Source organism: Tamandua tetradactyla, chromosome 16 (assembly GCF_023851605.1).
Source record: "Tamandua tetradactyla isolate mTamTet1 chromosome 16, mTamTet1.pri, whole genome shotgun sequence".
Lineage (NCBI taxonomy): Eukaryota > Metazoa > Chordata > Mammalia > Pilosa > Myrmecophagidae > Tamandua > Tamandua tetradactyla.
The window spans coordinates 66552186-66696364 of NC_135342.1; the positions used below are offsets into that span (position 1 = coordinate 66552186).

The 144179-nt window shown below is 41.8% G+C and overlaps 4 protein-coding genes, 1 long non-coding RNA gene and 1 pseudogene across 19 annotated transcripts in view; 2 read left to right on the top strand and 4 right to left on the bottom strand.

The window, feature by feature from the left end:
* The first annotated feature begins 43487 nt into the window (after positions 1-43487).
* Positions 43488-94419, top strand: PMFBP1 (polyamine modulated factor 1 binding protein 1). Of its 8 annotated transcripts, none has more exons than XR_013163653.1 (20): positions 43488-43598; positions 49319-49477; positions 57629-57871; positions 61941-62162; positions 68107-68277; positions 69880-69990; positions 71129-71255; positions 71356-71513; positions 72970-73210; positions 75283-75472; positions 75621-75774; positions 76381-76548; positions 76812-76949; positions 87729-87893; positions 88493-88660; positions 88967-89134; positions 89399-89459; positions 90031-90158; positions 90667-90741; positions 93159-93213. XR_013163653.1 is itself a non-coding variant. In XM_077132895.1 (20 exons), the coding sequence occupies exons 2-20, from the start codon at positions 49319-49321 to the stop codon at positions 93348-93350; spliced, it is 2874 nt and encodes a 957-aa protein (XP_076989010.1). In that variant the 5' UTR covers positions 43488-43598; the 3' UTR covers positions 93351-94418. The 8 variants fall into 8 exon arrangements, 5 of the variants coding, with proteins under 5 accessions (XP_076989010.1, XP_076989009.1, XP_076989008.1 ...); XR_013163651.1 differs by lacking the exon at positions 93159-93213 and adding an exon at positions 92421-92534; XR_013163652.1 differs by lacking the exon at positions 93159-93213 and adding an exon at positions 92358-92450.
* On the bottom strand, positions 63835-64556 carry LOC143660362 (proteasome subunit alpha type-2 pseudogene; annotated as a pseudogene).
* A 2440-nt stretch (positions 94420-96859) lies between the features above and the next one.
* On the bottom strand, positions 96860-115167 carry DHX38 (DEAH-box helicase 38). Of its 2 annotated transcripts, XM_077132898.1 has the most exons (28): positions 114853-115167; positions 112522-112863; positions 111971-112158; positions 111517-111531; positions 111216-111320; positions 110528-110675; positions 110252-110370; positions 110013-110089; positions 109369-109524; positions 108709-108870; positions 108405-108512; positions 107948-108060; positions 106620-106757; positions 106045-106231; positions 105703-105888; positions 105220-105360; positions 104721-104831; positions 104511-104627; positions 104170-104277; positions 103636-103748; positions 102684-102892; positions 102429-102583; positions 100795-100950; positions 100565-100699; positions 100239-100364; positions 99617-99712; positions 98025-98146; positions 96860-97384 (listed from the first exon to the last, which is right to left on the bottom strand). In XM_077132898.1, the coding sequence occupies exons 2-28, from the start codon at positions 112842-112844 to the stop codon at positions 97300-97302; spliced, it is 3699 nt and encodes a 1232-aa protein (XP_076989013.1). In that variant the 5' UTR covers positions 112845-112863; positions 114853-115167; the 3' UTR covers positions 96860-97299. The 2 variants fall into 2 exon arrangements, with proteins under 2 accessions (XP_076989013.1, XP_076989014.1); XM_077132899.1 differs by lacking the exon at positions 111517-111531 and having other exon boundaries at positions 114853-115166.
* On the top strand, positions 115021-124341 carry TXNL4B (thioredoxin like 4B). 7 transcript variants are annotated; one of them, XM_077132902.1, is made up of 5 exons: positions 115021-115546; positions 115678-115749; positions 118077-118245; positions 119625-119776; positions 122908-124341. In XM_077132902.1, exons 3-5 carry the CDS (start codon positions 118114-118116, stop codon positions 123071-123073), a joined length of 450 nt encoding a protein of 149 aa, XP_076989017.1. In that variant the 5' UTR covers positions 115021-115546; positions 115678-115749; positions 118077-118113; the 3' UTR covers positions 123074-124341. The 7 variants fall into 7 exon arrangements, with proteins under 7 accessions (XP_076989017.1, XP_076989016.1, XP_076989020.1 ...); XM_077132901.1 differs by having other exon boundaries at positions 115021-115542; XM_077132905.1 differs by having other exon boundaries at positions 115021-115336.
* Positions 124342-127479: 3138 nt separating this feature from the next.
* LOC143659689 (haptoglobin) lies at positions 127480-132551 on the bottom strand. Its single transcript, XM_077132907.1, has 5 exons — positions 132391-132551; positions 130957-131039; positions 130542-130643; positions 129784-129858; positions 127480-128432 (listed from the first exon to the last, which is right to left on the bottom strand). Exons 1-5 carry the CDS (start codon positions 132534-132536, stop codon positions 127654-127656), a joined length of 1185 nt encoding a protein of 394 aa, XP_076989022.1. The 5' UTR covers positions 132537-132551; the 3' UTR covers positions 127480-127653.
* A 7253-nt stretch (positions 132552-139804) lies between these two features.
* Positions 139805-144179, bottom strand: part of LOC143660363 (uncharacterized) — an 8723-nt gene continuing 4348 nt past the window's right edge. Inside the window, exon 3 of the long non-coding RNA XR_013163982.1 lies at positions 139805-141407. This is a non-coding gene — a long non-coding RNA (uncharacterized LOC143660363). The remainder of the gene's footprint in view (positions 141408-144179) is intronic.

The following is a 144179-nucleotide window of genomic DNA, read 5'->3' on the forward strand; positions in this document are numbered from 1 at the left end:
CATGCTCTCGGCCTCAACCCTAGACAGGCCCTCATCTCCGTGTGCAGCACCCTTCTAACTGGTGTCCCTGCCTTCCATTTGTTTCTTTCCCTTCATTCTGCACACAACTGCCAGGTTGCTTGTAGCAGGGCATTATTTAGTCTCATTAGTTCCCTTCTCATAAACCCCTAATGACTGCACAGCAAAGCTCAAACTTCTTAGCTGGGTCTCTAAGGCCCTCCAACATCTAACCTGCCACTCCAGGCTGGCTGTCAGGACAAAGTGGAGCTCTGGCTAATTGGAGCTGTGTTGCACACAACTGTCTTCCTAACAGAACTTGTATTCCTTCCAACACTAAAAGAATATCAAAATGTAAAGAACTTATATTTTCCAAATCAAAATCCCCTTTCTACTGCATTTTTAAATATTGAAATCACCTATATTATTGTTGAAAATATGATTCACGTGGTCAATATTTTACCATTCTTGTTTCATGCATCCCCATCGAATTTATTGCTGCAGTTGTTTAAAAAGCAAATCCAAGTCGTCACATCATTTCTCCTGTATATCCTTCAGTAGCCATCCCCTAACAAATAAGAACTTGAAAAATATTGTCACGCCAAACAAAATTAGCAAAAATTCCTTAAGAACTATCATCACCATTTAAATAGTGGATCCATCATTTTGTGTGTGAGTAAAAATTGGTATCTGCCACCTTTTTGGAGGGCAATGAGGCAGTAGATATCAAGATTTAAAACGCACATACCCTCTGACTTTACATTCCATATGTAGACATTTATCTTAGAATACACTATATCCACGAAACTATGTAAAGATAGCATTGTGTACGATGGGATTTAGGGCAAGGAGGGAAAAAGAGTGCTAGGAGAAAGGAGAGGGGGGAGGAGGGGAAGGAGAGTGATTGCTGCTGGTCCTTCCTTTGGCTCCATTACCCTCCAGGTAAACCACTTGTTTTGGGCGTGGGATTATACCTGGGTTTGTGAGACTGAACACAGTGAAGGAAGGTGCATTGTAGGGGTAAGGAGAGAGGGGCAGGCATAGACAGAGAGAAGGGGAAAGGTAAGGTCTTCAATTGAGTACGAAGCTGCTCCCTTGGTGAAGCTGTTTAGCGTAACAGGGAAGTACTTGACTTTATGTCTAGAAAACCAGGTTCAAACCTCTACCCAGGCCAAGCAGGTATGCTCTCTTTCCAGCAGGCCACCCAAAATTGTTTGGTGATCAACCAGGATCCAGCCATATTCGTTTGTTTCCCCTTGTGCTGTTAAATTCTAGATTTACAAGTTGTGGCACGGACGTATTATTTGTGTCTGTATGTAAATTGATGTGCCCATCAGAAGAAAAAATTATCGCATATATGCAAGAATGCAGAAAGAGAAAACCCTATTTTGTAGGTCAGAATGTGGGTGCTTCGTACAATGAACCAAGATGATTGGTGATTATATCTTCCTCTGGCAAGTTCATTGAAGTGACTAAATTCAAGGACCATTCTCTCTTAGGATCTGAAACGCTGATCTCTTAAGAATTCTATGCAAGAGCTCACTATCAAGAAAAGGACTCAGCACATCACTCTCAGAACTGAATGAAAGGAAGTCACTCTGCAGCCAGGTGATGGCGTATGGTACAGGGTGTGTGTACCGTGCTCTGTGTTTGCATCATTGATCCCAGTTCTGTCCTTGCCTCAGACCTTGTTTTCCTTGTAGAGAAAGTAGGAACAGTGGCCAGAACTAAGACGCATCAATGTCAGCCTGCCCGTTGCAATCCAGGACGCCCATCGTGGTTTCTTTGTATCCTTGACATCCAGCTGCAATTAAATTCACACACTTGTGGTTGCTGTAGGAAATAGCAGAGGGAAAAAAATATCTTGATGAGAAACTGATTATCCTTTCCAAAGAGAGTCATCCATTCCCTGCTGATCCATGACAAGAAGTACATGCACCACGTGGCCAACAATCCTTCTGCCAACATTCTGTCTCTGTGCCCCCCCATAGTCCCTGCACCTGCACTTTTGCCCTTCGATGGTGCAAGAAGCATGAAATGCTATTCCTTTCCGGAGATCAGATCACTTTTAAAAATTAGAAGAAGAGTATTTGAAAGCTAGCACCCTATTGTTAAGTCTCCCCCATGAAACCTCTACTTTTCTGCCTTTCTCCTGAGTTGTGAGGCCCTGCTCCTAGCCCCAGAAAGGTAAACTCCCAGCTCAGAAGCACCTACAGTGACACCTGGAGTGGCCCTGACATGTCTCCTCTGGCTCAGAACTTCAGAATGAATGGTTAATTTGGAGGGCCTGGTGATGATGGCGACAATGACATGCCACTGGTGCTGCCACCATACTCTCCGCTGCAGTAGCCACTGGCCACATGTGGCTACTTAAAATTTTTTAATTCAACATAAATTTTTAAAAATTTAAATTAAACATGTACTTTAAAGTATTTTAATGAAAATTAAACCAAATTTAAAATTCTGTCCCACAGTCACAGCTAGCCACATTTCAAGTGCTCCATAGTCATGTGTGGCTTGGGGCTACCACACTGGACAGTGCAGATATAGATCTTTTCCATCATCACAGAAAGTTCTTTGAGACAATCCCATTGTTCTGATGCCATCATTTAAACTGGCATGACGTCTTTGAAAGACCCCAAAATCCGTGCACGGGCAAATGATTAAAATGGTAGCACCATCCTAGCCAGTGATCATAGCTTACATGTATTTTTTTCCTCTGTTCATTTGTTCATGTCACGAATGCTATCATGTGCCTATACATGCAAGGCCCTCTCAGGTGCTGAGACCCTCAGGAGGTGCCAAAACACTTCAGACTCTCCTCCTAGTCTTAAAGGAGTTTGCAATTTAGTTCAGGAGGTAAGAAATGTACATAAATCACAATAATAGAGTAAAAAAATGATCATTTAATAAGAGAAGTGTGCTGAGTGCTCATGGAGTTCAAAGAAGGAAAAACTGCTTCCAGCTCAGGAAATAAGTTGCTGCCAAAGGAGGAATGGGGCATGGGTGGGGAGCATGGAAATAGAAGGAAAGACAACTCCAAGCAGAGGGAACAGCATGAGCAAAGGCACAGAGGCAGGCACTTTCTTCCTTGATGGAATATCAGTCCTCCTTTCTCAGAACATGCAGCCTGAAGCTCTGCATGGGACCCCTGCTAGATGACTGATTACCTCAGTTCCCCCTGCTAAACAAGGAGGATGGGGGTTAATGTCTAAGCCCAGTTACCCTCTGTTTTGATTAAGGTCCCATCGTGGGAAGAGAATTCACTCAAGCAAGTTAAAGCAGGGTATTAAAGGGTTTACAAAATTGTTCAGGGAAGCTAAAAAAAAAGCAGACTCTATATCAAGCTTTCAGGAATGACTCTGAGAACCACGCCACCAAGAGAACTGCTGCTTCTTTTGTGATCAAGAAGTTGCCAAGATCAGTGAGGGGTCACCATCAATATTGCCACAGAAAATCCAGGCGCAACCATGATGGTGCTGCCAGAAGAAAAAAAAAGCAGTGCTCCCAGAAAACATATGCTCTGCCTCATGTTTTATCTTCTTTTCACACTGGTATATCTAACTGACAGACCTTAAATCACATCTAGAACCCTAAGTGCAAAAGCATCTGGGAAATAATGGTTGTTAGCTTTCCAGGCTCCACGGGACAGAAAGGAACATTGGAAGAAGTGGGAATCCACTCCACTTTCAACCTACCACACCTTTGTATCCCCTAATAATGAGATTAGATGGCCCATGCTGAGAACTTTGGGAAGTTCTGCTTAAAGCAGAAGGCAGGAGACAACATTCATCATTAATAAGAAAGAAAAGTCTGGAAAAGTGTTTGATACCGGTATCCTTTATGAATCAAGGGTACCAAAACTATGCATCCTCTTTTTGATGTAGCCACTTATGATTCCTAGGTTTTGGCAAAGAACGCAAGAACTGGTGGGACTGTAAGGCATGTCACAAAGCCACACACCAACGAAGACTAAGGGAGGTTCCTAGCATGAATTTCCAAGTCTGAAAAATGCTAAGGGGAAGTTGGCCCTCAACTCCTGGTTTTGTTTGTCATGTCAGTCCCTGCTGAGGAAGGCAAACAGCAGGCAACTGTAGAACACACCTGTCTATAGCACCTGTTTGATGTTAGCAGGCTTTGATTGTCAACTGAACAATTTGCTTAGGATTTGGAAACAAAGGAAGGAGATTGTCAAGAGCCAGATGAGCAAGTGACATGCAGCACGCCTGTGTGCTCCCAGCAGCGAGGAGGAGAATGCGTGAGCGAGAGATTGACACCAGAGGTGGTGCACTTTGGGGAAGTGACAGCCTCCTATGGGGAAGTAATGGGATCTCTGCAACAAAGTGCCAGCTCCCTACCCAACAAAGCCTTGAGGAAGCTAAAGACCACATTACTAGTAAACAATGTAAACGGGTGTCAGGGTGAAACTGAGGGGAGGAAAAATGCTCGGTTCTTAACATGGTTAGAGAAGAGCAATAGTAAGAAGACCGTAAAGGGGTCCAACCAGAATAATTAATAGTTTATAGTAATGGATTTATTATCAAGGATTGTCTGAACCTACCTGTCTTTGACGATCCAGCTCAAGTCTCATATCAACTCATTCATTCATTCATTCATTATTCATTCATTCAAGGGTTATCTGCCCAGTACCTTCTGTGTACAAAGTGCCATGCTTGTCATGGTGTCCAATAAGAAAACGAAAATGAAAGAAAGAGACAATCTTCCTCAACTTCTCTCTGATAGAGAATTAGGGCATAAATCGATGATTCTGGAACAAAGCAGCAAGTGAAATAAAGTGATATGAAAATTCCAGGATGAGAAAGTTACTTTAATTTGATGGAGTAAAATGAAAACCAAGAAAGACTTTGGCGCTGCCCTGCCACATGCCTCCCAAGAAAAACTGATCAAATTACCTGATTGTAGGAAGAGAAGGAAAAGTAGAAAACAGAAGGAGAAAACATATTGGGATAGCCAAATAGCATCTGGCCACGTTCAACTTGACTTTGCAGTAGACATTCAATACAAAAATCCCTAGAAACTTAGAACAGCAGAGATTGTTTTTCGATCAGCCGGTCATCAAAGCTGGATCTTTTCATGGGGCAATTTCCATACGGCCTTTTAAACCTCATCCCAAATGCCAGTGTTAAAACTGTTTTTTTTTTATTACCAGGTAATGCGTCTAGCAGACATCCCTGACTCTCAACCCATCTCTGACGCCATCCCTGTACCCTCAAGGTAGCAGTAGAGGAGGGAGTCTGGAATGGAAAGAGGCCCAGGAAGGGGTATGGGGGTCTATTTCTTCCATTACTTGGTAGCTGAAAATGCAGTGATCTGCATTTTGGCAGAGTCAAAGTGACTACATAAAAAACTCAAAAGCCGCGTTCACTCTGAGTCCCACTGCTTTTGAGACAATTCTGTACAGCAGGCTTCTTGTAAAGAGAACCAGACTGCGCCTCAGATGACCTGCCTTCTCATGTTCCGCTAGGATTCCCACTTCCCAAAGAGAAGATTAACTTGGGTTGGTCTTCCTCTGTTGAGTCTGGAGAATTCTACTTCACAGAACCCACTTCAGGTCAGTTCAGAGGTCATTGGCCCCCTCGTGCTCAACCCACAGATGGTTGCCCTCTGCTCAGATTCTAACCTCCATCCATTCATCCGTAGGCCAGCTGTTTCCAAATGAAGGACCATAGCACAGTGTTCAGAAAGGGCTTCTTTGGGCCGTTTTCCTTGGAAGGGGCCATGTAAGTGGCAGGCCTTCTAGCCCTCGCCCTGTTCAGTACACCCTGAAGGCAGAAAGAGCACTGGGCCAGGAGTCCTGAGATTTAGATCCTGTCTTTACTTTGTGTCATTTTGTTCTAATCCCAACTTTCCTAGATCTTAATTTTCTCATCCATAAAATGCACCCTGCCTACATCCCGGGGTTGTGGTGCAGTTCAAATAAGGTAGTGATCATGAAAGTACTTTGAAGATCTAAAAGTTCTGTGTGATTATAAGGAATTGCAATAATGTTATTCCTTGACAGTAGATGAACAAACATCATAAAATTGCCATTGCAGGTTTTAGCATACTAGCATAGTTAGTCCTTCCCTTAAATGAGATTCATCAGGGATAAAATGCTTGGGCTTTTCCTAATATTCTCTCACCATCTTTCTTTCAGCATTAGGTCATGAGGCTCAGGGGGTCCCCCAGGCATATTCCTTTGTATGGGTAAGTTTCCAGAAGGCTATTCTAAGGGAACATTGCTTAGGTATGGATTAGCCATCCCCCTGGAACGTCCAAAGCACTAGCTGCCTGACCATCTCTACAACTGCATCCGCAATAGTTAAGTGTGGAAATGGTACTCCAGTAGAAATCAAGCAATTTCATTTAGTAAACATAGTCTGCTTTCTGGATAGCTGGATAACTTTCCAGTGACAGGACAATCCTTCCCCATCCTCGTCAGAGGGAGATTGCTCTGGTTTAAAGTACATCTAAAAGGGGCTGTACAGCTTAACTGTGAGCGAAGGCAGTCTGCTACCTTGCTCTGCGGAAGGACAGATATGAGACAGGACAGTTGGCCAGGTCACAGTAGGGTAGGCATAGAGCCTTTACATGCTACCAACAGTGTGGCATGGGCTTCTCTCCTTTCAGACTCAAATGTCACTCTGCTTATATAAAAGTCATTGCAACACTTCTCTTCATTTCCTCTCTGGCTCCTTCGCTCTCACAGGCTCCGTGAAGATTTCCATAGTTACCAACCTCTCTGTGTAGAGTCAGCTCTGAGCACCAGTGGCCTTGTCTCACTCCACTCTGCCACCCCCCTCTCTTCTTGACTTCTCCCAGACATTGCTTATTCCAGCAGAGTGTTAGAACAAGGGCTTGGTACTAGCTGAGTAAGTGATTTGCAACTACATTTTTCCCCTTATTAGAGGAACCTACTCACTGAAAGCAGCCACAGCAGAAACTGCCCTCCCCTCCCCCACCTCAAAAGACCTCACCAACCATTTCGCTATGTTTTTAAGATTCCTTTTGCTTGATCTCCAACTTGGACTTTGTGAGGGCTGGACTCTGCCTTGTCTCCATTTAGCTATTATAGCAGGTTTCACCTCTTTTTAAAAGTGACATTCATAAAGGGAAGAGGTCATCGGAAGCTAGATCCACGCAGACTGTCAGCCGGGGAGGTCTCTGCCTCCTGCCTCGGGAACACAGGCAGACTGCTGACAACACCTGAGCCAAAGGGGAGAGGTGACCTTGGGTTGGAGACAAAGGGCCGGGCTCCAGACCATGCTTCCTAATTCCCTGCAACAACACAGCAGCTCACCCTAGGAAGAGCAGTGAGCAGAAAACAAAGGCTCATTTGGCATCTCTGATATCATCTTTGGAAGTGAATAAGACAAATAACTTAAAAGGGGCAAAGGGAATCGATGAAGCTGCTAACCTGAGACTGTCCATATGAGAGACTCTGATTTATCAGCCTTCATAAGAGCTGATAAGTCTCGAAACAATTGTGCTGTGATCGGCGCCTTTACCTCCTGGTAGGCTGGGTGGCTCACCTAGTGTGTGTGTGTGTGTGTGTGTGTGTGTGTGTGTGTGTGTACGTACGTGCATACACACGCGTGCAGACAGGGAGAAGTGATTGTGACAGGGACTGAAAATAAACACTTTGATTCCATTATTCACTGATCCGTGGGGTTGCCGTATTATGATGGGCCCATTAATTGTGGCATTCCAAGGTACAACCCAAAGCTGATGGGAATTATATTTCAGAATAGGTTGGGGGAGTGGGAAACTATTGCTGAAGGTGGAGCCCCGTCATTTTTTACTGGCATCATTCTGAAAGCTGTGTTCCTTGTATTAGCAGAACAGAGTCAGAGAAACCATGCAGCCATTCTGAAAGGGGGAGGGCAGCTCTCCCAAGGGCAGAGGACGTGCAGGATCCAGAAGGGGGAGAGAAGCTATTATTGAGAATAAGAATAAGGAAATAGAGCTGTAAAGTGGGCGAGCAGCCGGGCTGAATATTCGTGCTGAACCATGTCTGGGCACTAGCTGGACTGCCTGAGTAAGATTAAAATCTGCAGGGAAATTTTGTTCCTTAGCACTGGCAGAAATTAGGAATAAATTCAATTGCATTCTGCACAATAGCTGGAAGCGATTGAGGTTAAGTGGCCTCGCTCTCTGATGTGTTAGTATTACTGAGCACTCTCTGCTCATGTGACTTGGTGCAATCTGCTCTTGGAACATGTCGCCATGGCAACTGATGATTTCTATTACAGTACATTCAAGTTCACATTCTAGGCCTGTCATACGCTTGGAAATTTCCAGTTAAAATATTTACTTATGAAAAAGGCATAAAAAAAAAAAAAGAAAGGAAAAGCCATCCTCAGACTCTTTCAGGGATAGAGAACAAAAAGATGCCTCTAATGCAGTACAATTTATCTGCAGACAAGAAGAAAATGTTGCATTTTCGCTCAGCTGTTGCCACCAAACAAAAATTTCCCATGGGGTAGCCAGCTGTGTTGGGGCGGGGGTAGAAATGTGGAATATTACCTGTTGTAGTTTGGTGTGCGGGGATGATGTGGTCTGAGTATGGAGACACAGTGATCCAAACAATCTGCAGGCCAGTTTCCATTCGACTCTTTGAGGGGCATGGTTCCAATTTCAGTTTTCCACCAAAGATCTGCACAGGTTTGTCTTAGTCAAGCCCGAGCTGGGGGAAAGTCTCACCTACCCCTTCAGCTCTTGGGTCCCCAGGGATTGCGAAGACCTACCTGCCCCTTTAGAGGAGCAGGGCACTTGGGACAGGACAGGGCAGGCTGCTCTCTCGTGGAAGCTGAAACTGTGTCGTATGAGAGTCACGGCCCGGGGACCCCTGGGACCCCTTCCAAGCCCTTTCAGGAAGGCTACTTTTTAGTCTTGTATTAACTCACTAGCTTCTCCCTGGAAAAGAGAGAGCCAGGGGTTAAACGGAACCTTTCCTGAGAAAGAAAGCACTATTTCTTTGCCAGGCACTACACAGGGAGGGGTTGCTAAGGAGGCCTCCGGCTTCATATATTTTTCCCCTTAGTCAAGCACATTAAGCATGTTAATAAAAGGTTCCCCACTGCTTTCTGTGCCAGAAGCTTTGAGGTGGCTCCAATGACCTTAGCTGCCCAAATTACCTGGTGAAGGCAACCCAGAATTCACAGATAGTTCTCTCTCTAGCTATTAAAATCTCTATGATCTTTTTTTTTTTTTTTTTTTTTTGCATTGTGGCTTCAGCTGGTCTAATTATAATCATTTTTCAGTTTGTAGCTAGAACCCACTTTGTCTAGTGGGGCAGTGTTTCCTGAGCTTGCCTGAGCAGAGAATTACTGGGCTACAAGCCGAACATACCTACTTCCAAGCCCACCCCAGACTTACTGAATCAGAATCTCCAGAACCTGGGAAAGTATACTTTTATAATCATGAAAATCTACGAAGCACTGCACTTAGATTGTGAAGCCTATCAACAATAGCAGGGCTGCCTGCTTCTTCAGAAATTATCCCACCAACACACTCCTAATGTCACTAGATGAGGCACTGCAAGATTCCTAACCATTATTGGCACAGAACAGGAAAAAAATATCAGGCAACATTAAAGAAATGTAAAGGGTAGATTTATGGTTGTAGGCTAGAGATCCCCCATGGAGACATAAATGAATTCAGCCCCATTAATATGAATATATTTTCTATGCAGCCAAATAGTCATCCCACAGGTAAGAAAATAATTTTTTCTTAAAACTCAGATCAACCCATGTGTCAACTACAAAAAAAAAGGAGTACTGTACCCATAGAACTATCAGACACGACTGATTGGAGGCGGGGGAGAATTGCCGGGTTAAATTTTAGTCTCACTCAGCAGCTTTGTCTATGAGGATTTACAAGACAGGTGTTATGTTTACAGATTGCTGACTATGCGGGTACAAAGGTAGGAGAGGCAGCATAAAAACCGGCTGCACTAAAGCCAGGAACCTGACCAGGGAGGTACCTGTTCCATATTGAGCAGAGAAGACACCAAGCTTAGAAGAAACCTTGCACCCTGTGCTCGGATCTCCCGTACCGAAAACAAGCGATTGTCGCTCGGATGTACGACTGTGTCAGAATACTCTAAATAAAAGACGTTGGTGTCAATACCACTCAAATTGACCTTTCTCCCATATCTGGGGGGAAGGAAATGGGAATAGGTGAGCTTTCTGTCATTCTGTTGATCCAAAAGGGCAATTGGTCATACAGGGTGTCTGGTGGGCACTTAGAGAAATTAGAGCAGGAACAGTTAGTTCCAGAATCAATTCAAGAGTTCCCAAGAACACCTCTAATCTCTTGGAGAGAGAAAGAGGAAGTGATGAAGGAAAATTGATTTTCCCTGCTCTTCTAGAGCCAGAAATCAGGGATCCAGAAATCACTGTTTCTGATTGTGGAGAGCCTTACAAGCCTGTGGACACTATCCAGCCAAGGAAACAGGAGACTCCAGAAACTGGGATGGTTCTGGCCAAGCCCAGCCCAGGCTGCTGCCTTTGTGTGGGGCAGCAGTGTCACCTAGTGATGCTATGGTTTAAGTACAAGCTGTTTTCCTGGGAACCATCCAATTTGATCAAACTGTAATAAGATCAATAAATCAAATAATCTTATAAATGAAAGCAGTATATAAAATCCCAAACTGGGGATAATTCCCAAATCCATTTTTATTTAGCCTGGAAAGCATTCTGTGACTGTGTAGCATTTGGGTTTTTCATAAAGTAACATAAAAGAGTACATCCCTGAGCTCATGCCAGGCAGGATGGAAAGAAGAGTCAGGAGGGTAAGCAAGGTTAAAAAGGCAAAGGGTCCTTGTGTCAATCCAGGTTCTCCAAGAAGCAGATGCTGAGATGAAGGCAGAAGTGCAAGACACTTATTAGGGTTAACAGCTGTGAAAGATAAAGGAGCAGGAGGAGACAAGGAAGAGCTTCAGACCACCATGCAGGATGGATACTTGTGAAAAGGACAGGGGAAAAGAAGGAAGACAGGGTAAGAAGAGTTTTGGACTGGGGCACAGCTCTGAGAATGGTTTGGCCAGTCCAGCGGGGCAATCTGGTACAAAGATCATCCATCCCTAGAGGAATCCTACACTGGCCAGAAAAAGTAGCCCTTGCACCACCACTGTGCTCAGTCATTGGCTGGGAGCCACCCAGGGCTTACCCGCAGCTGGAGGCCATCAGCCAACTGCACTCCTTGCAGCAGGTTCTCTCTGGAAGGGAGATCTCCAGAGCACAACTCCCCACCTGCCACCACCTAGAGAGAAAGCTATCCCGAGATCACTTCTTTACCTGCAGATCCCCATGTCCACCCACAGAAACCATAAAAAATAGAAAATGAAGGAAAATGATTGCTGCATCTAAACTGATGAGTCTACAACCTAGCACTTGTCTCATTCCGCTAAGTGATGTAAACTAGAAGGAACAACTCTTGTGCAGCATTTATTAATCCCACCTTTCTGAACAGCTAGCTGCCTGCCATCGCTGGTGCAGTCTCTGCTCAGGAAATCAAAGTTCAATGTCAAAATCCTGGAGTACCAACAGCACTTAGGTTCTTTGTCAAGAATGGATAGGGGGGTTGAAGATGTCTCTATCCTGCCAAGGCATGAACAAATGACCCCACAAATGTGCCTGATTCTCTCCACCCAGTAACGGCCTTCGATGCTGTTGACAATGAGATGCCGCTGCTGCCCTGGGGATAGAACCTGACCTCTGTATTTAAAAACATTCAGGAACTTGCTCAGAGCACAGACAAGATCAAGGAATTTCAAAAATCCAATTTGGGTGCATGAAGAAACCCAGATAGTATTGCAGACAAGGGCACAAAATTTTCAAATCACAGGTAAACCACAAAGGCACAGGATGCCTTGAATAAGAAATGCAAGGAGCCAGTTGACAAAGGGCATTGACAAGATCTAAGAGTAGAAGAAAACCCACTGTGGAAATAGAGAAAGGGTGAGGGAGAACCTAAGGAAAAAACAAATGAATACACAAACTCTTTCCAAAGCTTGTCAAGGAAAGACAAGAGCAGCAGAGAAGGCAGAATGAGTGAAAAGCAGCAAAGAGGTGAGAGACGAGAAGAACATTCTGGGGAGGAAGAGGCCTTGGCAATAAGGTGGCTGGCTAACAAATGAGAAGGGGAGTGAAATTAATGATGACTCTGAGTGGCAGAGATACTGAGCTGCTCTTTTAAATTGGTCTTTAACAAGAAAAGTAAAGAAAGGGGGCATAGATAATTAGCAAGTAATGAAGACCTTTAAATATAGATGTTGAAATAAACCAGTTAAGGGAATACTTGAAAACACGGCATAATATGTAAATCAGCAAGTCCAGATAATATGCACTCCACAACCTTAAGGGAATTAGTTAATGAACTTGCTGAACTACTGGCCATTATTTTCAAAGCCTCCAAGAGACCAGGGATTATAAAATGAAAATATTTGACCAGTCTTTTACCAAATAAAAAAAAAAGTGGACTTGATAATTGCTCTACCTGCCTCTATATACTCTCCCCATCTCATAGGGATGTTGTAGTGACAAATGAAGTTGGAGATGTTAAACCACCCGGGGGAAAGCATGGGGAACCGCATGCTGGTCAGGGCATGTACGAGCCATGCTAATCGACCAGAGCTGGGGCATATAGAATCCAAAACCAGGGAAAATACAGATGTTTGGCTTTTTTTACACTGCAATGAGTTTGGGGGTTGTAAAATTGTACTTCTGGTTTTTAGGCTGATATAATCAGTTCACATCGTCAAAGAATACAGCAAGGAAGAGAGAATCTTCATAGTAGATGCCAATCCATGATGCTAAATTTTCCAAGGATAATCCACAGATGGGTAATCAAGTATAAACACTGTCAAAAATCCCCAAACCTTCTCTTTAATAGAGTGCAACAGGTTATTCTTTATTTTAATCAAAACAAGTAGTACATTATTCTTGCAGAAAAACAGAAAATACAGATAGGTAAAAGTAATAAGAAGAAACACCTGAAATCCTGCCCCTGCTCATAAAATTTGGTGTATTTGCATCCATGAAAATAAATACATAGAATTTATTTTTATTAAAAATTGATGGTCCGATACATAGGACAGTCCCTATATATGTATATTTTGTAACCAATTTTTTCCCACTCACAAGCACTTCTTCCCATCATTTTAAGTTGCTACAGAATCATTTAACCAATAACTTTCAACACTTAGATTATTCTGCTTTTTAAAATTATTATTATCAGTAACTCTGCAGTTAGCAGCCTTTAAACAAGCATCATTGTATATCATTCTATTCTCTCCTTAGAATAAAATCCTATAAGGGAAATTGCCAAGTCAATTGTACTTTTTTTAGGACTTTTGTTGCCTATTTCTAAATTACTTTCAAGAAAGAAGGCAATTAACACTCCACAAACAATAAATGAAACTGCCAGTTTCCTCATATCCACACCAACTAATCTTTCAGTTCAATAACATTTTCCACATCCTATAACAGCTAAATTTGGATTATTATATAGAATAAGACAGCTGAGGAAATTTATGTACTTTCTACTCACCTTAACTATTCAGCCAACCCTCCTCTCCCTCTCTCCCTTCCTTTTTTTTAATGTTTTTTTTATTGTGAAGTATGACATATATAGAAAAAAGCAATAAATTTCCAAACACATTTTAAAGGGTAGTTATAGAACAGATTTTAAAGTTCGGTATGGGTTACAGTTCCACAACTTTTTGTTTTTTCTTAGCTGCTCCAAGACACTGGAGCCCAAAAGAAATATCAATATAATGATTCAGCAGTCATACTCATTTGTTAAATCCTATCTTCTCTGTTATACTCCTTCTCTTTAAATAACGTATATACATAAAAACAATAAACTTCAAAGTACAGCACAACAATTAGTTGTAGAACAGATCTCAGAGTTTGGTATGGGTTACAATGCCACAATTTTAGGTTTTTATTTCTAGCTGCTCTAAGGTACTAGAGGTTAAAAGAAATATCAGTATAATGATCCAGCACTCATACTCATTTGTTAAACCCGCCCTTCTCTGTATAACTCCACCATCACCTTTGATATTTTTCCCAGTCTCTAGGGGTATTTGGGCTATGCCCATTCTAACTTTTTCATGTTGGAAGGGGCTGTCGATAATATGGGATGGGGGATGGAACTAGTTGATGTCCTGGAAGGGCTGGCCCCTCTGCATTTCAGCGTCCATTCCTTTTTGAAATGTACCTTCATTGACATATTTTCCTTAAAGTTGGGTAACAAATTCAAACAGCGCTAATGACAAGGAAATCATTTGGAAAACAGTCAGGCACTATCTTATAAATGTAAATGTTCACAAGCCTACAGAAGAGGCATCCACGTTGGAGAAACACTTGCACATCAGACTCACGAGAATGCTCAAGAATGCATTTGACAGTCCTATACATCACAGCTAAGGGACTGCCAACAACCCAACTATACATCTGCAGGAAAATGGATACACTGTGCCATATTCCACAAGCAACGAAATGAATGAGCCACAGCTAAATGCAACCACATCAATGAAACTTAGAAACAACATTGAATGGAAGTAGCCAGTTGCATAAGATTGCATACAGTATATCACAATTTTTATGAATTTCAAAAGCGAGCGAACTTAAATAACATATTGCCTAGGGAAACATACATATGTCATAAAAGTAATTTTTAATCTGATGAATAATAAACGCAAAATTCAGGATGGTTATTACCTGGGGCGGGGGGGGGGGGGAAACAAGGGACAAAAGAGTGGAACAGGGAGGCGCCCTTAGATGCCACAGTATCGCTCATGTTTCAGCTCTGGTGGAGGGATTTACCCCCGAATTCATTTCACTCTTGTGCTTTATAGCTAACATATATGTGAGAAGCACTTGTTATGTATCAACTGCTACTTGTTATGTATCAACAGTTTAAAACAACTGTTTTAAACAACATGTTTAAAAATATAAAAGTCAGGATTGGTCAGAACCTATCAGAGAGGAGATTATATATTGCACGCTGGTATTTAGCAAATTTCACAACACATCAAATAGTGTTCTGATGTACCCAAAGAGCAGGAGCCATTTTTCACTGCTAAAACCAGGCCCGCTATCTTACTGGCAGGGTGCCCACCACTGAGAATGCAGTACAAAGCCTCTCTTGAGGATTCCACAGTTCCCCAGAGAAGTGGCTGTGCCCTCATCTCTCAAGTGGGGACTCCCACCCCCCTCCTGAGAATCAGGAGGGGAGAACAAATGAACTAGAAACTTACAACTGACACAACTTCTGGAAGAATTCCCTAAAGATTCTGGGCTATGGCCTTATCTGTTCTCATATACTTTTCTAAAAATAGATCCCCAATTCTGGTAAACTATTAGAGGAAAAAATAGCCTATTTTTAAAGGAGCAGTCCTAAATAGCTAAATCATTTTGCTTAAAGCAATGAGCCAAGTCACTTCTAATGAGGTTGTAGCATTACTGGAAATAAGAGATATATTTAAATAAATAGCCCATACATTACCCCCGATAAATCATTTGAAAAATATTCTCAAATGTCCTAAGCGTATTTGTAGTGGCAGGTGCCTGCCCTTTCTGGAAGAAGAGAGAGAATGCTGAACGTTCTGAGAATATACCTTCATCCAAATTAGTAGCCGGGACACTAGTAAAACTGTTTCACATTCTCCTAACACCTTTAGCTATACCCTATACTTCAGGGTTTAGCTTCCTACCTTTACTAAATATAGGCTCTGTCCATTAGGTAGCAGGGGCATGGGAGCGAAAACGTTTTGATGATCCCATGAGAAATCCTGTAACAGTCCTATTACCTCAGGGCCTCACACAGGATGGATACATGTAATTGCAGTATTTCAAAAAATGACTTGCAGTCCATAGAAATTGTAGATTTTCACGACTGTGTTTCCAAGTGTTTTAAAATCGGCACTACACTCTCTTTTATACTATCCACAATAACAGTGTAAATGAGACCCATTTATTCATTCAACAAACACATACTGGGAAGCTGCTCTGTGCCTAGAACCTTGAGATCTGACCCTCAAAGCACTCATAGTCCCAAATGTCTTATAAAATCACCTGAATTAAATCTGCATCTAAACTTTCCTACAATATGCACCTCTGCCTGAGGAAAATAATGATGATAATGTCCCCCAGAGAGTTTGAGGTTCAGGGTGCTGAAGGAAGAAGTTCTGACCTCGGCTGTACTCAGCTCCTCTGCCTCTCACCCCTGCCTCTCTCTCACTCTCTGGTTCTCTGCTTTTCCACTTGCGTCAGAGCCTTAGCTAGGCTCCCTATCTTTCCTTCCCTCCCTTACCTTTCCTTTCAGTCCTCTCCTCCACCACCACCCTTGCCTTTACTGTAAAACTCCTTAGAAAACACTCACCACACTCTCTCCTCCCAGAAACTCCTCAAACAGCTGCAGTGTAGCTTCAGCCCTCTGTTCCACCCTCCCTGTGTGCCAAGGTCAGCAGTGATCTCCTAAGTTCCAAAATAACAGCCTGGGCTTCCTCATTTTACTTGAATTTCTGATGCATTTCACACTGTGGATCCTACCACCATTTCTCAACCTTCTCCCCTTTGGAGAGACCCCTCTGCTGGTTTTCTTTATGTGGGCTCCCTCTCAGCCTCCTTTGCCAGCTCCCCTTTCTCTGCCCATCCCCCGGGCAGATATGAACTCATATCCTGAACCACACCCCCTTCTGATCCTGCTGCCCCAACACTGGGGTTTCCTCATGTTCCACGTGTAGGCACCACCATTGCCCTCAGGCAGACTTGTTCCTTCTGCCCAGAAAGCCCTCCTTAACCTCCCCTTCCTACCCATTCTCCTTTTCTCCCAAAGTTAAACTCCCACTCAACTTCCTGGGAGTGACTTAAAGGGAAGGCAGTATGTAGTGGCTGAGGGTGTGGACTCTGGATCCAGATGTCCTGGGTTCAAATCCTGGCTCAGCATTGATGAGCTGTGTGACCTTGGGCAGACTACTTAACCTCTCTGTATAGTTTCTTCCAACTATGGAATGAAGATAATAATAGTATCTACCTCCTAGCATTGTTGGGGTAATTAAGTCAATATCTGTAAAGTTTTTAGGGTGGCACTCAGCACATTGAAAGGACCATGTATGTTTAAGAAGGAAAACAAAGTCCCTTCTAAGAGTACTTTCCAAAACCTCAAGCTTTTAATCACCTCTTATAGCCCAATTATTACTATGTGTTATATATATTTTACATAGCTGTCCTCCCCCAACATACTCTGGGTTCCTCAGGTCTGGGATTGTGTCCCAGATACCTGTGTGCTCACTAAGGTCAGCAATGATCTCCTAATTTCCAAAATAACAGCCTGGGTTTCCTCATTTTACTTACATTTCTGTTGCATTTCTGGATCTCAGTTTGGCACAAGGCAGCTCTCAGTAAATGTCTGTTGAATAAGTGGAAGATTGTAAGGACTGAGCTATGGTCACCCAATCTTCCTGGCGAATTAGGGAATACGGGCCTAGAATTTCCTTGGAGGTTTCTGGCAGGAGGTGAGGTAGGGGTATGGTTAAGCTCCAGCACTTCCCATTTCCACAGTTTCTTCAGCCCAGCAAGCTGATCAGTGAACGGAGCCATAATAGTGCCAAACCCAATTAATCCAACCCAGAATGGCGCCCACTGTACCTTCCTGGGTCACATCAGTTGAGCTTTATTTTCCATCCTTCATCCTATTTCCTTTTCTGTGTATAGTTAATAAGCTTTACATTTAAAAAATGAAAAGCCAATAAAACATGAACATCACAAATCAACAGGGCTTTTGTTCAAGAATATCCTATTTAATCAAAAAAACATTCCCAACTAATGCACTCAATACACCCACCAGGTGCCAGGTAGCAATAGGTGCTCTACAGGAAGCGCTAGAAAAACATAAGAGAGAAAAGTTCTGCTCCTCTTCCTTTGGGGGACACTCAAGGACACACATGATTGGAAAACACTATTCTCCTCCTAAGCAAGTATCTTTAGAAATCAAAAATGTTCCCATAACCCACTAATGCATCTGTACCTTGAATTAGCCCAATCAAGCATCTAACTCCGTAAAATCTCTCACCTTCTTTGCTCCTTTCAACTAATTTCTGAACATTTCATTTCCTAGTAAGCTTTCACTGCATAATAAGTGGTAGTGAAATGGCCGATATTAACCCATTGTTAGATTAAACAAAGTACATTATTGGCTGATAGCATTCTGTATTATTGGGATTTGAAATGGGCCCTATCCTATGATAATATTTGCCTAATGAGACCATTATTGTACCTATAAATGGAAAAAAGACCTTGTGTTAAAACATTTCATGTTAACAATGGACGTGTTCAGCACTTTCGGCTCACTTCCACATCTCCAGGGTGAGGCAGGTTTCTCGACATCAACTGCTACCGTTGGGCCCATATTCCTAAAGAGGTGTCTGATTGGCTACCCCCAAAATATAACTTCAATTGGCTTAAAATAGAACAATCACATGTTAGCCCAGTAGCATTAGCAACTCTATTAGCAGCCAATTTCACATCTGCACCAGAGGGAGTAAAAGGTAATTTGCTCATTATCTACACCCTCCGGCAGCGGAAGGGAATGACTTCATCAGAAAGTGTTTTCCAGCATAACAATAGCAGCACCCATATGTAACCACCTCACCCTCCCTTCAACTTCCACAACTTGATCACTGAAGAACAGCTATGGAGAAAGACTTTGAACTATAAATGGGTTTGATGTAAGTGGTCAGCCACCCCAACCCCCAAAACACACACCAAAGTCAGCCCTACCTTGAGCTCACTTCCACTCTTTAGAGTTACAAAGATGGTATTTGGCAAGTAATCCTGCAGGGCACAGGTTCAATCTCACCACAACTGAGACTATTTAGACCAAACAGGTTTCCAGGTTCTGACTGCCCTCTTTGCTCGGACTACCCCAACACAACCAGTTGTACCTGGACAGTTCTCAGAGCCCAAACCTAATCTGTAGGCTGACTCATCTAGTGATTGAAGAAAATGAACCTTTCAAGTACATGGTATTTCCCAATGGGGTAGTTTTAAATCTCACTAACTAGCCATCTTCATTTAGTAAATATTTCTTTAGGAAGGAAGTTCTTTTGCTTGCTTGCTTTTAATCAACACCCAGTTAGCTTCTGTTTGAAGTGTTTGTGTATCGGGATACAATATTTTACTACTATAGGGACAAATTAAAGAGAGATTCATTATCTACTGCTCTGCTCAACCTGTTACTTGAAAATAGTCACCTCTTGTCTCCTGTCTAGGCTTATGGACCTTCCCCTTTTCTTCCTATTTCAGTCCCACAGTCTCCGACACACAGAAGCCAGGCTAATCTGCCCAACAAACTCTTGATGGTCACGCCCTAACCTTCCCAGTCCCTGTTACCTTTCTGTAAATGATAGATTCTGCATTCTAGTGTTTGAGCTCTGTGTAAGCCTGTCTCTTACATTTCACCTCTAACTGGAAACTCTCATTTCTCCCCGGCCTCCTAGAATGCAGCCTATCTTGACCTATCAGAATCAAAGGCCAGATCAAATGCACCCATCTCCATAAAATTTTACTCGATTTTTCCAATCAAAAATGACCTACTATAACTCTGAAGTACTGGAGTCCTTTGGGATATTCTGCCACTTTACAGGTGGATCACGGGAGGCCTCCCCAGACTTGGAAATGAGAGAAAGGTTGTTCTGGAAGAGTGCAGCCATCCCCAGAGTAAACTTAGAGAGACAGAACAGCTCTTAGGTCTGCAAAAGCTGTCTGGACTAGAGTAGCCCATGTAAGGGAAAAGTTATCGATTTGAGGGATGACTGCTTTGCTGGTGATACAGAGAGGGGGAAGCAGGTAGTCACAGAGGGACATAATGTCTCAACCCCTCCAAGCAGCAAGAGGGAGCCTCAGCCAATAGACTGTCAGCCCCATTGGTAAGACCTTTACTATTTGACATAGTTACATGATGCTGTCCCAGCCAGTTGCCATTAAACATTGAATTATTTAGGGGTCCCTTAGTTTTGATTCTCTGTGCCCCAAAATATCCTAGTTTCCCATTGGGTTTACTTATTTAGAGAGAATATGTTGGTCTTACGGAATCATAGTATTCCAATTCCTGGGACAGTGCTTTCTTACGGTAAATTAGTTCATTAGCACTTCATTCTTTCAATAAATCACGTTAAGTATCTACTATGTGTCAGGTACTTGGCTACTCACTTCGGATAAGACGATGATCAAGAAAACACAGTCCCTTGATCCATGGAGTTTAGAGTCTGGAGGGGAATACAGACAAGACCACAATCTTAATATAGAGTGATGACTGCCCTGGCAGGAGAGCAGGATGGGAACTCCTGCTCAGAGGAGGAACACAAGCTTGGGAAGCCAGAGAAGACCTTGTGCAAGAAGTGGTATTTGTGCTGAGTCCTGAGAGACCAACTGGAGTTAGTCAAGAGATGATGGGAGAAGGGAAATGGAATGATTTCATGTGGCCCTAGGAGCATGGGCAAAAGTCTAGGGACATTTCTGAGAAACTGAACGTAGCTCAGTATAGCTGTGGTGGGGAGCGTGAGGAAGGGCAGGGGTAGGGTCAGGAAAGCAGGACACAGATCGCACAGGGTGCCGTAAACCATTTTATCATGAGAGCACTGGAGAATTGCTAAAAGGCATAAAGTCAGAAAATAACGTGTTATTTCTGACTGTTGGGTGAAAGAGCAGTGGCAATGGGGCTGAAAAGAAGAGGGCCAGTGAGAGATTTATTGCACAATAGGCAGGACTTAGTGAGTGATGGAATGAAGGGACTACAGGTTCAAGTGAGCAAGAAATAGAAAGAAAGAGGAAAGTATCAAGATGATACTCAGATTTCTGATGTTGAACAAATCAAGCAGGTGGTGGTGCCAGTCACTGAACAGCATGCAATAGTGGTTAAAAGCACCAATTCTAGCACCGGGCTGCCTGGGTTTGAATTCCTGCCTTACCACTTACCACTATAGTGTTGGGGAAGTTACTTAACCTCTCTGTGCCTCAGATTCCTCATTTATAAAGAAGAGACTCAGAGTACCTACAGTATAGAGTTGTTATATATATTAAATGAGTTCAAAATGAAGTGCTTGGCATAGTGTCTGGCTTGTAATAAATGCCATGTGTGTGCATTTGATAAATAAATTAGATAACAGAAGACACAGATTTGGAGTAGAGGATTATGAGTGGAGTTTTGGAGTTTGGAGTGCAGAGATCTGTAGGGCAATCAAGCAAAGTTGCTTAGAAGGCAGTTGCGGGACTAAGTCTGGAGCTCCAGGTGGAAATTCGTGCTGGAGGTTTTGATGTGGGAGCAATCCTCATATGAATGGTCACTGAAACCAGGACAATGGGTTGAATTGGCCAGAGAGGATATAGAAAGGGAAAGAGCAGGACCAGACAATCGAGAACCTTGGGGACCAGTACAAGAATGGGCACATGCCTAGGAAACTGAGGAGCAGTTGGAAAAGCAGGAGGAAAATCTAGGGCCGAAGACAGAGGATTGTAGGAAGGCAACATAATAGGAAGCTCCAGGAATCAGTCCCTCCACCAAAACAACTAATGAGCTGGTAGTAACAGTGTCTGAGTCAACAAATGAAACACTGTGCAAGCTCCAGGGAGGAGTGGGAAGAAGAGACTAGTAAATTGTGATAAGGACCAGTGAGTTTCACTTTCCCTGAAGCTGCCACATCCCCCCTTCCCCTAGCCTTGTGGCAGGTAGCCATGTGGAGTGGAGCTCCGGCTCTTGGCTCAGCTTGCTGGTGCCAGAATGGGACAAAAAGAACTAGTCTCTAAACTCCAAAGGTGTGGGGTTTGATCTCAGATCTCTTCCTTTGGTCAGCTACTTCAGATCATTGGGGGCCAGCTCCAAGGGCAGCCATTGTTCCAACTCCACTCAAGCAAAATTGGCAGAAGAATCTTAAAGATAGCAATGTTCCTCCGAAGTACAGAAACCATGCTTTAACCTCCAGCTCTCCTTTTGGTGACATGCATGACTCTAAACATCCCCTTTCCACCATTCGCATGGTAATGTATAACACAGTGGACCTTGTGGTGGGCAACATCTATGGTTAACTGTAGAAACATTAAAAGGTTCTTTCATGAACTAGAGCAAATGCATGACACTACCACAAGGAGTTAATAATAGAGGAGTAAATGGAGGTACCTCTTGCAAACTATGGACCTTCGTTAACAATAATATTTTCATACTCTTTCATCAACAGTAACAAATGTATCACACCAATACTATGGGTCAATAATGGAAGGTGCGGTAAGAAGAATGGGAGGACTAAGGTTTTCTTTTTTATTTTTATTTCTTTTCTGGAGTAATGAAAAATTTCTTAATTTGATCATGGGGATGTACGCACGACTATGTGATGACACTGTGAGCCAGTGATTGTATAGCTCAGACGGTTTCTATGGTGTGTGAAATATCTCAATAAAATTTCATTTAAAAGAACACAGAAAACAGTTAAATGGCTTCATTAGCTAAGCAAGCACTGAATCAAGAAAATATAGCTTCTAGAAGTTCCTAGCACCCTTGCTGGTCCCTCTCCCATCCCATCTACAGCACAGGTTGCAGCCAGCTTATGTTCCCATTGTAGATGCCTGGCCCTGTTCCAGAGGAAGAAAAGTAGCCCCTGTGTGCATGTTGTGTGCAGGTAGGTAAGTGCCAGTGGAGGTCTGAAAGACTGAGCCCAGAACTTGTCTCTCAGACTCACCCTCCTAGTTTGTCCTGAAGGCAGAGAAGTGTGTCAGACAGCCAGGACAGTGTGACAAACAAGTGGAAGTGACCTGGAGCAAAGGACTACCTGTGTTCAATCACTCAAGAGAACATCCAAGATGGGGAGGAGGCATATTTAAAAGGAAGAGTAGAGGGAGGACATTCACTCATACTCCTGTAAACTGCAAATAGGGAATTCCTAAGCCTCTAGCAAACACAATCCCAGGAAAAGAAGCAGGCTCCAGAGCTCTGGCTCCACACATGCTCAGATAAGACAGAGAGTACCCTGCACTTCCTTTTTGCCTCAGGCTGATCTGCTTGATAGGAGGGATAAGCTCTGAAAGATACCACCAGCCAAAGCAGAGCCAGTTAGAAAAGACAGCGAAAGGGGCTTTTTTAACTTGGTTTGTTTGCTTTCATTAGCTCCTGGGATTCAAAAGCAAATCCCTGTCATTTGATACAAACTTAAGGAGCAGACAGCTCAGGGTCTAAATCCCAGAGATAACACTTTAAAATATTAAAAAGTACAGTATGCAACAAAAGATTAAAAGACAAACAAAGAAACAATAAAAATGGCCCATCCAAAAGGACAAGTAAAAATCCAGAAACCATCAATGAAGAAGACTAGAATTTGGACTTACCAGACAAATACTTTAAAATATGATCCTCACTATACTCAAAGAGATAAAGGAAAACACAGAGAAAGAACTAAAAGATATAAGCAAAACACTGAATGAACAATATGGGACTCTCTCCAGAGAAATACTGGACTTGAAAACCACAATAACTGAAACGAAAAATCCCCTAGATGATTTCAATAGCAGATTGGAAGTGGCACAAAAAAGAATCAGTGATTTCAAAGACAAGACAACTGAAATTATTCGTGCTGAGGACCAGACAGAAAAAAGAATGTAATAGAATGAACAGAGCCTAAGAGACCCAGGGAACAGCATCCAGAGTATCAGTACACACATTATGGGACCCCCAGAAGAAGAAAAAGAGAAAGGTGCAGAAGGGGTATTCCAAGAAGTCATGAGAATATGCTTTCAAAATTTAATGAAAGAAGCCAAAAACTAAAAGACAAATACTGTATAGTCCCAATGATGTGAATCGACACTCGAGAATAAACTTGGAATATGTCATTGGTAACAGAGTTCAGCAGGAGTTAGAAACAGGGTAAGATAATGGGTAATCGGAGCTGATGGAATACAGACTGTGCAATAGGACTAGATACAAAAACTCAAAAATGGACAGCACAATAATACCTAATTGTAAAGTAATCATGTTAAAATACTGAACGAAGCTGCATCCGAGCGATAGGTTCTTGTTTTGTTTTGTTTTGTTTGTTTTGTTCTTATTATTATTACTTTTATTTTTTTCTCTATATTAACATTCTATATTTTTTTCTGTTATACTGCTAGTTCTTCTAAACCGATGCAAATGTACTAAGAAACGATGATCATGCATCTATGTGATGATGTTAAGAATTACTGATTGCATATGTAGAATGGTATGATGTCTAAAAAAAAAAAAAAAAAAAAATGGTCAGCACAATACTGCCTAACTGTAATGTAATTATGTCGGAACGCTGAATGAAGCTGCATCTGATCTATAGTTTTTTTTTGTTTCTTCTTCTTTCTCTTATATATTTTTGTACTTTTTATTTTTATTTGTGTTTTCTCTGTGTTATCACTTTATTTCTTTTTCTGTTGTCGTGCTATTTCTTTCTCTAAATCAATGCATATGTACTGAGAAATGATGACCATACACCTATGTGATGATATTAAGAATTACTGATTGCATATGTAGAATGGATTGATTTCTAATGTTGTGTTAGTTAATTTTTTTTAATTAATAAAAAAAAAAATTTAATGAAAGACATGAATATGCACATTCAAGAATCCTGGTGATCCCAAAACACATAGTAATCAAACTGCCAAATGTCACAGACAAGGAGAGAGTTTTGAAAGCTGAAAGAGTAAAGCAATGCCTTGTATAGGGGTATCTCAATAAGTTTAAGTGCCAATTTCTCATTAGAAACTGTGAAGGAGGGCGGGCCACAGTGGCTCAGTGCCAGAGTTCTTGCCTACCATGCTGGAGACCCAGGTTCAATTTCCAGTGCCTGCCCATGCAAAAAAAACAAAACAAAACAAAAACAAAAAAAACCATGAAGGCAAAAAGTCAGTGGTATAAAATATTTAAAGTGTTAAAGAAAGCAACTGCCAATCAAGAATTGTACATCCACCAAGATTTTCTTTTTAAAGTGAGGGAGAAATTAAGACATGATGAGATAAACAAAAGCTGAGGGAGGTCATCACCACTAGATCTGCCCTACAAGCAATGCTATAAGGTGTTCTTCACACTGAAAGGAAGGATACTAGACAGTGGGTCAAAACAGCTTAAAAAAATAAAGGCCTCTGGTAAAGATAAATACATAGGCAAAGGCCAGTAATATTGTGATGTATTTTTTTTATACGTAACTCCACTTCTTATTCTTACATTGGCCAGAAAGCAAATGCATAAAATATAATGTTAAATTTATGGTTTTGGACATACAATGTACAAATATGAAATTTGTAACAAGTACAGAAAAAAGAATTGTGGAACAGAAGAGTATAGGAACAGTATGCTATTGAAAATAAGCTGGTATCAAATAAAATATGATTATTATAAATTTAGGTGTTCAATTTTACTCCAAGGTAACCAATAATAAAATATATGAAAAATATATTCAGAAAGATATGAGAAGGGACTCAAAATGGTACAATGTAAAAATAAATAAATATTTATGTGGGCATTAACAGAAGAAATAAGGGTCAAAATGATATAAGATTTACAAAGACAAAACAACAAAATGGCAGAAGAAAGTACTCCATTCTCAGTAATTGCTTTAAATGTAAAATTGATTAAGCACTCCACTAAAGAGGCAGAGATTGGCAGAATGGATTTTTTTTTTAAGTATGATACAGCTATCTGTTGTTTACAAAAGACTCCTCTTAAATTAAAAAACATAAGTACCTTGAAAGTGAAATAATGAGAAAAATACATACCATGAATTAGCAACCAAAAGAAAGCTGGTATCAATACTAATATCAGATAAAATAGACTTTAAGTCAAAAACTGTTATGAGACAAATAGAGGGTTATTGTATACTGATAAAGCAGCCAATTGAACAAGAATAGATAACAATTTTAAATATATATGCACCTAATAGCAGAGCTCCAAAATATATGAAGAAAATATTGACAGATATGATAGGAGAAATAGATAGTTCTACATTAATAGTAGGATATTTCAATATACCACTTTCAGTAATAGAAAATCTAGACAGAAGGTCAATAAGGAAATAGAAGACATGAATGATACTCTGAACCAATTAGATGTAACAGACTTATAGAACACTTCATCCAACAGCAGCAAAGTACACATTCTCCTCTAGTGCACATGTGTTGTTCTCCAGGATAGACCACATGTTAAGTCATAAAACAAGTCTCAGTAAATTCAAAAATATTGAAAGCCCATGCCATAGACCCAGGTTCGATTCCTGGTGCCTGCCCATGCAAAAACATATATATATATATATTGAAAGCATACAGCGCATCTTCTCTGACCACAATAAAATGACGCTAGAAACCAATAACAGAGGGAGAAACTGAAAATCTACAAAGACATGGCAATTAAATAATGTACTCTTAAACACCTAATGGGCTATTTGAATGAAAATGTAAACTCAACGTACAAAACTTATGGGATCCCACAAAGACAGTGCTGAGAGGGAAATTTATACTCTATATTTAAAGAAGAAGAAAGATCTCATATCAGAGACCTAACCTCAAATCTGGAGGATCAAGAAAAAAAACGACAAACTATACCCAAAGTGAGCAGAAGGAAGGAAATAACAATGATTAAACTGAGATAAATGAAATAGAGAATGAAGAAAACAATAGAGAATATTAACAAAACCAAAAGTTGGTTGTTTGAAAAGATCAATAAAATTGACAAACCTTTAGGTAGACTGATAAAGAAAAAATGAAAGAGGACACAAATAACTAAAATCAGAAATGAAAAGGGAGACATTAATACCAACCCCATAGAAATAAAAGATTATAAGAGGATACTATGAACAACTGTATGCTAACAAATTCAATAACCTAGATGAAATAGAAAAGTTCATAGAAACATACAAACTACCTACATTGACTCAAGAAGAAATAGATCTCAACAAATCAATGACTGTTAAAGAGATTGGATCAGTAATCAAAAACCTCCCAACAAAGAAAAGACCAGCATTAATGAGTTCACAGTGAAATTTTACCAAACATCTCAAGAAGAAATAACACCAACCCTGTACAATCTCTTCCAAAAAATTGAAGAGCAGGGAACACTCACTAACTCATTCTGGGTCCAACATCACCCACATACCAAGCCACATAAAGATATTACAAGAAAAGAAAATTAAAGACCAATATACCTAGTGAATTTAGATGCAAAATTCTTCAACAAATGCTAACAAACCAAATCCAATAGCACACCACCATCAAGTAGGATTTATCCCAGGTCTGCAAGGGTGGTTCAACATAAGAAAAATCAATACCCATAATACACCCCATTAACAAAACAAAGAGGAAAAAACACATGATAATCTCAACTAATGCAGAAAAGGCACTTGACAAAATCCAGTACCCCTTCTTGATAAAAACACTTAGAAAACTAAGAATAGAAGAAAACTTCCTCAACATGATAAAAAGCATATAGGAAAAACCCACAGTTAACATCATACTCAGTGGTGAAAGACTGAAAACTTTCAATCTAAGATCAAGAAGATGACAAGGATGTCCATTATCACTACTGTAATTCAACATTGTACTGGAAGTTCTAGCTATAGACAATTAGGCAAGAAAAACAAAGAAACAGCATCTAAATTAAATAGGAAGAAGTTTGCAGGTGACATGACCCTCTATGGAAAATCCTGAAAAATCTACAACAAAGCTACTAAAACTAATAAATGAATTCAGCAAAGTGGCAGGGTAGGTATAAGATCAAAATGCAAAAATCAATAGTGTTTCTATACATTATTAATGAACGAACTGAAGAAATCAAGAAAAAATCCGTTTACAAAAGCAACTAAAAGAATCAAGTATCTAGTGATAAATCTATCAAAGGATGTAAAGGAACTGGACACAGAAAACTGCAAAACATTGCTAAAAGAAATCAAAGAACTAAATAAATGGAAGGGCATTCTGTGTTCATTGATTGGAAGACTGAGTACGGTTAAGATGTCATTTCTACCCAAAGCATTTTGCAGATTCAATGCAATTCCAGTCAAGATTCCAACAGCCTTCTTTACAGAGATGGAAAAGCCAATCATCAAATTTATATGGAAGAGTCTGACCTGCCATGCGGGAGAACCAGGTTCGATTTCACCAGGTTCGTTCCATGAACTTCTCAAGAAACAAACAAAACAAGCAATCAAGCAACAAGTGAAAAAAAAATTCAACAAATAGTGCTACAGTAATGGGATTTTTCACATGGAAAAATAATGAAATGTGACCCTGCCATACAGCATACAAAAAAAAAGAAAGAAATTTATACAGAAGGGTAAGGGACCCTGCAAAGCCAAAGCCATCTCGGAAAAGAACAAAATTGAAGAACTTACATTTCCTAATCTTAAAATTTACTACAAAACCACAGTAATCAAAGCAGTGTGATGCTAGCACAAGGACAGACATATAGACCAATGAAATAGAAGTGAGACTTCAGAAATCAACCCTCACAGTTCTGGCCAGCTGATTTTTTTTAATATTATTATTTGACAAATCTTTACACACATACAGTTAATACACAGTGTACAATCAATGGCTCACAATATATGAACATATATGAACACACAGTTGGGTGTTCATTATCATGATCATTTTTAGAACATTTGCATCACTCCAGAAAAAGAAATAAAAAGACAAAAGGAAAAAAACATACATCCCATATACCTTACCCCTCCCTCTCCTTGACCACTATTATTTCTGTTACCCAATTTATTTTACCCCTTATCCCCCCTATTATTTATATATTTTATCCTTATTTTTTTACTTATCTCCCCATAACTCTGGTTAAAAGAAGCATCAGACACAAGGTCTTCACCATCACATAGTCACATTGTAAAAGCTATATTGTTGTACAATCATCTTCAAGAATCAAGGCAACTGGAACACAGCTCAACGGTTTCAGATACTTCCCTCCAACCAATATAATACACCATAAACTAAAAAGGGATATCTGTATAATGCATAAGACTAACCCTCAGGATAAACTCTCGACTCCATTTGAAATCTCTCAGTCACCAAAACTTTTTTTTATATCATTTCTCTCTTTTAATCAGGGAGGTTTTCTCCATCCCATGACGCCAGGTCCTGGCTCATTCCAAGAGTTCTGCCCCATGTTGCCAAGGAGATTTATACCTCTGGGAGTCATGTCCCATGTGGGGGGAAGGCAGTGAGTTCACCTGCCGAGTTGGCTTAGTGAGAGAAATGGCCAATTGATTTTTGACAAGGGTGCCTAGTCCATTCAATGGGGCAAGAATAGTCTCTTCAACAAATGACGCAGGGGAAACTGGATGTATACATGCAAAAGAATGAAGGTGGACCCCTACTTCATATGCAAAAATCAACTCAAAGGGATCAAATCCTAAATGTAAGAACCAGAACTATAAAACCCCTAGAAGAAAACATAGTGAAGCATATTGAGGACCTTGTATTAGGCGATGGCAATAGCTCATTACTCTTAATACCCAAAGCACAAGCAACAAAAGAAAAATGGATAGATGAGACTTCATCAAAATTAAAACTTTTGTGCATCAAAGGACTTCATTATGAAAATGAAAAGACAACCTGCTCAATAGGATAAAATAATTGGAAACAACATATCCAATAACAGTTTAATATCCAGAATACATAAAGAAATGCTACATTTCAGCAATAAAAAGACAAACTACCTAATTTTTTTAATTGGCAAAAGACTTGAATAGACATTTCTCCAAAGAAGATACACAAATGGCCTAAAAGCACAAGAAAAGATGCTCAAAACCATTAGCTATTAGGGTAATGCAAATCAAAAACACGAGATACTATTTCGCCTCCACTAGAATGGCTATTATTTAAAAAAGCAGAAACTGAAAAGTGTTGGAGAGGATGTAAAGAAATGGGAACACTCATTCATTATTGTTGGTAATGTAAATGGTGCCGCCACTATGGAAGACACTTTGTTCCTCAGAAAGTTAAGTACAGAGTTAACATATGACCCCACAATCTCACTTCTAGGTACATACCCAAAAGAATTGAAAGCAGGAAATTGAACAGATATTTGCACACTGATGTTCATAGTAGTATTATTCACAATTGCCAAAAAAAAAAAAATCCAAGCAATCAAGTGTCTATCAACTGATGAATGGATAAATAAAAGTGGTGTATACAGTCAATGGAATATTACTCAGCCATAAAACTGAATGAAGTTCTGATATCTGCAAAAACATGGTTGAACCTTGTTTGAATGAGATAAGCCAGACACAAAATGACAAATACTGTATGGTTTCACTGACACGAAAAAATCAGAATAAGCAAATTCATAGAGTTGGGTGGTGGCAGGGAATGGGAAGTTAATACTTAAATTATACAGAATTTCATTTGAGTTGATAAAAAAGTTTTGGCAATGGATGGTGGTAATAGTAGCACAGCATAGTGAATGTAATTGACAGCACAGAATTATATATTTGAATTCTGTTAAAAGGGGAAATTTTAGGTTGCATATATGCTACTAGAATATAAATTTTAAATGAATAAATATATATATATAGGACTGTACAACACAGTGAACCCTATTATAATTGATGAACTATGTAGTTAAGAATATAATTATAAAAATGTTCCTTCATGAATTGTAACAAGTGTACCACACAAGTGCAAGGTATTTATAATAGAGTGGTATATTGGGACTCTGTATTTTATGCATGATTTTTCTGTAAACCTATAACTTTTCTAATAAAAAAAATAGGGCCAAGAGTTTCTCAAGGAGGAGGTAGCCAATGCTGCCACTCTATCAACTACAATAAGGACCAAAAAGAGCCCACTGGATCAGACAATCAACAAAAGTTTGGCCTTGACCAACCAGAGTTGCTGCTGAGGTAAAAGTAGTGAATTACAAGAAGGGCTGCAGAGGAAATATAAAGAAACAGCAAATGAAAACAACTTATTCATGAAGAGGAGTGGTGAGGAGAGGGGAGAGAAAGCAGGTCAGGAGAGGAATTTCTTTTAATATAATGGAAGATAACTGTTCCATTTTGCTAGCTGCCAGAATGCAATGTACCAGAAATGGAATGGCTTTTAAAAGGAGAAATCTAATAAGTTGCTAGTTTACAGTTCTAAGGCTGAGAAAATGCCCCAATTAAAGCAAGTCTATATAAAATGTCCAAATTAAGGCATCCAGGGAAAGATACCTTGGTTCAAGGCTGATGACGTGCAGGGTTTCTCTCTCGGCTGGAAGGGCACGTGGTGAAGTCTGCTAGCTTCCTCTTCCAGCTTGTTTCATAAAGCTCCCCAGGAGGCGTCTTCATTCTTCATTTCCAAAGATCTTTGGTGTCTGGCTGAGAGTCATCTGGGTTCTCCTCGTGACTGTCATCATTCTGTCGTCACTCTCTGCTTTCTCAGCATCTCTAAAGGTCACTGGCGGGTGGACTTTGTGGTTCTTTTGGCCTCGTGGCTCTGCTCGGCTCTGCTGTGGCTTTCTCATTGTTCTTAAAAGATACTCGCTGCTTCGTGGTTCTGCAGCATTCACAAGATTCCTCCAAAAGACTACTTTTATAGGATTCCAGTAAACTAATCACGTCCCACGTAGAACCGGTAGAGACACGTTTCCATTTAATCAAGCTTAATACCCACAACTGATTGAGTCACATCCCCGTGAAGGTAACCCAATCAAGTTTCCAACCTATAGTACTGAATAGGGATTAAGAGAAACAGTTGCTCCCACAAGATTGCTTAGGATTAAAACATAACTTTTCTAGGGTACATAAATCTTTTCAAACCAGCACAATAACTAAGCATGTTTACCTGCTAATGGGACTTTTCACCATACACCTTATTAGTCAGGGTCCCAGCAAGTAGATGGCACTCTCAAACTGAGTAATTTGCAGAGTATTTCATAAAAGGACGAGGCAAAAAGTGTGGGCAAGGTGTAAGGAAGCTACAACATATTGGGCATGCCGAGGTATAAAAACAGTGGGCCTTGACCACCACTCCCTCCCTGGCAAGGGCTAGGGAAGGGCCATTGTGGCAGATGAGTTGCCTGAAGAGGGCATCCAACATGCCCCTCACCTCAGTCCTTCCTGGGGGAATTGAGGCAACACATGCAATTAGCAGGTCCTCCCTTCCTGCTGAGTTCTGCATTAGTCAGACCCTCCTAGGAAGCCCTAAGGACAAGGGAGCTGGTGTGTGCAGCCCTCACTGTCCGCCTCTTGGCACAGGACAGAAGGAAGAGAATAGACCAAGCCCCATGCCTCTTTAAATGGTTGACCACATGACTATGTTACATATTCAAATGTCTAAATTTTTTAAATGCTAATAAGAAGAACCTTTAGGAAGGTAAAAGTTGAAATTACCAGGTAGCTGATCCCTGAGGCTACCCACAGGGAGAAGTGGGCTGTTGTCTGACACCAGTATCCTGGTAGCTATGTTTCTCCTTTTATATTTCTGCTCCACCTAATGCATAGTAGGTTTCCATCACTTATTCAATTAATGAATAAATTAATATTTGTAGTCTCTATTCCTCTTCTTTCATCTTTGGAACTATGAATTGAGGGACTTTTCTTCTGTCACCCAACTCCTTGACTACTTGAAATGAGTAAGATCTCTCTTCTCCTAGGATACTTAAGGGAAATGTCAGTGACCACACAGAAAACAGATCTGATTTAAAGTATGGCTCATAAGTGGCAGGAAGTGGCTCTAAGAGAAGTAGCTGACACAATTGTTAAGACCCACTTCTTCCATCTTTGATTAAAAATATTTATTTAACTAGGTCTGCTGCAGAAGCTATATAATCTGATCTAATAAACGTTGAACACGCAATCACTTTATGTTGATAGGCTACATTTAGTCCATGCTAAATATTAATTTAGAAACAGAACTGAGCATAATAGTTATCAATAAAGAATAATAATTCTTTTATAATGAAGGCCGATGCTCACATGTTCATACCATTTCACCTTTGCATTTTGCAACCTGATTCATTTTTTAATCACACAAAATAGGACCAGCAATGTGATCATCTTCTGACTTCTTGGGTTGGCTTTTCCATGTGAAATTAAGGAATTGCTTTGTGACAGCCCATCTCAGCAGTCTTCAGCTTCTCGTTCTATAATTAGGTCTACACTCCCTTAGTTCCCCAGTTCTTGAAACATAATGACAAAATTTAGAAGTCAGTCTAACCTGTGTGGTTATCTGCACATCGTATTACTTATTTCTGATGGGGAAAAAAAGAGATGTAATAAAATAAAGAAATTTTCATAATGAGAGAAGAAGGTTGTTCATGGGTCAACCATTTGAGGAGAACCAGAGCTGAGCTTTGACTCAATTTCTCTTTCAAGGAAATGAAGGGATAAAGAGAAGGAGATAAAACAGGGCTCAGAGAACATCAGTGCTGGCAAAGGAGAAAAACCAGGTGAGTCAGAGAAACTAATATGCCGAGGTGACGGGTAACCAAGAAATGTAGGGTTCAGGATCTCTCTAAGAGTAGAAGATATTTGAGTGTTGGGCAATGCCACGGGAAGAACACTTGTTAAGGAATGAGGAAAAAGCCATAGGTATCTAAGAACTTTAAAAAAAAAAAAAAAAAGGAAAAGAGGACAAAATTGAGAAGCGTGGAATATCCCATGGCTCAAGGCGTCTTCCTGAAAAAGGATCATTTCGATGAATGCGCAGTGATCCTTACTGAGCAATTCTAATATTTTTTTAAGGCACCCCCACATACAGCGATGCACAGACGTTTTTTCATTTCTCCCATTCATTGTGGGGACAGAAATTCACTCTGAGGCCTCCTTGTTATCCAAACTGTGGGAGAACCTCGTTTCCCCCAGGAGGGTCTCCTCCCTCCATCGCCGCTGATGCGATGCTCTTAGTTACAAAGCACGAACGACTGCTGCCTTCAGTCAATCCGTTTAGCCGAAGGCCTCTGATTTGTTCACATTTACTACAACACATACAGAGGGCTGGAGGATTTTTTTTTCCCACTATTGATCTGGTGCTTTAAGAGGGAAAAAAAATCTCCTTGGCTGTCTAAACACTATTGATCCCTGCTTGGGAGTCGCAGCAGAAGTGTAGAAAGGGCGTGGATGAATTGAAATTTCATTTCCGACAACTTGTTCCTGTTATTTTTACCCTTTTGGACCGGGAGAAACACGTTGCTGCGGCTTCAGTCAATGTGGTCGATAACTCCGCTGAGAAACTCAACACGGCTTCTGCCGGGGGTTTGGCAATGAGACATGATGTTGGATTTAGAGTGTGTGAAACCGAAGGATGCCTGTGGAAGCCACGAGGTCTTAACACCAACCAGAGGCAGGACGAGCGGCTTTGGGGCTGCTGTGACCGACTTGAGCTGGGGCTTTGGAGAAAAGAAGGATTGGGGAGACTCAGAACCCTCCTGTTTAGGAAAGACCCCGAGCAGTCGCACAAGAAGCTTCTCTGTGTGTAGGTGCCTTGCTTTGGGCTGTTGACTGGAAAGCTCCTACTCGTCAAAGCTAGAGTTCAAGCTTCAAAGAAGAGTGGTATGGAGGTGCGTGGGTGGCTCAGTAGCAGAATGCTCGCCTTCCATGCGGGAGACGGAGGCTCGATTCCGGACCGTGCCCCCCACCCCCCACTCCACCCCCCAGAAAAAGAAGAGCAGATACAGCAGATGCTCATGAACTGTCCGGAAAAGGAACCTTATAGAACCTGGAGCTAGTGAGCAGCCCTGGGCGAATTTGCTGCCAAGGGCTACAGCACCGTCCCTACCCCTTAAGCCCACAGAGCCAGCTTCCTTCTTCCTTTTATTAGATGTTGAAAGAATACAAGAACCAACCAAGCTCGCTTGTACTACTGGCGACATCTAACATTTATATCGCCGTGCACCCCCTTTGTTCCTCCAGGATCCCAAAGCACTTTACAGCCTGCTGTAGCACTAAGGGCCGTAGCGAATATTTTCAGTAAACTGTAACCAAATACTCCCCGTACTGCTTCTCCTTTTCAGGTTTGCACAGGACAAGAACAGGTCTCCTTCCTGAGAGGAAAGAATCCTGTTTGGGCCCCAACCACCCATTTTGTCGTTTTTTGCAAAGTTTGTTCAGTATTGCCTTTAAAAAAAAAAAAAACATACTTAATAACCATTCTTAATAAACAGTATTTCATTTACATATCCAATTATTTTATAAACCCATTTCAGTCCCTGGTCCCTTTCCATTCCAGAGAAAGATGGAAGTGTTCTTCTCTCCTGGGAGCCAAGAATCTGCATTGCGGATGAGGTTGCAAATTCAGACACAATAAACAGAATTAAGAAAAACTGAGCTGGCATTTGACAGAAATTGTAAAATAACACTAAGAAATGTTGCTTTTGTGGAAATTACTGATATTAAAATATAAATCAGTGTCTTGTGTTTCCCGTAGCACCAGGAGCTCTATTAGGTTATACAGTTTGATTGCTGAACTGAACCTCAGAGACTTGACAGTTCAGTGCTGAAGTTATCACAAAGTATTTAACTCTTGCCCTGCTGGACAACAGGCACCTAGGCAAATGCCAGTTGATGATATCATCTCCTCCAAAAAGACAACTTTTTCACTGAACCCTTTGAGGTCTGGGAATAGGCAGAAAGGAACTAAGGCAGAGGAGAGGAGATAACGACAGCCCTTTTTCAAGACAATAGTCTTGTTGCATTGTACCAGGGAAATGGCAGCTGAAGGAAACCCAGAAAACAGAGTCCATGCTGGAGAGAGCAGAGGAGAAAAGCCTGTGAAAATATTTTACATATTGCCCTTGTTATTTATTTGATCCCATAACAATCTGCAAAGTAGGTATTATTTTTCGCATTTTTTTCAAGTGAGGAAACTGAGACCCAAAGACGTTAACTTGCCCATGGTCACGTGAGTTGAGTCAAACTCTGAACACTGTCAATGAACACATGAAAAGGTGCTCAACATCATTAGCCATTAGGAACATGCCAGTAAAAGCCATGATGAGATACCACTTCATACCCACAGGTGGCTATACTTTAAAAAAAAATGGAAAATAGCAAGTGTTGCCTAGTATGTGGCGAAATTAGAACCTATATACATTACTGGAGGAAATGTAAAATGGTGCAGCCGCTGGGGCAGATTGGTGATTCTTCAAAAAGTTAAACTTTGAATTACCATATACACCAGTAATTCCATTCCCTGTACTCAAAAGAATTGAAAACAGGTGTTCAAACACAAACTTGTACATGTGTGTTCATAACAGTACTATTCACAATAGCCAAAATGGTAAAATAGCCCAAATGTCTATCAACTGATGAATGAATAAACAAAATGTGATTCATCCTTAAATGGAATATTATTCAGCCACAAAAAGGGATGACATTTTGATTCATGTTACAACATGAATGAACCTTGAAAACATTATGTTAAGTGAAAGAACACAGGCACAAAAGACCACATAGTGTATGATTCCATTTATATGAAATATTCAGAATAGGCAAATCCATAGAAACAGAAAGCAGACTACTGGTTACCTGGGGCTAAAGGGAGGGGGGAGTAAGGAGTGACTACTTAATGGAAATGGGTTTCCTTTGGAGTGATGAAAATAAACTGAACCTAAATAGTGGTGATGGTTGCACAATTGCAGATGTACTAAATGCCACTTTGAAATGGTTGAAAAGGTAAATTTTATGTTATATTTTACAAAAAAAATCAAAAATAAAAATATAAACTTGTGTCCTGGCTCTTTGGTGAAGTGGTTGGGATACAGAAGATACGAAATGAATCTGGAACATCATGTGGTGCCAGAAAATAAAGAAGTACTCAAGAAAAGATGGGAACTTTGCAAAATGGCACAGGAGCCAACCTGAAAAAGCTTCCAATCGCCAACCCTGGAACACCTAATAATGATACCATTAGATTGTAACCCACAGAATAAAATAAATATCCATGAGTTCATCTTGACATAAATAATAAATTAAATGGGGGGAAAGGGACAGCTCCTCCTTACGGCATGGAGGAAAAAATTAAAAAATAATGTAGAAAGAATAAAGGAAATAGAAAATTCCCACTAGAACACCACAATAATAATTGTTGCAAGTAAGAGCCACTTTGCTAAAAATAGTGCGTCAGAGTTTGAAGAAAAACAGGATATTTGTATACTCTCTAAGTATCTCCCCTGAGATAGTTACTCATTATAATGGAAAAAATAGTAACTCTGAAGTAGATAAACCCAGCAAACACTAACGTAGACAAGTGACTAAGGTTAGTATCATCAGTAATAACACATATTGACAGGAATATATAGACCTTTCTGAAACAGTTTTAGACTTCCAGCAAAGTCTGGAATGATACACTGAAAGCATATCACTTCTGCAGTATTCTTGCCAAAAATGCATATCCTCAATATATGCATGAAAAAAAAAATCAGACATATCCAGATTGGAGGACATTCTACAAAACAGCTGATCAGTCCTTTTCAAAAGATTCAAGGTCACAAAAGACAAGAAAAGACTGAGGATGTGTCCCAGATTAGAGGAGTCTGAGGAGACTGGGCAGCACAATGCAATATGTGTTCCTGGACTGGATCCAGAAACATGACAAAAACGCTAGTGGAAAAACTGGTGACATTCAAAGGAAGCCTGTAGTTTTGTTACTGATGTGTTCCTATGTTAATTTCTTAGCTTTGATAACTGTGTCAGCATCATATAAAACGTTAACATTAAGGCAGACTGGGGAAAGCGTATACGGGAACTCTCTGTACTATTTTTGCAACCTTGTTGGAAGTCAAAAACTTTTTCAGAAAGGTCTATATATTCCTGTTCTTTCACCACTGTTACCTTTGAGATGAGACAAGGAAAATCACAAGTAATCATGATAAAGGAAAATAGATTACTGAGTTAAAAGAGGTATAGATAAAGTGTTATAGGAGTTCAGAGGTGTTCCCAGACCAGATAAGTCCTGAAACCTAAAGGGGCCAGCCTCTCCAGAACATCAATTATTTCTATCCCCCATCCTGTATTATCGGCAGCCCCTTCCAATATGAAAAAGTTGGAATGGGCGTAGCCCAAACATCCCTAAAAAGTGTGAGAAAGATCAAGGTGATGATGGAGTTCTACAGAAAAGGTAGGGTTTAACAAATGAGTATGAGTGCTGAATCATTATATTGTTATTTCTTTTAGTCTCTGGGATCTTAGAGCAGTTAGAAGTAAAGATCTAAAATTGTGGAGTTATAACACATACCAAACTCTGAAATCTGCTCTACAGCTAATTGTTGTGACGTGCTTTGAAATTCATTGCCTTTTTATATATATGTTGCTTTCCATAAAAAGGAACAAAAGAAAGTTGATTGTGATGATAAATGCACAACTATATAATGATATCGTGAGCCACTGATTGTAAACTTTGGATGATTACATGGTATACGAATATATAATATACATCAATAAAAAATAAATAATTTTAGAAGATCAAAGGAAAAGGTGAAGTTATAAAGGAGAAGATACGATTTAACAAATGAGCATGACTGCCAAATCATTATATTCATATTTCTTTTAGTCTCCAGTGTCTTGGAGCAGCCAGAAGGAAAAACCTAAAATTGTGGAACTGTAACCCATACCAAACTCTGAAATCTTTTTCTATAACTAATTGTTGTGGCATGCTTTTAAATTTATTGCTTTTTTGTGTATATGTTAGTCTTCACAATAAAAAAAAAAGTGTTATAAGAGTTCAAGGGAGATATTGCCTACCTGACAAGGCTGTAAGGATTAACTATGTAATTTTATGTATAGAATAGTACCTGGCATATAGCAGGTGCTTTACAAGTATTAGTTAGCACTATATGTAGTTGGAGGCAAGATGGCAGAAATGGCAATTAAGTTGTGTCTAGCAGGCTGTGATTTTTGATAGGCAGGAAGAATATACCTGATAAAGATACAACAATCAGGTGGGAGGATTTCCCCATGTCAATCAATGATGAAGGCAACCAAGATGAGATGGACTGTGCATTTCAAAAAAGGAGATTTTACTAAATAGTATAGTAATCAGGGCAGTAGCAGTAAGAAGAAAGATTGTTACCTTCTTCCACACTCTGCGCCCTCCATCTCCTTATAACAAGTAGAGTAGGAGAAAAAGTGACAGCCAAGAAGTGATATATCAAGAAAAAACCAAATCAAGGCAATAAAAGGAAGGGCTTTTGAGAAAAGTGTCTATGGAGGCCAAAAGTTGGTCCACAGTGAAACAGGCACTTCCAAAATGCACACCAGAAACAGTTAGTGGAGGTACTAGAAATGAGCAAAATACGTTGTGGAGAAATCCCTCTGTAGAATGCATAAATGAGGATAATTTATCCATTTGCATTAGGTTCAGTTGCGTAAAACAGAAAAATCCAAACTCACAGTGGTTTCAACAAGATAGAAATTGCTCTCTCCAGATCTGGCATGGTGGCTCCATATTATCAGGGACCTGGGTTCTTTCTGTCTTTATAATCACCCCCTCAGGCTCCAAATGGCTGCACCAGCCATTGAGAATTGCAAGAACCAGGAAGGAGGAAGGAAAAAAAGAGGTATGCTCCTTCTCTTTAAGAAGGTTTCCTGAAATTTCCCATAATACTTCCTCATATCTTATTGACAAAACCTAGACTGCAGTGTACCTAGCTGCAAGAGAGGCTAGTAGGTGTAGTCTCTTAGATGGTGTCTTAGTTTTCCATCGCTGCTATAACAAATACCACATACTGGTTGGCTTAAACAATAAGAATTTATGAGTTCACAGTTTTGTAGGCTCTAAGTCTAAAATCAAGGTGCCAGCAAAATTATGCTTTTTTCTCGAGCCTGTAACATCCTGGTGTTGGCTCTCCAGCAACCCTCTGACACATGGTATTCTGTTTCTTCCTATTCTTCTCCTCTGGTTCTGAGTTCCATGTCCAATTTCCTTTGCTTAGAGGACTTCAGCCATATTGATTGATGGCTCATCCCCATTCAAGTTGGCCATGCCTTAATTATATTACATCTTCAAATGGGTTTACACCCACAGAACCAGGGATTTGAATTTGAACATGTCTTTTATGGGGCCATGATTTGTCTTCAACATATGGGAACATGGATACACCCCCAAAAAAATGGGGCTCTATTATTAAGGAAAATGAGGAGTATGGAAATTGGACTAGACAACTAGCAGCCTCTGTAAAAAGTACCAAAAAAGATAGCCATGAGGAGAGATTTCCACCTGGGAGAGTGAATCTGATAAATCCCAAGATACCTTCTTTTGTTCCTTTTAATTTCTCATTTCTTCTGCCATTCTAAAGTCTCCTATTTGGAAGACCTAAATAGCCCTACTTTCTCTCCTGAAAATCCTCAGTCCTGGGGTTGACCTTGTTATCAGATTCCTGTTCCCTAAGTTCCTCAAGCCCTGGAAAACCATCTCCATGATCTTCTCCCCCTACCAACCACCCCTGTCAGATATGCCATACATGACCAAGAATGTTCTCTTTTAGAACCGGGGTTGGACTCTTTCCATACCAGGCCTCTCCACACTGTGGCTATGTCCATGCATTCTGCATAGAAATGATTATTGTACAAGAAACATCCATGTCCGTTCATGGTGCTCACATATTTTTTAAAATAGTGAAAATGTTGAACTATGCTAATACGCTCTCATCACTTCAATAGTCCAGAGCCCTAAGATTCATCACACTATTTCATTGGTATAAGGTGGAACATTGAAGAAAAATCTAAAACCCAGCATGAATAAAGAAAAAACTTATGGCTTAGCATAGGTGAAACTTGGTTAGTTTTGATTAACCTACAAGAATACCTTTGACTTCAAACTGAATAGCATCTCTTTCCCTGAAAAACCAGATATAGTTTTAGATGAGAAAAAATCGATTCTTGATATTCTTCCACCTGGACATGTAGGAAAAGGAAAACACAGTATTTCTCTAAGGCCAGTAGTTCACCCATAATCCCAGGTGGTTACCAATTCTTTGGAGAAAGGAACCAGTGTCAGCAATCTGTTACTACGAAATGTGTGTAACCCAGTATAGGTAGCTGGTATGTGAAGTAATGACTGATATGTTTTCCACCCTGCCCTGCCCAACCTGTGTTTCATTGAACTTGTTCGCTTGTCCCCTTTCTCCTTCTCTTCTCAAAATTAGTGCCATGTTTTCGGAAAGGTATAGGAGAGGAGAATTGGAGCATAAGCAAGAGAATTGGACCCTGCTGGTGCCTATGATATGGGACCAAAATTTGGGAAAACAATAAAACCCTCAGATAATATTAGCAATCCAGGTGCAGAAGGAACTTTTGATCAATATCTGGGTTGGGAATGCAGGAAAGTGAGCAAGCTCCTAGCAGCCTGTTCCCTTTCTCTCAACACCTTGCCAGGCAAAACATAGATTGGTGCTAGAGTAGGACTAAGAGAGGGCCTTAGACAACTTGTACATGTCTCTCTCTATCAGGGGCGAGGAGGAACATCCTCAAAAGATGAGAGAGGATCAGCAGAGCCAAAGCCCATAGGATGAGGAAATACAGTGTATGGGGCCTATTGCCCAGGGCAAACACCTCCGCAAGCTCCAGCCGAAAGCTGTCCATAACCGTGGAACAGATGCTACCCCTGATGCCAGAACCCAACCTAGGACCCCAAAGTTAGGTATGCTCTAGACAGACCTAACAAGGTATTAACAATTAAAAATTTATTCCTTTTTAAGTAAAAAAAAAAAAAAGGCTTTCTCAGAAATAACTAAGGTTAAGTTTTCCAATATGTGATAGAAATGGGACTCAATAAAAAAGTTGAGCTAAAGGGAGAGAAAAGTTACTTTTTCTTTGCACACTTGAGTTCATGCCTGCTACACTAGCCACCCATGTGCAGCACAAGGTGTTTCTTGGGAATGGGGGCAACTCGTGAGGCACAAGATGTTCTGAGTTTTTGTTCTCACTGTAATCAGTCCTTTCTGGATGCAGTTGTCACCAAGGGAGAGCCTGCTTGGAAAGCAGAAGGCAGGATTTATGAATACAAGAAAGCAGTTGCCTGGGCATATGCAGCAGAAGCAGAAATGCCCATGGTTGAGACACAGCAAAAAGAAATACCAGTATCAACAGTGAGCTTCAGGATAGCACAGAAGGCTTAAAAATGGTTTGGAAAAAGGGAAGACATCAATGAAGTCCTGGGCCCAGAAAATCAGTATCCATTGATCAGGGAGGAGCTTACTACCTCTATGATAAGTTCCCTCCTCTACAAAACATTTATTTGTCCACCACCCTTCTCAGAGAGCATTGTGAAGTTTCATAGCATCTTTTCAAACAGCACTTGAGGCTCCCTCATAGCAGTCTTCCTCATTCATTTGGTAAGCATTACTGTCAAGTGCATCTAAAATTTGTCATATAACCCTTCCATTTGTTTACATCATAAGCACTTCCAAATTGCCCACTGTTGTTAATGATTCATAGGATTTCTATGTCTACTTCACTAACAAAATTCAGCTCTCTATTTTCCCTCTGACTTATTTTACTTAGTAAAGTACAATATATTTTTATGTAAATATTAGAGCCTATGGTTTCCATTTTCAAGACTACCTTCCTTCCAAATTCTAATGGTCCTTGCATCTCTAGCTGTATAATTCCATAGTGGATAAAACTATTATAACCTAGAAAATTGTTCTGCTATCATTTTGACAAGATTCCATCTGATTCAAGAATCATCTCCTGACTAGCCAGTAGGGTCTAGCTTTAGAGAAATAGTATTCTCAAGGATATGTTTGTTCCATTCCACCTTTTGTGTGATGGCTGGGATGAGTTCATGGTTCCCATTAAAGGTGGTAGAACATTAAATCGTCAACCTTAGAGCTGTGAAAGACCTCAAAGGTCATGTAGTACAAGCCCCTCAGTTTACAGAGGCTGAAACAAAGGCTCAGGGAAATGAGTGCCTTCCCAAAAGCCACTCCTCAGAGTAGGTGCCAAACCAGGTTTAGAAACTTGGTAGCCCAAAGCCATAATTAGTATTTTTTGATGTCATACTACTTTTTAACCTTCCCGCTTGCCTGCGGTGGAGGTCATTTGTGATGTTCACCAATATTTCATCCGGGAAGCTACACGGAGGGAGTTAGGCATGGGTATTTGAGATGCCTTGGCCAATGTAAAAAAATGTGAGCAGAAGTGAAGCGTGTCACTTCTACTTTAAGAACCAGAGTGTGATTCACCAAGTTCCCTTTCCACTGCCATGACAGCAAGCAACCTACTAGATGACAGAGACGCCACTCACTGAGGACAATGTAGAGTAGAGCCCCAGCTGATTCATAAATGACATGTATGAAATGGAAAATGAATCTTCGTGGTTGTAAGCTACTGAGACCTGCAGGGACTGTGTTACGGGAACATAACCTAGTCTGGGCCTAATGAGTGAGCACATGCTCCGTCATTGTTCCCACAATGCACCTCTGTGCAGGAAGCCTTAAAAGGGTAAACAATGCTGCAAATCAGAATACAACTCCATAAAACATTCCAAATTCCAGGTATCACCAACATTCTTTCTCCCTCTTGGCTTCTATTAGGGGTGGGGGATGTGGTTCGTTACAAAGAATGAGTATTTTCATAGCTTCTCATTCTTGGAACTACCCTGCTGGTAAGTGCCTAGTGGAAATTTCCTCTTGTTTTAGAGTTAAAAACATGATTAATTAAATTATTTTAATATGTTCAATGCAATATGACTTCTAGTGCATCATCCTGTGCTCATACACACACAGACCTGTGCAAAAATCTTTGGTTTTCTTTGAGACGTTTTATCTAGCCAAGTCTTAGCACTTTACATGTTGCTTGATTTTTTACAACCACCAAGGATATGGGAAGTTGCTGCTTCAAAAACATAGAATTAGATCTTTCCAAATCAATAGTTATAAATTAATGGAAATTCCTCAGAAAATAGAAGAAACTCCTCTCTTTGTGGAAATTCCTCACAAAGAGAGCCTATGTGACCCTGGCTGAGTCACTTAGCCTCTCTGGGCCTCAGTTTCCTCTTCTGAAAATGAGCATAGTAACAGTCCCTACCACACAGAATTATTGTGAAGATGAAGTATAGTCATGCACATTAATGGGTAATACAGTGTCTGGTTTATAATTCATTCATGATATTAACTGTATTTGAGCCATAGAATACTTAGAAATCTGGAAAGTATGCTTAGTTCAGAGCTTTCACTTTCCAAGTAGGATGAATTCAGAAACTACTGAGTTCACCAAGCAGTGGTTTTCTGCACAAGATACAAAACCATAACCTTGTCTCGCTGATGAAGATTTTAACACACTTTAGAAAACACAAGCACATGGGTAGTCTTTCAGCTCGGGAAAAATTTCCAAACACCTTGCTGAGAGCACAGATCCAGATGGGAAAAGCTTTAAAGAGCCCAACTCATTCATACTTTTCCCACCTTAAAAACTTGGGCTTTTTCTGGCTTATAACAAAGCTCAAAAAATGCTAAAGTTTAAAAGAGACTTGAGGGCTGCTTGGGAAGTAAAAAATGACATCAGGCTCCTAACTTTGCGACATGCGTGGAGTTGAGCCTTTGTTTTAGGGAACTTCTTTTCAATGCCATGATTCAAAATTCCAGTAATAAACATCAGAAAATATTACAGACAGAATTAGGCAAGTCTGAGTCCGTATCCAACAGCTGAATGATACTGGGCACATTGCTTATCCCTCTTTGAACTTCCTTTGCCTTACCTAGAAAATATGAAAAATAAGCACCTATTTCAAAAGCTTACAGTGAAGGTTAAATGGGATTCTGCATGTAAAACGTTAATGCTTGGCACTTAGAAAGCACTTAATAATATTAGCTATTATTGCCAACATTCTCTCTTATCTAGAATGATATAGAAACTGAGTGCTCTAATTAGTTTAATATTATTGTTTAAATGAATTTAGGTATTCCTTGTCTTGTTCCTGAAAGGATTTATGGTAGCTGTTTTTGGTTAGTAGAAGTTTGCCCACATGACATATACTTATCAGACTTCTGGAGAGAGCCATGTAAGACTCACTGCCAGTTCTGCAGGGAATAGGGATCTGATACAGGTTTTCTAGAAGGCTATTTCTTCATTCGACAGATATTTTTGCAATGCCTTCAATGTAGCAGATACTGTTCTCAAGGCTGTAAATAAAGCAGTGAGCAAAAATAGGCAAGGATCCCTACTCTCATGGAGCTTAACTTCTAGTGGAATAAATTCTCAAAAGAGGTGATGGTAAAGGGATGTGACAGTGGTCCTAATACCAATTAAATTGGCCCACCTTCCACAGGGGCTCACCTCTGCCACATACCATGTGTATTGCTAAACTACATACTTACACAGTGTGCCAATTTTCAAAGAATTTAGTAACAGTACAATATACTCGTTCTTCACTGTATGAACATAAATGGTTCCAAGATTTTTCTCCCAGACAAAACTTTCTATAAATGCTCATTACTTCCCATCATAAGTACTGCAAAAACTACAATGTTTCTATAAATGGAAAAGTCAACTCGGGAATCAAGTAGGTAATTTCAATAACAGTATTTGAAAATACTGTAGATAGCTGTAAACACTGATATTACAACAGGTGAGATGTAAAAATGCCTGAAGCAACATTAATTTTTAAGGTTTCATGCTTTTTAAAGCATAACTCTCACTATAGATCCATATGTGTTGAGTGGTTGTTGTGGTAATGGTAGTTAAAAGTGGTTTTTCCCCATTTGTTGAAGATTTGTCCTCATCCTAAGAGAAAGCAGATAATTCCCCAAAGATGAAGAACATTATGGCATTGTTGGTTGGCTCCAAAATAACTCTGGAAACTGCCACTCAGGCTTTCTTAATCAAGTGCCAAATCACTAGAAATGCTGCCATTTTAAAACTTTTTAATGCTTCTGAGAGTGCTACTGAACCATAAGCTTCAATTTAACCTCAGCTTCCAAATTACCCCCAAAAAGAAGTGTGAGACCATCTTTGAATACCTTGAAACTCAGAGCAAAATGTCTTTCCCTCTTTTGAAATGTATGTTCGAGAAGGCATGCTATTTGAAAAAAGACCCACTTTAATTAATATAGCAAATTTGCATCAGTAAAGAACCTATTTTCCAGTTATCATGAGTATGGTAGTGCCTGTAGTTTCCACACTCACCATTTTGCCTGTGAGTTGGCAGCTGATGATGATGCCACATGCTTCCAGTGACAAGGCTCCAACTTCATATAAGCAAAACTGGGTGTCGAACTACTGGGTGATATGTGCAAATGAAAATTTGCACACAGTGAAAGCTTGTGATTTCAGCCACCTTTTATGACTTCTTTAAAGATCCAGAACAAGATTGGATGGCACCTGAGGGTCAGCTTTCTGACTCTGAGCTCATCTCATATCCCAGAACTGGCTATAGAGCTAGGATTGATGAAATGTCATGTTAAATCATTTCCTACTGCCTATGGCTACCCAAAGGCATCTGCCTCGAATTGAGCCTTCATAAAGTACATAGGATTCTGTATGGTTTACTTTGACCTCTGTGCAAGACATCAGCAAGAATTTAGGTTTACTGGAACCCCCGAAGCACTTGCCTTCCTCAGGTTCTAAAGTGAAGGCAGCCTCTTCTTACCCATAGTAAAAAATGGTACATGGTTCGTGGAAATCACCTTACTGGTACCCAGGGTTTTCACTGTTGTTCTGGTGAGTCAAAACCGCCTTATGACTTGAACTTTAGGGATGAATGGTCAGGTTTTGATGTCAGAAAGTAATTTCATTTGACAGTCAGCAAAATCTATTGGCATTCAACTGGTTTAGGAAATCCTAAAAGATAGCCTATGTAGTCCAAAACTATTGTTTATGAACAAAGAACCTGCCTCAGAGACTCTGAGCCAATGCCAGTCTCCAAATTAGATGAGATTGTCTACAGTAATGATCCAAATTTGAAGTCCTGTTGGTTCAGCAGAATTAAGCTAGCAAGCCTTCCCTTCAGAGGACACGCAAAATGGGTGGGAGGAGGAGTTTTCTATTGATGTGGGAGAGAGAGCAGATTTTAACCTTTAATTTAGAGAGGCTCAGGTTGTATATCACTGGGTACTCTGTGAGTTCACAGCGTGCTGGGTTCCATATAGAGCAACTGGGTAACTGGTCCTCTTAACGTGAGCAACTGGTCCTCACGTTAAGATCCCATATATTCAGGATCAAGGCAAGAGTGTGGGAGTTCTGACTCTCCCACAGAGCAGGCATTATGTTGTCACCTAATCAGCTTGTAGATGCCAAGGAAAGATCAGTCCATGGTAAAAGCGGAAGAATCTAGGGTCCTGCTCCCCAGGAAGTCCCCATACCCTAGTCCCAGGATAGCAACCATTAGATAAGGCATTCAAAGCACCAGAATTGAACTGCTGCTCCTTGTGAAGTCAAAGATTTTCTTTTCAAGTCAGATAACTGTCCGAACACCATTTCTTTAACTGCTCTACACATACTCTCCTAAGAGAGTCCCTGGTAATCGTCTTAATGGTAATTACTTGCTTGGGGCAGTTGACATCCACTGTTATTTTTCTAGAAGTGAGGAACAAGGGGAGGGAGCAAGAAAGGAGGAGGGACAGTTTTGAGATAATGAAATCTTTTTAATGACAGAACCATGTCGTTAACCTAATTAAACTGTAAAGTGGTATATAAAAAAAACCCAGGTACTAAATGGAAATGAAGAAATATATCAGCTGAGACAGCAGCACTTCTGGGAAACCTTCTCAATTCCGAATATTCTGACATTGCAGCGTCCGATTCTCGCAGTTATCCTTTGTCCCCCTTGAGCCTCGCACAGAGTTTTCTTAAACTGACCTGTCCAGTAAGGCTTGATTTATAATGCCTGTATCAGGCCTCCAGTAACCTTGGAAATGTATGTTATGTATCTGGTATGTTTAAGAAGCCAGACCAATCAATGGAATATGATGTTTTCTCTTGGCTCTGCTGCTAACAGCTGTGGACCTTGGGCCCTGTGAATCCGTCCTTTACCATTTCTGTGAACCCATCCCCCGCTCTTGTGTACTTTTCACACCTGCACATCTCTTAGAAGGACTGGACTTGTGTTATTGAAGTTGCTTTGGTCAATGGAGCAAAAAACTGAAAGTCCTTAGGCGCGTACCACCCATGGGTCAGCCCTTAGCCACTTACTGACTGATGCACAGGAGTTTGACAGCCCCTCTTTCATTGCCTCAAGTTAGGACAAACTCCGAGGTGCAGCTTACACTCCACGTTTCCTGTGGGATCAAATTAAAGCTACTGCCCGCAGGACTTTGTCGGAAGTCACACCTTTGCTTAGTATCTTCCCCTCCCCTGTACTGCTTCCCCCACTTCCTTACTGGTTTCTCTTGGGAGCCTTTCTTTAATAGATCCCAAGTGTGCTCACCTCAAAGCCTGGTTCTGGGTAATCTAGCCTAAGTCAGGGAAGTCTATCAGTAAGGCACTGGGCCTCAGTTCTAAGATCCCAAACTTGGAGGTAATGATGCCTGTCCTGGCAAGTGTTATGAAAAGCCAGCACAGTGATGGGATTGAAACACTGTACAGGTACACAGAGGGCTTCTTCCTAATTACTTTTCATACCTTTGTCACCCACAACACTAGGAGTGGAGGATGGCATCCTGGTACAATACAGCCCCTGCCCTTTAACAGCAGAGCTGCACCTCCACCTTCTCCCAAGTTGCTGTGCCCTATTTTCTCTGTTTTGATCACACTCATTAATTTCCTTTCTTACCTGCAAGAACCAACTAATCCTTTTCATTCATAATCAAAGACAGAAAATATAGGTAATCAGCCCTGGACTTTTACTTTGATTCCGACTGGTGATTTCCTCCAAAGGAAAGCACTAGTTTTGTAGGCGAAGGAGTTCTTTTGGTTTCATGGTTAGAAGAGAAATTTAAGAAATTTCAGAATCCCATGCCAATTCTATCACTAATCGCTTTGACTCATCACTTATCGCTTTGACAAGTTCATTTGACATCTCAATACGTACATTTTATCGGTGGCAGAATCATTAATATTTAGAGGCAGTCCACTTAGGTGCCTGGAATTATTCTGGGCAGGGCACTGACATCCTCCTGAAAAACAAGGCAGATGTCTGGGATGCACCCACAGCAGTGTGGTCAAGATTAATTAATATAAATAAGTAAATATTTGTAAGTTTGAGTAATGCAGAGCACTCGGCACCTCACAAATGGATATTGTGCAAATGTTTCACAGGCTGAGTAATAGCAGCTATGGGTAGATGGACAAATTTCCATCAAATTTAAAGTCTCTGTCACCCTAAGTGGACTAAGGTAAACATGTTCCTGATAGTTCATAATTGCTGTTTTCATTTTTCTGGCTGTGTAGATGGTGGAGAGAGACAGAGAAGTGGGCAGCCTGAACAACAAGCTCTTGAGCCTACAAATTGACATCAAGAATCTCCATGATGTCTGCAAGAGACAGGGGAAAACCTTGCAGGAGAATCAGCTCTGCATAGAAGAGGCAATGATGATGAACAGCTGCCACGTAAGGGATTCAGGAGCTGCCACCCACCTCTCCTCCCTGACTCCCATCTTTGCTCCCTTGGGCAGGAACAATAGAATGTTCTTCCATTGGTCAGTCACGGGCATTTAAACACATGCACCCTAACACACATATACACGGAAAATATCACCCTTGTCATCCGAATTTTGAAATCTGACTATCTCCAAGGTCATCTGCAGCTGAGGCTGTCTCTTCCTTCTCTGGTTTTCACACCTGGATTTACAAAATGTGACACCCATTGCCCTAAAATACCAGATCATGTGTATAGAGGGAGAGTAGCTTCTCCTAGTCTCAGACAAACTTCTAAGTCAATCATCTCACCTGCTCCAAGGTGTCACTCTTCATCATCACAGCAGGTACTGTCATTGCCCACATGTGCAACTCTGTCCACAAGTTTGTTTGTTTTTTAATGCAGAAATTCAAGCCTAGGACAAACTGAAAGTGCTGAATGACTTTAGAAGCAGCCCTCAGCCAGTTACAGATAGGAAGGTGGTTGATTAAATAACTCATCTCCCTTGCAGACACGTTCTTTGCTGTCTCACAGAGTTCCTCAATGGGATGGGGCTCCAGTTACCCACATTGGTAACTGGCTTGATAACCTACCTTTTATTAACTTCCTCCCCTTCTATGTCTCATGTCCTTACTCTCCTAACAGTTTGCTGAGATAACTTACCAAATAAACTGTACTTGCACTCAGTTCCTTGTCACAGAACCTGCTTCTGGGGATTTCCAAGCCAAGACTATCAGTAGCGTACCCATATCCTTGTGTAAATGGTAAGACCTGATATAATCATCTTTCTTGAGACTGTGGTTTTGAATTAATTCTTATCTGTAATCTGGGCAGTTCAGCAGTTAGGCAACTTCATTTTAGTCTAAGGTGTTCTCATTCTTTGGAGACTCTAAAGCCAGAATTTTGAAACCAGTTCCTAAATTTGTCAACACAAGCAGTAGATCCAGCTGGAAGATAATTTCCCAAAGCTCCCTAAAAACTTTGGCCTTCCAAGAATTCCTTACTCGTGGTCTTCATTTCTTTTTAGGGGCTCGAGGTCTTGGTAAACGAAGAGCAGATACTGATTGCACAGACTTCCAAGTTAGCCTCTTAGCTGCTATATAAGCAGCCACCCTTTCTTCAACATTTGCAGTCAACACTGCAGTCTGTTCTCCTTTAAGTATATCTGCTGAAGTTATCCCAGGTCTCATCCCCTTACTACAGAAACCACAAAGTCTTCCTCTGCAATGCCCTAAAAATCCTACAACACAGCATTCTACCTCAACTTACTGGACATTTCTATCCTTTCTCCCAGGAAGTCATAAATATAGGAAAATCCTTTGGTTTCCTAAATGGATCTCAGGAAGAAGATGAGCATAATTTACTTCTTTGTAAATACTAACATTTTAGGATTTTTTACCATTATGGTCACAAGTTTACTTATTCCCCCAGTCAGGGAAGGCCATATGGCTTATAAATATACCTGGCACCTTGGACGGAGAAAGGAATTCATTCTCATTTTATTATTCTAATTGCACAGAAGAAGATCTGACAGTTTGAAACAAGCTTTAAAACAGGCTCTCTTTTTTTCCTAGTACTTAGTGTAAAATTTAAATTGAAGACCATGCATGCAAATACGCAATTAGTTGCCTTATATTCATCCACTCAGAAAATTCCTGCAATGTCTGCCTTCCACTAGGAAATGTAATGTGAGAACAAAGGGGGAGCCCAAGACTTTCTGAAATTTTGACTTAAATCTAACAAGAAGGGAAAATAATCAGAAGGTCATAGTTGGAACCATACTTAAGTGAGAAAACCAAAAGATTTTATCGCATGTTATGTGCTACTAGAGAAGCAGGAGTGGGTGACGAGGAAGGAAAATGATATGACCTTGTAAACCAAGAATACCTTATGCTCCAAAACCCAGAAACAGGGCTCAGACTAGGGTAAAGCAAGAGAGGTGCCTAGGATGAAAATTTCTGACTCTCAGGCAGAAACCCTTTACTGGTACAACCCTGAGACTGAGTACCTATTTTTGCACCTCACTTACCTCACCCTAGTCCTGGCACTACCCAGGAATCAAAAGACTGTCTCAGTTAAAGTGAAAGGAGAAAAGAACAATAGAGATATCAATAGAATGGTGACTATACCGGAAAAGGGAGGGCCTTTTTTCAATAATTTGCCCAGACTTCTTTGTTCCCAGTGTTGGCACAGAAAACATACCCTGATGTTCAGCAGGGCTCAGATTGTCAAACTAATCTCTGGAGTGTATGAAGGACATTATTCTTAGCATAAACGATGTAAGGTAATTTTGATTCCTGCAGATAAAAGTAATTACTTGAATATGTAAAGATTAATGTATTCTTGATGGAAATGATCACCCATAGATCCCGTTTTTGAATCATTGCAAATTAAAAGCAAAAATGGAAAAAGTTAGCTCAAGTGTGGGAGCCTGAACTGGATCCTGGCACAGAAAAAGGATAGTAATGGAAAAACTGATGAAACCTGAAAAGCGTCTTTAGTTCAGTTAATAGTAGTCTACCAATGTCAATTCCTTAGTTTGAGCAGATGTACCATAGCTGTATAAGATGCTATCATTAGGAGAAGCTGGATGAAAAGGATACAGAAACTCTCTGTTCTATTATAGCAACTTTCCTGTCAATCTAAAATTATTCTAAAATAAAAACTTCATTTTAAAAAGTGAATCTCTGATAAGCAGATGTCCCTAATGAGACAAATGCCTAAACCACGAAGATGTGTCCAAAAGAAATGCATGATTCTCAGACACATTGGTCTAGTCTTTACCAGTAAGTACAAGAAATACAATTTGCAGAAGACATAAAAAGTAACAAATAAATCTAGTAATATAGGGCTAAAATAGAATTACAAGGAAAAGATTTCATTTAACACCTCAGAGAACGGGAAAGAAGTTAATGAAATGGCCGGAAAATGACAGAGACTTTCAGTTCTTAAATGGAAAAAAAAAAGCAGCAGGGATCCAGGTGTCAGAGCAATGGCAGCCGGTGACAAAGAACATCAGAGCAAACTAGAATAGGTAATAAAATGGTTAAAAGGTATTTTGAAAAACTGGCGTTAGGCAAATCAGCAGGGCCTGATGACATACTTGGAAGAGTACTTAAGGAATTGGCAGGTGTTATTAAATAGCTGCTAGCGATTATTTTTGAGAACTCAAGAGGATAAAGAAAGTCCCTGTAGACTGAAAAAGGGTAAATGAAGTGCTCATCTTTTTAAAAAGGGAAAAAGGGCAATCCTGGTAATTATAGACCTGTCAGCTTAACTTCAATATCAGGGAAAATATAGAACTTAACATCAATCAATTAGCATCAACTTGAAAAGCACAAAGTATTGGGTGGAAACCAACTGTGACTTATCAAAAGGCAAATCTTGCCAGGCCAATTAATTTCCTTCTGTGATCAAGTGGCCATGTAGACAAGGGGGGAACAAGAACTATAATCTCTTTGACCATAAGTAGGACTGAAAAGTTGACTAAATATGGAAACAGATTCCTGCGGACAACCAGTGCTCTCCATCTTTCCAGACAGCTCAGACCTGTGAAGAAACCTATCTGAGAAGCATGGTGGACCACGTGGCCTCTGGAATCACATCCACCTTTGGACTCTCATTTTAAGAGCAAACCTTATGGCCATAAAACCACTTCCAACCTGTTGATTTTCTCCGGATCTCAGTTGAAAGATCAAAGAAGAATTTAATAAAATATTTGTCCTCACGAGAAAGAAAACAGAAAGAGGCGGCCATAGCAATAGAAAATGCATTAGTGCTTTTATGATGCGGCTGTTTGGCACATACACAAGTGGAGGCAGGCTGAGTCTGTGGTATGTCATTTTCTATTCATTTAGAATTAAGAAAAATAAGCTTTTGAATACTTTTGGATAAATAAGTAGAAATTTAATAGGTCTCAACTAAGTCTAGGCTTTTCTCCAAGCCTTTGATATTGGAGTCCTCTAAACCCATAGGTGTCTATAGTGTCCAAATGTTTAAAGTCCCGTCCAAGAAAACTCCAGTTTCTCTTCAAATAAAAACAGTTCTTGGATTCTTATAACCGAAAAATTAGGGACAGGTACTTTGTTCGTGGTGGAGGATTTTTTTTTAACTCTGATTATCTGTTGGTCCCTTATGTTATCTCAGACCAACATCAAACCCAAAAGATTCAACATGACCTCCAGGGCAGCGAAATTATTAACAGTGCCCCGGTGTCATTGAAAGGATGCTAAGTTTCATACAAACCACTTAGAAACCACTTCCTGCCCTCAGGAAGCTTTTAAGCCAAAGAGCAATTATGAATACACCTAAGTGTAGATAACGTGCCAGGTACTAGGCCTGGAAGGAAGTCCAAAAAAAAAAGAGTGAATTATTTTAAAAGAAGAGCACTTCTCTCATTCTTTCGGGCAATGAAGAGAAGATGGAGATGTGGAAAGAAGAGAAAGCAGAGAATGAATACTCAGCAATGAAGACAATAAAAAGCCTGGCTCATTTCCAAATCAAAAGTTACACACTAGCTTTAGAAACACCAGTAACTCTCAGAGATGGGGTCACCTTCCACAAAGCTAAGAGACAAATAGATTTTGGCAAAATTTGATATGAATTTTATTAGGGATTTGCTTCACTAAAATAAGCCCTTCTGGGAGAGCACGGATGGTTCAGCTGTAGAATACTCACCTCCCACGCGGGAGACCCGGGTTCAATTCCGGGACAATGCACCACCCCCACGCCCCTCCCCCCCAAAAAAAGTTACAATTGTAAATCTTGACAAACAAACATATAAAAATAAAATAAGTCCTTCTAAATTAACCCTACCTCGGGTTGTTCACTGCTTGGGTTTAAGTTCTTGTTCCCATTAAGTACTTATTTGTGATCACCTCTTTTTCTGAGTGTCTCTCCAGCCCTACATCTTACCTGTGTAGGTAAGAGCTGGGCTCTTGAGACTGTCCCCTACACGTGCACAGACACACGCAAACACAGCACACACAACACACGCATATACACACAACGCTCTCATCTCCAAAACTCATTCACCCACACAGGCGAGCTGTGAGAATAGCAACATTCTTATTTTATAAAGAATGAAAGCACTTAAGTAAAAATATTTACTATGAATCTTGATAATTATAGCGACACAAAGGAAATGCAAAATTCAGCTTTTTTTTTTTTTTTTGGCTTAGGAAAGACGTATCATAAACCTCTCTCCAGCGACATGCACCAGATGTTCAGGCCAAGAGTTTGGCTGGTCTTTGCCCACAGCGTGGTCCATTACCCTGCCTTCTTGATTCTGACTCATTCAGAATGAGATAAACTTCCAGAAGAGTGGGAAAAGAGTGATTCGTATTGAACTGACACAATCAGCTATTGCCTTTCTGATTCTGAGCTGGGCTTGAGCTTTCCTTACCTTATCTGTGCTGCCACTACCCACCCTCACTAGAGAAGATTTTCTCTCTAAATCCCAGCTCCTACTGAATCAATCTCATTAAAATGACAACTCCATCTCTCCAGTTACTCAGGGCAAACCCTTGGAGTCATCCTGTCTTGCCTCTTTCTCCCACCATTCCCATGCCTAATGCAACAGCAAATCCAGTGGGCTCTACTTTCAAAATGTATCTAGAATCCAACCACTTCTCCCTAGGATCCAACCACTGCTACCACCTGGATCCACGCCACTATCCTTTCCTGCCTGGATTCTTGCCTCCCATCTAGTCTCTCTGCTTCATCTGTGCCTCCAGACGGTTGATTCGCAGTAGAACACCCAGAGGGTCCTTTGTAAAACCTAAAGGAACTCATGTCAATCCCCTGCTCAGTAACCTCCGAAGGCCTTTCATCTCACCCAAAGAAGTTAAAATCTTTAGGATGGTCTGTGTGGTCCTACCTGATTTCACCTCCCTTTCCTCTCAGCCCTCTTCTGGCTCTACTCTCTGCCTCTGCTCACTCTGCTGCAGTCAGAATAGGGTGTCTGGAGCCTCCTTATGGCTTGTCAAACATTCCCAGGCAGACTCCTACCCCCAGACCTTTGCACTTGCTGGGCTGTGTCCCTGGAAATATCCTGCTACAGATTTCCACCAGCCTCCTTCCTTCATCTCCTTCAAGTCTTGGCTCAAACATCACCTTTTCAATGTGGCTCCCCCTGAACACTTTATTCAAAAGCACAATCTCCTCAATCCTGGCATTCCTCATCACTCTCCTGCTCTTCTCTCCTCCATTGAGCTTCACAACTTCTAAGAACCTACATAATGGACTTGTTTCATTTATTGTCTGCCTTCTTACTAGATGCAAACTCCATGAAGGCAAGGACTTTGTCTGTTTTATATGCTCCTAAATCCCCAATATTCCTACAGTGGTTGACGTCTTAATTTATTGACCAAATTAATTAAATTAAATGGAAATGTAGGTCCACACACTAATGCTTTTAGCAGCATTATTCATAATAGCCAAAAGTCAAAACAACCCAAGTAATCATCAACCAAGGAATGGATAAACAAAATGTGGTATAGTCATACAATGGAATACTTTACCTTTATGAAAAGGAATGGACTGCTGATTCATTCTACAATGAAAACATTGTGCTAAGTGAAAGAAGTCAGATTCAAAAAATGTCAGACATATTGTGTGATTCCATTTATATGAAATGTTCAGAAAAAGGAAATTCTATAGAGACAGAAAGCAGATTAGTGGTTGTAAGGGTCTTGGGATAGAAATGGAGAGTGATTGCATGTGGGCATGAGAGTCTATTACAGGGTTCTAAAACTGAATTGTGATCATGGTGGTACAACTCTATAAATTTCTTAAAAATCATTGAATTGTACACTTATAATGATTAAATTTTATGCTATATAAGGTATACCTTAATAAAACTGTTTTTAAAAGTTAATAAAAAGAATTTTAAAGCCACTATATTAAAAGTACTCTGTTAATGAGGCTAAGCTCACAAACTCAAATTCTTTGAGGGCCAGGGAGCTTGCTTAGTCTCTTACTTTATTTCCTTTTTCCATTCAATACCTAGCTGTGTATGTATCTCTAATCTAGGCACTATAGGAACTGGCAAGGTCCCTTCCCTCTGGAAGTTTATAATCTAATTAGGAGTTAAGAGGCACAGAAATTACAGTGCAAGTCAGAATGTGAAATACTATGCTAAGGATATGCCAGTCATATCTATGGCACTGGTACAAAAACAGCTGCAGGGGAAAACTAGGACAGCAGGATTTGGACAGGGTCTTAAAGAATGAATAAGAGGACAGTAAGCATAGACAGGTGCTAAGGACTGGCCATAGGCTACCATCTGCATTCACCTCTCTTTCCTGTGTCATTGTCATAAGTGATGTTGGGCAAGAGAATACAGAAGTGTCAGTGCTATAGCCCTGAATTATACTGGATAAGCAGCTCAGGAATATATCCTACTAGAAGAATACCTGGTACGAAGTCAGTGTTCGGCATATGTTTACTGAATGAATGAATTAAAATGCATGATTGCTCTGGCAACATTTCAGATAGATCGTGGTTTGGCAAGGAGAGATCTCAACAGACATACACGCACACACACACACACACACTCCGCATCTGCAGAGTCAGACCTTCTTCTGGGAGGAGGAGTTGGTGCACAGGTGTGCCTGAACAAAATCTCTGCTTCCCATTTCCCAGTATTCCAAAATACTGTTTCTCCAAGTGTCCGCCCAAGAGTTCACTGTTGACTCTTTTCAATGCCCTTTTTTAATACCAAGTTTAGTCCAAGAACCATGACTGGAAATCCATTTCCTTCCAGGTCAATCGTGTTAACTTTTTAAGTGAAAGCTAAACATAAGCATATTATCATATGTATCTTTACACTACTGTCTAGGTCCTTTATACGTACACCTTTTCTTCCGACCTAAACAATAAGCTTCTAGTGGGTAAGAACCATGGTTTTTTCTTCTTTTGGATCCTTCTTACAGAGTGAGAATACAAATCAATATGTTTCCTTGTGACTAGAGTTCAACATTCAATAAACATTTTGTAAATGAAAAGATAGAAATATGGATAGATAGATGTGTAAATGGTTGAACACATGAAAAAAATCAAAGGATGAATGCATACTTAGTGACGATCTAAAGCCTTTTCTGTATATTCAATCTGCATTGCAGAATAAGAAGAAAACATTAGCATTCAAGGAGGCACAGATGGAGTTTGGGTTCAGTAAACAGTGCCATCTGAGACAACTCCAACAACTGAAGAAAAAATTGCTGGACCTTCAACAAGAACTGGAGTTCCGCACAGAGGAATTACAGACTTCTTACTGTTCCCTCCTGCAGTATCAGTCCATCCTGGAGAAGCAGACTTCTGAACTGGTTCTTCTGCACCATCACTGCAAACAGAAAGAAGATGAGGTATAGCTAGAATAACTCTGGGAAACGTCCCTTATGCCCATGCACCTACAGAAATCAGGTCAAGATTACTAGAAAGCAAACTCTGGACTTACAGAAGAGAGCACTGCAACATCTTAGGCAGGTTTTATAAATGCTCCTTCTTTAATACTGATCATTCTGTAGCTGAGGGGAAGGAAGCTAAACAGAATGGCATAATTGGGTGAACACACTGGTATTAATGCATGTGGAAGGGGAAGGAGTGTGAGTAGGTCCATCCTTACATTCTATGACCATTGCAATGTGAATACAAATGACTCTAGGTCTCTGAGAGTTAAAAAAGAGTTAGAAGGTTCATTAAATCAACTATTTTTAAAAAAATCAAGTTTTGATAATATATAAATTCCTGGCACCTGCATAGTTGATAACCAGACCTTGAGTGTGAGCCAATCATTGAGAATACCAGATCACTCAATTTTTTCAGATTAGCATTTTAGATCCTACAGACTTAGTTTAAATATATTCTGGGCAATTGTTTCTATTCATAGTCTAGAGCAGTATTTTTTTAACCAGAGAGTAGTATCTCTGAAGAATCCAAAGGAAATTCTAGAGGGCAAGAGTGTTAGGGTTCTCCAGAGAAACAGAACTGGCAGGAAATTAAGGAGGGAGAAAAAGAGAGATTGAGATTTATTTGAAAGAATTGACTCACATAACTCTGGGGGCTGAATTTAGTAGGGCAAAATTCTAGTAAGAGGTATTAGTCTTGAGGTTGAACTTCTTAGAGGAAGCTAATAGGCTGGAGGTTCAAAGAGGAGAAGGTATAGGTTTGAGGCAGAATTTCTTCTAATTCCTGGAACACTCGTTTCTTTGCTCTTGAGGTTTCCAACTGATTAGATGAGGTCACCCACGTGATGCAGGATAACCTCCTTTACTTAAAATCAACTGATCATAGTTGTCAAACCTATCTATAAAATCCCCTCCAGCGGGTGTGGACCTTCCTGACAACATTGGACAGAAATCCCAGAATGAGCTAAGACTCAGCATCAAGGGATTGAGAAAAGCTCTAGAATGAGCTGAGACCCAGCATCAAGGGATTGAGAAAACCTTCTCAACCAAAAAGGGGAAGAGTGAAATGAGACAAAGTGTCAATGGCTGAGAGATTCCAAACAGAGTGGAGAGGTTATCCTGGAGGTTATTTTTACGCATTAAGTAGATATCACCTTGTTATCCAAGATGTAGTGGAGAGGCTGGAGGGAACTGCCTGAAAATGTAGAGCTGTGTTCCAGTAGCCACGTTTCTTGATGATAAATGAATAATGATATAGCTTTCACAATGTGACTGTGTGATTGTGAAAACCTTGTGTCTGATGCTCCTTTTATCTACCTTGTCAACAGACGAGTAGAACATATGGAATAAAAATAAATAATAAGGGGAACAAATGTTAAAATAAATTTAGTTTGAAATGCTAGTGATCAATGAAAGGGAGGGGTAAGGGGTATGGTATGTAAAATTTTTTTTCCTGTTTTTGTTTTATTTTTCTGTTGTCTTTTTCTTTCTTTTTCTGAATTGATGCAAATGTTCTAAGAAATGATCATGATGATGACTATGCAACTATGTGATGATATTGTGAATTGCTGATTATATATGTAGAACGGAATGAGCATGTATTAAGACTGTGTTTCTTTCTTGTAATATTTTTTTTAATTAATAAAAAAAAAATTTTAATCCCCTCCAGCAATCAACTGGACAACATAATCTAGCCAACTTGACCTACAAAATTAATCCTTGCACCAAGGCCACAGAGCCCAAACCAGGGGAGTAGTGGTAGCTTTAACTGCAGTTAAACCATGGGTTTTACCATAATGCGAGCCTCAGACTTTTACATTCTGTGATCTCCCTTGGTATTTTCTTCCCTCGGCTTTTAAGACAAATTCCAAGGAGTGTCTTGGATGGTACTGTTGCTTAAGGACTAACTTCAGAGACTTTATAAGAGAACTTAAAGAACATAGAACTTTTAAAAAATGGAGTGCCATGGCCTAGTGACAAGAGAATTTGCTGGGAAAAAAAAAAATGAGAGGGGAGGAACAGAGAAAAATGGTCCTACAAAATATAATCTAAGATAAATCCTATGAGTATAAGCCATGGTTTAATAAAGTGAATGCAGGGCTCCATTAAATCTGGCTGTTTTACCAAGAGACAATAATTCAAATGAAAGAGTCCAGCCTGCACAAAGCAACTCTGAATTAGTTGGGATTCTGTTTGGCTGCATATAGTGGAAAGTCCCAAAATAACAGGGATGGATTTAAGACAAAATTTAATGCCACGTCATATAAAGCAAGGCCAAGGGAAGATGGTCCAGCACTGTTATGGCAACTGCACATGTTATCAGGTACCCAGGTTGCTATGTTTTGACTCCACACCAATAACTCTCTAGGTCCTTTAAGCTGGCTACTGGCGCTCCAGCCATCATCAACCTTGTTCCAAACGAGTAGGATGAAGGAAGGCGGGGAGGGGGAGAAAAGCAAACACCTTATTTCTATTTATTTATTTATTTTTTGCATGGACAGGGACCTGGAATTGAACCCGGGTCGCTGGCATGGCAGGCAAGAACTCTGCCTGCTGAACCACCATGGCCCACCTTATACCTTATTTTTTAAAGAAACTTACCAAAGTCCCAACAACACCTTTACTTACTTAGTGTTAGCTAGTGCTTAGTCACAAGGCCACAGCTAGTTACTAGGGAGCCTAGGAAATGAGGCATTTTAGTTAGGTGCATTCCTTCCCCCAGATAAAGTCAGGTTCTCTTAGTAAAAAGGAACGGGAGAATGGCTGTGGGATCTGTCAAGTAGCAGTCAATGCCAACACAGATCTCAACTTGAGAAACTTCAGAAGACTGCAGAAGAGAATTGAAAAGATGATTTAAGGCATTCTGTCAAGTTCCCCAAGGTGAATTATTCACCACACAGAAGTACCAAGTCCTTGTCTAAGAACTGTTTCCCCCAAAGCAGACTCTGAGATAAGAATATGGATGCAAGTAGTTAATTCAGGAGGTGATCCCAGTAAGCATGATGAAGGTTTGGGGACGTGAGAGAAGGGACTGCAGGAGTCCCCAAAAGGAATTACCTTCAGCAGATTTCTACTCTGGGCATCCAGGCTCAACCCCTCTGGGAAACTCTGGGAGACAATGTAGAGCACAGCTCAGAGGGAGCCCAGCTGACCACCTCAGTCATTTGCTGAGGGTTGCTCCTGGGGATATCAACTCCCCAGCACTGCTTTCCTTCCCTGTCTTGCCCCTCTAGTTGAGAGTGTTCCTTGGGCTAAGGAGAGCCCTCAGGCAGAGGCAAAAGTGTTTGCAGTTTGAATGGGTTCCACTGAATGGCAGCTAGCCTTGCCCTTAATTCCTCCATATAATTCAGACACTAAAATTTAACACACTCAACTACATACAGTTGTTTGCTACTTTTAAATCTTTTCTCTCCAAGATTGTAAGGGAAGACCCCCACGTCTTGTATGTATGTATCTTCTCAGGTCACAGCACATTGCTCCTAAGCATTCAACAAATAGTTGTCAATTAGTTGACTAATTGATTAGGGAGAAAAGGAATATCAATGAAGGATCATGCAATATCCAGAGGAACTTCAACATGTTCCCCCACCATCTCTTAGGAACTTTGCTGACAGGGGCCTGTGTGCATGTGATGCTCTACAGCTTCTCAATTAGACTTCTAGAGATTACCTAGCAAAGAAGGAACACTTGGATTTCAAGCCCTTAAAAAATATAAAGCTATCTATCCAAATCTATTCCTATCAACGGACAGGTGTTGAGTTCCTACTATATGTCAGACAGAGTGGGAAATAGTAAAATGGTCCCTGCCTTCAAGGAGCTTTCCATTAAACAGGACAAACTTTCTGTTTCTAATTATTAGCATTCTGATAGTACATATTGTAACTTTTAGATGTGCTGGACTTATTTTCTGTTCCTCTGGGTTTGTAGTTTAGCTATTAAGACTCCTTTGCATGACGTCTAATAGCCATATCTTTTCCTCATTGGATGCTTCCATGGGCTAAGTGTGATTTCATTCCTACACCAACAGGTGATTCTCTTTGAGGAAATGGGAACTCCTAATGAAGTGGACACCAGGCAGAAACTCCAACTAGCACAGGAGCAACTTGCCTTGGCCGGGGATAAGATTGTCTCCCTAGAAAGGAACTTAAACCTCTACAGGGATAAATACCAGACTTCCCTGAGCAACATTGAGTTACTGGAGTGTCAAGTGAAGATGCTGGAGGGAGAGCTCAGCGGGATTGTCGGCCAGGTAGGGCTTAAACCAGACAGCTAGTCTGCAAGTGCGCATGCTGGCATGGTTCCCTGTAACAGTCCCAGCCTCCCCTACCGCAAACAGAAGCCTTCAACCAGATGTTATGTTTGAATTTTGTAGCCCTCAGCTCTCGAACTTTCAGCTTTGACATCACCGTTAAGATTGTTTCTTAGCAATTTTGAGTCTCCTTAATTAATAGGAAGAACGACCCACTTCAAGTAAGGGTGAAAGAGAATTAAATAAGTTTCTGAATCTTCCAGGTTCTCACAGGTGTTGCAGAGGGAGGGGATCCATGAAGTCTCTTCTAGGTCACAGGACTCATCATGCAAGCCATGACTTTAGGATCAAACAGGAGAAGAAGGTCATGCATGCAGGATGGGACAGGAGAGCCAAAACGCCTGAAACGGTTTCTTTTTTCTTTTAATTGCTTCTTTTAAAAAAGTTGCACAAGTAATACAATGACGTAGGCTCTCCAGATGGAAGTATGGAGAGTAAAATGTGAAAATTTGCCTTCAGCTTCCCCCAGCCCCCTGTCCCCTCTGCGAGCAATCTCTGCCATGCTGGGAACCTGCCAGGGCCTTTAGCTATGCAGTCACATACACACAAGGTTACGGCTTGTGTTTTTACATAAGTGGATCATATTAGAGATGTGGTGCTTTTAAAGTAAACTAAAACTTGCTTTTTTAAAGTATATCTTAGCAATTTTTTTAGTTACTACCTCGTATTCTATAATGTCAATATACCATCTATTGACCCGTTTTTCTCCCTATGACAAACAAGCTGCCACACACATCATCATTTCCATGGGGTAATTTCTCGAGTGGCGTTGCTCACTTAAAGGATACGATTATTTTTGGTGTTTTAAAGATACTTCTAAATTGGGTACCAAAATGGTTCTACCAGTTTACACTCTTAGCGACAACAACTAAGGAAGTTTATTTCCCTACACTGACGCTGTATGTTTTCAGTCTTTTTAAGTTTTGCTAAACTTAATGGGTGGGGGAAATGATGTTTTCTCATTACAGTTTTCATTTCTTTTGGTTCTACTATTAAGGGTTGGGCTCCCCAGGAAGCAGAGTCTGAGATGGATTACATGAAGGATTATTAGAGAAAGCTCCTGTATCAGCACCTGTGGAAGAGGAGAGACGGAAATAGAATTAGGCAGAGGGAGGAGCTGCCCTGGGATGGGAAGCTCTGGGGATGTCCTATGTTGGGGGTGAGGAGGGAAGTAGAAGAGAGTGGGCTGGCTTTTATATCTCCATATTGGTCAGTTATTGGACGTGGGCTGCCCCTAGCAGGAGGCATGACCTTGGCCAAGGCAGTTTTCTTCAACTGAGGCAATCCCCAAAGAAAGCTGGCTGCCAAGCACCTGCCAGCAGCTGGGGTTGTTAAGCCCTTCATTCCTTTAAGGGAACCTGGGAGGCACAGCCCAGTGAACACCACACCGATAAAGCTGAACCGTGTTCCTAAGGGTATGGGCCATGCAGATTACTGTTTTGTTTTGTTTTGTTTTGTTTTTTGGGTTTAACAGTTTATTATAATTTATAAATATCATTTTAAAAACGTCAGTCCATTAAACCATGTAGAAATAAGTATGTAAAACAAAACATACTTTAAACATGTTTAAGTACATAGAACATCTGAAATTTCAGACTATTCAGTCACTTTGTTATGCTATGGCAGCCAAGTAATCCTTGACTTCAGTTGGTGTAAGCCTCCTAAATCCAGCTTCATTGCAGATTCTGACTTCTATGTTATCTTCTGTCATCTGCCCTTCAAAGCTTTCCTTTAGTGTTAAGATGGCTGTATGAATGGCATCTTTAAGTTCCAGATCTTCATTATATCTTTTTTCCAGGAAAGTTTTCCCGTTCACATAGTTCTTTCCCATTGCTGTGGCTTTCCAGGCAAAGTAAGCACCAGATGGATCTGACTGAAATAAATACGGTCGTCCCTCATTCCAACCACAAATAAGTAAAGAGACTCTAAACGGACGAACACCACCTGACTGGGTGTATTCTTGCATTACAGAAGCTACTCTCTGTACCAGCTGAGCTGTGGGAATGGGTTCTTGGTAAACAAGATAATATTGCTGAGCTAGTTTTCGAGCTCTGTGCACAAGCATTCTGTAATCTGGGCCCATGCCACTATACACCAAACCTATATGTTTGGTAATTGGTTCCACTTTGTGTCCACTTCGCTCATCATATACAGAATGGACTTCTGTTTCTTCTCAGTTGCCAACACCACACCATTTGCAGCTTTAATCCCCACTGAAGGGGCTCCTCCAGCTACAGCAGCCAAAGCATATTCAATCTGGACAAGTTTACCAGACGGGCTGAATGTAGTCAGTGAAAAACTGTAACCTCGTTCCACCATCTTTGCCCGGAGAGCCAAGGCGCCAGATTACTGTTTGACAAATTATTTATTTAAATCATTTACCCATTTTTTTTATTGGGTTGTTAGTCTTTTTTTTTTTTTTTTTTTTTTTTTGGTGCTGATTTATAGGAGCATCTTAATATAATATGGATAATATGCTTCATTGTATATGTTACAAATATCTTCCCAGCCTGCAACTTTTCATTTTACCTTATTAATTGTATTTTTCATCATACAGAAGTTTTAAATTTTAATGTAGCTGCATCTTCGATCTTTCTTTATAGATTCTAGGTTTTATGTCTTGCTTAGGAAAGCCTTCTCTACTCCTGAGAGTATAAGAAATTATCTCTTTTTTTTTCAGTACTTTTACAATTTTATAGTTTTAGCCCATCTGGAAAACACACGCACAAACACACACACAAACATTGAGATAGACTCTAATTTTGTATTTTTCTAAATGGATTTCCAGCTCTCCTAATACCATTTATTAGACAGACCGCTCTTTCTCCAATGATTTAAGTGGCAGCATGCATACTGATTGTTTATGTACATGTGGCTCGTTCTAGACTCTCTCACTCTTTTGATCCACTTGCCAGTTCCTGCACCAGTCTCACTTTTTAGAGACTTTAATTTATAAGTATGTTTTGACATCTCCTTTTAGGGCAGATCCTCCTTCACCGTCTTTTAATTTTCCTCACCATTTTTGTACATCTTTTCTTGGGAAAATGTAGATCTATGTTGACTTGTTTTCAAATTATATATTAATTTGGGAGCAATCAGCATACCTTATGGAACATGACATAATTCTACTTCTATTTAAGTTTTCTTATATGTCCTTTAGTAAGCGTTTACAGTTTTCTTTATAGATCTCACATACTTTATTAACTTTATTCCTAGGTATATTATAGTTAGTGCTTTTATGAGTAAGATTTTTTTTTACATCTAATCTTATTCATTATTGCTGGTATATAGGAAAACTTTTATTTTATCTCTTATCCTGTCACTTTACTGAGCTCTCTTATCAAATGTTCAGTTGATTGTCTTGGATTTTTCTAAGTAGTGTTTCCTTTCAGTATTTATACAATTTATTTTCCATCTTACTGCATGGATCAGTACCTCCAAAACAGTGTATAATTGCAACCCTCTTGCCTCATTCCTCACTTCAAAGGAAATGTTTCTAATATTTCACCATTAAGTATAGTGTATTCTCTTGGCTTTGTGTCAATGCCCTTTTCCAAGTTTAAGGCATTACTGTCTATACTGAGCTTCTCAAGAATTTTTATCAGGAAAAAAAAAAAGAATTTTTATCAGGAATGAATCTTGAGTTTTATCAGATGTTTCTGTTAACATCTATCAAGGTGATGATAGAGTTTTTAATTTTGTGCAGTGGATGACTTAATAGTTTATGTCACAATACTTATGTTTCTGGGATACACTCTATTAATCATGATATATTATTATCATGCACTAAATATATTAAAATTCATATTTTGCATCTATTTTCAAAAACGGGGTTCATTTTATGGCTTAACTTTTGGTGCACTTATCTCATATTGGTGTCTGGATAATGCTACTCTAAAATAATGAGTTGGAAAGCTTTTCACCTTTGCTGATCTCTGAAGCTATATATATAACATTGAAAATGCCTCTTTTTTCTAAGATTACAAATAAAACCAAGTTTCACTCATTATTTTCCCCAGCAGGATAGTCCGCATCTTCCACATTCTTGGATTTTTCTTTTTGTAGTAATAAGTCCTTGTTAATTCTTTCAGAAATCGTTATGGGGTGGTAAATATTTTCAATATTTCAGTATTTTATTCTGCCATCATTCTTGATTGCTAGTTTGACTGGGTATGGAAACTTTCAAAAGCATCTTTCCTTAAGTCCTTGAAGATAGTACAATGTCTTGTACTATCCAGCGTTAAAGATGAGTTATCAGATGTCACTCTGTTTCTCGTTCTTTGTAGATTACCTGTGTTTTTCTTGGAGTTTGTTAAACTCAGAGTGTTTTTAGTTTATTTCTTATTAAGTCTCTCAACACTTAATCAACTCTTTTAAACTAAATACCTGCATTTTCATTTAATTCAGAAAAATTTTTCTTCTATTACTTTAACACCAGTTTTTCATCCTTTGGTATTAAAAAGATATTGTAAACTGTAGATCTTGTCTTCCTCTATCCTAACTTTTCTACTACCCTTTTCATTTTTTTGCCCTCGTATATATTAAACTATCTATATAAATATTATTTATGGTCAATTTTAGATTCTGCCTGACCTTCTTACAGCATACCCAAAAGTAGCTTTCATGCTCAGTGAACACAAACTAATTCTAACATTGTCTGAAAAAGTCCCTAGAGGGAGGCAGTTTTGATGGGGAAAGTTTAAGGGACTACCATTCAAACTAGAATGTGAATGAATTATTTGATCTTTGTTTTTTTTACTGTCTGTATGAATTTGCCACACTATAGTGCATATCAATGAAAGGGTAGTAACCATCATGGACGATTTCAGATAATCTAGGTAGACATTGAGAAAAGAGAGCACTATTCTAGGAAAACAAGCGTACTTGGACACTGCTAATGAGAATGGCAATTGCGACAACCTCTTTGAAAAGCAGTTGTGCAATACTTATCAAAGTTTTAAATACCATTTGACCTAGCAGTGCTACACCTGTGAATTTAATCTACACATATACCAGAATAGGTACTTAAAAATTTATGTATAAAAATGTTCATTTCACCTTTCATTTTAGTTTTAGGGAAAAAAAAAGAACCTGGAAAGAACCTACATGTCCATTAGTAGAAGCACATGTACTAACATGGATAGATTTCTGAGATATCTTGTTAAATAAAAACATCAAGTTTTATGTTTTAAAAAGACAACATAATATTATATGCATTTATATGTATGCAATCGTATATGAAGTTCTAGAACGATATGCACAAATTTGTTATCTCTGGAGCACAGAATGGGAACTGGGATTAGAGGTGGTGATCAGAGAGAAACTTAGATTTATGTGTAATGTTACAATATTTTTAGAAAGATAATATATGCATGTATTACTTGTATAATTTAAAATTAATTTTAAAAGAGTAAGACAGATCTACAAGTAATGATATGGAAACCATCCAAAATAAATTGTCAAGTGAAAACAATGTTTAGAATAGTTTATAGAAAACTTTCATTTATGTTGGGAAAAAAAGGTAGGGAGAGATATATATTAAATCCTCAAATATGCATAAAGCATCCCTGGAGGTATACCCAAAAAATTAGTAACAAGGATTGTCTCAGAGGAGGGGACCTGAGTCAAAGAAGGTCAAAATAAAGGAAAACTTACCTTTCGGAGTATTCTCTTAAGAACTGTTTGAACTTTTTACCAAGTATCTACTGATTAAAGTTTTCCCCCCCTTTTTTTTTTGTTGTTTGAGGACATGTAATTCACAAACATGAGCTTATAAATACTTTTAGAAAATAGGTCTAGAGATTTTTTTTTCCATGTTCAAAGAATTCTGAAGATAACTCACAAATTATAAACAAAACCAACCCATAATTTTTAAATATCCCAGGAGCCTGAGAACAAGGGTGACCACTCAAAGGTGCGTATTTACACATCTCCCTGTGTGATTCAAGAGCACCAGGAGACCCTGAAACGGCTCTCAGAAGTCTGGCAGAAGGTCTCCGAACAGGATGATTTAATCCAGGAGCTTCGAAATAAACTGGCCTGCAGTAATGCTATGGTAAGTGTTTCCTTCTAGAACATTTTTCTGAGAGACCCAAAAAAAAACCATGAGGAAAGGAAGGAGGGGGAAAGTGTCACCTAAATTAATCTTTCTTACCAAGACCTCTCAAATGTCTTATGTACACTTGCCCTACTTTTGTTCATATTCTCGTGGTATGCATTCCCCCCACCATTAGTTCAAGACTCTGAAAAGACTTAAAGATCTCTCACACAACAACCGAAGGTTAAAGAGATTATGGCATAGCCATTTTATGGAATAATATGCAGCCAATAAAAAGGATTAAGCAGATCTATACAGGCACTATGGAGAATAAGTTGAAGAATCCCATGTATAGCTTGATAGCATTTTTTTAAAACTCTGATCAAAATATAGAATTATATACGCTAAACTGTCAAAAGTGTCCCCCCGAGTTGAAGTGTGAGGGAGGGGAAAATAAGTGGAGGGGAGACTTCCACTTCTTATTTTAGATGCTTGGTTTTATCTAAATTATTTTCAATAGCCAAGAACAAAAATTTACTGTTAAATTTTTAAAACCTTGGCACACGTGTTCCCTCACTCCCTGAGAAATTCCCTTCTTTAATTCTTGTGTGATTGTTTGGATTTTGTTTGTTTTTGCTTGTATGCTGTAGGGCAGGGGTCACATTTCATTATTTTTCCATGTGAGCATCCCATTATTGCAGCACCATATTTTGAATTTTTTTTTTTGCTTGTTTGTTTGCTTTGCTTGTTTTGGGGGGGATGTGTATGGACCGGGAATTGAACCCAGGTCTTCTGCATGGCCAGCTAGAGAACTACCCTCACACACCCCCTTCTTTAATTCTTGACTATTGTCCTCTGATAGATTGGGTGCATCTTTCCATCATACCTTCCAAAGAACCTTCTCCTGCGTCATCTACTGGACCACACAGAGCCTCAGGGAGTGTAATTTTCCTGGGCTGCTGCAACATGTGCATGGCAAAACTGGGGGTGGTTAAAACCACAGAAATGTGTTGTCTTACACTTCTAGAAGCTAAAAATATAGTATCAAGGTGTCGGCAGGGCTATGCTCCCTCTTAAACCTATAGTGGAGAATCTGTTCCATACCTCTCCCCTGGCTTCTGGCTGTTGCTTGCTGGCAGTCCTTAGCATTCTCTGCCTTAGCTGTCACATGGTATCCCCCCTCTGTCTGTGAACAAATTTCCTCTTCTCATAAGGATGCCAGTCATACGGATTCGAGCCCACCCTAATCCAGCTTGGCCTCATCTTAACTAATGACATCTTCAAAGATTCTGTTTCCAAATAAAGTCACCTTCATGGGACTAGAGGTTAGGATTTGACCATAACTTTTGGTGGGAAACAATTCAATCCACAGCAAGGAGAAAGGCCAAATATGTGGTCCCCAGGCAGCTCTTAACAAATCACCCTCCATGCCTTAGTGAGCCTTGATATAAAATTTAGACCATAATTCCTTCTCCCTAACAACCCCACAGGAAGCATGTGATGAAATATTGATGCTGCAACAAACTTCTAGGCTGCAAAGAGGACATCCTGTGAAAATAGGAATAGTAACAAGCACATTACATTGACGATTCAGCATAACTAACCTGTGCTCATTTCCAGGTTTTGGAGCGTGAAGAATCTTTGATAAAATTACAAGCAGACTTTGCTTCTTATAAAGCCACCCACAGATATCCTCCTGCCTCCTCAGAAGAGTGTGAAGACATCAAAAAGGTAGAAGAGCGTTTGCTTATTTGTGCCTGGTGGAGTTGGGCAGAGCTGGGTTTGATTCTGGGTTTTTCTGCTTTCTGTTTGCGTCCCAGGTTGGCCCTGTGACAAGGGTATCGTCTATAATGTATGATAACCCCCAAAGAGCATATCTGGCGGCATTAGATTTGGGGATTGAGCGTTGGTGTTGCACATACTACTTAATCCCCTTCCAACAGCGGATTGCACCACTGTCCCCAGAACCTAAGGCAGTGCCTGCCCCACATTGTGTGCTCCATTAATGACCATGTATCACAGGGAGGGAGGTGTTTTGGTTTGCGAAAGCTGCTGGAAAGCAGCAGGCCAGAAATGGATTGGCTTTTACAAAGGGGATTTATTAGGTTATAAATTTACGGTTCTAAGGCCATGAAAATGTCCAAATTAAGGCATCAAGAGGAAGGTACCATTTCAGAAGAAAGGCAGCTGGCATCCAGGGTTTCTCTGTCACCTGAGAAAGCTCATGGTGACTTCTGCTGGTTCTTCTCTCCCAGCTCCTGTGGGTCCTTCTTGTTTCCTTTCTTAGCTTCTCTAAACTCTTGCGGCTCTCTTAAAGGACTCCAGGAAGCAGAATAAGACCCACCTTGAATGGGCTGGGTCACACCTCCATGAAAACACACTGAATCAAAGATCCCGCCCAATAACAGGTCTGCCCCTCACAAGATTAGATTAAAAGGACATAGGCTTTTTTGGAGTACATAACAGATTCAAACCAGCACAGGAGGGTTGGCTTCTTATCTACACATTCTGTGTGAGCATAAGAAGTCTACCATATTCTTTCTTTTATTATTATTTTTCTCTTTTTTAATTAAGATACAATACACAAACTGTAAAATTCACCACCTAAAGTGTACAATTCGGTGGTTTTTAGCCTATTCACAAGGTTGTGCAACCATCACCACTATCTGATTCCAGGACATTTTCGTGACCCCAAAAAGAAGCCCCATGCCCACTAGCAGTCGCTCCGCATTTCCCCTTGCCCCTATCCCCTGCCAACTACTGATCTACTTTCTGTCTCTGTGCATCGGCCTGTTCTGGATATTGGGCATTTTAGAAAACATTCTGCCCTCGCAGCCTCATCCCAACCTGCTCCTCTTTCCTCTGCCAGATACTGAAGCACCTGCAGGACCAGAAAGACAGCCAATGTCTCCATGTGGAGGAGTACCAGAACCTGGTGAAGGACTTGCGGATGGAGCTGGAAATGGTGTCAGAGCAGAAAAAAAACATCCTGAAAGGTAAGCCGCGGGCTGGCGGGCTGCAGTAGGGGAGCCAGAGGGAAGCCACGGCCCTCCTCTGAGCGAGGAAGGCAGAACTCTGCCTCATCCTCCCACGCAGACATGATGAAGCAGGAGCTGGAGCTGCACAGGCTGCGGGAGGAGACCTCTGCCCAGCTCGAGAGGAAGGAGGAGGAGGCCTCCAACCTGCAAGGGCGGCTGCAGGAACTGGAGCTGCAGGTCACCGGGAACAAAAAGCTCGTTTTGGAGAAGGATAAGGTATGGAGAAGAGCTTCCTGATCGGAGACTCCAGGGGGAGACAGGAGGTGTCCACTCCATCCCTCAGTGAGCGCTGGCTCTGCAGATCTCCAGCCAATGCGCTAGCTTCGGGCAGCATCGACACATACCCACTGAGACTGTGGGCTTTGCAGACAAGACATGATTCTGAGCACTTCTTTGGTATTTCTTATAGCCCATCAGAGCCAGAGGCCATCAGAGATGTTGATTCTTTAAGAAAGCGTTTCTTCCCCATCCCTGCAAGGTGGCAAGAGAGTTTGGGACACATTTACTTGCATCATTCCCTTATACTTTTGTTTATGCTTGATCATGAAGGGAGATGTTGCAAAATAATTTGTAGCTTAATTAATAATCTCAAGTGAATTTCCTTTTTTTTAATTACAAATAATCTTATGAGTATGCAAATACGGCCATTTGAAAGTGTTAATTGTACCCTAGAAGGTATGCAGTTCCGAGCATAAATCAAGCTCCTGGAAAAAACTAGAAATGGAACCAAGAACAGCAAACAATGTGATATTTGTAGTCAGCGCTAATACAACTCTGAGTTTTTATCAGAGCTCTTAAAAATTATCTAGTTGATTGACTGGCTGCTCATTAAAACTTCCTGTTTCAAGACATAAAAGAGATCCACCAGTCAAAACAGAGGCATTTGGAGAGATGATAACAAGAAACAAGAAGTCTGGATAAACAGCTTTGAGTCATTCGCATATTCATTCAACAAAAGTTTTTGAGCACCTATGATATGCCAACCACTATCCAAGGTACTAGGAATATGACAAAACATGCAGAATTCCTACTCTCATGGGGCTAACATTCTAATGAGGGAGACAGGCAGTAATTGAATCAACAAAATAATAAATGATACAATATCAAGCATTGCTAAATTCCTATAAAGAAAAATAACAGTAAGAGGATAGAGAGTGGGGAGGGCAGCTTGGTGGCAATTTTATACAGGACGCAAATGGAAAACCTTTCTGCTAAGGTGAGATTTGAAGGAAGTGAGAGAACCTCCCTTACAAAGATGTCGAGGAAGAATAATCCAGGGGAGGAAATAGCAAGTGCAAAAGCTGCAGGGTGGAAGTCTTCTTGGAATGTTCCAGAAAGCCAGTGCGGCAGAAGCAGGCGGTGGGGGACAGAGTGAAGTCGGTCAGGTAGACCAGATCACGGACATCTGGGGAGGTTGTTTTAAGGACTTGGGCTTATTTCTGGGCGAAATGGAACCCTATGGCGGGTTTTGAGAAGGTGAGTAACGAGGTCTGACTTGAACTTTCAAAGTACACCGCCTGTGAAGGGGACGGGGCTGGAAGCGCAGCTAGAAAGATTACACTATGCAGGCGAGAGATGAAGGTGACTTGGAGGCCAGTCCAGCACATCTCTGATCAGCTTCATCCGGCCACTGCCCAGGCCTTCATCAGCACTAATGCTTTGGTCTCTCCAGGCCCTCCAAGAGAAAGAAGAAATGCTGCACAAGCTAGAGAAGGAGCTGGCACAGGTTCAGAGCACCCTCAAAAAGAAAGAGTTGGAGTTGGGGAAGTGGCAACCAGGGGCCATGGAACTTGAAACACCCATGCGGGAGGTTCATCAGAATAAGTACAAGATGGAGAATGGGGCCCTGCGTGCTGAGGTCCAGCAGCTGAAGGACAGCCTCGAAGAGGCCAAACAACAGCACAGACAGGCTGGTGAGGCACCCCCAGCAAGCAGCTTCCCCTACCACACTACTAATCCATGGGACTGGAGCAACTCCCTCCTCTCTAAATTGCTACCATCCCCTTCTCCAATTTCTCCACCCAGACCTGATCGCGATTTCATCTTGCATTTCCCAGCAGTTGCCACCACCCTCATGAACTCTTTCGCTCATGCTCAACCTCACCTCTATTCTGAAGCCCTCACCAAGTAACAGGTTTGGGAAAGTAAAATGCTGGTCTCACATGCCCACATCTTCTCAGTAGATGCACATGGAGATCCTCTTGCTTCCTCAGCACAGAAAGAATAGGGCTCTGTCCTTTGCTTCTTTGCCCTACATTCCTTTTCCAGGACCTTCATCACGCAACTCGCCTCTGCCTTCTCTGGTTTTAAATTCCCTCTCTCTCTTTCTTACCTCTCTTCTTCACAGCTGGCACTGTGGATAGTGTCCTCTCCTTTCTGCTGAAACTGCTCTCTCAAAGATCACCAATAACTTCTTACCTTAGTACAGAGTTTCTTTTGGGAGTAATGAAAATGTTCAGGAATTAGGTAGGGGTGATTGTTGTGCAACTTTGTGAATATACCACAACCCACTAAACTGTACACTTCATAAGGTGTGTGAATTTATGGTATGTGATTTACATCTCTATTTCTTTTAAAATTTCAAAGGCTGGGCTTCCATCTTCTCTCTCCTCTTGCTCTGTGAGTCTGACACTATCAGCCACGATGCCTCAACACTTGTGTCTTAGCTTTGGAGACACAGCAGGGCCCTCATTCCTCCACATATCTCAGCATTATTTTCCCTTTCCCTCCTGCTGACTATGGTTGTCCATCCCCTAAGCCTCCATCCTCTACACTTTTCCTAGTCCTCCACACTCATTCTTTGGTGAGCACCCCTTTTAGATTTCTCTGCAGGTGTCTCCAGCACCTAAAGCCTCAGCTCTGACTCCACCCTGTGGTCAGGGCTGTCTTTGGAATAGCTCCAAGCTTGGCAAGCCACCTTCTCCTCTAACTTAACATTCCTGAAATGGAACCTGTTATTTTTCCCCACTAGAACACATTATCCTCCTCCATTCTTCTTCCGAGGTATATATTTCTGTAGTGTCCCCATCCTTCTTCTGGTATCCCAGGCTTGGAAACCTGGGTGGAGGAAGTGAAAAGGAGAGTAAGGTTTAAAATAGAAACTAATGTAGCAATTATGGGATGGGAGGACATATTGGGTGCAGGGGAATTCCAGTGAGTAACTTACTTGAACGATCTTCCCCTCACACGCAGTGGAGGCAAGACTACCAACTGGAAGAACATTCAGGAGGTCTCCAATCTAAGCCGTTTCAGTTTTCCTAAAGCATTCTTTCCTTGATGTCAGGCCCCTGCTCAAGAACCTATTGTCGAGTGTGAACATTTCTCTCATGCTCTCCAGGTCCCCTAACTTGTCCCTCTAACACATCCACTCACTCAAGTCTGTTCCCCACCACTCCTTTCCACTTTCTGCTTAAACGACCTCTTCCCCATCCTCTTGCCACAGGTGTCCTCATTCCCTGCACTGTGCTTTCACTCTAACAATTCTCCCGACCTGGAATTCCCTTCCTCCTTCTTCCCATAGGGTCCAGCTCAACTTTTGTTCTTCCGTGAAGCCACCCCCAATTGTTCTAAGCCACATTGGCCTCTTGAATGTCTGATTGGTGTGAGTTTACTAGAGAAGAAGTATTCTCTATTTCAGGCAGGCTGGGATGGCTCCCTCAAGCAGACTCACTGAGGGCAGGGATCAGTCACTGAGTACAAGATGAGGCCCTCAGGAGATACCGAGCAATTTCTACCGATTTTTAAAATTTTAGTCAAGAAGGGCTCCACAGCTATGGGTAGTCAAAGGAGGGACAATTTTAACAGCGCTCCTTAGGCGTGATAATGAAGTGGAGAGAAATGAGGACACATTGTGAATTGAAGTAAGCCACAAAATGAAAGAACAGGTTTTTCAGCTGGTCTTTTTTTGAGAATCTGATCAGCAAGAGCTTTGCACACACTCCTTCCTCACGCGGATATGCCCTGACTCATCTCCTGTCTTCTACAGCTCAGCAAGCAGCCCAGTATAAACAGCAGGCCATTCTGGCTGAGAGTAACCTAGAGGAATCCAACAGGAAACTACAAAGCTGGATTTCCCTAGAAAAGAAGAAGTCAGATACTATCCAGGAGCTTCAGAAAGACCTTCAGAAGTGTCAGAAGGAGTCCTCGATGACTAAAGAAGAGCTAGCATCCAACAGGTACCAAGAGCTTAAGCCCAGGCAGGACTGTCTGTAGACAGCTGTCCAGGAGTGGGATAGCAAGGACTCCACAGGGGCCAGCTCGATGATCCATCGATATAGGCACCAGAGTCTGTCTTGTTGTTTCTGGTTTGTCATGTTGCTTTAGGAAACAGATAGAGACGTTGACATCAGAACTCTCTGAGGCCAAGAGGAAGTTCGAAAGTGCAGACAAAGTAAGGAAGCAGCTTCAGAAGACAGTGGCTGAGCTGGAAACAAAGTTGAATGACACCCTAGAGCATTTGAAGCTCATCCAGCACCAGGTATAAAGGGCAAGTAGTCAGCTAGCCCAAATGTTTCCTCTGCTTAAGATGAAATATATTAGTCTTTATTTGGAAAGATGTCGCCACCAATCCCCTGTAAACTGACTGTCTAGAACTTGTGTCCGAATGCTAAGCCAGCCAATCAGTGTGAGTTCCCATGGCCCATGAAAAGTAAGCAGCCTATCAAGGGTTAAGCTTAGAAGTAGTTAAAGGACAGTGTTGTTCTTTCCAGAGTTTGTAAACTATCCCTGTCAGTCGATTCGAAGTCTTTAATCTTTGAATTATTCATTTTGTGTTCTTTTCTAAGATTTTTAAAAACTTTCTTCGAAGAGGTTTTTATGTGGAAATATTTGGTGGCAAAGTGGGAGAGAGGCTGAGGCTGTGGAAGTTGGATCTGTCAATAAAATAAATTGGTATATCTAATTGAACAAAGAGAAAATGTTGCTGAACACCAGAAGAAACTTAGTCATATAGGCTATATAACTATGGAATTGTCTTTGCATTTATTTCAGAGATTCTCCATGTGCAATTGCCTATAAGGTTTTTTTCCCTCCCACATATGGTTCAATCTAAGATGATCTTTCAGCCCAGTCTTTATTTCCTCAGAACAGGGAGCAAGCCTCCACCAAAAGCAATCTGGAAGATGAGCTTCAGGAGGTAACAAAGTTATTGGAGGAGAAACGGGAGCAGTTGAAAAAGAGCAAAGAACAGGAGAAGCTGCTGGAGAAAGAACTTGAGGCATTCCAACAGGAAGAAAGAAGGAAAGAAAAGATGGTGAGTAAAAAAATGCCGGTCAGGGTCAAAACTCCAGGGCAGGACATGAACCCAGCCCGGCTTTGGGGATGCAGAGATAACGATGTTTAGACCTCAGGAGAGAAGGGAGGACCTATGTGGGAAAGCGGAAAGGTAAGGAAGAGGAAAAAGGAGGACTCAGATCCCCCAGGGTGGAGAACAGAGCTCTGCGTGAGAAGAGGAGGTCTGCAGGACCCTGAGGTTCACACCTCTTGTCTGGACTTTGTTCTTTAATGGGAGAGCAGGCAAGGGAGAACTTGAGAAAGTTGGAGGAAGAAAAAGAGAATCTCCGAGCAGAGCTGTTGCATTATTCTACACAACTGGAGTCCTCTCTCAGTAGACACAGCAGCACCCAGCAAGTCGTCCAGGATCTGAACAAAGAGGTGAGTAGAACCTATGGGGGTGTGAGGGGCCACCTGAACCCTGTGACCTTTGGCCTAAATCTGCATCCATCTCTCTCTTCACCGCAGAAATACAACTGACCATCCCTCCTTAAAGCAGCTTTGCATCCCTCCGAGACGTGGGTCATCCTTCAGCACCTGGTGCTGAGCTATAGGAATGCTTTCTCCACATGGGGAAGCTTTCATTTGCTATCTGGTGGGGCCCCCAGACTATATGGCCTTCAGGAGCAACTCCTCCAAAGTTGCATTTTAGACCAGAGTTGAGTGAGTCACTCATTTGGGGCAATTTACTAGGGAGCACTTCCCAAACTATTCCCAGGACACAAAAGGGGGTTGGAAAGGAAGGTGGTAACTTTGTTATACAAGTAAGGATGCTAATGGAGTAAATCCGACCTGTGCTAGGCACCGTGCTTAAATTCATTTATCATTTATTGATGCATTGCTTGTGTCCTTTGTATACCTTCTATCTGCTTTACTCCCACGAAGAAAACTACTACTATCATCCCCCATTTATAGATGAAAGAAAAGCTGAGGCTCATAGTCACTAATGAGTAGAAAATGAGTGGTTCAGTATTTGAACCTGGAGCATCTGGCTCTAACACTTGTTCTCTTTCCCCTTCAACATGAACAGTGATAAATTCTTGAGCCAAATGCTTTCCATCTCTCCAGGCAAGAAACAAACATAGTATCAGGAAGATGGTCTATTGGGTTACAACCATTTATCTCCCTTATGAGACCAAGCAGCACTGATTCCTTCATAATGTAAAAGAAAATTAATCCTAAACTACTATGACAAGACTAAGTATTTAAGAGACAGCATAAGGACACTGCCCAATAGAACTTTCTATGATGATGGAAAAGTTCTGTATCTGAGCTGTCCAGTATAGTAGCCACTAGCCACATGGGACTGGTAAATGCTTGGAATGTGTTTTAATATAACTAAGGGATTAAATTTATAATTTTAATTAATTTTAATTTTATTTAAATATGAGTAGCCACATATGACTAGTGACCACCGTATTAGGCAGCACAGGTCTAAGAAATTGATGTTTCTGAAGTTTTGTCACCCTGGGATATAAGTCTTTTCTTTAGTGTGATCCAAAGTTGAGATCTGAGTCACTCCGATCCTCAAGGATCCTCCCTGAATATAAGGGATACTGCCCAAGTACTTATAATAGCCCTAATGTCCCATTTGTAAAAACAAACAAACAAAAAAAAAGGCATGTAACTGTGAATATAGAAGCATAAGTTTCAGAATTCCTTTGATGGGACTCAGGAGGCTGGAGGGTTTCATGTGTGTAAACACGTGCAACTTTTTCAAAGCATATATACCTGGGTGATGTGATGGTGGCTCAGTGGCAGAGTTCTCACCTGCCATGCCAGAGACCTGGGTTCAATTGCTGGTGCATGCCCATGCCAAAAAAAAAAAAAAGCATATATACCCCAAATATAGTAAATTTTTTTAATTAATTGAAACAGCCATTAAAAGAGATTTAGTTTTGCATTCTAAAGTGCACTCCCTTTAATCAATTTCCTATATTTTAATTCAGAAATTTCCCATATAAGTCAGGATAATATATCTTGAGATCCTTCCATCTCTTTGATTCTGGAACATTTTTCCAGTACATTTTTAAGTTATTCACTGTTAATATGTAGGAAAGCTAATTTTTTTATATGTTCATTTGTATTCAGGCATTTTAATTCATAAGTTATAATGGTTTTGCAGTTGCTTCTCAGGAATTGTCTAGGTTGATGATTTGCAAGCAACAAGAGTTTTCTAAACCTTTGCAATATATATATATATATTTTTTTAAACATGGGCAGGCACCGGGAATTGAACCTGGGTCCTCGGGCATGGCAGGCAAGCACTCTTACCTGCTGAGCCACCGTGGCCCGCCCCTTTGCAATATTTTTAATTAATTTATTTTTCTTGCCTTATTGCATAGGACTACCTTCTGTATAGTGTTCATTAGCAGCAGTGTTAGCAGGCATCTTTTTCTTGCCATTAACTTTAATGAATGCATCTGTTTCAGTAGGATGCTCTCTGTAGGTTTCTTGTTCCTACCTTACCAAGCCTCTACAACTCCTCAATTACTAAGAGTTTTTCATCAGTATGGTTGTTGAATTCTATCAAATACACCTTTTTAGAAACCACTGAGATGATTTATTCATCTTCCTCTTTAAGTCCATAATGTGGTGAATTAAATTACTAATTATTTCTTATTTTAGCACACCCTTGCATTCCTAGTATGAGTCCCAGTTCTTCAACATGTATTACTCTTTTAAAACAACAACACTTGGTACATTCTAAGATGTGAAATAAGACTAGTATGACTGGAGTGCAGTGATAAAGGGGGATGTTGGTAGAGGATGACAGTAGAAAGGTAGGCAGAGGCAGACATTGTAGGCTCTGTTAAGAAATATGTGTCTTTATTCTAAGAGCGATAGAAAGTCATTGATGGGATTTCCTCAAAGAGGTTGGGAAGATGATTTGATCTGATTTAATTTTTAAATATAGCTCTGACAAATGTGTGAAAATGGGTTGGGGAAAATGGTGGAAGTGAGACCAGTTAGGAGACTATTGCAGTCCAACCTAGAGTGATGGCAGTGAAGACAGAGTGAAAAAACTCAGGATGTGTTTTGTTGATAGAATTGAGCAGACCAGCTGATGCAATGAATGTGAGAGAAAGAGAAGAATCAAGGATAACTTAGTGGAACTCACCTATAAAACCATCTAGGCCTAATGCCTTTGGCAGGGGAGGGAATCAATCTTTTATTAAAACTTCTTGATTCTGTGATTTATATATGTCTATATATAAAGGAATTCATTATCTCTCTCCAAACTAAAGTAGAATAAATTTAGAAAAATGTATAATAAAGCATTCATTGAGCTCCTGGCATCATTGTGATTTTTTTTCACAATGCATCTCACATTCCATGGTGTCATTTCTCAGTTCAGCCACCACTTTCAAGCATTTACAGTGAATTCTAGTTTCTCCCAAAACTCCCCTGGTTTACTGGGAAGACTCAGCCTGACTCCATGCTTTTCATTAATCCCAAGAAAAGAGGCATTCCTAAATTTAGAAGACCACATTATTTCATCCTTAGGAATAGTGTCCCCCCTTGGGCATAAAAGGGGCATAAAATATAGCACTAGGAGTCCAATCTAACATTTTTCATCTCACTAATAACTAGGGTCAAAGTTACTCTAAATTCCATCTGGCAAAGTAGTAAACTTCAAGGACTGAGCATTGACTAGGGAAAAAGCAATAAAACCCAAAAGAGTGTAAATCTGTGTGTTGCCACATGAGGATGCAGATGTGCTAGATTACCAAAGAACAGAGTCAAACATATAAATTCCTAAGGTCTGTCTCCTGCTTCCAGACTTAGATATCTGTCTTGGGCTTAAGTATGAGACAAAATAGTTAATTATTCAGCATATTCATAACAACTCATAGTTGTATGGTGATTTATACCTTACAAAACTCTTTTTGGATATATAATCTCATTTGAGCATCAAAAGAACTCAGTGAAGCAGCCAAAATCATTCCAATTTTTAGATTAGGAATCTGAGGTTCAGAGAAATTAAACATATGAGAGAAGCAAGATCTCAGCCGAAATCCTCTGACTTCAGATCTCAACCCCCTTTAAACTATACCATGAGTGCTCATTAAGAGTATGATGCAGACTTAAAGTTTTAAACACACTTCTGCCAGAAATATGCATTTACTTCATCCCTAATTCTAAACATTGCCCAAGGTAATATTTGATTCCTTAAAAAAAAAAATCATTGATCAAAAAAGAAAAGCAGGGCGGGCCGCGGTGGCTCAGCGGGCAAAGTGCTTGCCTGCTATGCCGGAGGACCTCGGTTCGATTCCCGGCCCCAGCCCATGTACCAAAAACGGAGAAACAGAATACAATAAAACAAGCAAATGTTTAAAAGATGTTTCCCTTTCTTCCTTCCTTCCTTCCTTCTATCCTTCCTTCCTTCTCTCTGTCTTTCCTTAAAAAAAAAAAAAAAAAAAAAAAAAGAAAAGCATTTACTGAGCACCATGTGTCATGCCCTGAGCTATAGGTGATGAGGATACAGTGATTAAGAAAGCATAGGCTTTTCTCCGCCGGCCTGCCGCGCGGCGCCCACGCCCCGCAGCAGCCGACCCGCCTGCCCTCCTTCTCCCCTCTTGCCCCTCCTGCTCCGGCGGCTCTCCAACCACCACGGTGCCCTCTTTCCCCGCCTTCACCGGCTCCTCCGCCACCAGCCTCGACAGCCTTGCCGCCCTCACCTTTCCTCCTCCAGAACAGCTACTGGGGGAGTGGAGATAATACAGAGCAGCTCCCGGAGCCACGACGGAGATCAAAGGGACAGTGTACCCCATCCTGGAACGGCTGACTGTCTGGGAGAACCAGCTCCGGTGAGAACACCGAGGGACGCGGGCTTTCCTGGGCGGGACGGCAAGCGGCCAGAGTCCCTCCCTTCCTCCTTCCCAGGCCAGCTGGCAGAATTGGGCAGGCGGTCCCCTAGGCCACGGCGGCTGGCGTCCCCACCACGCGAGGCCCCCCAGACCAACTGAAAGAGTTGGGTCAGAAATCCCCAGACTGCGGAGAACGGTGACCAGGGGGTCCCTTCCAAACACGTGACTCCCCGATCCGCCTGGGAACAGTGCACTCTCCCGGGCTGCGACAGCTGGCACCCTTCCGCCACGCTTGGTGCCCCGGGCCGACTAGGAAATTTGGTCGGGCGCTCTCACGTGCTGCGGCGGCCGGCGACCCTCCCCGCGTTTGGACCCCCGGGCCGGCTGGCACTCTTCCAAGACGCTTCGGCTGCCAAACCTCCCCTACGGCGAGAGTTTTCCAGAGTTAAAGGACCCACAGCAACTTTTACTGGTGGATCCCGTAGACAAACGTGTGCCACAAGCGCCACCTACTGGGCAGGATAAGAAAAACAGAACCCAGAGATTTCGCAGAAAAATCTTACAACCTGTGGGGTCCAACACTCAGGGAAATCTGACTAAATGCCCAGACGCCAGCAGAAGATAACGGATCACGCTCAGAAAATTGAAAATATGGCCCAGTCAAAGGAACAAACCAATAGTTCAAATGAGATACAGGAGCTGAAACAACTAATGCTGAATATACGAACAGAAATGGAAAACCTCTTCAAAAACGAAATCGATAAATTGAGGGAGGGCATGAAGAAGACATGGACTGAACATAAAGAAGAAATAGAAAAACTGAAAAAACAAATCACAGAGCTTATGGAAGTGAAGGATAAAGTAGAAAAGATGGAAAAAACAATGGATACCTACAATGATATATTTAAAGAGAAAGAAGATAGAATTAGTGATTTGGAGGATACAACATCTGAATTCCAAAAAGAAACAGAAACTATTCGGAAAAGAATGGAAAAATTCGAACAGGGTATCAGGGAACTCAAGGACAATACGAATCGCACAAATATACGTGTTGTGGGTGTCCCAGAAGGAGAAGAGAAGGGAAAAGGAGGAGAAAAACTAATGGAAGAAATTATCACTGAAAATTTCCCAACTCTTATGAAAGACCTAAAATTACAGATCCAAGAAGTGCAGCGCACCCCAAAGAGATTAGACCCAAATAGGCGTTCTCCAAGACACTTACTAGTTAGAATGTCAGAGGTCAAAGAGAAAGAGAGGATCTTGAAAGCAGCAAGAGAAAAACAATCCATCACATACAAGGGAAACCCAATAAGACTATGTGTAGATTTCTCAGCAGAAACCATGGAAGCTAGAAGACAGTGGGATGATATATTTAAATTACTAAAAGAGAAAAACTGCCAACCAAGACTCCTATATCCAGCAAAATTGTCCTTCAAAAATGAGGGAGAAATTAAAACATTCTCAGACAAAAAGTCACTGAGAGAATTTGTGACCAAGAGACCAGCTCTGCAAGAAATACTAAAGGGAGCACTAGAGTCAGATACAAAAAGACAGAAGAGAGAGATATGGAAAAGAGTGTAGAAAGAAGGAAAATCAGATATGATATATATAATACAAAAGGCAAAATGTTAGAGGAAAATATTATCCAAACAGTAATAACACTAAATGTCAATGGACTGAATTCCTCAATCAAAAGACATAGATTGGCAGAATGGATTAAAAAACAGGATCCTTCTATATGCTGTCTACAGGAAACACATCTTAGACCCAAAGATAAACATAGGTTGAAAGGGAAAGGTTGGGAAAAGATATTTCATGCAAATAACAACCAGAAAAGAGTAGGAGTGGCTATACTAATATCCAACAAATTAGACTTCAAATGTAAAACAGTTAAAAGAGACAAAGAAGGACACTATATACTAATAAAAGGAACAATTAAACAAGAAGACATAACAATCATAAATATTTATGCACCGAACCAGAATGCCCCAAAATACGTGAGGAATACACTGCAAACACTGAAAAGGGAAATAGACACATATACCATAATAGTTGGAGACTTCAATTCACCACTCTCATCAATGGACAGAACATCTAGACAGAGGATCAGTAAAGAAATAGAGAATCTGAATATTACTATAAATGAGCTAGACTTAACAGACATCTATAGGACATTACATCCCACAACAGCAGGATACACCTTTTTTTCAAGTGCTCATGGATCATTCTCAAACATAGACCATATGCTGGGTCACAAAGCAAGTCTTAACAAATTTAAAAAGATTGAAATCATACACAACACTTTCTCCGATCATAAAGGAATGAAGTTGGAAATCAATAATAGGCGGAGTGCCAGAAAATTCACAAATACATGGAGGCTCAACAACACACTCTTAAACAACAAGTGGGTCAAAGAAGAAATTGCAAGAGAAATTAGTAAATACCTCGAGGCGAATGAAAATGAAAACACAACATATCAAAACTTATGGGACGCAGCAAAGGCAGTGCTAAGAGGGAAATTTATTGCCCTAAATGCCTTTAGCAGAAAGGAAGAAAAGGCAAAAATGCAGGAATTAACTGTCCACTTGGAAGAACTGGAGAAAGAACAGCAAACTAATCCCGAAGCAAGCAAAAGGAAAGAAATAACAAAGATTAGAGCACAAATAAATGAAATTGAAAACATGAAAACAATAGAGAAAATCAATAAGACCAGAAGTTGGTTCTATGAGAAAATCAATAAGATTGATGGGCCCTTAGCAAGATTGACAAAAAGAAGAAGAGAGAGGATGCAAATAAATAAGATCAGAAATGGAAGAGGAGACATAACTACTGACCTCACAGAAATAAAGGAGGTAATAACAGGATACTATGAACAACTTTACGCTAATAAATACAACAATTTAGATGAAATAGATGGGTTCCTGGAAAGACATGAACAACCAACTTTGACTCAAGAAGACATAGATGACCTCAACAAACCAATCACAAGTAAAGAGATTGAATTAGTCATTCAAAAGCTCCCTAAAAAGAAAAGTCCAGTACCAGACGGCTTCACATGTGAAGTCTATCAAACATTCCAGAAGGAATTAGTACCAACTCTCCTCAAACTCTTCAAAATAATCAAAGTGGAGGGAAAACTACCTAATTCATTCTATGAAGCCAACATCACCCCCATACCAAAACCAGGCAAAGATATTACAAAAAAAGAAAACTACAGACCAATCTCTCTAATGAATATAGATGCAAAAATCCTCAATAAAATTCTAGCAAATCGTATCCAACAACACATTAAAAGAATTATACATCATGACCAAGTAGGATTCATCCCAGGTATGCAAGGATGGTTCAACATAAGAAAATCAATTAATGTAATACACCACATCAACAAATCAAAGCAGAAAAATCACATGATCATCTCAATTGATGCAGAGAAGGTATTTGACAAGATTCAACATCCTTTCCTGTTGAAAACACTTCAAAAGATAGGAATACAGGGAACTTCCTTAAAATGATAGAGGGAATATATGAAAAACCCACAGCTAATATCATCCTCAATGGGGAAAAATTGAAAACTTTCCCCCTAAGATCAGGAACAAGACAAGGATGTCCACTATCACCACTATTATTCAACATTGTGTTAGAAGTTCTAGCCAAAGCAATTAGACAAAAAAAGAAATACAAGGCATCAAAATTGGAAAGGAAGAAGTAAAACTATCACTGTTTGCAGACGATATGATACTATACGTCGAAAATCCGGAAAAATCCACAACAAAACTACTAGAGCTAATAAATGAGTACAGCAAAGTAGCAGGCTACAAGATCAACATTCAAAAATCTGTAGCATTTCTATACACTAGTAATGAACAAGCTGAGGGGGAAATCAAGAAACGAATCCCATTTACAATTGCAACTAAAAGAATAAAATACCTAGGAATAAATTTAACCAAAGAGACAAAAAACCTATATAAAGAAAACTACAAAAAACTGCTAAAAAAAATCACAGAAGACCTAAATAGATGGAAGGGCATACCGTGTTCATGGATTGGAAGACTAAATATAATTAAGATGTCAATCCTACCTAAACTGATCTACAGATTCAATGCAATACCAATCAAAATCCCAACAACTTATTTTTCAGAATTAGAAAAACCAATAAGCAAATTTATCTGGAAGGGCAGGTTGCCCCAAATTGCTAAAAACATCTTGAGGAAAAAAAACGAAGCTGGAGGTCTCGCGATGCCGGACTTTAAGGCATATTATGAAGCCACAGTGGTCAAAACAGCATGGTATTGGCATAAAGATAGATATATCGACCAATGGAATCGAATAGAGTGCTCAGATATAGACCCTCTCATCTATGGACATTTGATCTTTGATAAGGCAGTCAAGCCAACTCACCTGGGACAGAACAGTCTCTTCAATAAATGGTGCCTAGAGAACTGGATATCCATATGTAAAAGAATGAAAGAAGACCCGCATCTCACACCTTATACAAAAGTTAACTCAAAATGGATCAAAGATCTAAACATTAGGTCTAAGACCATAAAACAGTTAGAGGAAAATGTAGGGAGATATCTTATGAATCTTACAACTGGAGGTGGTTTCATGGACCTTAAACCTAAAGCAAGAGCACTGAAGAAAGAAAGAAATAAATGGGAGCTCCTCAAAATTAAACACTTTTGTGCATCAAAGAACTTCATCAAGAAAGTAGAAACACAGCCTACACAATGGGAGATAATATTTGGAAATGACATATCAGATAAAGGTCTAGTATCCAGAATATATAAAGAGATTGTTCAACACAACAACAAAAAGACAGCCAACCCAATTACAAAATGGGAAAAAGACTTGAACAGACACCTACCAGAAGAGGAAATACAGATGGCCAAGAGGCACATGAAGAGATGCTCAATGTCCCTGGCCATTAGAGAAATGCAAATCAAAATCACAATGAGATATCATCTCACACCCACCAGAATGGCCATTATCAACAAAACAGAAAATGACAAGTGCTGGAGAGGATGCGGAGAAAGAGGCACACTTATCCACTGTTGGTGGGAATGTCAAATGGTGCAACCACTGTGGAAGGCAGTTTGGCGGTTCCTCAAAAAGCTGAATATAGAATTGCCATACGACCCAGCAATACCATTGCTAGGTATCTACTCAAAGGACTTAAGGGCAAAGACACAAACGGACATTTGCACACCAATGTTTATAGCAGCATTATTTGAAATTGCAAAGAGATGGAAACAGCCAAAATGTCCATCAACAGAAGAATGGCTAAATAAACTGTGGTATATACAGACGATGGAATATTATGCAGCTTTAAGACAAGATAAACTTATGAGGCATGTAATAACATGGATGGACCTAGAGAATATTATGCTGAGTGAGTCCAGCCAAAAACTAAAGGACAAATACTGTATGGTCCCACTGATGTGAACGGACATTCGAGAATAAATTTGAAATATATCATTGGTAACAGAGTCCAGCAGGAGTTAGAAACAGGGTAAGATAATGGGTAATTGGAGTGGAAGGGATACAGACTGTGCAACAGGACTAGATACAAAAACTCAAAAATGGACAGCACAATAATACCTAATTGTAAAGTAATCATGTTAAAACACTGAATGAAGCTGCATCTGAGCTATAGGGTTTTTTTGTTGTTGTTTTTTACTATCATTACTACTTTTATTTCTTTTCTCTATATTAACATTTTATATCTTTTTCTGTTGTGTTGCTAGTTCCTCTAAACCGATGCAAATGTACTAAGAAACGATGATCATGCATCTATGTGATGATGTTAAGAATTACTGAGTGCATAGGTAGAACGGTATGATGTCTAAATGTTGTGTTAATTTCTTTTTTTTATTTTTATTTTTTTTTATTTTTTTCTTTCTTTCCGTTAATAAAAAAATAAAAAATAATAAAATAAATAAATAAATAAAGCATAGGCAGCTTCCTGCTTTCATGGTGCGTCAAATCTAGTGAAGCACATCAAGAACTAAGTGAATCATCAAAAACACCAATGAGATGTTGAATGATGTCTCCTAACCTAGAATTGGATTCCAAATCTTTATGAAAGGTTGTGGTACTTCCATTACTCCTTGTGTTTGGGGACATGCAATAGAAGGGGAAATGTGGGGCTGGGGGAGAGGAGCAGAAGAGCCTAGAAAGGGCAACTCTTCCATTTTCAACAGTAAGGTGAAGATGTGGGAGTTCTGACCAACTCTTCTGCAGGTTAGGGCAGCAAACACAGAACCCAGGTGTTGTCCGATTCCTTTGGACCCAGCGAATGCCTCCATGGCCATGAGCTGGAAGAGTGACAGTGATGTTCCCCTCCTTAAAGATATCCCAGCAGAAGGAAGCTATCATGAATCTGCAGACCCAGCTGAACAAAGCTGTGCAGAAAGAGAAGCAGTGTCTCCAGAACACGGTCAGTAAAGATGCCTATGAGGAGTTATCATTTAAGGCAACCACCTGCCAAGAGGACCTGAAGCAAGCTCTGGAGAAGGTGGGGGCCCCCAACTCTCGTGCGCATGACTGTTCTCCTTCAGAGAAATGTCAGGGTAGTACCAGAGGCATGGCGGGTGGGGGGGGGGCCCACATGGCTGGCTGTCACCAAGGCCATCTGCACACCACACATGGGCTGGAATTTCAGTCCAGAAAAGGCATGCTTCCTCCTAGTGAGGTTTTTTTTTTTTTTGCTTGGTGGGGGTGGGGGGTGCGGAGAGCAAAGATGCAGGCCAAATCTAACAAGTCTTTCTGCCCATGGATGATCCAGAGCCTAGATGGTTAGGGAAATCCCTGCCCCATCCTTGTGCTCCAGACTTCTTACCTGGTTTATCAATCCATGAAAATGAAAAGAGAATAGACTGAGTGAGCCGGGATGGAAATGCAAAAAGCACAGTCATTGTCACCTCCCATCCCCCTCTGGGACACTAGACTAGGCAACTGACTGCACCAGGACAGGCAGAGGATAGAAAGGGGTGCTCCCCTCCCCATCCTCGGGACTTTGCTAAGTCCAGGATGGACGCTTCTCTACCTCGGACTCAGCAAAGAGGGTCAAAGGGCTCTGACGGCCCCGCTCAACACCTTTGTCTTTACTGCAAGCTCAATCGGGTGGCCAAGGAGACAAAGGACCTGCGCCGAAGCTTGATACAGGCTCAAGACAAGAAAGCTCAGCTGGAGGATGAAGTCGTGGCTTATGAGGAAAGGATGAAAAAGCTCAATACGGAATTAAAAAAACTCCAGGGCTTCCACCAGCAGAGTGAGGTGGAGGTGAGGACCATCCAGGGCCTCAGGCTGCCTCTTGCCAGGACTTCCAACTCAAGGCCCACAAGGTTGCCTCTTGCACCCAGAACCATTTGCCATTAAGTCATTCCCTTTGGCTCCCTCCACCTTGAAAGTATTAGGCTGAGAAAGCAACGCTCAGAGCAGGTGCGCCCTCTGCTGGTCACTGGGAATAAAACACCCCTAAAGATTTTCCCAAAGCAGAGAAAAGTCCCTCTAGACGGTCTCATCATGAGTCCCCTAGGGTCAAGGATGGCAAGCCGGGGTCCCCCCTCACTTGGCATTTCTGAGCAGGTACATGCCTTTGACAAGAAGCTAGAGGAGATGAGCAAGCAGGTGCTGCAGTGGCAGAAGCAGCACCAGTGTGACCTCAAAATGCTGGCAGCCAAAGAGGAGCAGCTCATGATGTTCCAGGTGGAAATGGCCACTCTGAAGGAGAAGCTTCTTGCAGAAGAGAAGGAGGTGCGGGTGCTTCTCAGCTTCTTCAGTTCCTCCAGCTAATCAATTCATAGAATTAGAAAGAGGAGGGTAGTGTGGGGGAGGGGTTGACTAGGATGGAGCAGGTAGAGGGAAGGTGCAGTGGGGGTTGAGGTGCAGCAAACAAGCACGTTCCACCACCACCAAAGTGCTGCAGCCCTGGGTGGGGGTGGGAATGCCTTGGAGCAAGGGAGCAAGGCCCTTTAGGCCCCAGCGGTGTCTCAGCACTTCCCGTGGCTTTGTTGGTAGAGATATTCTGCAGAAAGAAGGCCCTGTCCCAGAGAAGAGACAGATGTCATCTCCCTGCCAGGTGCATAGGCCTGCCCTGATTTACATAATCTGCTGATTGGTCCCTCTCCAGAATCCATCCTGACCCTTTCAATAACCCCAGACCCTGCAGTAGAATCTGCTGAGACACCTACGGGGCGGTCCCCAGGCCCAGCTTTCTGGCTGCTAACCTGTGTCCTGAGCAGTGAAGCTCAGGGCAGGAGGCTACAGGACATGTGTGCAAATTAGAAAAAAGATGTCCCTTCCTCAAGATATTTTTCTTCTATCTGTGAGAAAATTGATTTAATATCCTAGCTTTTTTTAAAGAATACGCCACTTTTTTGCCTTCAGCCTCCAAGTCATTATTCTAGATGCACAAATCTACTATGCATCCATTTATCCTGCTGTAAAGGCAGCCTCCTCGGGGACGACACCTCTGGGTGGCACACAACCTGCACAACTGACATCCAGGATGGCAATTCCAACTCTGGCCTAGTGTCTTGTCAAGAGTTGGTTTTCCTTCTCTCAGAAGGAGAGAACAAGCCCAGCTCGGGAGCTGGGAGGTAACAGGGCCGTGCCCTCCCCCCTTACCATCTCCCCTTCTCGTACCAAAGCCCTGCTGCTTGCCTCACGTGGATGTCCTTCGAACCACCCAAAGGCCTGTGCCCAAAGACACCTGTGGGCTCCACCAAGAGAACGATCAGATTGTGTCCAACATGCAGCATTGGACAAAAGAGCAGAAGTAAGTAAGGAAGGAAAAGAGGTAGGCAAGATCCCATGCGCTGGCCTAAGGTGAGGAACCACACGTTCTCTCACACACACTGCCCTCCTGGAAACTGATCTGGTCTCAGCCAATGCCCCAAAGTTTGGAGTAAGATGCAGAAGGGCTTGACTCTTCAAGCAGTGCTGAAAAGCCCTAATGATTCAGAAATTGGCCACTCTCCCAGAGGGAAGGGTCCTGTTTCCTTTTCCCAACCAAGGATCCAGGTTCACTGACTGGATCCCTTGAACTTGATCCCTTGAACTCACCTGGGGATCGCAGTGATTTTGTGTAACAGTTAAGAGCAGAGTCGTCTTTACTGCATGGTGCTGGGGAGCCTCTAGCCCTGGGAGCAGGCTGATGAATGGGAGGGGAGGGGCCCAGCAAAAAGCCTTGCTGAGAACAGCCAGTCCCGTTCAGCCAGCCTGTGATCTTGTTCACAGGAACCTGGGGAACCGGCAGCTCTTTTCTCTTGTGGATTTTATTACAGGCTCACCAATGAGAAACTAGGAAACAAACTCCGTGAACAGGTCAAATATATCGCCAAACTGACGGGTGAAAAGGAGTAAGTCATCCCACGACACCCGGGCTACTTCTCTGCTCCTGCCTTCTTCGAATCAAGGGTTCAGCAAGGAGCCAGGGCTGGTGTTCAGATGGGATATGTGGCTCTCACCCCAGGAGAGACCGTGTACTTTGAAAAGCCCCCTGATTTCACACATCTAACTGTGTGACCTTGGGCATGTCACTTTACCTCTTCGTGCCTTAGTTCCCTTGTCAACAGTATAAAAGGGGTTAATGGACGGCCTCCCATTCTCACTTTCTGTGACTGTCAGAGGTCAAGAGCAGTGAGAAGGGAACAGCTCTGAAAGGCAGCCTGTGTTAGAATCGGTGCTAAGCTGCTGTAACAAAGAGATCCCGGAATGAAGGTGCATAGAACTTTTCTCTCTTCTTGGCATGACCGGAGGTGAGCAGTCCAGGCTGATGGGGTCCCTCTGTCCTATGTGGTCATTCAGGGACCTCGGCTCCTTCCACTTGCTCACCCTCCTCTGTGGACTTGCTGCCTCTGAATCAGCCAAGCTGCATCGGCCAACAGTGGAGTCTGGGGAGGAGTGGTCAAGTCTGAGGATGAGGGTAATAGTGTGAAAGTTTAAAGCGAAGATGTTGGAGGTGGTGTAGGAACAGGCAATGGCAGGGCCCAGGGCGCTGACCACATGCTTCATGGCACATGGGGAGGGGCTGAGTTGGGGTTGCTCATGAAAACGTTGGCCAACCAGTGGCTGTCCCTGACCTGCATCTCAGCTGGATCTCAGCGCGCCTGCACTACACGTGCTGTGCCCCCGTTGGGAAGCTGAGTTCTAGGCTTTGACTTTTGGAAGGAATATCTGAGTTGGGAGTGGAGGCGAGGATGAGACCACTGCGAGGGAGGAGGCCAAGCTGCTGAGAGGCCAGGATTCCCATAAACTGTCTAGAGGACAGTGGAGGCCCCGAGGGTGCTGACGGAAGTGGCACCAGAGAGAGTGGTGGAGAGTCAGGACATGGTGGGCAGTGCTAGGACCCTGCCTCCAGCCCCAGGGGCACGTGGGGTGTCCCGTCATGTGAGGGGCTAGAGGGGAAGGGTGTCTTCAAGGCCAGAAAGCTTTGTGAAGAGCTAAAAGGTCACGCATATATTTACAGAAAAGAGGGCGAGGATGAAGTCTTTATTTGATTTCCTCTGGAAAAAACCATGAACTTTTTCATTAGGATAGAAACATTTTCTGGAAGGGTTTGTTTAACTAAAGAAAAGTTGTCAGACTCTAGAGGTAACAGAGAATTTCAGCCTTTTTCCTATGTTATGGTGCCAAGTTCCAGAAAGTTGTTTCACAAAGGACTCATTATTGAGTTTGATGCCATTTCAATGAAAGCCCTCTTTTAATAATAATAATTATTATCATTATATTATTCATCCCAGCCAGCAGATCAGGCTTGATTGCCCCTATCTAGCAGATGAGTAAACAGACCCAGAGAGATGCCACAATGGGTCAGAAGGACTAATGTTTCTCCATGCCAACCCCAGGCCAAGGCTTCTTTCCCTGGACACACACGGGTCTCCATTTCCATGGCACTTGTGCAAGGTCCCCACCTCTGAAAAAAACCGGGTGACCCTGCCTTCTTTCCCAGGATACCTTTATCTGTCTTTTCCAGCAGGGAAGCAAGCAAATAAAGCAAGATCAAATGCCCACCTGTCCCTCCTGCTCCTTCCCACAGCCACCTCCAAAGTGTAATGGCCCATCTACAGCAGGAAAACAAGAAGCTGAAATGTGAGATAGAGGAGAGGGAGCTGAAAGCCGGGCACCCCAGGATATACAGCAAAACCCCAGGCCCGTGCAAACTGGAGCCCCAGCCCAGAGAAAGGAAGGTGTGCGGTGCCTCGGGCTGGAGGCTATTACCCCAGGACTTGGGCCAAAGAACCGAGGTTGGCAAGTTCGTAGGGACGCCCCACTTCTCAGGTATGCCCCCTGCTTGTCTTTTTCTACTATGAAGTTTTCTTTCTTAGTCCCATGTGTCAAAAAATACCAACAGTGTGATGTTCTATTTCACTGGATTGGGAATTCAAATAGGGAACTGAAAGCAGACCTCACGTGAGCTCAGTTATATGCCTAGTCACTCTTGACATCAAAGACAGTTGTTTTCTCATCAGTAGAGGGAGGAGTTCCCATCTCAGAGCCTTTGGGTGATACCCAAGCACCTCACATTTCAAATTCCCTCAGCCCGGTCCCTTTGGGGAGTGTGGGAACAAAAGAGGAACAAGGCAGAACAGACATCTTCTCCTTGTGTGTCCTGAGGAACCAGCAAAAATGCCTCGTTCCCCCGTGCAGTTGGGGCCACCACTACCTTTCCTGGAAGGAAGATGCCCCCTGCAACAGCGCTGCAGAATTTCTCAGTCCCTGAGGAAGCACCTCACTAGTTTCTCCTCAAATCATCCTTTCCTCCCCGTGCCCCCAGGTTCCTCATACTGCTAGAATCAGCATCTTGCCCTGAACATCATTTCCACGCATGGTTGTCAGAGGACCAGTGAGTTCCCATCTCTCTCTCTCGACCTAGATCAGCTCTTACCTGAATATGTCAAGGTCCCAGCCTGTTTTGCAAACTGCTAACACTTTTTTTTTTTTTTTGAGATTTGCCCATTTCCTGTGATGGAGTGAGCCTTCGAACCGTTCTACTATCTTCAAGTCCAAACTCTAAAATAAAGACGTGAGCACAACCATCCTGGTGAGCTCCTGTTGCCTCGCCAGCATCTCAGCCCCCTGAAGCTTCCAGCAATGTGGTCACCCCTGTTCTCTCCAGAGTCTATAAAAAAATATGGGCCCCTTTCACTTATGTAAGGGAGCTAGAATTCCCAGAGCAAACTTCTGGGTTATCTATGAGTTTTTAAACCAACAAGAGATAAATAGTCTCTCTTTTTTTCTTTTTTTTTCCATCTCTATCTGTAATTAAAAAAAAAAAAATTCTATAAACCTCCCAAAGAAAAGCAATCCTGAGATCCAAAGAAAGGAGGGAAATAAGTGATGTATTTTCCAAGCAGAGATGGCAAGATAGCCATCTGCTTTCTGCCTGGCCACCATCTTCCATTTCTCCTTTTAACAATTTATTTTTCTCCCCAGCCAGCTCAATACAAGTAAAATTCCATTATAACAAACCTAAGGACAGCTAAACTATTTTATTGTAGTAGGATTTTGTTAAACTGAGTACACGTCTAGAATTCATATTTCTGGTCTGGAGGAAATTGAGAGAAATAGCTGCTAGGGCAAAGTAAGAGAAAGAAATGAAAGAAAAAAAGTTTGCATATCTCTGGAAATAGGAAAAGTGGAAGAAATGGCACTGATTGGCAACGATTCATAAATATTCTTGCCTCCCTCCCCAGCCAAATGAAAAACAGTAAAATTCTCCACTAATATCAGCGTCACCTAGGATGCCCTCCCAGGACGTGGAAAGGGCAAGCTCTCCAAAAACGTGGAGTGAATAGGAGCAACAGGCTTAGTGTATCTGGTGGTCTTTGCTGTGATGGTTGTTGTCTGCATGTGCTCTTTTGACTATGTTTCCCCCACATTTGGTTTAGAATAGGGGTATATTTTCCAGGGGAAAAAAAAATACTAATTAATTGCTTCCTAGCTCTACCAGTGGCTGGGCCCATTCATTTAAACAAAGATTCAGTGTCATTAGAATCCCCAGTACAGTCTACTAAAAAGGCATCTTATCTTTGTAATTTGCACCAAAAAAAAAAAAGATTTCATATATATTGGGCAACGTGACATCTGTTTACTTTGAATGTTATGCATTTTCACAAAGTTGTCTTTCACTTCCTGTGGGATAATTTCACCAGAGCAAAGCAGGTAGAGAGCAAAGGGGCTGTGGAGTCAGAGAAGCGTTCCTATGTCGCCCAGCCAGCTAGCTTTGAGAACCCAGCCAGGCAAGACACCTGACCACGTAGGATTTACAGAAATTACTTTCTGTAGAGACAGGAGGAAGTACAGGGGAGTTGAGTGTTACCTGCCTATAACTTTTCAAGAAATAAAGAAGAGAGTTCCTAAAAAATAGTTCGGACAGCTTATATTAAAAAGAAATATACAATTACAAAGATGAGACTTAGCCAAGGGGATTATAAAGAAAATCATTGCTTCAGCCATCCAGGAAGGCTGTCATTCAAATTCTGAGAACTGGGTGTCACTGAATCTTTTTTTCTGGCAGATCCTCTTTTACCAACCCAGAGAATAATTTTTCTCTCACTGAGCTGAAGGAATCCAGGGCAAACATTAGTCACCCCACCCACCTTACTAAGGTTCCTTGTTCTTCCCTCCCTGCAAAAGGGCAGCTCCCCTGACCCACCATCTTGCCACACATGAGCCTGCCTTTTGACCCTTCTCTACGTATCCAAAACTGAGGACACAGGGCCATAAATGAGGGCCTGCCAAGCAATCTCTGGGGTCCCCAGAATGAGCCCTGTCTCATCCTCAGACCCTCAACTGCTGACATTTGTTCTATGCCTATGGTGTCCTTTTCCCATCACCCAGCCATTAAAGGATAAATACTGGTGATTTGAGAGCAAAACCTCTGTGAGTCCCTGCAGAGGATCCCTGCAGATTTCTGTCCAGTTCAAAATTCTTCATCTTCTTACCCCAAGAAGTCAGAAAGCCTCAGACTAGACTCATGAGTTCATTACAGGGGCCATAGGCCTAGTCAGATCCCACTGGTTTATTGTTACAGAAATTCTTTTCACCTCTAGAAAAAGAATCGGTTATCAGCAGAGCAAAAGATGATGAGAATTAAAGAATATTAAAGCTGGAAGAAATTTTAAGGTTGATCTGGATGGAAAGGGTATGTGATTAAAGAGAAAACATTGGAAACACAGGTTTGACATTTTAGACAGAAGGCCCAAAACTAACACAGATCCAGGTGGAGCAGCTGGGGCTGGGAGCCTCCCCACGCATTCTGCAGCACTTGTGTGCCAAGTATCCCTCACTGGGCATTCCTTGCTTTTCAATTGGAAGGTTGGACTGATCCATAGTTTTCACAACCTTTCTGGCCTTATTTTTATCTAAGGGACTTGAAGGTGACTTTGTGACCACAGTCACAGCTCATTGGTAATAAGCCATTAACTAGAACCTCGATCAGTTTCTTATTCTGTTATGTCCCAAACCTGAATCTGAAAATAGATCACATACCCTGCCAACTCCTCTAGGCCAAGCACCTTCTCTCAACCTTTAACCTCAAGTCAAAATCAAAAGTTTTCCTAGTCAAGCAGCTGGAAGCCTTCTCTTCCCTCCAGAGCCCTGAAAAGTAGTTTTTATCCTGCAGTCCCAATAAAGGGAGTTGGAAGGAAAGAGAATAAAAATAGAGGTGATAACTGGTGCTGGCAAAGCCTGGCATCCAAACTTATTCACATCATTGACTTATATTTTGCCTTATATTGAGCTATATTAGACAGAAATTCAAATCCCAAGAACAGTGAGCCAGGCACCAACCTCACTCTGAGCACAGGCTTGGCATCAAGGTACTTCTGACCCCCAACCCTGTCAGTATCTCAGCCTCAACAGAGAACCTCCCAACTAGCACACTTGGCAGGACCCCAATCCTAGGAAATTGCAAAATAAGGACCATGGTTGGCACAAAGGGCCAATACCCAAAAGCAACCTCAGCAGACTTAAAGAAGTTGCTTGATAAAAGACCAGTAAATCCAGTGTAAGGGCTCATTATTTACATGAAAATCAATAAGCAATATTAGACACTGTTTAGTAAATACACAGCCCTTATGCCTGGAGAGTAGGATGTTATGCCATTCTGAGCAAGACTGGCCCTCTTTAAAGCAGTCACCCTGCCCCTGGGGATCACTGAAGGCTGGAGAGTGAGCTCCTGCTCACCACCTCCCACTTCCAAGCCACCGAGGCCACCCTCTATTGCCTATATGGAGGAACATCGAGTACCCCAGCTTGGCCTGCCCAGTGCTTGGCACCCCAGGCCATCCTTCAGTTTCCTTCCATCAGCTGTGTTCTCTCCTCCAAGAGGCACTGCCTGGAGAACAGAAATAAGGGCAGAACTAATGCCTTATGAATAGCCATCCAAGGAAAGTCAGGTTGGAGGTCCTGCCCTTCCTCTATTAACTGAATGATTTAGGGCAGTGAGGGAAAAAGAAACAGTCAGAAATGCAATAACATTTTACAAACAATAAATTTATTTCCAAATCCTGAACTGTAACCAAATTACAATTCCCTAATTCCCTCTAGGTCTACTTTGATGCTTTACACAAGGATTAAAAAAGACATGGTCACGGCCAAGTCATCTATACACCAAGCATCCCAGGATGGTTCATTTCGACCCAATGGGTCTGGAGCCATCTTGTTGCTCTGGTAGCATCTCAGCTGCTCTGTGGGCCAGAGAGCAGCCACAGCCCCTTCCAAGAGCCTGCACCTACTTCCTCTGTAGCAGAGTCTGGTCCCATCAGGAGCTTCCCCAAGGGCCATGAGCAGATGTACACAGATAGATGAAAGTATGCTGATGAAGGGGCTTTGTTCAGAGGCTCGGGGCACTCCAGCCAGAGGGCTCACAACTCAACACCTGGCTCCCATCTCCTCCCAGGGACAGCCTCAACTCATAGCCCAAAGCGGGCTGGGGTGCGGCGAGGCGTCATGGGTTCCCCTTGCTCCTTCCGACCTGGAGTGTAGATCTTCGTAGACCTGGAGCCACAGGAAGAACGGTTAGGAAATACTTGCTCCTCACTCCAACCCAGGAAGCAGAGTAGGGTGGGTAGCCTGAGGCCGTGATCTTATCCTTAAACACATTTCCACTCCCTCTTCCTTCCCCATTTTTGGTTGGGAGCAGCGTAATAAAATAAAGGAAGCTCCGCATTCTAATATCCACTAGAATACTGTAATGTTTTCAGCAGCACCTTCATACCCTCTAGGCCAGCTATGGAGGCAGTATTCCCCCACCCCACCAGACATACTTCCTTTTCCGTACAGGAGACACAGCCAAGGCTCTCTTCTCCCCTCTCCACTGTGGTTTCCAAACTCTTAGCTTGTCAGTGAAGCTGAAAAACCTACCCCCCATTCCCCTCAGGCCCTGGACACAACATGACAAACAATGGCCAGGGGCTGCAGATGTCTGAACCCCTTTAAGCAGTGCCTGGCTCTCCTCCCAGTATTCCACATATTATCACCTTGTGCTACCCACTCCCCCTAGACATGCAACTTCTCTTAAGCACAACCCCACACCTGGCCTTGAACACATACCCCACCAGGGTTACTCAATAGCATGGTCTCTGGCAACCTCCTAGAGCCGCACCATCCCAGCCAGGATCCTGAGGCTAATGTTCACCTGACACTGCCTAGGGGGCTACGCTTTTCCTGCTCCTGCCGTCGGGCTCGCAGCTGCTCCTCGGCCAGCGCCATCTCCTCCTCCATGGCAGAGGCTTCCTCTTTGGCCCGGCGGCGGTTTTCCTAGAGAAGGGTAGGATTGCTGGGTGAGTTCAGCTCTCAGAAGCAGGCCCACAGGGCTTCCTGCCTCAGCACCCAGGTCACCTCTTCTTTTGAGGCCAAGGCCTGCTTTTTGCATTGATTCAGGATCAAAACTGGAAGATTCGGTCCTGAGTCATACCTCTGCACGCCACTCAATTCGGTAAATCCTGCCATTTATTTTTTACTTCACAGCTGTGCTAGGGACTAGAAAATAGGGAAGATGTAGCATATTCCCATCTGGCTGGAAAGGACAGACATGAGGCAGATGTATATGGACCCAGCTGTGGGTAGAACTAGCTTGGTTTGGGAGGAAAACAAAGCGAAAACCCAGCAACACCGTGCAATTCCAAATAGATCTGAGCAAGGATCATTAATGACCATTCTAACCTTGAATAGTTGGAGCAGGAGATAAAGTGTATATGGAGGAGCCAAGAAGATACACTGGGACACTGACCAATATTTGCATCCTTAAAAGTGGGACCACCAGACTTTATGGGCCTCCTAATGGTATCGAACAGGAAGTTCACAGCATCACACATATGCATCCTTGCTGAAACTAATGAACCTGAATCTGATCAAACCTTTAGCTCAATTACTAGTTTACAGAAAGTACATGGGATAGAAGTATAAGTTAACAACTAAAGAAGCAATCGGCCAACTACAGAATATGGAATATTCTACAGGACAAATGATTTAGTTTCTCCAATAAATCAGTATCATTAGAGAAAGGGTAGGACAAGAGCCTGTTCTAGAATAAAAGATGTTATACATAACAACCAAATGCAAGGTCTGGATCCTAATTCAAGCAAACCAATCATAAAAAGTTACCTATAAAATAAATGGAGGTGGGCCATGGTGGCTCAGCAGGCAGAGTTCTCACCTGCCATGCTAGAGACCTGGGTTTGATTCCCAGTGCCTGCCCATGCGAAAAATAATAATAATAATAAAAATTTTAAAAAAGGGAAAATCTGAGAATAGGAGACTTAGGTAGTATTAAGGAATATGTTTTGTGATAATAGCATGGAGGTTGTGCTAATAAAAGGTAATTCCTTTTACTTAGAGACACACACTCAAGTATTTATAAGTGAAATAATATGATGCATGTTTTAAAATAAAAAAAATGTGGGTGTGTAGAAAGAGGTGGCAATAAGCTAAACAAAACTGACAGGAAGTTAATTAGTTACAGAGGCTAGGTGATGAATTTATATTGTTTTCTCCACTTTTATGTATATTTGGACTTTGCAATAGTAATAAGTTCAAAAAAAAAAAAAAAAACCTGGCAGACCAAGTCGGGGAGGGAATCAATGAATCCAGCCTAGCTAGCTCCCAGCTTTTGCATTTGGAGAGAAGGATGAGGACGGGTCAGATGGTGGCTATCTGCAGTGCCAGATGGAGCAGACCACTGATCCCAAAGGCACACAGAACCCCACAGGGAAAGTGTAGGTGCCTCACCTGCCGCGACTTGCCTGCCTGCTTCACACTGTAGAACATTGGGCCCAGCTCTGCCAGCCACTCTCCATCCACGGCGGTCACACACTGCATGTACTCCTGCATGCATAAGGGCACAGAAGCAGCAGTCAAGGGAGAACCAGTGATTGGGCCAACCCTCCTCAGAGAGGTTCCACAATTAGGAGCTATGTGGGAAGGGTCCCTACTCCCTAACTCCAGTCCTGTGAGACTGGAACAGGCAAGGAAACACCCCAGATTCTGAACTTTCAATCCTTTCTCCCATCTAAATTCCTCCACCTTGAGATTTTTTAAATGCCCCCTAACAGCCAAGAGAAAAGGCTAGCCCCTCAGAACAACCTTCTACTGACATCAGAAGGGGTTGCTCATCCCAGGCAGTAAGCAGATAATAACCCTGCTAGCACAGGGTTCTTTACCTTAGAGGCTAAATCTGTATAAAGCTTCCCCAAATCCCCAAATGAGTATCAGTCTCAAACTCCCCTCAAAGCAAGGAATGCGGCCTCAAGTCTCCCAAGCTAAAAGCTCTACCAGAAGACAGTGAAGGGTTACAAAAGCCTGAGCCAGAAAGAGGTCCTATGTCCTGCAAGCAGGCCTGGAAAAGCCTCACCTTGGTGGTCATGACCAATTCGTGATACACTATGTAGTCCGGGGTGTAGCCCATTCCAAAGAGGGAGCTGGTGGGGTGAAGGTGGCAAGGCATCCCTGTCCGGACGTTCACATACTCCCCAATCCCCTAGACAGGGAACACAACAGGCAGCCATGTCAGAAAAATGCTGCTCATTGGGCAGCTATCCCCTCCCATAAAACTGCCTCAACAAAGGCCTTGGGGGGAAGCCCAGATCTGCAGAATTGTGTATGAAAAGGAAGAACTTCCCCTTCATTCACGTATCAGACCAGAGGGATCATACCTCCTCCTGGCATCCTTGGGCTCACCTTGAGCTTGGCAGCCTGGTGGAAATAAGCAGCACAGATACACTTCCTGACTATGTCCCAGTCAGTGCCACACGAGGCCAGGCTCATCCGCTGCTGCACCATAATGTCCTTAAGCTGAGCCCGCACCTCCCGGACCTAGAGTAGGAAACAGGGTGGTAAGGATGGAGCCCCCTTTCCACTCACCTCCCGCCCCTGCCCAGACATCCTGCTCACTAGGCTACAGCCCCCACCTTCCGCATGGCCTTCGCATGGATGAAATGATCGTTACACCAGATAGTGGAGTAATTGTTGTTTTTCCACTGCAGGTAGACATTAAGGTAAGTCAAATGATCACTCTCAGGGACAGCAAACTTCTCCCGGATTTGATCACTCTCCTCCTCTCGGCCCTAGGAAGGAAAAAAATGGATCTTTACTCTAGCACAGAGGAGGTCCAGACCAATAAGAATATCCCAGAGGGTCTCACACTATCATCTATCCACACACAGAACTTCGAACACTTTTATATATTGCCCCAATGATATAAGGGAAATGAAAATAATGTATAATAAAATATTTATTCTAAAACGTTAGGGCTCAGGCATAACGATACTAGAAAATAAAAAGTGCTCTTGGAATTATATTATTCAGCAATTCCCAGGAATTCTTACATATACATCCAGAAGTGTTGAAAACAGATGTTCAAACAAAAATTTATACACACATGTTCACAGCAGCATTATTCACAATAGCCAAAAGGTGAAAACAATCCAAAGAATTATCAACAGATGAGTGAAAAAGAAGAATATGGTACATCAAATAACAACAGTATTATTTAGTCATACAGAGGAATGAATACCGGCTACAGAGAAAACAGGCTGCAACATGGAGGAATCTCAAAAACATGGTGCTAACTGAAAGAAGCCAGACACAAAAAGACAAATATTTCATTATTCTATTTATAGGGAATGTCCAGAAAAGGCAAATACACAAAGACAGAAAACAGATTAGAGGCTGAAGGGAAGGAAGATTGGGGGTGATTGCTAATGGCTAATGGGTTTCTTTTTGGAGTGATAGAGAAGCCCCGGAATGAGACAGTGGTGATGGCTGCACAATATTGTGAATGCATTTAATGCCACTGAATCATACAACTTACAATAGTAAATTTTATCTGGGGATTGAATCATGTTCCCACAAAAGGAAAGGGACATTTGGGTCCCAACCCCTGGCCCTAGGTGTGAATCCATTTGTAAATAGGACCTCTGAAGATGTTATCAGTTAAGATGTGCCCAAGCTGAATGAGGGTGGACCTTAATATGATACGGCTGCCTTATAAGCAAAGGAAACTGAACATGGAAGAAGCCACAGGGAACAGCCAGAAACTGAAAAAAGAATACAGTAGAGAAAGGAGAAGACACCACTACGTGCATTGCCATGGGATAGAAAAGCCAAGGATCCCCAAAGATTGCTGGCCGCCAGAAGATACTGACCCCAGGGGAAGCAAGCTTTCTATTCTAGCCTCTGAACCATAAGCCAACAAATTCCTGTTTTAAGCCAACCCACTGAATACTTGTTTTAGCAGCTAAGAACTAATACCCGTATTTTACCACGACTGGAAAAAAAAAAAGTTAAAACCTCTTGCATGTTTCCAAAACACTCCCTAGAGGGCATTACCACCCAAGACAAGAACCACTGCTGCAGGCCCATCCTTACCTCTACCCCAACCTGCTTAAAAGAAAACAGAAAACTCACTCTTTGAAAACTGTGATTCCTGCCCCTCCTTTCCATTTTAATAATATAAAAACTAACCCCCTCTCTAGTCTTTCCCTAAGGCAAAATTCCACCTGGGGCACTTAGAAAGGGAGAAAAACTAGAGACTGTCCACCACCTTGGGCCTGTAGAAAATGGCCGGGACGGAGAGCATGGAGACAATAAGCAGGATCTCTGAGCTGCAGCCCATGTCACAGGACACAATGAGCATCTTAGACAGGGCTGGATCCAGTGGGAACTCGACCATCAGCCGCCCAGTAGAGGTCAGACCACCTAGAAGAGATGAGCAGATTCAGATACTGCATGGGAACAGTGTGGGAAACACAAGGAAAGCCCTAGTGCTGGAGCCACTGCTGGGCTTCCTGAATGTCACCTGTGTTGTCCAAGGCTCCAAGGATCCAGAGCTGGTACATGGAGTTGAGCATGTTGTCCTCTGGGGGCGGGTCCATGAAGTGGAACTGCAGCAGGTCCTGCACCCCCAGGGACTTGAGCAGCAGCACCACATTGGCCAGATTGGTCCTCTGGATCTCGGGCACTGTGGTGGTCAGGAGCTCGTTCTTGTAGGCACTCTGGGTGTAGAGCCTGCCAGGGAGAGACCCAAATTCTGCTGCACCTACTGCCAAGTACCTGCCCTGCCAAGCCTCTTAAGCAAGCCCGGCTGCCTACACCAGGATCACCGTGGCTGAAGAGCAACACTATTTCAGATTCCACAATATGCCAACCCAGGACAGTGGGCACGGTGGAAATGCTGTGGATGGGGAGGAGAATTTCTCATTTCTTCCCCCCATCTCCCACTTTCCTTTTTAGTTACAAATTTCAACCCATTCAAATCTCAGTTCTGCCAATTCAATTCTTCTGCTGGAGCCTCATACATGCTTACTTCATTCTGGGAACCAATGAACCTAGGAACTAGAATGATGGCTGGGTTTTATTTTCTTCTTTGTATTCCGTATTTCCTGAGTTTCTATAATGAATACTTTATTTTTAAAAATCAGAACAACAAAAGAAAGAAAAGAATGGAAGAACTGAAAAAGAATCAATGCTGTCATCTGTTCAGATTTATACTCTAAAGGGAAGCATGTTGAAATTATTGGTCTTCCACTGCAGGATCATTCAACATAGGGCTGCCTAAGATTCACTGCCTGTTCAGACCTCAAAGCTACCTGGAAAAGTTATTTCTCCTACTTAGTAGCATACAACAAAGGTGGACAAGTGGTAGCCCACCACTGACCCCCAGGCACCAGGGCTACCACACACACAGACCCAGCTCCATACTCAGCAATCCCAGCAATGCCCCCGAGAGCAGGCTGACTCACAGCTCCTACCTGAAACACTGACCTGGGCCCGTCCTGCCAGCTCGCCCTGACCTCTGGTTGGCATTGGCCTGGCTGATGGGGTAGATTTGCAGAGCATCCATGCCAATCCTGGGGTTGAAAACCTAAGAGGATGCAGGCAGCAAAAAGCTGATTAAGAACAGACTGAGGGGGAAAGGGAGGCAGCCCTGAGGCAAAAAAAAGATAAATGCTGGTTGTAACACATCACAGCAGGAAGTGTTTTAGTCACACAGGCCAGTCATCCTTTTAGAGCCAGGAACCTCAAGAAATTCCCTCATGAACACCTAAAGAAGTGTCCTCATAAATGCCAGCTCTGTGATCTCTATTGAGTTATTTAAATTATTAAATGAATAAAGCACATGGCAATATAAGCATATAATAAACGTTAGCCTACTAAACAACACAGCAATACTCCCATGTGCACCCCTCATTCCCGGGCGATAACCTAGGATCTGACTTTCCAACCCTAAGGTGAGTTAGCTTTGGGTGAAGATTCAGGGTCCCACTTCCTGTGTCTTCTCTTACCTTTAATTTGCAATAACCAGAATCGATAACAAACATAATGCCGTCAACAGTCAGAGATGTCTCAGCAATGTTGGTGGCAACGATACACTTTCGAACACCATCGGGAGCCTACGGCAGAATGGCATGTGCAGGGAGGGAAGGCTGTTAGTCCCTCAGATTAGAAAAAACTCCAAAAGCAGGGAGAGAACCCAACTCCTGCCCCACCCCCTGCCAGAAAAGTAACATCCTTTCTGCTTCTCCCTGGGAGGCTGGGTAAGAGGCAGTCTTTCTTGCCCTCCTTTGGGGGGAAAGGGAGGAAGACACAAAGACAGGACCCAGGACCAAGGTTCTTGCTGTTGCACCTTTTGGAAGATTTTGGCCTGGAGGTCAGAAGGCAGCTGGGAGTAGATGGGCAGCACGGCCAGGGCAGGAGCATTCTCCAGTTCCTCCAGATGTTCCACAATCTGATCTGAGGTCACCTGAAAGCATAGAGTAGAGCTGTCAGACACCAGAACCCCAAACTCTGGTCCAAAGGATATACTCACTCAGCATGGCAGTGACCAGGCACACACCTCAATGTCCTCCTGACCGGGCATGAAGATGAGGATGTCCCCTGGGGCCCCTGACAGGTGTACCTGCAAGGACTGCTTCACAGCAGCCTCCACATAATCCTCCTGTGGGGTCTGAAACACAAGCAAGGTCACACCCATCAAAGAGGGATGTGTCTCAGAAATACAGGCCAGGCATCCTTCTGGGGACCCAGCAGCCAGCTGTTGGTCTAAGGCTAGAGCTGCTAACTTCCCAGGCTGCCACACCTATGCATGGGGGGACACTGACTGTACAGACCCTGAAAGAAGTCCCAGTGCTTCCCTGAGGCTCATACTTCAGCTCCAAAGAAACAAAAATACGAAACCTCTCCACAGCACAACTTCTTGTCCTCCTGTGTCTGGAGCTGTGGGCTGCCCATCTGCCCCACAACTCTCCCCAACTCAGTACCCTACCCCACACTCTCAGAAAGGCTTCTCATCAAAGGTCAGATCCAGTTCAAAAAATGGAAACCTTGCTCAGTACCTTGCTGAAGAGAATATCAACAGGGAAGGTACGACCAGGGATGTGGAAGATGGGAACATTTCCAAAGAAGGCAGCAAATTTCTCTGCATCCATGGTGGCTGATGTGACGATGAGTTTCAGATCTGAGCGCCGAGCTACTACCTAAGAGAAGAAGTCAGTGGCTTCCCTGTAAGTTTGGGACTCCAAGCTTCCTCCCGCAAGACTCTTTAGCAATACTCCCAAATAAAACAGAAATCAAAGCTGATGGCCTGGCCTATTAGATTGATAACAGCGCTGAAGACTGAACAGATGGAGCCACAGCCAAAAGAGCACCATGAGTGACTCAGCTGATCAAGAACAAAGTAAATCTGGCAACCCGGAGGCCTCAGGGGAAACCCAACCCTGTCAGAAACCCCTTCATCTTCCCCAAACAAGACCCAGCCATTGGGAGCTCCTTGGCCATTAACTACTGGGGCACAGAGGGACCAGATCCACAGTCCTCACCTCCCGGAGCAGCCCAAAGAGCACGTCAGTGTTGAGCGAGCGCTCGTGGGCTTCGTCCATGATGATGGCACTGTAGTGATCCAGGTCAGCTTCCCGCAGAGACTCTCGGAGGAGGATCCCATCAGTCATGTACTTGATCAGGGTGTTTTCTGAAGTGCAGTCTTCGAAGCGGATGGCATAACCCACCTGGAAGGTCAGAGAGCTGGCTCAGAAGCTGTGTCCACCAGATCGCCACTAGCACACCTGTGCTAAGGTCCAGGATTAGCAGCTCATATATTCCAGCACCAATGGATGAAGTTTTCAGGGAATTAATTACACGGCCCACCTCTCATGCTCACTCACCTCCTCACCAAGGCTTCCACCCATCTCCTCACTGACTCTCTTGGCCACAGACATGGCAGCCACCCGCCGTGGCTGTGTGCACCCAATCATCCCATAGTCAGTGTAGCCATCTTCATGTAAATATTGGGTCAACTGAGTGGTCTTACCACTCCCTGTCTCCCCAACCACAATCACAATGCTATTATCTCTGCAAGGAAGAGAAGAAAAAGGGCTCATTAGTGCAAGAACAAATCCAAGCCTCTGAGAAGACTGCTGTCTCCTCTTCGCATGTAACTATCCAAAGACCAAGCTTGCTTAAAGTAAAGGATTTCACTGAGAAAATAGCCTCATGTTGAGATACCATCTGAAATGTCTAGAACATGGTGAGCTTTAAACAACTGCACTAAAGGAAAATTATATAGTCTTGCTCACATTATGTGATCTAACCCAGGGCACTCAGGTCAGAGAAAAATATAGAGAGATTTCCCTTCCCCATGAGATGGAGTACACAAAAGAAAAAGTGCTACCCAGTAAACATGGGAGACGAGGAGACACCTGACTCCATCCTGGGATTCCTAGGCCTAGGGAGAAATTACCTGATAATAGTGAGAAGTTCCTGTTGCACTGCAAAGATCGGCAGGTACTGCCTCTGCTCCAGAATTGACTTCTTTTTTGCAAATTCACTGCTAGCTTCGCTCTTTTTCTTCATGTGATCCGCAAACTTCTGCTCTGTCCTGAAAATACACAATAGCCTAAGTTCCCTGAACAACTGCCTACCATTTCCCTTCCTGATTGAGTTATTGCCCTTCTTCTTATACCCAGGAAGGAAAAATATTTCTACAAGGACCAATAAATCTGAGACACCACAGCTGCCAGGTAATTGGAGATGTTTCTCCTCTTCTCGGACCTAAGGGACTGGAACTGCTGTCTAAAAATTCATCATCCACAGTATATTCTATATCCCAGGGTCAAACAGAGCTAAGTATGGATCAAAGGAGTCACAGGTTCTCAAATGGGCAAATCTTCTGATCTAATAAGAGTCTGACCAGAAGAGCAGATATCACCAGGTTATTAACTTGTTCAGAACATCCTCGGGCGATTTCAACACAACTCTAAAATGGCGAAAAGAGCATCCCTGTGCTTCTCAGGAATTATGGTTGCAACTCATTCCTATTTAGGTCAACCAAACTTCCTCCCTACTCTTGGCCAGACAGCACAGCCTATAAATCTACATTTTCAAAGAAGTATGAAAACACTCAAATATCTGAAACATGTACCCAGAAATGCTATGTAATTTTCCCTACTACATAGCAAAAACATGGCAGTGCAGTGCTAAGCTAGTCTACACCCCCAATGATGGCTTCTACACAGCCCTTTTCCTTGCCAGACCTACCTCCAGCTCTATCAAACTTCCTATTTCTGATTTCACCCAGTCACTCTTAGTCATACCTAAAAATTAATTCCTAGGGATTAAATTAACTAGAGACAAAACACAGGCAGATCAACATAGACGATTTCTCCTTTGAGACATTTCATCTGCTTAAACATCACTATGAGCAGAGAAGTTGCAACCCAATTTACTAGCTAGGTGATCTCAAACGGAAACAATAATAGTTCTTATCTGATAGGACTGTCGAGAGAATTCAATGAGTGAATATCTGTGAGGCGTTCCACACTGCCTGGCACAGAGGTGGTCTCCTCACAGTAGGGGCAGTGGTGACAGTAGGATTAATACCAAGGAAAAGCTGAAGACAGTAAAAGAGAGAGACCAGGAAGAAGGGATCTGAAAAGCCCAGAAGATTCAGAGGGAAACCTACCATTTTCTTATTCACAAGCCATGAATTCTATCCATTCTCCTGCAACTGTGCTTATGAGTCCCCTATCTTCAAGGAAAGCCTATTGCTGGCACTGGCCTTGCTCCTACCTGTAATCCACTTTCCCATCTTCTGTCAGTGCTTTATCTGGCTCCTCCTCTTTTTTGACACCCATTATATCGCCCAGTTTGGTCCCAGCCAGTTCCCAGTGTTTGTGCTGAGCCTATAAAAGGCAACAAAAGTTAATCAGCTCCATCCTGTAACACAAATGTGATCAATGAAAAAATCAATCCCATCTAACAACAGGCTTTTTTAAGAAGGAGGCATAGTGCCATAAGGCAAGAGTGACACTGAGCCATGCATTCCAATTCTCATGTCTCAGGCTCCCAAACCATCAGGTCCTGCGGCTGCCTTAACTAAGACCTCAATGGTGTCCTCCTAAATCTGCTTCTTGCTCCCTTAAGCATCCCTTAACTTCCGACAGGAATCATATCTGGGAGTTACAAGGTTTTAAAAAAGAAGGAAAATATGCATAGATCTTCCAGCCCCAAGTGACAAGAAACCAACCTTTTTACGTTCCTTTTGCTCCCTGTGCTTCCGCACTGTTTGACTGCCTTTTCGAGCAATAATGGCCAAGTCAGAAGTGGCATCCTTAACTGGAATTACAGGTTCTGGCTGCGGGAGATTGAGGGAAAAGAGAAATTTCCATTGATCATTAAAATAATCAAGCAGATCCATTTCATAATAGCCCTACTAAATGAAAGAGGTCACTACCTTACATAGTGAGAGGGAGCTATTCTTTCCATTTCTTTCTTTCTCCTTCTTTCTGGTCATTTTGAGCTTCCTTCTCTCTGGCCACAATGGAACTCACCTGCTTTGTGAAGACAATGCGCCCATCCAGGAAGGGAGGCACCAAATTGTGCACCATTAGGTGCACCTTGGCTGCGTTATCCTCCTCAAAGTCTTCATCCACCTCTAGCCGGTGAACCACCCCACTGGTAAGCATACGGTTAGTCTCCCAGCGCTCATTATCCTGTGCAGACACAACAGGAACCACACTCAGGAACGACAAATGAAAGGTCGTCCTGACAGATGACAGGCAAGTCCTGACAGGCCATGGCAGCCACAGAGATGTCACAGCCTTCTCTACCCTGTAGCTCCTTAAAGAGTTGCTGATCCCAAAATACCAACAGTAATTTATGCCAAGAAGTGGAACTTTACATCACAGTCGGAACCTGCAGATAGACATACAAACGGTGACAGTCCCTAACCCCACTTATTAAGTCCTAACATTAATATCAGAGATGCAAAGAATACAGACCACAGTGCCAGGGCCCACTGTATTAATTCCTGCCACCCCTCAGGAAAGTAACGTAAAACAGAGAAGGCTGAATGCCCACACCTCCTCTACCTCTCCCCACATGGCCTCTCGGCAATGGGGAGACATTCTCTGCTTTGATGGGAACCACTGCTTCTTCCACATGCCTCCAACTCCAGCTCTGAATCCACTCCAACTAGTAGGCGACCCTACCTCATTGATCTGTCTCCTCTGAGCAGAAATGCGCTTCTGCTTTTGTTTATGCAAATGCTGTTCTCGCCTCCTCACATAGTCCTCGGAAGAGTAAGCCAGAGGGTTGTGGAACTCGTCATATCCCTCATCCATCATGTACCAGTCCCGGTCAGCTTGCTGCAGGGCATGAGACAAAGAGAAAAAAACAAAGGACAGACTGAGTTGATGCACGAGACATGGCCAGAAGGGGAAGAGAGGTTTGGTAGAAGTCACCAGTGCTATGGAGCAACTGTTTTGGGGATAGAGGGGAGGTCTCCTGCTTCAATGGAAGCCATCAAAAGAATGCTGGTGTCACCACCTGACTTGAAACAGCAGTCCATCAGGCTGGCGCTTTTTAGATTTACCACATGGTGGCAGCAACACAGGAAAAGAAAAGTTAAACCCACTTAATTTCATTAGAGAAGTTTGCCTTAGTGGAGTCTGTGCCTGGGAAAAGAGCACACTGTTTCTCTGCCCCTTGTCAGACCTCATTAGCTCTGAATCCACTGAGGCCAGTGCTGATGACCCTCATCAAAATCAAGTTCCACTGGAGTGTCAGCCATGGCCTATGTCTAAGCCTTCCTTCCACCCTCTTACTCAACCCCTCAAAGGTGTAAAGCCTTTACCCTCTGGTCATCTTCCCATTGCTGCCGCTCCTCTTCTGTGTCAAATGAAATTCCTTCTTCACCATCCTCACGCCTTCCTAAAGAAAAGTATGTAGCAGGTCAGCCCACATGATCCCAGCTCTCCCCAGGGACCAAGAAGAGACCTGTAAAGCCATACAACTTGACAAGCACAGCATTTGCTCAGCCTCACCAGGATCAGTGATCCTGATTTCCTGCCTCCTTCTCCCACAACAAGTTACCTCGGCCCCTGGACAGACGTGGGGTAGACCCCAGGTGTCTTCTATCATCTGCCCACTCATTGTATTTGTAGGATGGGGTTGGCAAAGGTGTGTCATCTGAATACTTGCTCCTCACAGACCTGGGAAATGGTATAGCCAGCATCACTAACCAGTCACTAGGCTGAGACATTCTCCCCCAGCCACCATCTACTCTCCAGCCCAGTTTCCTCTGCCTTCATCACACCCATCCTTTGCTATCCATTCAGAGAAACTGGGCTGTTGTGCCCAGAAAATCACCTATCTCGATCTCGAGTGGAAGTCCGGTGGCTACGCTCTGAGTCTCGGTAGGAAGGCGTAGGGGAGGGCGATTCCCACTGTGAGCGCCTTGAGCTGCCACAGCCACTGTCCTCTTCCTCCCAGGTAGACCTTGAAGGGGTTGCTGCATCTGGACCACAAAAGATACATCCACAGGAAACATCTAATTTAACCAAGACATGCTTCTAGAACAATCAGCCAAAAGTCAATTCCCCAAATTATTTATTTTATTATTTATAAATCTTGAATCCTATTTGTAATGGATAGTACAGTTTGACAGTTTTAACAGATTTCTAAATATTAATAGAAGAGTTTTCATTCTATGGTCATAATGACATTTTGAGGAATGTTCAATTTATCTCTGCAAATATATCCCTCCGGAATAGATAATTATTTTTATTAAATTCATCTCCAGTCCCTAGGTCATCACTCTTTCTGCCATTTGGGAATCTGGTCACTCAGCAAACTGGCCTGAAGGAAGCACATCCTTCTCAACAGAGAGGTCTTGGTGCCCATTGGACCCAGAATCAAGCATTTCAAGAGGTTCATGGGAAAACTGAGCATTTTAACTCACTGCCCACAGCAATCCCACTGAGAATAGGATTTGCTCACTCTACCTTTTATATACTTGGATCCCCACAATCCACCATCTGCAAATAGCTCATCCTACCTTTGGGTCGATGTCGTGGGCTCTCTGGCTCGTTTCTTCTGCTGCTGCGCTCTGACCCTGCATCTCGCTCTGATCTGCTGCTGTGCCTACTTCTATCCCGCTCATCTGTGAAGAGTCACATGCAGTGTTCAGAAAACATGCATCCCGCCCTAACTCACATCCTAAAGAAAGGGCAGGCCATCCCACTCACTCACAGGTACAACCTGCACTGTCTAATGCGATCCATGGGTTCCTGAAACTCACATATTCCCATTCTTTCAAGGGGAAAAAATAGTTACTGGCTAGAAAGTTTCAAACTCACAGTAACAGTTTTTTCCTGCAAGAATTCAAAAAAAGAATAGTTACAAGTCTATACTGAATTAGTTTTTAATCGTTACAAGTTTATAAGTTACATCTTTAATAGTTACAAGTTTACAACTTAAACAATACTGAACAAAGCCAGAGTTGGATTTTACGTCTAGCTTTGCTCCTGAGCAAGGTTCTCTCTCTTCGTATTATCCATTATCACCTTTATCACCAGTTTTTATAATAAAATAACAACTACATGCTCAAGTAAAGCAGGTACGTTGCCAGCAACAACTCTTTTTCTTAAACTGCCTGCTATAGCCGATCCTGACTGGCTCAAAACCAATCAGGCTGGTGTCATGCAAATAGGGCTTCCTAATTACCAGGTGTCATGAAAAGTCCAACAAAAAAAAGGCTGACACATTTACTGAATGTTCACTGGGCAAAAGGAATTAAGCTGGACAGTTTACCTCTGTCTCTCTTGCGGTCATAGTCTCGATCCCGTGATTTCTCTTTCTTCCGATCCTTGTCTTCTTTGGAAGAGGCATAGACACCATGTTCCCGCCGCTCCCGCTCTCTCTGCCGACTGCGTTCCCAAAACTCTTCACTCACGCCACCAGGATGGGATGGCGTCTCCACTCGGGCAGAACGATAATGCCTGAAACAGGGAGGGTAACTGGTAAAGGGACATTCTACAGGAGAGAAATTTTGCCCCAAAAGAAATTCTTGGCTATGCCAAACAAGTGACCTGTCCTATTTCACTTCATCTTCCTGGTACAACAGGCTTATATACAGCAGCAACTCAAAATATTTCTAACCTCCATCCTCTACTCTTTAGTCACCTTTGAAAGGTCCCCAGAAATATGAAGAAAATACCAGTTCCTACCTAATCTCACATTACAAAATCATAATAAAATCTGAAAGTTTAAATGTCCAACAAGAAAACAGAGATACATACTGATTGTTATTTTCCAGTCTCCATTTTCATTCCCTCTAGGTTAACCCATCATAAAGCCTTTACCTGTCTTTTCGGCTACTTCGGCCAGCCTGGTCACTGCCCTCCTCCTCAGCATCCCTCTGTTCATCCTTGCTCTCTTCCCAGTCCTTGTAGGAAGAAATTCTAGACTTCTTCTTGTCCTCCCCATCATCCTTCTCCTCTCGCTCTCTCCGTTTCAGGGAGGCCAACAAGTCTAGTCCCAGCAATGAAGGGCGGGGAGCTGGGGCCTTGAAGACATGCTGTTCACTAGCCGCACTTTTAGTCTTGCAGATAAGACCTCCAACCTGAGAGTCCAGATCAGTCCCTTCCAGTCGATGGATCGTGGGATCCTCACTGGTATCCTCCATTACAGACTCTGGGGGTTGTCTGCAAGGAAGACATATTATTTGTTCTGAGAAATAAAAGGGGAAAAGGCTTGGTTCTTCCATATTGCAGAATAACTATAGGTAATATAGGTTATTTAGGGAGTTAACAATGACCACACCCCACTCCCAGACCAAGATTTCTTTAGCTACCTCTTGCCAAGATTTAGTCACTTAGTCCCACCCCAACACACACCAAAAATAGATACCCCAACGATAAACCAAGATCCAAGAGAGTATCAGACAGGCAAGAACAAACTTCATAAAGAGACTCTTACTAGAGCATAACGGTATCTTTAAAGGCAGTGAAGGAGAAATACCGCCAGATTTGAAATCAGAAAACCTAAATTAGAAGAGTCCATGCCCTTGACCCTTTCTACCTGCATGACTGTAAGCAAATAAATAACTTAATCTTTGATTATCCATAGTTTCTATATCTGTAAAACAGAAATAATTTTTGCTTTATCTAATGCGTGGAATTATTGTGAAGATCAAACAAGAAAGTATATGTAAGAGATCTCCATAATCATAAAGAGTTACATGAATGTAGTTGTTACATTATTTTATTTACCATACTCCTAGATATTAATTGGTTCCCTCACAAATTTTTTACACGTGTCTTCTGTGTTCTTCTAACCCTCCTTCCCTTTAAACTGCAGATAAAACAGAGTACAGATATTGGGGTATGAGGCTATCAACCATTTCATCAACGTTCTAGGACATTTTTTGGACCAGCTGTATTTTAGAGAAACAGATTACCACCTAACAGTCAAAACCTGTACAATAACAATACATGTTCACCAAAAACATTGATAAGAAACACTAAGTTAGGAAATGGGTTTCTGAAAAGTATTTTCTTTAAGTGATTGTGAGACTTTCTGTCCCTCAATAATAACAAATTTCTCTTTACCTCTCACTACACAGACCCACTTGTAAATGTACACCTGTTATGACTGCTTGAACAAGCCTGTCATTCCAACAAGTCAGTAAAACACTGGAACTGTGGAGGCACAGGGTGCTACCAGAACCCAAAATTTTTGCCAAGCTCTAACAAACAAGAACAGCCCTATAACACAACACTGCCAACACACTGGGCACATGATATGGAGTCAGACACAAGAGCTGCATTGTGAAAAATGCCATCAGAACAGAAAGGGGATCTACATATCTGTACACATGTGAGGAGATCCAAACAGGAAAGTAGAGCAATACAGGCTCAACTCAGCCACAGTCTGAACTAGGAAACATAACCATAGAATGTTAGTCTGCAAATGAGAGACTAGCATTTTGCCAGTGCCAAGCAAAATAAATGCTCATTCATTCATGAATGAATGAATTTAAACGTATCACAGGAGAACAGAAAGCCATATATTTCTAGAGACAGCAAGCAAGGTTACCAGCAGCAAAGACAAAGTGTCTGACAGCGAGGAATTAACTAGCTGCTGAGAACAAATAATCAAGGACCTAGATTTTGGAGCACCGACGGCAAAGAAGCCACAAAAGGTACAAGAAAAACAGTGACGAAACTGGATTTACTAATTCAACGTTTATTCATTGCGCCGATGAATATCACTGAGCTAGTGATTATTTGAGTCAATCACTGTTCTAGTCAATAGGGATAGAACAGAACAAAACAGGCAAAAAATCCCCTCCTTCTTGGAGCTGACATTTTAGCAGAGATCACCCACCAGATCGCCTGGGTAAGAGACCACTCTTTGGGAGAAGAGGGAACACAAGGAACCCTACTCGGCCTGGTACTCTGGGAGTAGGCTATGCGAAAGCCTAAGGAAGGGTGCAGGGCAACGACGGGCAGCATCCCAGGACTTCGGTGAGAGTGCAACATCGCTGAGGTGAGTAAAGCAAGTTGGGTGACAGTGGCGGAAAGAGAAACTTTCTAAGCTAGAGCCCGGACCTAGGCAAAGGACCGATATTCGCCACCTGGAGCCGCCGGTAACTGGCAAGGACAGGTCAGAAAGGAAGAAGGGACACTCACCGCACGAGCACAACTCTCAGGGCCCTTCTGTCGCAGATTCTGGGGCGCTGGCAACGCCACCCTTCCTCAGGCGACCTCAGAGAGCCAAAATCCGCACCTTGAACGCGGCCATCCTTGTCCCATGATACCTAGCGTGGACCCTCTAGGTGCCCGAAGATACCATAGAGAGCAGGCCGGAAAACGCCGGTTCCTGGATCCAAGACAGGAACCGAACACGTCCAGGGTCTCAAGGCTAAAGTGACCTCTCCTAGAGCGCTAATAAAAGCACTTCCGGGCCCACCTCGCGAGCCAATCACGCTTAGCCTAAGAGGCGAGACCCCGCCTCTAGGCTGAGGGTGTTGGGGCGGGGGTGGAGAGGGAAAGTCACATTTAGTAAGGGCGGAAGTGGCTCTAGGTTTCCGGTCACTCTGGGCAGTGACTAGAATAACCTCTCCTGCGTTTTGGGCCTTCCGGACCAGCTGCCGCGGGTTCGTCTGCAGTACCCGTGGGTTTTCTTTTTACGCTTCCTCCCCGCCAGGGTGGTCCCCAGTATTGGTAGGCATCAGTCCCTGAGGGTTTTCTTGTATTTGAGTCGCTGCCCGGCTTGGGGCCGAAAAAAGGGACGCCACCCGCATCTCGGCTCTTTCTAGAAAGGGTGGCGTTTGTGACAACCCTGAAGTGGAAGAGAGGAAGGTGACTTGTACAGGCAAAGTAGGTATGGCCATGGTCGTCCCTGGCAGGTGTCTTCTCCTATCAGGAGTAGCTCAACCATAGACGTTTAAAAAATAGTGTTTTGGATCTTTTTCTCCTGATACATGTTTATTGTGGAATATTTGGAAAATACAGAGGCACCCCCCGAAGTACATGAAAGTCACCCATCTGTCCACACGCAGAGATCACCACTGATGATGTATAGAGGTATTTATTTCCAGTTGTTTTTCCATGTATATAATGTAATAGTCTACGTTATATATAGTAGTTATATACTGTATACACATACTATATACATGTAGTTATATACATATATAACTTAACTACATTATAGTTAGGTTTTATATAAAATTGGGATCACGCTTTATAAACTGTTTTCTAACTTTTTTCTTTGGCAATATAGAGAATTTTTCAGTTTCTAAATGTTCATCTTTAACTATATTTAGCGGCTTTGTGATAGCACATTGCAGGACTGTATTATCATTTATCCTACCAATCCCCAATTGATGGCCATTTCCAGGTGTTCACCTTATAAATGCAATGAATATCCTTTGTACATAAATCTTTATGTCTGGTTATTTCCTAAGAATTAATTAATTTCTTAGGAAATGGAAAAAAGTACTTCAGCTTTCATTTCAGAAAGGTTTTGCCTTTCTACATTCCAGCAGGGATTATAAATGCCTGTCCCTGCACCCACAAAATGTTTCTCAAAAATGAATTTTTTTCCAAGAGTAAAAGTAGGAGAACTGCATAGAAATTTAGTGGCCTGGATCTAGTCTTTATTCTAGTAGCTAAACATGTAACTATAAGCAAACTAGTCTGAAAATTGAGAGGGATAGATTACGTCCTTTCACCTCAGTATTTTGTTTATTTAATGGTGGTTTTCACATACGCTCTTGATTGTTTGCCAGTTTCTATGTGCACCTATGTGCTGGTTTGAAATGATTTATGTACCCTAGAAAAGCCATGTTTTAATCCCAATCCCATTTTGTAAAAGCAGCCATTTCTTCTAATCCCTATTCAGTATTGTATGTTTGAAACTGTAATTAGAACATCTCCCTGGAGATATGACTTAGGGAGTCACATCTTGATGTGATCTTGATGTGATTTAATCAAGAGTGGTTGTTAAGATGGAATAGGTGGAGGGGTGTCTTCACCCATTTGGGTGGTAAGGTATTCACCAAGAATCTTTAAACCAGGAATAATGATAATACAAATGTCCATTAATCAAGGACTGAATTGAAAATTTTGGTACATACATTAAATAGTATGTGGTTGTGACAAAGAATGAGGGAGTTTTCTATGTAGAGATAGGGGAAGGTTTTTATAGGTAAGGTAAAAAATGCAAAGAGCCTAAGAGTGGGTGTGAAGGTTAGGTTTACATGTCAACTTGGCAAGATGATAGTGTGGGGCTGTTGGGTTAAGCAGGCACTGGCCTGATTAATGTGAGGACATTTCGTGGACTTAATTCATTACTAAGTTGATTGCATTTATGGCTGATTATATCTACAATCAACTGAGGAGACTGACTTCAACAAAGTGAGATATCTCATCCAATCAATTGAAGCCTTTAAAAGAAATAATGATTTCAGTAGTTAGAGAATTTACATCTTTCCTTCAGCCAGCCAGCTTCTCCAGGATAATTCATCAGAGTCTCCTTCTTCTGGGGAATTCATCAAACACATTTGTTGAAATTCCTAGCTTACAGCCTATTCTATGGAATTTGGGCTTATGCATTTCCATGGTCAATTGAACAAGTTTTATAAGAATTTCATAATATTTACAGATAGCTCCTGTCAGTTCTGTTTCGTTAGAGAACTCTGACTTGCATAATGAGTAGTGTGTGCACTAGCCATCCTCCATTTGTCCCTCTATATCCAGTCCTCCTTCTCTAGACTTCTCTGTGATCTGGGAGGCTGGCATGCCTCCCCAACTCTCCTGCCCTCTAGTTCCAGTTGGAGTCAGCCAATGGGAGCCCTAGCAGGACACTGTACAGAGGGAAGAGAGTGACTACATCTCCTTAATGCAAGCTGACATCCTATACAGTGGCCCTCTCCATTCAGTTCTCTTCACTACCTGGTATTGGTAATTATCCCTCCCATGGCCTCTGCAGGCCTAGGAGTAGGGAGAGTGCCCTGCTATTACTAGCCCCAGAGTACTGCACTGTATCTTGTTGTTTACTTAAACTCTCTTCAGATGATCAAATTTGGAGGTAGAAGCCATCTGTTTTCTTCTGGAACACTGACTCTAACAAATAGGCTAACTTTGGGGTAAAAAAAGGGAGAAAAATAGGAATACATATTTTTATTTTCTTACGAATGTATAACAAAACTCTGGAGGATACATGAGAAACTAATGCGAGTAGTTACGTGGTGTGAGGGGAAGAAACAGTTCAATGGAACTAGGCACAGGAGACCTTTCTATATTGTTTCATTTTAAACTATGTGAATATATTACCTACCAAAAAAACTAAACTAATTTTAGTTTCATGTACTTAATCTAAACTGTCTTTAAACACTGTGATTTAATTTCAGAATTAACAGTGAAGATTTGTATTTGGATTATTTCAAGATGAGCTTCTTATTGCCCAAGCTGACTAGCAAAAAAGAAGTAGACCAGGCAATAAAAAGTACTGCAGAGAAGGTATTGGTTCTCAGGTTTGGGAGAGATGAGGATCCTGTCTGCCTGCAACTAGACGATATTGTAAGTAAATTTTTTAAATAAATGGTTTTAATTAAAAATCCATGCATTCTCACTTCAGCATCTACAAAGTGCATGAATGGAGCAGGCAGGGCCCAGGGCTATGACTGTTCATTCACTAGCACACTTTCACAAAGAGTTGACCATGGGCTTGACCCTGAACTGAGGTGAACCCCCAAATCTGTGATCGTGCTGAATCTGTCCTGGCTGTCCTTTGCCATCAGCTGCTGTCAAAGTTTGGTTTTACTGGCCAGGCAGTGGAAGAACAGAAAACACTATTATCAAGCATCTATGAACATTATCTTATTCAGTCTCACAACAATGGAGTTATTTTAGCCCAATTTTCTGCATGGAAGAAACTACCACCAGGCAGGTCAAGTAGCTTCCCACAGGCACAAACCACTAAAGTGCAGAGCTGGGATTTGAACTTAGTTTTCTCTGGCTGCAGATAAGTTTTTGTAGTGTGCTGCCTCCAGTATGTGCCTGGTGAAGATCTCTGATTTCATGACACAGGCTCGTGCTCTGATGAGTAGGGAGGGAGAGTATGGGACACATTAGGTTTATTCTTGTCACCATTTATCATAGAGAGAGCCTTCATCCTGGACTAAGACTTCTTCCCACCATTTCTGTTGCTCTCATCAACAATGTGGCCTGAATATTAAAATCCTCATTACTTTGATTAAAAATAAGCATATGATATGTTAACCTGGTAACAACAGAGACCAACTGAGAGGAAGAGGGAATAGCATACAAGTCAGGGACACAGACTCTGAACACAGGGTGCCTGAGTTCAAATCCCAGGCCTACTGCATCCTGACTGTGTGACCTTGGGGGAGGTGTTTACCTCTTGTGCTTTACTGTCCTCGTCTACAAAATGGGGAGTATAATAGTGCATATCTCATAGGAATGCTGTAAGGATTAAATGAATTAACAAATGTAAAGTACTTAGAACAGTGAACCCAAAGTTGTGCCATGTAAATATTTGCTATTATTATAATTATCATTTCTGAGGGGATTAGAAGGAAAGAGATTTTGGAGACTTTAGTATCTGTTGTACATATTTCTGAGTTGTTTTGATTTTTTTCAAGTGAATACGGATTATTTTTATAAAAACAGTCAGAAATGGGAAAATAAATAAATGGAAGGAGGAGATATATTCATATAGTTTTACCCAGAGCCCTCTCATAACCTTGTCAGCAGTTATTCAGACTCTGAATGTAAGGCTACACTCTGTCTAGTGTAGCACAGTGTGTATCCCAAAAGGACTAGACTCTTTCCAGGAATTTTTTTCAAATAAAACTTCCTATTCTAGTAAAAAGCTTCAAAGAAGAAACATTAGCTATCTCACATATTGTAACCTACATCTCTGTCTGCATTCACAGCTTTCCAAGACCTCTCCTGACTTGAGTAAAATGGCAACTATATACCTGGTAGATGTGGACCAAACTCCAGTTTATACACAGTATTTTGACATTAGTTATATTCCATCTACTGTATTTTTTTTCAATGGGCAGCATATGAAAGTGGATTATGGGTAAGTTACGTTGACATGCATTTATTACAATCCTAAAAGTCTCCTTCAGGCAGTTTCAGTAACTCGTGCAGGTGGCATTGGCTCTGAATCTTGAATTGGTTCTCTTTCCTCAATTGATGTACTGTAATTTTTCTTGCTAAAGTTCCATGCAAAATGAGAGTTTTGGGCATCATTTGCAAATTTTCATCTATTTAAGTGTAAAAGAATAGTACAGGTTATGAAGCACCATTCTTGAAAGAAAGAAAAAAATAAAAAATGTATATTATGATATTTACATGTTGTGGCTGGAAAGGTTAGCAAATATAGACTCCATAAGGCACACTGCAAGCTGGCAACTCCACTGAAGGTTTTCAGTAAATTCTTCAGGAGAAGCTGGCTGGCTGAAGAAGAGAAGAAAATTCTTTCTTCTAACAGCTGAAATCATTAGTTCTCTTTTTTGTTTGTTTTGGATATTTTTGGTTTTTTTTCTTTTGGCATGGACAGGCACCGGGAATCAAACCCGAATCTCTGGTATGGCAGGCGAGAATTCTGCCATTGAGCCACCATTGTACCGCCAATCAGTTCTCCTTTTAAGGCTTACGGTAGATTCAATGAGACATCTCTCATTGCTAAAGGCAGTGTCCTTTGGTTATTAAAGATATAATCAGCCATAGATGTAATCGACTGACTGATTATTTAAATCCACAAAATAACCTCACGGTGTCATTGAGGCCAGTGTTTGCTTGACCAAACAATTGGACACCATAATCTTGCCAAGTTTGACATATGAACTTAATCATCACAGAAATATAGAATAGTTTTTTTTAATTTTTTATTAGGAATTTAATTGTTTTAATGTGATTTTTCTTAAACTTTTGGGACTACTGGAAGTTTGCATTTATAAGATAAGTATTCCTTCCAGCTAACTAAGACATGCTTCACTTTCTTGTTAAGTCACTGTCTTTTGCCACTCAGAAGAATTTTGAAGTCATATTTCTTCAACAAAACCTGTGAAGGATAAGTAACACGAAGTCCTCTTTAATGCCTTCCACTCCATCCAGTCAGCATCCTGATATATCAGTATTGATTATTGAATGTACAGATATACCTCGTTTTATTACACTTTGCTTTATTGCATCTCACAGACTTTGCATTTTTTACAAATCGTCAGTTTGTGGCAACCCTGTATTGAAGAAGTCTGTTGGCGCCATTTTTCCAACAGCTTGTGCTCACTTCATGTTTCTGTGTCACATTTTGGTAATTCCTTCAATATTTCAAACTTTTTCATTATTATTATATCTGTTATGGTGATCTGTGATCATTTATCTTTGATATTACTATTGTAATTGTTTTGGGGAGCCACAAACCACCCCCATATGAGATAGTGAACATAAGCAATAAAGGCTGTGTGTTCTCACTGCTCCAATGACTGGCCGTTCCCCTGTCTCTCTCCCTCTCTTTGGGCCTCCCTGTTCCCTGAGACACAACAATATTGAAATTAGGCTTATTAATAATGTTACAATGGCCTCTAAGTGTTTAAGTGAAAGGAAGAGTCATACACATCTCTCACTTAACCGAAAGCTAGAAATGATTAAGCTTAGTGAGGAAGGCATGTCAAAAGATGAGATAGACTGAAAGCTAGACCTTTTGCACCAGTTAGCCTTTGCATCCTTTGAATGCAAAGGAAATTAAAAGCACTACCCCAGAGAATACACAAATGATAAAAAAGGGAAACAGCCTTATTGCTGATGTGGTGAATGTTTTAATAGTCTGGATAGAAGATGAAACCAGCCAAAAGATTCCTTTCAGTCAAATCCTAATCCAGAATAAGGCCCTAACTCTCTTCAATTCTATGAAGACAGAGAGGTGAAGAAGCTGCAGAAGAAAACTCTGAAGCTTGCACAGGTTGGTTTATGAGGTTTAAAGAAATAAGCTATCTTTCCTTAAAAGAAGGTGCACGGTGAAGCAGCAAATTCTGATGTAGAAGCTGCAACAAGTTGTCCAGAAGATCTAGCTAAGATCATTGATGAAGGTGGCTACACTAAACAACAGATTTTCAATGTAGATAAAACAGCCTTGTATTGGAAGAAGATGCCACCTAGGACTTTCTTAGCTAGGAGGAGAAGTCATTTTCTGGCTTTAAAGCTTCAAAGGACAGGCTGATTCGTTTGTAGGGTCTAAGATAGCTGGTGACTTTAAGTTGAAGTCAATGCTCATTTACCATTCCAAAAATCCTAGGGCCCTTAAAAATTATACTAAATCTTCTCTGCACGTGCTCTATAAATGGAACAACAAAGCCTAGATGATAGCACATCTGTTTATAATATGGTTTACTGAATGCAATACATAGTTAGGAAGATGTCTCCAATAACTTGAATAAAAGTAGTTCATAATCGCCACTCAATAAATATAAGTTAAATTAAATTTGATTATTGTAAATTATGTGTCATTATAACATGGGGATTACACAGAGATATCCTAGAGGGAGCTCAGGGAAGCTCAGGAGAACTGATTGTATGCATTTTTCCTAACTTTGTGTTCAGTGACATCAGCCATGACAAGAGTCTTTACACCATGGAAAGTAGCAAAACTATAAATGGCTGATTCTTCCAGAGAATCCAATGTTAACATTTATCAACACAACACTGGATAAAATCTGTATAAATGTGAATTTTGAATTTTATGTACTTCTGAAACTAAATAAACCTTAATATATCATATCAATGTAGATTAAAATAATGTTCTGATATGCTAAAAAAAAAAAAAGTGTAAGGGACCGTTATTAGTTGAATGCACTTTGCACAGTGCCAAACCAGAAAAAAACAGCAACAACAAACAAACCATGCCCATGCCAACACTCAGTGAATTGTACTTGATAATGATTTAAGAAGCAACTAAATAGATCTTAGAAGCAGAAGCTTTGCCCAGAACAGAGCTTTCATCCTATCCCGGTGGCTCCCGGCATTAGTGCCTGATATATTCCAATTGGGCCCAATAATCACAAATAGAAAAATCATCACTGGGCTTTATGTTTAAAGTCTTCCTGTCAAGAAGAAAATAGCAAAGCTACTACCCTTTTGTTTATCATGAAAGTCATCAGCAAATAATTATTCAAAGTTCTGAAAAGGTTGTTTGTCTTTTCTGATGTCTAGGTCTCCAGATCACACCAAGTTTGTGGGAAGTTTCAAAACCAAGCAAGACTTCATAGATTTGATTGAAGTAATCTATCGAGGAGCAATGAGGGGAAAACTTATTGTCCAAAGTCCTATTGATCCCAAGAATATTCCCAAATATGACCTTCTCTATCAAGACATTTAGTACATAACTGCTGTCAAAGTTGAAGAGACAGGCACATCTTGAAACAGTACCAGAATCCAGCAGTGCTATTTTTCTCAAGTTCTTAGAAATGTATTGAGTGCTCCAGCAGAGAAGAGGTTTGACATAGATAAAACACCCGCCCTGAGTAGAAGACTGACAGTCTGGGTACCCTTCAGTTCCACTCCCTGCAAACCTCCGAGCAGCCAAGTTGATAGTGTGACATTTCCCCAGAGCAGTTTTTTAAATTTCTTTGTATTATGCTTTTCTTTACTCCTTGAGATAATACAGAATCCTCCAAAACATTAGCTAGTACAGTTTGATTTAATCATGTTTATTTGATACACACTTAAAATGGGAAGTCAGTTCCCATAAAAGCAAACATACTTTCTACCCTAGCTGCATGCACACGTGTGTGCGTGCACACACACACACACACACGTCTGTTGCCCATTCCTGCACTCATATATTCCTGCTTTGCTATTTCAGTCCTTATTTCCCTAGTTTCTCTTGGAATAAATAATTCTCTACTGATAGCAAGCTCATGTGTTTTATTTTGGAGCCTTTCTGGCTCAGACTTTTAAAACATTGTCCTGGTTTACTCATTTTACTAGGTTTTATGTTATTAAATTGCCCAAAAACTTGAGAACTTTAAACCTTCACCATCTAGCATCCAACTCGAGCCAAGCAAAAACTCAACCACTCTTCCGTAAGTAGGGTAGTTGGGTACTCTCTGGGTACTCTCCCCAGAGAGACAGTCCTAGGACAGAAAGTCAGTCCTAAGGCAGAAAATTGTATTTCAAGGGCTTCAGACCAAAAAGAGACGTCAGAATTATTCAAACTGTCCTTATTTGCCTGTTTTAATGAAGAATTTTTAAGAAAGTATGAAGAATTCTTGTTCTAGCACAACATGCTGTTACTTGGACAAATTACTGCTCCTCTCAGAACCTCACAAGGGTTACTGGTACTGACCTTACAGGAAGAGAGAATGAATGCAGAGCCTGAGTGCAGTGGATCAAGCAATTTGCAACCTACTTGACAGCTATCGACCCTCTTGATGGCAGAAGTCCAGTTCTGTTCAGGGCGGCACTATCACTGCAAGTCCATTCCTTTACCAGGTGCCTCCTTTCCCCACCTCTCCTGCACTGTGGGGTGGCCAGGAGACCTGGTTCTGGCTAACAGCATAGGGGGAAGACTGCTGGGTGCTTTCGTGTCCTTCCTGATAAAAGGAGAGAGCCACTTACAGGAATAAAACAAAACTCTTTCTACTATCTCTGCGTTTTTCTCCTTCATTTTCTGCTTCTGATTATAATCGTGATGTGTGAAGTTGCAGCAGACATCTTAGGTCCATGAGGCAACTGACCTCGGGATAAAAAGCAGTGTGCTGAGTAAGACAAAAAAAGAGCTTGGGTACACAGTGAGCATAGAGGTGCTGAGTGAACTCTAGACCCACCTTCCTCCACATTTCTTATGTAAAATAATGAAACGTCTTAATTGCCTAAGTCACTGTTAGGGTTCTCTGTTAAAGCCAACTCTCACAGTGTTTGCTGTATTACAGGTGCTTGGATACTGATAAATTCTCAGAACTTGCCTGTGTAAGATTCCCATATCTTTCTTGTAGGAGCCAAGGGTTTAAACAAGACCTGCAGAATTTGTTGGGAGCAGCTGGCATCAAAGTAGTGGCAAGAAATTGAGGAGATAGTTATTTGCTTAATGGAGAACAGTCTGGGAGAGAGAATATTTGTTTTGTCTTAAGCCCCAGGTTCTTTGTGGTCATCTTAAGCACTCTGTATTCCCACCACGTGCATGCATACTCTCTGTCACTTGAATCCTGCAGTATATAAGCAGGAACCAATTAAGAATAAAGTCTGATGTCTCTGGTCTGTTATTTCTTGAGCTTCGGACCCCTTGAACCCATCTTTGTTTGTCTTTTATTCTTTCATTCTTTCTTTCGTTCTTTCTTTCTCATCATTCCTTGATATTCTTCGAGCTCCGTTTCATACGAAGCAACACTTTCTTCCTGTGGTCTTTAGGAAATCTTTTTCTAAAGGTCCTGATTTATATTATTGTTCCTGTCTTAGATGGTGTGCTAGTTTGAGACTGTTAGGTACCCCAGGAATACCATTTTCTTTCAATTCTGACCCAGTTTTGTGGAGTCAGACATATTGTTTAGAGTGGAACCTTTGATTAGATTGTTTCCTTGGAGATTGACCCACTCAATTGTGGGTCAGGCCTTTTGATTAGGTGGAGATATGATTCTATCCGTTTAGTGTGGGTCTTGATTAATTTACTGGAGTCCTTTAAAAGGGGAGACATTTTAGAGAAATCACAGTTACTTCAGAAGCAACATAAACACAGACACGTGGAGATTCTTGGAGTGCCAACAGAACAGATGCCTAGACATGGGCATTCAGAGGGAGATGCAGAGGTAGATGTTGCTATGTACCTTCCCATGAGAAACTTAACAAGCCAGAAGGATCCACACGGGCTGAGAGAGCCATTTGAAACCAGATGCCAGGAAAAGATGCAGATGCCAGCCACATGCCTTCCCATGTGACAGACATTGGCCTTTCTTGGGTCAAAGTATCTTTCTCTAGATGCTTTAATTTGGACATTTTTATGGCCTTAGGACTATAAACTTGTAACTTAATAAAAGCCTTATAAAAAGCCATTCCATTTCTGGTATTTTGCATTCCGGCAGTATTAGCAAACTAAAACAGTTGCATTCCGTTCTTCCAGTATTTATTGAGTACATGTTGTATGCCACATCCTTTGCTGCTGCATAAATAAAAATGATTCATGGGCAGGGGAAAAAGGCTTCTTAGAGGAGGTAATGCCTGAGTCTTAAAGAGGAATAGGAGGTATTTGTGCAGGAAAGGGAAGAGCATTTCATCAGAGACCCTTGGAGGAAAGAAGGCCTGAACCAGAGACAGCAGGGAATGTGGAGAGAACAGTGCAGAGGTCTGTGTTGCTAAAACCCAAAGAGCAAGGGCAGAGGGCAGAAGGTGCTGCCAAGAAAGAAAGCAAAGATTGGTGACTCAGGGTTTTCTTTTTCCTTCTGACTAGTGACCCGAAGCCATTTAATATAATCAGATTAATTGTCAAGAAAACTGAGGAACTGAATAGTGCTGAAAATACTACCAAGGAAATGAAGTATAACTGAAGACTTTCTGAGAGCTTTTTATTTTTAAGTGACAGCATATTATACAGTTTCTGGCTACCTCTCACAGTTTCTAGAATGTCCATCTGGGTCCTTCACTGTCCACTAACTCTAAGCTGTTGAAACTTAACAATGGATCTGGAACGTGCATGTGAGGAAAGCTTCACAGTGAAGCCAGATCCTGGTGAGAGAATAGTATTATCAGGTGGCCTCTTACACCCTGTGAAGGAGAGGCCATATTTTGGCATGATGGGAAGGTATATTGGAGGGTCAGTGTACTGAAGGCTTTTATTATTGCAGGAAGAAAGCATAGTTCAGTTAAGAGAGCTTCCTATTTACCATGGTTCTGGAACCTGTCTTCTGGGGGAAGTTTAATAGTAAGACCCTTATTTTTTGTGAAATGGAAGACTTGGACAGCTCACATTTGATTGCTGGCAAACTATGGGTTTCTTCCGAGTGGGACATGCAGTTCCCGTTGAGGAAAAGACCACCTAGTCTGGACAGAGTCCCAGAAATTATTTTTGGTAGGGATGTTAGAGATTGTTTGGTTTAAGTTCCCTCATGGAAGAGACTGGGGAACTTATGGCCAGGGAACTTAAAATACTTGCAAATTTGTGACCAAAGTATTTGGACCAAAAAGTCCAGATCTCCTACCTTTCTACCATCTCACTTTGTTTTCTGGAGTGCTGGTGCATTAGAGCACATACAATGAGGTACTGTCTGTGTCATCCCACTTTGAGGGAGCATCTTTCTCACTAACCCTGAACCTTTCTCCTAGTTCACTTTGAAAATGCAGCAGGGTGCAATGAAAGAGTTTAGAGTTTGTCTTCAGACAGACCTAGGTTCATAGTTCAGCTTTGCCATTTAATAATTGTGTAACCTTAGGCAAATCACTTACCTTTCCTTTGTCTGTTTCCTTATCTGTCAAATGAGGATAACATTCATTGACTGAGACCTAGCATTCAGTAGGCACTCAATTAATGAGCTTGATCCTCAAGGTGAAACAATTTGTGTTACCTTAGAGATGTCCAGTTAACTTGGGGTTTTTTTCTACTATACTCCCACTTGGTAGCCCTGTACCATAAATGAGACCATTTAAAATGCCCAAGACTTGGCGGTGCAATGGTGGCTCAGTGGCAGAATTCTTGCCTGCCATGCCAGAGACCCAGGTTCAATTCCCAGTGCCTGCCCATGCAAAAAAAAAAAAAAAAAAAAAGAAGAAGAAGAAAAAAAATACCCAAGACAGAAATGAGTCAAAAGAAAGCTCTTTATTGGCTGACTTGGCAATGCTGGGCTTGCTCCCTCCAGCTTCAGGCCATATTTTCACCCATTCCCCCCGCATCCCATTTGCCTCCTCCACATTGAATCCTTGCTTTTAGGCAGCAGCTTCCTGACCGGGAGCAGGCCTCTAACCAACCTTGTGTTAGTTGTCAGCTATGGTTTTCTGAACCCAGTCCAAGATGGAGGGTACCTTCACATACACACCGTACTCGGCCACAGTACAGCTCTTATCAAAGCTCAGGATCCCAGCTGCATACCAGGTGTCATCATCCTGGTCATGAATGGCAAAGGCGCTTCCAGCATCACCATAGCAGGTGTCTTCCTGATACTTAGACATGCCAGCACAGAAGGTGTGTTCATTCAGTATGGGCTGCACCCCCACGGGGCTCTTTGGTGCCTTCTCTTCGGGTACCGTGCTGCCTTCATAGAGGGTTACACACTTGTCTTGGTCAGCCACAGGCAACATGACATACTTCAACAGTTGAGTAAAATTAAAATTGCTGTTTCGCCCCCAGCCAGACACATAACCCACACGCCCCACTTCCGCATAGTCCTTTGAAGGTAGGCAAATGGGCATTACTCTCTCACCAACAGGCACCTTCTGTTTGAGTTTGATGAGCCCAATGTCTACTGTAGAGTAGTTAGGATGGAAAACCACTTTCTCAATCTCCACAAGCTGCTTTTTCCCCACATAGAGTTTTAAAGTAGGGGCAATGTCCTTTGCCTGTGCAGTATCTTCATGACCCAGGAAGAGATTTTTAGCAGTGGTCAGTAGCCATTTTTCACTAATCAGTGTGGCTCCTGTGGTGAGGTTATGGTGGGAGATCATCTTAGCCTGCCAAGGAAAGCTGCCTTTGGCATCTACTGATCCACCCATGATCCGCTGCACCTGATCCACTGGATGCTTGGGCTTTCCACATACTGTCAAGGAGCAGGAAAATTATAAGCAGAAACGTGAGTCTTCCAATCTGGGAAAGGGAAATTTGTGGGCTAAATTGTGTCCCCAAAAAAAAGATGCTTGGAAGTCCTAACTCCCAGGGCCTCAGAATGGGACATTAATAGAATCACTGTAGATGTAATTAGTTAAGATGAAGTCACACTGGCGTACAGTTGGCACCTAATCCAACATACTGTTGGACATACAGGGAAGAAAACCATGTAAAAAAAAATGGAGGCAGAGATTGGATGATGCATCTACAAGCCAAGGAACGCCAGGGACTGTCAGCAAACGCCAGGAGCTAGAAGAGGTAAGGGTGGAGTCTCCCCCACAAGTCTCAGAGGGAGCACAACCCTGCCAACACCTTGATTTCAGACTTCTAGTGTCCAGAACTATGAGAGAGTAAAATTCTGTCATTTTAAGCCACCTAGTTTGGGGAATATTGTGATGGAAGCCCTAGGAAATGAATACAAGGGGTAAAAATCACTGGCTATTGCTATCCTCATTCATTTTTTCAGAACTGGAAATATTTAAATGCTTTGCCCCTACCACCTGCTCATCTCATTTTCAATGTTTATGGTTTACAATCATTAATTTTATAAAAGTATTTACATTCTTGCTTTTCTAATTAACACAGGAAACAAGACAGAGATTTTCAAACCCTAGCTGATGAACTGCATGTTTAAACAGAATTTAACACAACAAAGGGATTTCCACAATTCCTGGAAATTCATTATAAGAACTTGGAGCATAAGAATTCATTTTCTCTGGATAAAGAGGAATTTATAACTGCACTGGCTGGAACTCTGAATTTATAGATGTTCCAATTAATGCAAGTCAGGTCAGCAGATCTACACTGCTAATTTTACAGGAAAGCAGGCCAAATCCCTTTGGTCCAAGGGGGAAAAGAAGAGAACAGCAGCTCTTCCTAATAACAAGAATGCAAGAACTAACCCTTCTCCAACCTCTTGTCTCATGCTTCCACGGATTAATGTTTTGTTAAGGCCTCCCTGGATTTGTTCTTCCTGGAGCTTGCTTTGCCTTTGACTCTGGGTGCCTTCAGCAGGCTCTCAGTACCAGAGGGTCTCCCTGTTTCTGGTCCTCTGGAGGTTCCAGTCAGTGTTCCTTAGGGAGCTCCGGCGGGGGTCATCACATAACTACTCAGTTCTGCCCAACTGGCTGTGGTTTTCCTGGAACATCACCCCCCCACCCCCACCCCCACCACCATTCTTAACTCTTATGTGTTCCATGCACGCCCACAGGAGGGACATTCCTCGGGGCACAGCTAAACCCTCCACACCCACGCTCTGTTTCCCAGGGCCTCTGGCTTCCTACCTGCTTCGCATTCAGGAAGTTTCTCTCCAATGGCCTTATTGACCCACTGCTTCTCACTATTTAAAGTGTACACTCCTGAAAGCAAAGAAAAGAGATGAGCCCAAAGTCTGGACCTAGGGTGGGGAGAGGGCCATTAAAAAAAAGAATTACAAAGAAGAAAAAGAAGGAGAAGGAGAAATGGAGGTGAGGGGGAGGGAGAGGAGCACAATTCTAGGAGCCAAGGGCTGAGGGCAGCAGTTAAGCCCAGCAACACAGAACTGTGGTCAGAGGCACCCAGGCTGCAGGTCAGGGAAACCCTGCCTCTCCCTCTCACGGCCACCTGAACAACTTACTCAGCCTCTCTGTGCCTCAGTTTCCTCATCAGCAAAATGAGAATTATAGTGATACTTCTTCAGAGCATTGTTGTGAGGATTACGGGGACAAATGAGTGTGAAGCACTTAGAACATGCCAGAAAGACAGTAGTCACCAGGTGAGCATACCCTGTCGTTATTGCCATCATCATCAGGTTTTCTTTTCCCTCATTTTGGAGGATTCTGAGACAGGCTATGTGGCATCACCTGCCCTTAACAAAAGAGCAAATCTGAGACTGAGAAAAGTTAATTTGACTAAAGGGTAACTGTTGGCAAAATCCTTACTGGAATCTGAAACTCCTGGCTCAAGAACTTGTGAACATTCTGGCCACTAACCCTTGACCCCATCATGGAAATGCTGGGGTAGGGAGGGGTGAGAGCGGCAGAGACACTGGTCCAGGTCTTACCATCTCCTTCCGTGCGCAGTTTGTAATTTGCCTTACAGTGATAGCGAACCAAATGTTCCACATAGCCATTTTCAATCTCAGGGGGTTTGGGACAGCTGTCATCTGCAAAGAAAAAAAAAATCATAAGAAGGCAGTGACTATTGGGAAATTGTTCCCAGAGACCCATGAAAAGTCAGGTAAGAGGAAGCTGCTCTGCACATCAACCTCCCTCCACCTCAGATGGAAACCAAGGGAAGGGCCATCCCCCCTCCTTTCTGGCAGGATCCACAATGTTCTTCGTGGTACTGAAGGCCCAGAGATTGGGATGAGAAGAGGGAACTGGTCTTCTCAAATGAAGAGGGTAGATCTGATAGGGTCAAAGTGGGATCCAGTGGCACTGAGAATGCATGGCTCTTGCCCAAACTCAAAGACCTACCTGCAAAATCCGTGGCCTCATTGTCCACAGGCACTGCAAAAAGCTGCCCGCAGAGCAGGAAGGCCACGACGATTCCCAGGGCCCTGAGAGAAGACAGGAAGGAATGCAATGCTGGGCTCCCTCCTCCACTACATTCACACACGTATGCACAGACACACGTACACACGCACACACACATACATTAGCATTCCCAGCACGCCCAGATTCCAGACAGGTTGTATACTGCTAGGAATTCCACAGAAGTTTAAGAGAGGGGCCACCGAGATAAGAAAGCACGTGGCTATGGAAGACTCCATTTCTAGCAACACTCTGGAAATATTAAATTGGCAATAATAGGGGCGGGCCGCGGTGGCTCAGCGGGCAAGAGTGCTTGCCTGCCGTGCCGGAGGACCCCGGTTCGATTCCCGGCCCCAGCCCATGTAAAAAAACAAACAAACAAACAAAATATAATAAAACAAGAAAATGTTTAAAAATGTTTCCCTTTCTTCCTCACTTCCTTCCTTCCATCCTTCCTTCTTTCTCTGTCTTTCCTTCCCTTCCTCCCTCTTTCTTTAAAAAAAAAAAGAAAAAAAAAAAAATTGGCAATAATAGATGAACTCTCCAGCAAAGAGAAACCTCCACCAGGCACCCCTAAAGATACTGCTAAAACACGTACATAACTTGAAGATGGGCACTTGGGAGTTTATTGTGCTGTTCTCTCTACTTTGTGAAATTTTCCATAATAAAAAATATTAAATATGTAATTCCAAACACTTGTGTGGTTGTTTCTATTATTTTATGATAATATGCTTTTGAGAAATGGTATATCAAACCCAAAAATGCCAGAAAGTTACCTAAATGACTAGCTTCCAGAAACAATTATTGTCGTACAGGAATCAATGCACAGGGCATGTTTACCAGTTAACCAACTTATTGACAGACGTCATCTGTCAGGTTACTTGGTTATGTTAAGTTTCCAGTCTAATTTCAACATTTCAAAAAAAGCATTCTATTTTGATAAAATCTAAGTGTCTTACTTTCTCAAATGTGTCACTATTGGTCTTTCTTATAAATTTTTTGAAAGGAAAAAAAATGTGCTAATAGATATACTCAAAATGCCATGAATTCCAAGATGGGAACTGCCTGGCATCCCCTACAAAGGCAAAAAACTTCAAAACCTCAAGGGAAGAAAAGGTACTCCTTGGAGTAACATCTCCTGGGAAAGACGACATACACGGTCTAAAGCATTCTCCCTCATGGACACAGAGAAGGGTCGACTTCAACCCACAAAGCACTTATTTCACTCTAATTGAGCCAGTGTGTCCTCTGTTATATTTTTGCATTTTCCTGTGGGCTTCTCCCATTCCTGGGTCATCATCAGGATCAAAGATATATGTGGAGAAGGTGAAATAAAAGAGAGAGAAAAGGGAGAAGAGGGCAGAGCTGTGGACTCACCTCATGTTTGGTCTGTCCTGCCTCTGCAAGTGTAGTGCCTTGAGGGGCACTGCTGGTCCTTTTATACCCCCGGTGCCTCCCCCTCCCCTTCTCCATTTCATAATTCCTGTGTCCACACAACTTTGGCTTGTTAGGGTCACTGGCATTTTCCCGTTACAGACGCACAAACAAACATCCCTGTTAACACTCAAGCTCTTGCTTCATGCCCGAATTTCTCTCATGTTCTTTAACAAACCCTTAAGAAACCTGGCCACATCATGACCCGGTGACGCTGCCAAAGTGTTTCCCACAATAGGTGAGTGGCCAGGATGAGAAGAGGCACCATCAATCTGTTTCTTGGTTTTGGAGAGTTTTTAGCACTGGGGGAAAAAGGGCTCTTCTTCTGGTCATTTCAACCCCCTATTGACACTCCTGCCACCTTGCTTAAATGGTGCTCTCAAGAAATTATATCCCATTTCACAATCATTTCCCCCATCCTCTGTTGACATCTCCCTGTTACCCAAAAGCCCTCCCACCCGAAATGAGTAAAAGGTATTTGTTGTGTCCTCTCTGCTCTTCACGAGCAGTCACACAAAATGGTGCAGCTGGGGGATAGATGAAGGCACTGTCGCAGGCAGCAGCAGTGGCCCTCATGGTTTCGTGGTCCCCATTGGCAGATGAGAAGCATCAATGTCCCAGCCTAATGTCTGCACCAGTGCATCCCAGGTACTCATCAATTTCAATTGAATAACCCAATAAAAGGTTGCTTTTCCCATTTAAAACAGCCTATGGCTAGTAGTATGTATGAAAGAATCGTTTGGGTATATCCATAGTGACACTGATGTAATAGCAAAATAACTGAAGACAACATAAATGTCCATCAACAGGAGAATGGTACATAATCTGTGGCATATTCACTTGATGGACTATTAAACAACAGTAAAATGACTATGCTGTGCAAGCACACTGATAACCTTATAAATCTAATTCTGAATGAAAAGCACAAGTTTCAAAAGAATATGTACAGAGTGATACCACTTTCATAGAGTTCAAAACCAAGCAAAAGTAAGTGATATATTGTACAGGCATAGACATCAATGAGATAAAAACTGTATTTAAAAAAATTTTTGGCACAATGGAAAACACAATATAAGATGTTACCTCTTGTCAAGAGGCAGGAAGGAGGGATAAGAAAAAATGAAATAGGTACATAAAAATAAATTACTGTTAATGATCCACCTTAATGATGTACATTATATTATTGTGCTTTATTTTTAAAAAGACATATATCATATATATATATCTTATTTTAAAAAGACATATTTATATATACATACATCACATATACTATTTTATAAGTATCAACCTATTTAAAAATACAAAGGAGGGGGTGGAAATCACTGAAGGACTTAAGAGGCACAGTCCTGGCCCTACTCCCAGCAGCTGGATCCAGCAGTTCTGAGTAGATCTGAGAATCTATATTTTAAATGGTCATAACTTCTTCCAATCCCTGTCTGCTCACCCCTTTGCAATGTGACTCTGCAATTCTTCCAATCACAAGGTGGATCCTATTTCTCCACCCCTTGAGTCTGGGCTTTGCTGTGTGATTATGAAATAGTAGCAAACATAACACAAGCAGAGATTCAAAAGGTGCTTGTGAATTGGGGCTCACCCCCTCTTACTGCTCCTGGAACCCGGGGACTTTCATTTGAATGGCCCTGAGGTAGCCTGCTGGAGGTTGAGAGACCAGGTGGAGGAGAACCCACGTATCCCAGCCAGTCCCAGTTACCTGGAAGCTGACCACAGCTGCATGTGTGTGAGCTCTGCTGAGATCAGCGAAGGCTGGCCTTGACCAAAACACCCTCAACTAAGCCCAGCCCAAATTGCTGACCTGCAGAAATATAAGCAAAATAAAAGGTTGCTGTTTGAAGCCACTATGTTTTGGGGAAGGTCTGTTAGGTAGCATGTTAACCAATACAGCTGAAATATGAAACAGATGCAAATGGCATGAAGGAGTTAGAATTCTGCTTCCTAGATCCCTAGGTCCCGTAAAGCCACTATAGCAGCTCATCTTTACCAGCCCATGGCCACCCAGCTTCCTCTAATACTAGGAAGGAGGGGACTATTTCCTTCCGTCTTCCAAGGCCTTTCCTCAAGGAGAACACACAATGCAGACCATAAAGGATTTGCACTGAGCCTGGAAACCTCTGCATACCGTCCTCACTCCTCTTCTCCTGCCCACCTCATTCAATCCATCAACTCTCCTTACAGAAACCATCAAACCTCAGTCTCTAACTGTCCTCTTCTCTGGTATCTTGTGAAAGTCACAGCCCTAGGCTTATTTCTTCTTTGCCCAGTTCCTGCAAATTTCCACAAGGGGGGAAATGGGCTTTATTTTGGTGGATATATAGATCCTAAGGAAGTGGTGAGAACATCCAGGCTTTTCTTCATACATATTTTTACATACTTTTGATCATCCTTTATACAAAACTTGTGCCATCTGTCTTTTCCACTCTTGTAAGCAATTTCCATGTTGTAAACGCTTAAAAACGTCTTTAAGCCACATAATACTCCTAACTTAAGGCTGCATTATATATACTTAACCATTCCCTCATTGTTGGGAATTCAAGGTAACTCTAATTTTTCTATGCTCTCAATAGCACCTCTGGATTTTATCAAGGGAGGGGGAACTAGGAATACAATACATAGGACAGTAAGATAGGACTCTGCTCATTTTACTTCATATGGAAATGCAATTGATCAACCATCGTTTACTGAAAAGACCGTATCTTAAGTGTTCAGCTTGATGAATCTTTACATATGTGTACACCTGTGTAATCAAGACATAGAATATTTCCAGCGCCGCCCAGAAGATGGCCACAGGCCCTTCCAGTTAGTACCCAACCCTCCAGAAGTAACCACCATTCTAACTTCTATCATGCTAGATTGAATCAAAGAATAGCCATTCTTTATGTCTGGCTTCTTTTGCTCATCATTATGCCCTTGAGAATCATCCATTTTTTCACATTCATTTATTTCTTTCTATTATTGAGAAGTATTCCATTGTACAAATAAACCAAAATTGATTATTCATTCTCCTGTTATTGGACATTTGAAATTATTCCAACTTGGGGCTATTATAAATAAAACTACGAGCATTCTTATACATCTTTTGGTGGGTACATGCACTCATTTATTTCTCTGGGGTATTCTCTTGTATAAACACCTTGTTGGGTCATAGCATAAGTGTGCCGCTTAGCTTTAATAGAGACTACCAGTTTTCCAATCTACCCTTTTACCAGCAATATGTAGAAGTTGCAGTTGCTCCATCTTTGCCAAATGTTTTACTTTTAACCATTCTGATGAGTATGTAGTGAAATATAATAATGATAATTAATGATGTAGAGTTTCTTTTATAAGCTTATTGGTCCACTTGTATATCCTCTTTTATTAGATGTCTTTTCTTTATTGATTTGTAGGAGCTTTTAAAAATAAATATTCCAAGACTAGTTCTTTGTTAAATTTTTCTGACGTATCATTGCATTATTTTTCTAGTGGTTGCCCTAAAGATTTCAAGATATGAATCATGACTTATCACAATCTACTTTGTTAGTGACTTTACCACTTCCCAAATAGTATAAGAACTTTACAATACTTTAATGCCCTTTATCTTCTCCCAGTCTTTATTGTTGTCATATACGATATCATCTATGTATTATAAACCCCCCCACACACACAAAACAAAGTAAAAATTCTTCCTAGCAGTTAGGTATGAGGACACTTGAAACACAACTAAATGGGAGCCAAGAAGACAAATGCAGGGTAGTGGAAATTAAAAGGAAGAAGCAAATTCAAGAGAATCCAGAGAAACAAATTGCATAAGTCAAAAAGTAACTAAATGTGAGGAGCGCAAAGGAAAGAAAGATTTGAAAATGACCCAAGCTTAAAAGCTTGAGACACAGGTAGGAAACTGATGCTGTGTAGAGATATAGGCAGACAGGGACTGGGGCATTTAGGGTGTGGGTGGGAGGCAAAGCTGGGAAGAGAGAACCGTGAGGTCAATATCTGAAATGAGTTTTATGTGAAACTAGGACTTGGAAGACGACCCCTGGAAATAGAGGCCCATGTTTGGATATTATCTAAATGACACTTTCATTAGAAAATATGTGAGGAATGAGCTGATCAGAAGACTGACTCTGAAAAGAAGGGATATTCATTCATTCATCAAATATTTAACAAGTGTCTATAATGTGCCCAGAAGTTCCAGTTATTGGGTATATAGCAGGAAACAAAGCAGACAAAATCCCTGCCCTCCTGGAGCTGACATTCAAATGGGAATATAAAGGATGATTAATGGATGGAGTTGAAAAGACATCATTCAGTGAGACAGAAGAGTGCCCATACATATGAAGAAGAACCTGTAAAGAATGCTGTCCATGAAAACTCCAAGTTGAAAGAAGCACAAATGAAGCAGAAATATTTCATTTCTGTGCTGCGCTTTAGAATAACCTGGGAAATTTTAAAATCCTGATGTCCAGGTCATACCCCATACCTATTAAATCATAAAGTCTGAAGGCAGACACCAGGCATCAGTATTTATTTGTTTGTTTGTTTGTTTGTTTGTTTGTTTATGAAAAAAAGCCAAGTGATTTCAATGTGTGGCAAAGTTTGGGAACCACTACCTTATTTCATTGGATTTAATATGCTATAAATTGTTTGAAAGAGAAAACTCTGACAATTAAACTCTGACAAAATGCTAACAATGCCATCCATTGTAAGATGCATCTCAATTCAGAGATGCTAAGATGGGAAAGAACCGGCATCACAGAACTGATGAAATACCGTGATCACGAGTGCACGGGCAGTAAAAGCCATTGGATTCTCCTGGGAGTGTACATGACCTTAGAACAGATTAGAGAGTTGAGTGTTGGATTCAGAACAGTACACCTTGTGCAGAATTTCAGTTTGTCCCGATAAGAAAATTAAACAAAGACTTTCCCGATATTACGCCTCTTTCTAGGATAACTTCCCTTACCTCAGCTGCCAGGGAGCAGGGAGCACACGGTCCTGCTGTGCTTGGAACCCAGGGCATGGTTCTTGACTATACTTCCTTAGTGCCAGCAACTCTCTTTTCAAAGACTAGGCCCACTGGCAGACAACCAAATGGAGATTTCAGGAAGAATGTGCTCATGGTACCATATATTTTAAGCTTTTAAAAAGCTTCTCAAATCAACATCATTAGCCATGAGGGAAATGCATATAAAACTTCAATGAGATACCATCTCAGACTCACTAGGAAGGCTGTTATTAAAAAAAAAAAAAAAAAAGAAAGAAAATCACAAGTGTTGGCAAGGATGAGGAGAAATAGGAACCCTTGCACTTTATTGGTGGGAATGTAAAATGGTGCAGGTACTACGGAAAACAGTTTGCAGTTAGGTGTATACACCTCAAAAGAATTGAGAGCAAAGACTCAGATACTTATATGCAATGTTCATAATAGCGTTATTCAAAATGTCAAAAGGTGGAAGCAACTCAAAGATCCATCAGCAGTTGAATGAATAAACAAAATGTGGTACATACACACAATGGTATACAATTCAGCCACAAAAAGGAATGAAGTGCTGATAGAGGCCACAACATAGATGAATCTTGAAAACGTTACACTAAGTGAAATAAGCCAAACACAAACGGACACATATTTTATGATTCCACTTACATGAAATATCTGGAATTAGCAAATTCACAGAGACAGAAAATTAGACGTTACCAGGGGCCGAGGAAAGGGGAAATGGGGAGTTATTGGTTCAAGGGTAAAGAGTTTCTGTTTCGGGCAATGAAAAAGTCTTCTAATGGAAGGGGGTGATGGTGGCACAACATTGTGAAAGTAACTAATGCCACTGACTTGTACACTTAATAATGGTTAAAATGGCAAATTTTATGTTATATTTATGTTACCACAATTCTAGAAGTTTTAATTTGAAAATTTAAAGCAACTTCTCACAAGTACCATCAGCCCTGACTCTTTATAAATGAGGAACTTCCAAGCACCAGGATTCTAAATAGGTCTTATCCTCAGACCCACTTTCTACCAGCCAGAGATAGTAAGCCCACATCTGTCACAACTTCAAATAAAATCTCCCTTTCCCTGTGTAAAAGGGTCAGAGGTCAAAAGTGCAAGAATATCAGTATATGTTAAAAACTGAATCTTTATTCAGAAGATTTCAGCCCAGCTTTACTCAGTTTCTTCAACTATACACCTACTGAGCTGACATTCTGGGCCCTGGGAGACAGGGCGGCAGTGTTGGTATTCCCTATTCACCCTCATTACTGTCCCCAGCCATACCAGGCTCACAGCAGACTCTGTTGGTGTCCACAATACTGAAAGGATAACAAACACTGCCTCTGCCCTCAAAGAGTTCAGAGTCAGGGAGAAATAAATCAGTGCCCTGTGTCATCAGTCCTTTCAAAATGCTAAAGGCAAACATTTTGACAGTTACTATCCCCCACAGACTGTTCTGTGTATTTACTCATTTAATTCTTCAACATCCCCAAAGCAGCAGCTCCCTTTCTGATCTAAAAGCACACATTTACAAGTGGGACACAGAGAGGGTAAGAAATTTGCTCAAGACAACACAGCTAGTAAGCAGAGGAGGCAGGATTTAATCCCAGGCCAGGCCCTGGGGATGCCTCTTCTGCATGATGAACTTTAGGGGATGTTCAAGGCCCCTCTCAAGTAATCAGCTTCTAGTTCTCACCTTAAAGGGTCAACTGAAGACAGATCCTTAGCTGGGTTAAGGAGGGATGACAAACTGACTACGCACATTAGCCAGGCTAAAGGTATCAGCTCTCAGTGTCCATCAAAGCCCAGAAAGAACTGTGTGAGCCTGCTTCAAACCAAGTCATTGATGCCCAGCAAAAAGGATTAGGAAAACCTAAAGCACTGGGATCCAAAGCTGGAGACACTTGAGGTTGGGAAGCTGCTGAGGTTCCTTCCAGCATGAGCCCCTCTCCAGGCCCTGGGAAGCGCTGCGGTGGGGCCTGGGAGGCAGATAAGGGGCGAGCAGGCAAGGGGCACGCTGGCCAAGGTAGGGAAATGCATCAGGAAATAGACTAAAGAAGTGGCTTGAGAAAGACTTTGGGCAACAGCATCCTCAGGCGGCAGTGCCCCAGGTGCTGGTTGGAGTTGAACCACCCACCACAGTCCAATGAGAGAAGGAATTATGTTAATACGGAGTTTGGCTTTTGAGCAATCAACTGAAGAAATCAGGGACTTGCATGATTATGGCTCAAGGCCGTATGATATTAGTCCCAACCACACAGAAATCAGCGCGCCTGTACCTCACTAAGCCCCTGAGTGAAATCCCTCTCTGCTGCGGAAGTGCTGGGTTCCTTCCTCTATTGAGAGTGCGAACTACAGAATTCTAGTCAACCGGTTTCTATTTGCTAATAAACTGCAAAATGGTAGAAAATCCAGTCTTCTTCATTTCTAGCATGTAGCAGAGCCACTAGTAGGAAGTGGGATTTCAATAAATGATTGTGGAAAGAGAGAAAGAATGAATAAGAGAACAAATTAATAAGGGTCAGCCCAATTAGTATGTGTTTATTTTTTCATGGGTATGTATAGCAGAGTCTCAGAGATAATTGAAAATCTGACCTAACCAGAGTGATTTCCTTTAGGTCCTCAGACCTGGGGATCCACACGTTTGCTCTGTTGGAGTAGGAAGATGCTGCAGGATCTATCAAGGACGACAAATTCTATACCCCGGAGAATAGTCAGAGTTCAAAAGGTTGGCCAGTTTCTCAAATAATCAAAGACTGAAGTGGCCAGGGTTACTATCAGGAGAGTGTCTTCCACGTGCTTGGGTCAGGAAGGGCTTGTGCCAACGTGAGGAACACTCAGACCCTCAAAACTCAGCCTTCTTCCTGGACCCAAGTCAACCTGGTAACTAACAAGATGCCGGTGGTGTAGCCAGATTGCCTCCACACGCTGCAGCTCCTTTTGTTTCCTGTAGGATGCTTACCAAAAGAGGGCGTTTCCAATGCCCAAGAAGCCTCTCCTTGGCTGGGAGGGGTGTGAGGACTGCACATGTTTATTTTATTCCTCTCCCGAAAGCACTGCCCTTCGGCACCTCACCCCCGTATTGCTGCCTGGGTATTTCACAAACCCGTTGTGTGCCAACTGCAGAACATTCCCACTCTGCTCTTGCATGCATGCCATCAGCTCTGCCCCCTGTGTCCTCTGACACTGATAAGCCACGCAAATTTCATTTCCCACATTTATAACCACAAGGTTCTTACAGGAAATTTCCCTGACGCCAAGGTCCATTCGACACAATAGGAAGCCAAAACCAGAGGGCAGCGTATTAGTCTGAGCACATTCTCACGGCGTGCTGGTTCCAGAGATATAGGCCCAGAGGATAGAGAAACGCTGAAATCCGGGTAGAAAGCAGATAAAGTTTCTTCCAGGTAAATACAAAGTTACAGTAGGCCTCAACCTGGCTTCTTTATTAGCTGGGACCAGGCTTGGCTAAATATAAGAAAAAAACCCTAATTAATAGTGACTTAGCACACAAGTTTATTTCCCAAGTAAAAGAGGAGCAGAAGTAGGCAAACAGAGCCAGTTTGGCAGTTACATGAAATTCTTTCCAACTTTCACCTCTGCCATCCCCAGAGTGCAGCTTTTATCCTCAGGCCTGAAATGGCTGCCAGAGATCCAGTTATCATACCCATGTTCCAGGCAGCAGGAGACTTCCCAGAGTTGCAAATAACACTTTCACACATGTCTCATTGAGCAGAATTTCCCCTCGTTGAGGACAGAAACTTAGCCTTTATTCTGGGCAGCCATGGACCAACTGAAATGTGCAGGTTCTATTCCTAGGAAGGAAGGAGAGGATGGCTACTGGGGTAGGCAACTAAACTTTTCTGCCTGTTCGTCCCTTGAGTTTGACAGGAAGTCCATTCACATCCTGAGTACTCTGAGAGGTTCAGCAATATCAGGTTCTCTGTCACATCAGTATAAATAGCAGAAGTTTGGGTACCTAAGGGACAAAAGAAAACTCTGTCATTGGACTGGAGAGGATGTTTACTGCCCATGTAGGGGGCACACGTGGAGCAGAGACTTCTGCCTTCAAGAGAGGGCAGAAATACACAGTTAAAAAGAAGAAGACGACGTGATTAGTTTTGTTTATAACATTTATTCTGAAGAACGAAATATAATTCACATGTCCCCAACTTACTATGCAAACTAAGTTACTTGTGTCAAATCTATATCATTCACTGGACAAAGGTCAAGAATTGCTTTTGATTTTAAAGAAATAATTAATCTAACATTGCCCCAAGTCCAAATCCTGAAACTTACAACTTTTGTTACTTCCTATTTTTTGCTAAAAACTCCCTATTTGTTCAGACATGTCCAGGATGTAGAACCATCTATAAGACAACCAGCCTGCTTGCTTTAGAGGTAACTATTGCAGATTAAAAGAGACATAATGGATGAGCCTTGACTGGCTATCGAAGATATTTTGGACACAAAACGGGAGATTTGAAAGGGATTGAACGTTAGGTGACAGTAGAAAATCATGGCTTATTTTCTTCTGTGTAATAATGGACTTATGGTTACATGGGAGCAGGTTCTTATTTTTAGGAAATGAAGACTAAAGTGTTCATATATCTGCTGTTTTCCTTCAAAACTGTTCATCAAAATATAAATTGGTATACAAGTAGGTAAAATGATTGAAAAAGAGAACATGGAAAAATATTGAGAATTACTGAATCTAAGTGGAAGGGGTATGGATGTTTATTATACAATTCTTTTAACTTCTCAGTGTGTTTAAAATTTTTATAATTAAATATGGTGTGAGGGGGTGGCAGTGCAATAATTCTCTCTGTGGTTTGTGGTTTGGCTTGCCACAGTCCTTCTGATGTGAAGATGACTGCGTCCTGGTGAAAAGGAAAGACAATTTAGAGCCAGTCAGATCAAAGGGTCTGAGAGTAGTGGGTCAAATCTCCACAGTCTTAACAAGAACGTATCTCAGACCTGTGGGTGTGGGGAGAGAAGTGTGGGTCTTGGACCTCTACAGCTCCAAAGGATTCCCTCCATCACACAGTATCCAGTGCAGCAGCAAAGATCCACAAATCCCATCACTGAGTTCAGATAACGACATGGTGGGAGATAGGATTTGACTCAGAGACAGCCTATATGGTGGACAAAGGGGCTTCAGTTCCCTCATTTGTAAGATAGAAATCTGTAAAATGGCTGCCTTACCTACCTCACAGGGTTGTCCTTTTTGAGGATCAAAAAAGATATTATGTGCAATTTACTGTAAAATGTACAAAAGTACCATTAGGTACTAACTATTAGGAAGATGACCTGGCTTGTTCCAGAATTATTCCTCCAACTCATTAGGCTCCCATGCAATCATCCACAGACACCAGAACCAACTGAGCTTCTTCAAAATCCTGCTTGTGGTGGTTTAAAAATATCTCTAAAATTTTCTGACACTCCAGCTTTCAAAGTTTCAAAAGTGGAACCCAAGTCCCTTACCCTTGAATGTGGGCCAAGTGACTTGTTTCTAACATAGAATTGCCAAATAAAACACATGACTCCCAGTTAAATCTGAATTTCAGGCAAACAATGAACAAATTTTAATATAAGTATGTCCCAAACATTGCATTGGATGTACTTATACTAACAATGCATTCATTGTTTAGCTAAAATTCTAATTTAACTGGGTATCCTCTTGTTTTTTTGTTTGTTTGTTTGCTTACTTGCTTTTTTTGCTAGAAGTGGCAACCCTATTCTAACAAATAGAATTGAACATGGCATAAGTAAGAGTGTACGACTTCTGAGACAGGTCATAAAACACAGGTGTTTTCTCCCTTGCTCTCTCTTAGATCACTCTCTCTGGGAGAAGCCATGTTGTGGGGACACTCAAGCAGACCCTGGCAATATCCACTGACGCTTCCTGCTGAGAGCCACTTCCCACTCATTAGCCATGTGAATGAACCCTGTTGGAAGCAGATCTTCCAGACCCAGTAAACCCTTCAAATGACTGCAGCCTGGCAAGGTATTGACTGCAACCTCCTGAGACCCTGATCCAGAATCACAGAAATCAGCTGCTCCTGGATTCAGAAATCAGCTGACCCACAGGTACTATGTGAGATCATAAATTATTGCTGTTGTTTCAAGCCACTAAGTTTCGGCTTAATCCTGGCTAGCATTATGGTTCCTGCAGAATGTTCCCCACTGCCATGGAGCTCCAAGGTGTCAGCATGGTCACGTTCCCTCTGAAATTTCTTTGCCTGTGTCAGGAGAAGATACTCAAGCTCTAGGGCCCCAATTCTGCAGATTCCTAGCTGTGTGGTTTGGGAAGTTACTTAGTCTCTCAAAGTCCTAGTTCTATCTGTAAATAAAGACATAATCATTTATACCTACTGTGCTGGTTTGAATCTGTGGCGCACCCCAGAAAAGCCATGTTCTTGAATCCTCATTCAATATTGCTAGGTGGAAGCATTTTGATTGCTCCTATGGAGATGTAACCCACCCAATTGCGGGTGGTAACTTTCTATTAGATGATTTCCATGGAGGTGTGCTCTACCCATTGAAGGTGGAGTTGCTTACTGGAATCCTTTAAAAGAGGAAACATTTTGGAGAGAGTCCCTTTTTGTAGAGCCACAAGAAAGCCAGCCGACGCCGCCATGTGCACTGGGTGTCCTTCCAGCTGAGAGAGAAACATTGAACTTCATTGGCCTTCTTGAACTAAAGTATCTTTCCCTGGATGCTGTAAATTGGACATTTCTATAGACTGGTT

Bases quoted from the DNA above. Each gene is read 5' to 3' on its own strand.
- PMFBP1 (XM_077132893.1), top strand. From the start codon at position 49,319: ATGGTGGAGAGAGACAGAGAAGTGGGCAGCCTGAACAACAAGCTCTTG. The intron at 62,163-68,106 runs GTAGGGCTTAAA...TAAATATCCCAG, and splicing joins TCAGCGGGATTGTCGGCCAG to GAGCCTGAGAACAAGGGTGA. The intron at 88,661-88,966 runs GTGAGGACCATC...ATTTCTGAGCAG, and splicing joins ACCAGCAGAGTGAGGTGGAG to GTACATGCCTTTGACAAGAA.
- DHX38 (XM_077132898.1), bottom strand. From the start codon at position 112,844: ATGGAGGATACCAGTGAGGATCCCACGATCCATCGACTGGAAGGGACT. The intron at 110,676-111,215 runs GTAGGATGAGCT...TTTGTGGTCCAG, and splicing joins CCCACGACATCGACCCAAAG to ATGCAGCAACCCCTTCAAGG. The intron at 104,832-105,219 runs GTACTGAGCAAG...CTTGTGTTTCAG, and splicing joins TTGATATTCTCTTCAGCAAG to ACCCCACAGGAGGATTATGT.
- TXNL4B (XM_077132900.1), top strand. From the start codon at position 118,114: ATGAGCTTCTTATTGCCCAAGCTGACTAGCAAAAAAGAAGTAGACCAG. The intron at 118,246-119,624 runs GTAAGTAAATTT...CTGCATTCACAG, and splicing joins GCCTGCAACTAGACGATATT to CTTTCCAAGACCTCTCCTGA. The intron at 119,777-122,907 runs GTAAGTTACGTT...TCTGATGTCTAG, and splicing joins CATATGAAAGTGGATTATGG to GTCTCCAGATCACACCAAGT.
- LOC143659689 (XM_077132907.1), bottom strand. From the start codon at position 132,536: ATGCCAGTGACCCTAACAAGCCAAAGTTGTGTGGACACAGGAATTATG. The intron at 131,040-132,390 runs GTGAGTCCACAG...GTCTTCTCTCAG, and splicing joins CAGGACAGACCAAACATGAG to GGCCCTGGGAATCGTCGTGG. The intron at 129,859-130,541 runs GTAAGACCTGGA...CTTTGCTTTCAG, and splicing joins ACTGCGCACGGAAGGAGATG to GAGTGTACACTTTAAATAGT.